Genomic DNA, 144179 nt, shown 5'->3' with positions numbered 1-144179 from the left:
TGTGTGGATGACTGGGGCTGAGAAGACAAAGATATCTATCCAGTTAGTCATAAGAGCATAACTCCATTCATTCTGGGGTAGACTTTAAGGGTACTTCTACACAGCAGCATTATTTCAGAATAACTGACATTATAACAAATTGTGCGTCTACATAGCAAGCCATTATTTTGAAATAATGTCGAGATGGAGGACTTCTTACACTGACCCCTGTAACTCTCATTTCATGAGGAGTAAGGGAAGTCAAAGGAAGAGTGTTCTTCCTTCAACTTCCTGCTGTGTAGACAGCGCCAAAAGCCAAATTAAGCTATTTCGTCTTCAGCTACACAATTGACGTAGCTGAAGGTATGTATCTTAATTTGACTTTGGCACTGCAGTGTAGATATGCCCAAAGAGATGATCTGTGTAGCTGGTAAGCTATTGAACTCCTCTGGGATGCTGTGGGAAGAATATTTTAGAGAAAATATCAAGGAAAAAACTAGCCTGGGACACTGTTGAGTAGAATGACTATGGGTCGCCAATGTGACATGGCTGTGAAAAAGGCTAATATGGTCTTGGGATGCATTAGGCAAGGTATTTCCAGTAGGGATAAGGAGTGGTTAGTGCTGTTATACAAGGCATTGGTGAGACCTCATTTGGAATACTGTGTGCAGTTCTGGTCTCCCATATTTAAGAAGGATGAATTCAAACTAGAACAGATACAAAGAAGGGCCACTAGGATGATCCAAGGAATAGAAAACCTGTCTTATGAAAGGAGACGCAATGAGCTTGGCTTGTTTACCTTAACCAAAAGAAGGCTGAAGGGAGATATGATTGCTCTCTTTAAATATATTAGAGGGATAAATACCAGAGAGGGAGAGGAATTATTTAAGCTTAATACCAATGTGGACACAAGAACAAATGGATATGAGCAGGGTAGTAGGAAGTTTAGACTTGAGATTAGACGAAGGTTTCTAACCATTAGAGGAGTGAAGTTCTGGAACAGCCTTCCAAGGGAAGTAGTGGGGGCAAAAGACCTATCTGACTTCAAGATTAAGCTAGATGGATTTATGAATGGGATAGTTTGATGAGATAACATGATCTTGGTAACTAATTGACCTTTTATTGTCAGTGGTAAATACGTTAATGGAGGGATAATAGGAGTTACTATAGAGAACTTTTCCTGGGTATCTGGCTGGTGAGTCTTGCCCACATGCTTAGGTTCAGCTGATCACCATATTTGGGGTCAGGAAGGAATTTTCCTCCAGGGTAGATTGGCAGAAGCCCTGGAGGTTTTTTGCCTTCCTCTGTAGCATGGGGCACAGCTCACAGCTGGAGGATTCCCTGCATCTTGGGGTCTTTAAACTATTTGAAGGCTTCAATATCTGAGATGTAGGTGAGAGGTTTATTCCAGGAGTGGGTGGGTTAGACTCTGTGGCCTGCATTGTGCAGCGGGTCAGACTAGATGATCATAAAGTCTATGGGTATGTCTGTGAGGAGTAACGGTAGTTCGAATTAGGAGCTTTAATTTGAACTACCTAGTCCGTGCTGCGTGTAGCCGCGGGCAGAGAGTTCGAACTACGGGGCATTTAAAAATGGCGGCGCCTGGGAACATGCAAATAAATTAGTATTTTAATTTAAGTCAGTAGAATTTCTCCGGTTTTTATGTGAGTAACACTATATATTGAGATTATTAAATGGATAAGCATGTCATGCATATATACTATACCTCTTATATGGAATTGAATTACCTTGGTAGTAATTAATTCTGGGGGTTCTAAGACGAGTGCGTGAGTTCTAGGTTCGTGAGTTCTAAGATGCTGGTATTTTTTCAGATAGTTTTATCTCAAAATAGAAATTATATGGAGCCTTTTTTGCTAAATATGACCATCATAAATAAGTATAAAAAAGAGGGAAATAGTAGGTCAATTTTTTACCTACTGACTTGGGAATGTACCTTAAGGTAAAATGATCACAGTCTCCTTTTCCAATTCTTTATTGTCTGGATAGATATATGAGCAAATAACAGTGTCTGATATGTGCATACATACATATCTGTAGAGTTCACACTGATATCTTCACTGATGTCTTTCTAAATGAAATTAAAAATTCCTTGAGAATCTATTAATTCTATATCCTCCTTTTCTTATGAATGGCATAGCTGTATTTTTTGACTGCAATAACAAAGCCATGAAAAAAGGCAGCAATCCCCCTGCTCTTGTGATATAATTCCACACTCTGAGTGTGAATACTGGCAGTTCAGCAGAATGCGCCATCTGCAAGCTATAAGCTGTGTTTTTTCATGAGTAGATTAGGATAAAAAAAATTGTCTGACCTGGAAGCCAAACATCACTTGGCACCTTTATTGCCTGTCTCTACAAGAACAGCCACAGTGTCCTTTCTAAACTATATGGCTCTCCTTCTTTCTATCACATTTTGCAGAGTAAATGTGCACACACATATATATATTCTGCATTCTGGGTTATCTCAGAGATGCTGTACTAAAGAATATTGAATTTTCAGGGTTAATCCCAGGTGACTTGTTTTTGGGTATGTCTACACTACCCCGCTAGTTCGAACTAGCGGGGTAATGTATGCATACCGCACTTGCTAATGAAGCCCGGGATTTGAATTTCCCGGGCTTCATTAGCATAAGCGGGGAGCCGCCATTTTTAAATCCCCGCTGCTTCGAACCCCGTGCAGCGCGGCTACACGGGGCTCGAACTAGGTAGTTCAGATTAGGGTGCCTATTCCGAACTACCGGTACACCTCGTTTCACGAGGAGTAACGGTAGTTCGGAATAGGAACCTAGTCCGAACTACCTAGTTCAAGCCCCGTGTAGCCGCGCTGCACGGGGTTCGAAGCAGTGGGGATTTAAAAATGGCGGCTCCCCGCTTATGCTAATGAAGCCCGGGAAATTCAAATCCCGGGCTTCATTAGCAAGTGCGGTATGCATACATTACCCCGCTAGTTCGAACTAGCGGGGTAGTGTAGACATACCCTTTATTTTTAACTGGGTGGGTTTTAGCCCTGAAAAGCTTGTAAATTCATGAATAGTGCAGTATATGCACACGCAATACTGATTTTTTTCTCATCTTACTCAAGCAAGTAACCCCTTTGAAGTCCATGGACTACTGAAGAGAATATGAAAGTAGGCTTGCCCCATTGGTTATCCTTCCTCCAGGAAATTATCTCCCAAAGAGTGAAAGTCTGACATCAGAATTGGAAAAGTTTTGCATATTACCAACTTTTCCTTTTTTCTCCTCATCTGTCTCCTTATCTTCTTGGGTTTGATCAGTTGGCTTTGATATGCTCATTAATTATGCTAGCTTGTACTTTCTACTATTGAAATCAGAGACAAAACTCTTGTTGACTTAGTTCAGAGCAGAGTCCAGATAAATAATACTGACTCCTGAGCTCTCGCTGAACAAATGGGATTGCACATACTCAAGGATACATATTAGGATTGGGCTCACAATTATAAAACCATTGAGGCAGAGAGACTATCTTTTTAGATGTGTTGGATACACTCACAGTGTTCTGTAAATGAATAAATAATAATAAAGAGTGTCAGACATATTAAACAGCTATCTGCCAGATTACGCACCCAGCTCTAGATTTTGTGGCTGTTTTAAACAAAAGCTACTTTGAATTCATTTACATTTGTTCTTTCATTAATTTCAATAGCAGCAAAGCCAGATTTAAAAAAAAAAGTTATGAGATTATAAACGTAAAGGTTTATTGAACATAAAAAACTTCCAGTATGTAAGAAGTATGCACATTCTCAGGAATTATTTATAATATGCAGGATTATGCACAGCTCCAAAAGGAAAATGCCCATTTTTCCATGCTCAAACACCAGCATGTGGGTAGAATTTATTTGAATATGTAACCTAATGAAGTCACGTATTAAAATTAGAAAAAACAACAGAAATTCTTCTTGGGTGGACTATTTAAGGTCTGTATTCATGCAGCTGCTCATGTGTGGAGTTAGGCAATAATTAATTCATAACTATTCCTGAGTTTACGCAGGAACTGGCTCAAGGCAAAAGTCTGGGGAAAGCCAGGCATAAACAAAATGTTTAACTAGCATTGGCTTGCTAAGGAATATTGCAAGGGTTTCTCAGGAACCTGAGATGAGTCAAAATATTTACACTTGTGTACCTAGAGAAAGGCATCTCACTCCACAGTTAGGAAGCTTAAATAAGTAGCTTGATTTTTCATAGGTGCTTTATTAGAAGCAGGGGTTCTCAGTTCATAACAGTCAGGCCATTTTAAATATGGATTCAGCTACCAACTATACGTATTCAACTGTGAACATTTTGGACCTGGAGAATAAGGCCCATAAAATGTAATCATGGTGAAACAGGATGGCTACGTCTACATTGGCCCCTTTTCCGGAAGGGGCATGGTAATTTTTGAAATCGCAATAGGGAAATGCACGGGGGATTTAAATATCCCCCGCGGCATTTAAATAAAAATGTCCGCCGCTTTTTTCCGGCTTTTAGAAAAGCCGGAAAAGAGCGTCTACACTGGCCCCGATCCTCCGGAAAAAGCGCCCTTTTCCGGAGGATCTTATTCCTACTTTGAATAAAGGGCGCTTTTTCCGGAGGATCGGGGCCAGTGTAGACGCTCTTTTCCGGCTTTTCTAAAAGCCGGAAAAAAGCGGCGGACATTTTTATTTAAATGCCGCGGGGGATATTTAAATCCCCCGCGCATTTCCCTATTGCGATTTCAAAAATTACCATGCCCCTTCCGGAAAAGGGGCCAATGTAGACGAGCCCGATGAGTGTGAATCTGTACAACTGGAAAACAGAATGATGAGATGAGTGAATTGGGTGACTGATTATGAATTAATTTCTTCTTCTTTTTATCCTCCAAAGCAGTGACTCTGAAAAGAACTTTGGGGATATGATGTAGATATCATTTAAACAAGATCTCCCACTGTGACTTTTTAAAATGGGAGTAGCAATATGGTATCAGTGAAATTATTACTGGAATACTGTGTCCAACTCTGATATTCACATTTCAAAATGTTTAAAAATCGGAACAGATTAGAATGATGTTCTGCCCTTTATTTCAATACTAAAGAAACTCACTCTGTTCAAGAGCTTGACTGGATCATGGTCTACAAGTTCCTTCATGGGGAAGAGATTCAGTGGCTGGAACCTGAAACTAAATAAATTCAGGCTAGAAATAAACACAACTCTCAACAGTGAGGGGAGTTAACCAATGGAACTACATTCTTAGAGGTGTGATAGATTCCTCGAGCCCTTGTAGTCTTTAAATCAAGACTGGATGTCTTTCTAAAAGATTTATTATAATTCACACTGAAGCTTTGGACTTCATGCAAAATTATTGGGTGAGATTATTTGGCCTCTGTTGTTCAGGACTTCAGTCTAGAATCTTTCTGGATGGTCACAATGGTCCCTTCTGACGTTAAAATGTAAGAATCTCTGAATACTTCTCATGATGTTGGAGCTTTTGGTACTTTTACCATTTAGTACCATTTGGTACTATTACCATTTAGAATGAAGACCAACTTCATTCTAAATGGTTTGCTCTTTTCCATCAAACAGTACTTTCTCTTTGGAGATGTTGAGGTCTGTTTTTGGAGAAGATGTCACTTTTCTCTAATTCTGATTCTTTCCAGATTATATTAAGTTTTCAATTTATGAGATGTTTCATTTGAGAAAGTCCCAAGAGACTTGAAAAACTGAACAGGGGACTTTCCAAAACTTGGAACTCTATGAAACTCTGTGGATTAAGGCAAAAGATTAACTGATAATTCAGACATTGTTGAAGGATTTAAGGCTAAAATGATATGGGAGAAGATAAGAACATGACAGTCTTCTTTTTCCCATTAATGGCCTGATCTTTTGATGGAGATTGGAGCACACTTAGCACCTTCCAAGAGGTGCTCAGTACATCAAAGCATAAGGGCTAAAGAAGCCTGGGAATCTTTTAAGCAATGAGTAAATGGCCCATAAACATTCCCACATGTAGTAATTCCTACCCTATTTTCTATGTATTTCCTCCCCTTTTTACTCTCTCCCCTCTATGTTTTATAATGATTTCAAGTACTTCCTTTTAAAACTCTGTGTGTGGTATTGTTGGTTTACAGAATAGGGTCTCTGCTCTTCTCACACTGATACATATGCCCCATGTATCTTTGTATTTCATGTAGTTTAAATGACAAAAGGAGAGGACTGTCTCATTATAATACAATGTTCCTTATTCTGTTTGCCCTTCTAGAATTTGGTGAATGTGTTGAGAAAACTGGTTTAGTGAATGACAAAGGGAATGTCTGAAATGTTACAACAGAGGCAATGGCCATATTCAAAGGGTAATTCTAACCCTGAAACAAAAGTAGGTATCCAAACTAAAGACTCTCTTGGGTAGTACCTTACTTTTTCTACTACAGAGTGAGTTCAGGATGCAGATGTTTAATGACCATGCTAGTACTTTTATAGCACCTCTCATCTGAGTAATTTAAAAATACTAAGAGCATCATTTTCAAACATGGATGCCTGAAATCAGGCATCTCAATCTGTATTCAGTCACATATGTAGTGTCTTGATGCCAGAAGATCTGAACAACTACAAGCCCTCTTGCCTATCTTCTGCCTTTTCATCCCCAAGTTAGACATCTCAGTTTTTAGCCACATAATTAGGGTCCTGGAGTACATTTTGCAAAAATACCCATGTGATTTAAAAATCTAAATCCCATTTTTAAAAGTGACTCAGGCATTTTTTTTGCAAGTTTTAGGACTTTGGTGCCTAAGCCCTCAGTCATCTTTGAAAATGGGATGTAGGCTTCTGAGTTAATTAACTTGAGTGTATGCACATTCCATTGATTCACTAGGAGTGTGGGAGCTCAGCTTTTTTTTCCAAATCTTGGCTCTGATTTAGGTTCCTAAAATTGTATATAGGTGTTTGGCTTGATTATCTCTGTTTGAAAGATTTAGGCCATAATTACGGCTGCTCCCTCATCATTACTAAATCGGAAGGGAAAATGAACAGATAGATAGATCCACATCCACTTGGCTCAACTCATCATCTGGTCCACAATCCGCAATGTGGATTTTACCTCTATCTTCATTCACATCGTTTCAGAGGGGTAGTCATGTTAATCTGTAACTGAAAAAAAAACCCAATTAATAGTCTTGCAGAACCTTAGAGACTTACAAAAATAATAATTCATTAAATTGTGAGGTAAAAGAGAGAATCACCTTAGTCATCTGTAGCCTGTTCTATACTCTTTAATGACTGGGTGGCATTTTTGTGAGGGGGGGGGGGTTCTGATTCTCAGGAATGCAGATAGACATGAAGCAATATTTACTTTCAGAGAACAGTGAAAGAATAGAATCTAGAGAGAGAGATCCCTAACAAGAGGTTCTCTTGGAAGGACCCTTTTAAGTAAAAATAATAAAGTGGTTAAAAATAAAGGAAACAGACATGGAAATTGTATGATGAACCAAAGTAGGTGAAACAACAATTCAAGCCGTAGAATTAAAAATGGAAAGATGCAGATTTAGAGCACAATTTTTAAAGAAGTAACAACTTATTCCATGCTGTGCCTCCAAAGTCATGGGCATAGGTAATCACTGGTGTAGAGGAGGCAATGTACCACTAGATGTCTGTACACTGTATCTACTCTTTTAATTTTCACTTGTACTTCTTTGTAGGCACAAGGGGGGGAAGCACATTTTGAAAATAATGCCTTTGATGAATAGTACCAATAAGAAAATTAGACATGTCCCGGCCAAATCTTCAAAATCTTTAAGCGTGTTCCTTTGCATGTGTGGTAGAAAGAGGGAGACAGACAGACACTGAGTCAGACAGAGCATAAAATTCCAACACAATTAAGGAAGAACAGGCGTGGCACAGAACAGAAGAAAACAAACTGAACTGGGTGTATGGAAATGGGGCAATATCCAGTTATCATGCTATAGTTAAGCCAGCTGCAGCTATTGCCAACAAAACAAAACCTAGCTTGCTTCTTGGTTGAAAACTGAATATCAACACCCTTTAATTATGCATAAAAAGATATACAAAGCAAGCAGCTTTTAAAGTACTGTTATTAATTGAACCAAATGTTAGTGAAAGATTGAATTATTCATAGTTATAGTTCTCAGGGGTTTTGTGATTAAGGAAAATAAAGAGAATTTGATGTGAATATCTCATTTCATGTAGCCTTCACAGTTGCCTAATCCAAGAAACATGGATATATTTTATGTGCCAGATCTCTGGAAAATGCATGTAGCTGCTAGTTCCTTAGCAACCTTCTGGGATATGCTTGCATCTATTCCCATAAACACTGCATATCAGAAATAATCTTCAGTGGGTTTCCAGGGATCAGTGGATTTTGCTATGCTAATAATACCTTTCATGGGCAAAGCTGCAGTAAATCATTTCATTTACTTAGAGCGTCAATACTTTATTTGTGTGTGTGTGAGTGCGTGTATTAGCAGGAAAAGATTATGTGAACACATTCCAGTGATATTTTTTATACAAACTAAAAGACCATATGATATTGGTATCAGCCATATATGTCTACTATATATTTTAGAGAGTTTGGCATTGGTATGTCTGTCTGTTCATCTATCCATCTTTGAGTCCATTTGTTCAAGAACGTCTCCTAAATGGTAAGAGCTAGGACCACCAAATTTGGTTTGCAGCTTCCTTTTATCCTAACTTAAAGCAAGGTCAGGTTTGGTTGTGTCAGGACAATGGGATGTGCTTGGAATGTGATTGTTTCCCATTAAACACAAAGGGAGGGATGTGACAGCATAGACAGTTATACTTATGAATGACCACAGTGGCAAACAAGGGCAGGGGATAAAGGGTGCAGGAGTCAGGGCAAGGGGTTGGAAGGTGTGGGGTGGCTTGGAGCAGGGGGTGGGGATGGCTGCCTGCTGGTCCCTGGGGCAGGCTGGAGAAAAAGGGTCCATACTGCTTGGCCAACAGCCAGGTTGGGACTGTGGGAGCCATATTACTCATCTGGCAACTGCTCTAGGGTTCTCCAAGTCTGTCTGGGTGGCAGGGACTGCTCTCTTGTTCCAGCTGGGTGGCACAGACCTCTTTCCCGGGCTGGCCAGGGCTGGGCTGCCCAAGTGATGGCTGCTTTGTGGATCTCTGGGTTTGCTGGGGAGGTGAGTGCATGCTTGTTTGCTACCTTCCCCCCTTTTCCTCTCCTCCCCCACCCCATGGTCATTGTGGAATATAACTATCTCTGTGCTTGCTACTTCCCTGTGGTCATTCTTTAGTATAACTATCCCTGCTATCACAGACCTCCCTTTCCGTTTGATGAGAAGTAGTCATGTTCCACACACATCCCCTTGTGTTGGCACAACCAAACCCCAACCTTGCTTTAAGTTATTATAAGAGGAAGCTGCATACCGAATATGGTGATCCTAGCTCTTACCATTTAGGAGGAATTCTTGAACAGACACACAGACGGACAGTAGGATGGACAGACAGACATACAAGCTTTCTCAAATATATAGTAGATAACAACTGGAAAAAATAAAATGTTCAGTCAGAAGCATAAAGCACCCTCTGCCTGAGCTATTCTTCCAAATGTGCTTTTTCTGTACCCAAAATTGTAACTAAAATTAGCAAAGATTTTATGAAAGGAAGATTTTAAATCAGCCCTGTTATTTCATAGCAATCACATAAAGCTTATCTTCTCTAAGGGTATGTCTACACGAGCCTCCTAGTTCGAACTAGGAAGGTAATGTAGGCATACCGCACTTGCAAATGAAGCCCGGGATTTGAATTTCCCGGGCTTCATTTGCATAAGCGGGGAGCCGCCATTTTTAAAACCCCGCTGGTTCGAACCCCATGCAGCGCGGCTACACGGGGCTCGAACTAGGTAGTTCGGACTAGGCTTCCTATTCCGAACTACTGGTACACCTCGTTCCGGTAGTTCGGAATAGGAAGCCTAGTCCGAACTACCTAGTTCGAGCCCCGTGTAGCCGCGCTGCACGGGGTTCGAACCAGCGGGGTTTTAAAAATGGCGGCTCCCCGCTTATGCAAATGAAGCCCGGGAAATTCAAATCCCGGGCTTCAGTTGCAAGTGCGGTATGCCTACATTACCCCGCTAGTTCGAACTAGCGGGGTAGTGTAGACATACCCCAAGAAAGGAAAATGTCCTCTTTTTAATGGTCACTACCCAGTCCTGTATGTTTGCCTTGGTTCATTGTTATGATTTAATTTATTCATTATTGAAATCATATCTAACTGTGTAGCAGCTTATTGTATTACTTACAGGAACAGACAATGGATCAGAATCTTTGCTTATGAATAGACTTTACTGAGCGAAGCAGTCCCACTGAAATTAATTGGAGAGTAAGGGCTACTTATTTGAGTAAGGGTCTTAAGGATTGGTATTATGGCTAAATTATCAATAGAATTGTTGCTCTCAGAGATGATGTCAGTGGTGCAATATGACTGAGGTAACAACTCCGCTATGCCCTGGTCTACATGAGGGAGTTATTTCAAAATAACCCCTTTTATTTCTAAATAATAAGTGGAGCGTCCACACTATCAAGCCTGCTATTTCGAAATAACAGTCTGGTTATTTTGAAATCTGTACTCCTGATTTCCTGGGGGAATACACTTATTCTGAAATAGTAATTTTGGGAGTTATTATTTCAAATGTAGTAATTTTGAAATAATTTCCTAGTGTAGACATGCCCTATATCAGTGTTTCTCATCCATTGGAATGAGTATCCTTAGAGGTACTTAAGAGAAGTCTGGGAAGGGGGGGGGGAGGGTATGTCAACACAACTGAAATTTGGAGAAAAGTGAATTTTTGTTTTAAGTTTTACAGCCTTTTATTATTTTTGTACTTTTTACACCCAAAAATGTCATCGCCCACCCAGCTACAATTAAGTTGTTTAAACAAATGTGTAAACAACAATGATAAAAAAAAATTGTGTGTCTGAAAACTTTAGGTACTGGGGGTACTTCTATATGTGTATATATATAATTAAAAGGGGTACTTTATAATAAAAAGGTTGAGAAACACTACCCTATATGACTAGCTGGAAGGATATCAATAGAATCCAACAAAAATCAAATCTTAGACTCAGTGGACTAAGAATCTATGAAACCAAACATCCCCATTTGACTTCAGTAGGTTGTAGGTCAAATTTGATGTTTAACTGAGTCCTGTATTAATGCCTGATCTGTTGTGACCTTATTCTGAGTGTAAGTCTATATTGCTTTCTGATATATACTGTACAATTATAGGGCTAGTTCCTTGTTTGGTATGGATTGCAGTCAGTAGACCTATGCCAATTTATGACAGTTAAGAATCTGGCACATCAATGATAATAAACAGAGGGTGAAATTCTGGTCAATGAAGTTTTACTATTGATTTAAATGGAGTCAGGACTTCACCCAGAATATTTTTTAAACGGAGAGGGAGAAATATGTCTTTATGCCCTACCTTATGTTTCAAGCTAATGACAGGTGAGTCACTCAGACTACCTACCAGAACTGGCACAGACAAAAATTATCACAAAAGTATGGGGAAAGTCATTTTAAAAAGTCATGTTTATTTACAACAATTTGGTAGATAAGGCAGAAAGGAAGCGTTTATCAATCTAAGAAGTTCAATCTTGTCAATTGTCCACTTCTTGTTTCAAGCACATCTTCCTCTTTAAAAATCTCTGTCCCCAGGTTCTATAAATGATACTCAAGCAACAAGAAGAAGGAAAGGCAAACAAGGATTTTAGGAAAGGAGCAGAGATGGAAAGAAAAGGAGTTGAACTTTGGCAGATGGTGCAATGATTATAGTCTATAAGTATCCACATGGGGAACAAATATTTAATAAATGAGCTCTTCAATCTGGAAAGGTTAAACAAAATCCAATAGCTGGAATTCGAAGCTAAACAAATTCAGAATGGAAATAGGGAGTAAATTTTTAATGTGCAAGTAATTAGCCATTGGAACAATTTACCAAGGGTGGTGGTGGATTTTCCATCATGGATAATTTTTAAATCAAAACTGTTCCCCCCCCCCAAAAAAAATCAGCTCTAGGAAATATTTTGGGGGAAGTATTGTAGCCTATCTTATACAGCAAAAAGGATCATAATGGTCTCTTTTGGCTTCAGAATCAATGACTCTATGTGTTGTCCTTTTACTCATTTGGATAATAAGAATTTAATTATATTCTTGCCCACTCTCTTGCAAAAGTAGCTAGCATGATTAAAATCTGGTTAATTAGATCATCAATGATTTATCTTTTATTTTTATATCTGAACTTACCATTTTATTATTACATTAACTATTAAACAGATTTTGATTAAGGGTAATATACTGATGTAAGATCAGTTGAGAATAAATGTATCAGGGTATGTCTACACTACAGAGCTAATTCGAACTAACTTAATTCGAATTAGCGCAGCTAGACTTAAAAACCAGTTCGAATTAGCGTTTTGCTAATTCGAACTAGCATGTCCACACAGAGTGGACCCTGAACAGAGGTTAAGGATGGCTGGAAGCAGTGCTGGCAGGACATCAGATGAGGACAGCGTGGAACTGCTGTCTCAAGCTAGCCGAGGGCTGTGCTTAAAGGGACTCGACCCCCACCCCGGACAGACAGTTCTCAGGGGTTCCCCGCTTGCAAAGCAGTTCTGGCTTGGAGTGCCCTGAGTGCCCACACGCGGAACATCACAGCACTCGGCCATCAGCCCGGCTGCACTTGCCACAGGCTGCCATCCGGGGGAAAGGGCAATCGGGGGGGCTGCAGGAGAACTTCCACCCCGAGAAGCCCGCAGAGCCAGCCCAGTACTCCCCATCAGGGGCGCATACCCCATTCCTCCCTCACCTCCTTCCACTTACCCTTCCCTAGCCCCCCTTCCTGATGTACAAAATAAAAAAAATGTGTGTTCAAAAATAGAATCTCTCTTTATTGAACAAAACTGGGGGAGACTGGGAAAAAGAGGTGGGAGAGGGGAAGAGAGAGGCTGGGAGAGGGGAGGGTAACTAAAATGATCAGGGGTTTGGAACAGGTCCCATATGAAGAGAGGCTAAAGAGACTGGAACTTTTCAGCTTAGAGAAGAGGAGACGGAGGGGGGATATGATAGAGGTCTATAAAAGCAAGAGTGGTGTGGAGAGGGTGCATAAAGAAAAGTTCTCCATTAGTTCCCATAATAGAAGGACTAGAGGACACCAAAGGAAAGGAATGGGTAGCAGGCTTCAAACTAGTAAGAGAAAGTTGTTCTTCACAAAGCAAAGAGTCAACCTGTGGAACTCCTTGCTGCAGGAGGCTGTGAAGGCTAGAACTAGAACAGAGTTTAAAGAGAAGTTAGATCAAGTCATGGAGGTTGGGTCTATGGAGTGGTATTAGCCAGGGGGTAGAAATGGTGTCCCTGGCCAAAGTTTGTGGAAGGCTGGAGATGGATGGCATGAGACAAATGGCTTGGTCACTGTCTTCGGTCCATCCCCTCCAGGATACCTAGGGTTGGCTTCTGTTGGCAGATAGGCTACTGGACTAGATGGACCTTTGGTCTGACCCAGTACAGCCATTCTAAGCTCAGGGCTCAGGGTCGGGGGTCTCAGTGGACCGCCTTGATTTTTATGCAAACCTGCTCCTGGGTGGCCAGGCTGGCAGCTCTCCTGCCCTAGATGGCCACTTTCCTGTGCCTAGTGCGGAGTTCGTGGATGAGGTCCACGATGTCTGCACTAGACCAGGCGGGTGCCCGCCTCTTGTGGTCCTGGCCAGGCTCCCGAGAGCCGCCAGCCTGGTCCAGGGAAGAGGCGGAGGGCTGGGGGGCATTGGGTGGCTGGCTCATGGCGTGCCAGGTGCAGGGTCTGCTGGCTGGGTGCTGGCAGGCTTGCACCTGGCACGGGCACCGTAGCCAGCCCGTGCCTCTTTAAGGGCGCCTGGTCCGGGAGGGGGACATACGAGTTTCCCTGGTGGTGCCCACAGTGGCCACCAGGGAAACCTGGGGAGGGCTAGCCTCCCACTAGTTCGAATTAATGGGCTACACAGCCCTTAATTCGAACTAGTAAGTTCGAACTAGGCTTAGTCCTCGTGCAATGAGGTTTACCTAGTTCAAACTAAGCGCTCCGCTAGTTTGAATTAAGTTCGAACTAGCGGAGCGCTAGTGTAGCACCTATGAAAGTTAATTTGAATTAACGTCCGTTAGTTCAAATTAACTTTGTAGTGTAGACGTATCCTAACTAACTTTAGAAACCTATGTGAAATACTTCAGATAGGTTAAAATGTTAATTCCCTTATCATAGGCTATGTCTAGACTGCAAGCCTCTTTCGAAAGAGGCTTTTTCGAAAGATACTTTCGAAAAAGCCTCTTTCGAAAGAGAGCGTCTAGACTGCACGCAGAACTTTCGAAAAAGCAAGCTGCTTTTTCGAAAGAAAGAAGCAAGTGAATCTGGATGCTCTCTTTCTAAAAAGCCCTGTTTGCTTTCAAGAACGCCTTTTTTCAAAAGAGCACTTTCGAAAAAAGGCGTTTTTCCTTGTGGAATTAGGTTTACCGCTGTCGAAAGAAAAGCCGCGTTCTTTCGATTTAATTTAGAAAGAACGCGGCTGCAGTCTAGACGCAGGTGAAGTTTTTTCGAAAAAAACCCTGAGTCTGGACACAGCCATAATTAATAGTATAGAACAAAATATTGCTAACTCTAGTCAGCATGTAATACACTATCTTTTTACTTTTTTATTTACTGGTACTCCAATAGCATATTAGATGCTATACAAAAATAAAGAATTAGCTATAGTTCCAAAGGGCTAAACTCATCAAAAGCAATGAAGCTGCAAATACTTGAAGAGGCTAGATTCCAGAACCAAAGAATATATTTGAGCTATTCTACTGTGTATAGATCCATGGTTTGGGTTTGACCCATCATAGCAATACAGTGAAGACAGAAAGTTTGGATTTGTGTATCAGCCCAAACTTGATCAGAGTCCAGAGGTTTTAGAACCCTCTCTAGTATTGATTATCCAGAGTGTGATATTTGCTTGTTTATTCTGTCTTTTTATTCATCAACATTTTCACAATCATATATCCCAAGTTCCATTTTGATTGTGTTAGAAGTAGGTTTTTCTGTGACAGCTCTGTTTCTTCAGAGTACAATTGTTCAGTTAGGTGCTGTACATTGTCAGGTTTGTTACAGTGCTAGCCATCCCGTCCATTCAGGAAGTATAGCTTACTTACTGGCCTCACTCTGTAAGTCCTTTATTCTAGGTCAGTATGGAGGAGAATGAGGTTATACAACTTCCCCTCCGTGCATATTTGATGGACTTTCAAGGCATGTTTACACTAGGAAAATATTTTGAAATGAGATAACTCCTGAAATAACTATTTTGAAATAAGTGTTATTCCTCGTGGAAAGCAGGAGTTGTTATTTCAAAATAACAAGTCCATTATTTCAAAATAATGAGCTTGGTAGTGTGGACCCTCCATTTTGAAATAATTCCCTAGTGTAGACCACAGCTCAGGAACTAAAAAGGGACTAACTAAAGAAGATTGCAATTGTGCCTGACCCTTAATAGGTCATGTAATAATAACAACACCAATACTTAGCTCTCTCATCTTTAGATGTCAAAACACTTTAAATGCGGCATTTTTTTTAAGGTTGAATAGATTGCATGTTCCTTCTAATACTCAGTTCCTTCTCCTGCAGCTACTATTGCAACTATATGAATATACCCATTATATAACTGGGACAACCGAGGGCCAGGGCACTGAAGTGGCTTATCTATCATTGGTCAGCGGCAAAGCCACATAATGAACCCAGGCTTCCTGAGTTCTAGTCGAAGGCCCTATCCATTCTACAACACTGCCCACCATCTATAAGGAGTGAAGGCTTCTTTTACCTTTATCCTTAATCCCACAGTACAAATCGGTAGAGGACAGGTACAGTTTGCAATTTTTTTTAAAGGATACAAGGATACTTTTCATTTTTTAACAGGACTCAGAGGGGAAAAAGACCCCATGTAAGATGCACATTGGGAGCCCATTCCTTCTATTCCCTTTCCGCACAGAACAGGCAATAGACTGTACTGAGTTTGTACAGTGCCCAGCACATGGGATCCTAGTCCATGACAAGAGCTCCCAGGCAATAGATGACAGTAACAAGGCCATGTTTTATATGAATTTACAGTCATTTTAAAATGTGAAAGGATCAATAAGGGACTTCTCCCAAAAGGCAAATTCATGACAGCCAACATTATATTATGAGTGGCAGGATCCTAAACATAGGAATCACTCGGTGATTCATTCAGACAATCCCAGGCAAAAACCTACATACTCGTATGTAATAAAAAAAATCAAGGTTTAACGAAAAATGTGGTAGCTGATACTGACAGTGTGCGCTGTTGTGATCATAGAGCTACTCCTAGCAATATTTTGGCATTTTTTCGCATTGTTGCTAACAGACTGAAAAGATCCTTTTGTGAGGCTACTATTTGCAGTCAAATCACTGGAAATCATTGCATCTGATGGTCATCTTGTGGTTTCATGGAATTACAATTGCTAGGAAGTGGGTTTCAGTTAAGTGGAGACATCCTGGCTCATTCACACAGAATTCAGCCACATTGTTGCAATGCTGCACCAAGGGAATCAATATGTGATTGATTGCCCAACATTGCCCTGAATGGGTGTAATCATTTGCTTTTTAAACTACCACCGGATGCTTTGGCAAATAGAAAAAGCGTGCACTAGTGCCAAATCTGTAATTACTTTACTTACGGCGATGACATATATGCCTGTTCTGCAAGAACCCATTTTGTTGCTTCTGTTGTTGGCTACAAACCATTCAGTACTTTAGATATTAGAAGCCTCATTCCTGCATCTGTCTCTTAGCAAGATATGTTTTAACCTAGGCTTTGAGCAGGATTTAAAGCGAGATTCTTATAATAAAGCATCAAAAGAAAAAAAAATACACATGGAACACACACTCACATTGTGTATGTTGCAGAAGACGAATGATATGTATTTTTGACATGAGACTCAATCAGGCCCAATTTCTGCAGTGGGCTCAGAGAGACCAGAACTCTGCACATGCATGACTGAGACCACAGTTTGTAGCTGATGAATGAAGGCTTGATGCAAACTCTTGCTAAACTAGCAGTATTTGAAGATTGCACCAAATGGGCCTCCAACAGTAATTGTTTCTAGATTTACAATAAGGTTTTGGATTTGACCTCCAGCCTCCGAACCCTAAATGTGTTTTTGTATCACCGTAATATCAGAGTACATTGTTAAAGTACGATAGCTAGAGATGGGGTTTCCTCATCCTGCAAAACTTTCTGAGATTTAAAAGTTTTTCCATTTTATATACCTGACCTCAGTCCAGGAATTTCAGCCTGAGTCTCTCGCATAACTGTCCTGACTTTCAGGCGATAATTTTTTTGGGGGGAAGCTCTCAGTTGAGTGGCTGGAGCTTGTTTGAGGTGGGTTGTGCTCTCTCTCATTCTCATTTCAGTTTTGATAATACATTCCAACCTAGGTCTGAGCAACCTATCCAATGAAAGTCTAGGTGGCCATGGCAAATTCCCACAAAAAGTTTTGGTTTCAATCAGTCAGCAAATTCTGAGGAAAACCATTTTGTGAAAAATTGCTTACCAGCTCTCACAAGAAGTGATGTGACTAACTTTTATCACTTGTGGTTTGTTCTCTCTCCCAAGAGAAAGATGAATGTGTTTTGGCAGGGTATTTGCATGTTTTGCTTTTAGTTTATTTTTAAAAATATGTTAATAATCTCCATACAGGACATCCACAAGCAAGGAAACATACCATTTTGTAGGAAAGATACAATTTTATTAGTTGAGAATTAATGGAACTAATTCATTTATCAAATTTAAATCATTATATTACACTACATTCCTTGGCTAGGTACAGTTTGAGTACACACAGATGCACACACACATACACACATTTATGCACGTGTGAACACACACACTCAAACAAACACACACACAGTTAAGTTAACTGAGAAATTTATTCTCATATAGGAGAAGAGAAAGCAACCAGCGGCTTCTTGTGTCATATGTGCATCACTTAACATTACTTTTGCATTTTCTTAAGGTCTTGCCTTGCCTGCTTTATTTTGTAAAATAAACATATTTTTAAAATGTCCAAGTGAGGTATATATCATTTTTTTTCTTCTTGTGTAGCAGCAGCTGCCTGCCATATTATTGTTTTGTTGATGGTGAGCTTTTGGGGTATGTGCCAAAGATTTAGTGTGGAGTCATATGATTGCCATATGAATGTTGGATGATGGGACTGGGCGTGGATATATTCATCAACACAAGGTGAGTTATACTAACAGATTCCAATTCATTTGAAATGTAGTTAATCATAATGGGGGGAAAAACAACCTTGCCACCCAAACCTCCATCAATTGCTCAATGAAATGGAAATTAAAAGCATATTTTAAAATACCACTGTGGTAAAAGACTTACAAAAGCCTTACAAAATTCTCTCCACTTAATTTATAAGCAGTAGTCCTGCCTGCTGTTCTTTTTATACGTTATTAACTTGCTGCACTGAATTTTTGGAAACATAGTAACTTAGAATATGTCCAAAAATTTTTATTAATTTTTATGTGCTTAACTTACTTTGGACAAATTATATTTTCTTAATAAAAAAGAAATGATGGGTATGAAGAACAATTTAATGCCACCAATATCATATCAAATGCCGTGAGATTCAAAATTCTACCTCCCCCCCGCCAGTTCATTGCAGCTATATACATGCTTTGAAATAATAATCAGTGGTCCGGTTTTCAAAAGTGACTATTGTTTTTGGGTTGCCAGCATGAAGCACCTTGAAGGTGGACTGATTTTCTTAAACAGTGTACACTAAACACTCATAAACGGAAGTCACTTTTGAAAATATAGCCCAAAGGTGCTTTTCTTTTCTGCAGCATCTACTATACATGAGCCACTATTTCTAATATATAAGTATACCAATTATTTCTCTCAGCTTGGAATTTTCACTAGCAGAAAAGTTGCTGTGCAGCCAAGTGATGTGAGACTTCTAGGCTAAGGTAGTGACATACAACATAGTATATGTAGCTTTTACCTCACCTTCAGCACTTCAAGGTGGGTGGCAGCTTTCACTCTGAATTTCTTGCTGTTTGTTGTGATGTTAGTCTCTCACTGTTATGCAAAAAGTCTTCCCAACTCATACCTGTTGCATTTCTGCATGACTGAGCTTTCACTGACATCTGTGGAGGTGAGTTTGCCTAAGAAGGAATCTTGCAGGATTGGGCCCTAGCTTTAGCTCTTAAATGTTACTGTCCATGAATGCTGATGATAGGCCTGTTGGGTGAATAATCGTTTTTTTAAATTTGGTAACCCCACCAAAAGTTGCATGTTTTTTTTTATTTGTTTTACAGGGCCCAGATTTTACCACTACTATCTGAGGGCTTTATATCTGGAAAATTTGAAAGGAAATCAGTGTGAAATAGCTAGTGTGAATTTAAAGTTCAATTGATTTCCCAAACTACTTAGTCTAAGCTTTTTCCTCATCTAGACAAGCCCTAAGTAGATATGGTACAAGCAGCTACAGATCACTTCCTTTTCTCTCTCTCTATATAAAAAAACTTTTCCTGAGGGACAACAGAGTGATGTCATGCATCACTCTGCGTCCCGCAGGCCCTACCTCTGCCGTCAGCTGGGTGGCCTTCCCCGTGCTCTGGGGACCCATGAGCCACATGGCCTCTTCCAACTGGGCCTACTGCTCTACAGCTTTGGCCTGGCCCAATCCCCCAGCTGCCGGGGGCAGGGCCTGGCCTGGTGTGCCACAACCTTGGCCTTCCACGACTGTTGAGCTGGGCCTGGCGCAGCCTCGGCTGAGGGTGGAGGGAGAAGGGGCCCGAGTTGGCACAGCCACAGCCTGGCCCTCCCAGGTAGCTCCAGGGAGAGCTGGGGTTGCCTACCCCCCCATGAGAGGGGGGTTAGCGAGCACAGCAAGCAGGAGGCATAGCCCCCTTGTCTCCTATATAAGAATAAATGTATTAGATAACATAATCCATTCTGTGTGTGTGTGTGTGTGTGTGTGTGTACATGTACCCTAAGAAGAGATTCATGGTACTATACTATAAAATAGCAACTTCCAAGCTCATTTGCAGATGAATAAATGTAGATGATGTAGTTAGCATACCTGATACAATGATCTATGTAGGTACTGTAGCATGTGCACACTATGATTCATATCATTTATCAGTCTATGCACTTTCCTACCTTAGAACTGTCAGATGTAATAATATTTTATAGTAAAAGTATAAGTTTAGGCTTACATGTGCATTTTTCAGAATAAGTTCTGGCAGAATTGAGTTAATGCCACATACAGCATCTGGGTGGAGTTATAACTGGTTTGACTTCTGGGCTTTCTCAGCCTTTCTGTTTTCCTCAAGTTATTAGCTCCCTACAGAAAAAGGTCAGAAAAATTCCCACATTGATCATTACAGCTTTATATATTTTCCCTTGAAGATTATTTGCCAGTATTCATACTTCACTTTACTGGCCAATTTCTGAATATCATTATGGGACAAAATCTGACAATATTTTAATCCAAATTTATTTCAGGTGCCTTAGTTACATCCCACAGGTTCTATTTTTTTGCCTTGTGTTAGAAAGTTGTCTTCACAATTATAGGCAGGGCTGGTAATATTACTTAATATTAATGTTTTTCAGTACCCAGACAGGCTTGCTCTGGGGATGAATCAGAGTTATGTGGTGAATGAGGCTGTTGTCTGTAGGATGCTTGATTTATTTGATGCAGAAGTTGGAAAGTTTTCAGTAAATGAGACTGGGGATTGCAGGAAGGTCTCATGATTAAGGTTGCCCTGGAGAAATGGATTTTACCTGACTTTGGAACAGAGGTCCTCTTCTAGTCAAATTGCTTAAACCAAACTTTTTAGATGTACTCACTAATTGTGTGTTCCTTATTTTTTGAGTCTTTGACTTGAGACTTTGGGTTCCTGAAATGCTGAATACTCACAGCTGTAACTAAACTCAGCGAGAATTGTGTTCTGTTCTGAGCATCTACAATTCTATACATTGGTGAGTAGTCTGAAAATCAGGTGTTAAGCATCTCAGATTGGGTACCCAAAATGACTGGATTTTTTTTTTATTTTAATCCCTCTGTTCCTTAGATAATTATCTATAAAATGTGGATAATAATGCCCTCTCATCTCACAGTGGGTTATGAAAATAAATGTATTAATGTTTGTGAATCACTCCAATGCTATTGTGATGATAGTAATAGAAAAGCCTATCTGGAAATTAATAATTCTGTCTTCAGAGAAGCGTGCAGTAAGGCCTGGGGCCACACATGGAACGAAGAGGAAAAAACAAATTTTTGAAGAGGTACTCAATTCGTGAGCACCAACTATCCTGTGCATGGAATTGAGCAGGGTCTTGAGGAAAAAATAGCATGTGGTCATATAATTAAGCATTGTATCATAACACGTAAGAACAAAGAGGCAAATTAAAGTTATACAGGCAGTCTTCGGGAATTTCTTACTTTTGAGTGCTTCACTTTACAAATTTAATGTTCTTTTAATGTGTGTGTGTGATAGATAGGGAGGAAGGAGCAATGGATATATATAAGTCCCCATACCTAAGCCCTCTTGTGTCCTTTTGTTCCAGCTGCAGAACTCCCATCACTGTCAATGAGAATTATATATAGACATAGGCCTGAGAGAAAATATGCTTCTTGAACATTTGCTTTAAAATAATATAGAAAGGAATGAAATCATACTAAGAATCTGCATTTTTAGTATGGTAAAAGCAGATTTTAGAAACACCCAGAGGAACACAAAAACAGTATCATTAGACATTTGATGTGAGCCATTATATTTATATTATTTTATTATTAATAATCACCAGAATTACAATAGCGCCTTGAGCCCCAATCAAAACTTGTTCCCATTGAGTCAGGCATTGTACAGAGATGCAGGAAGGGATAAGACACACCTTAAAGAACTTGAACTCTAAAATAATTTATTCTCTTGGCCTATGTGCGTGCCTAGAGGCAAAACCACAAGCAAGTATCAAACCTGCAGACCTGGAACTTGGAGCACAGTGGAAAGGTTGTCCCAATGTGGACCAAAGGGTATGGCAATGCAAAAACAGCATGGAGGAACAGGAAGGTGGGGTAGCTATTTCCCTGGCCCATGGCTTTACCCTGTACCACAGAAAGTGCTCACTGTTTTATGGGGTATAGGCTATCTAAAAAGAAGAGTGCCACCTGAATAATTTTTCTGAGGCACATGGGGCCACTGTGTGAGCCTGTCTGGTTTCTCATTGTCCTGCTCTTGGTGAGCTCTTATAGTATTCAACTTATTTAAAAATTTTCAGACTGAAGCTACCCCCCACTGTCTTATGGGGAGTATGTTACTTTGTTTTGGGGGCTTTTTTTTTTCCATTGAACAGCTTTCCTGAGAGATGGTATCAGGTATTCATGAAACCTTAACTATAAGGCATTCATTTATTCTTTTCACAAAATCCCATTTTTGTTTCTGCAACTCTAAATTATATTTACCAATATCCAGACCTAATTTATGCACACACATTTAAAGACAGAGCTCTAGACATAATGCATTTTAACCATGTGAAATATATTAGTAATGGTACTTAAAGTAAGAAAAGAAAAAATATTTTGGTTTGCATTAGTTCCATCTTTGCAGTACATAGATAAGTACCATACCTTTGACAGCATAACTACATTAGGTTTGCCTCAAAGCTAATAGTCAGCCAGCCCAATGTGCAACAGCCATAACCACTACTTTGCATAAAAGGTGCTGTTTTAGCAGTTGTTTCACATGCTATATAGTACATCATTGCACATATCTCAGATTGTACATGCTCTTGGTGTATGTGCAACATGCCTCAGGTGGCACATGGCTAGGATTCATCACCAAACTTGGTCCTCTGGTTGGTTGATTAGTTTCCCCAGCTTGGGCCAGGTAATGATGGAGCGTGCGATGTGAATGCTGATCCATGCCTCTTACCATATGAATTAAGGGACAGGATACAATGTGCTGAACATCACACTGAACTGGGACTGTGATATCTGAGGAATGTATTCAGCTACAGTCAACAGTGTTCATAAAGGGAAAGGGAAAGATAGTTGTCCTCTCCCTATCCTGCACACAAGACTTCCTCAGCATTAAAGCATAAAGTGTTCATTTCTTTCTTGACACATGTTCTGTCGGCTCTATGTAAGCAGGCAAAAACAACACAGTCCAAAGCCAGATGAGAAAATGTTAAGAAAACAAAGACTTCCCAGAATGTCATAACAATAATGTTAATGAGAAAGGATGTGATAACCTTCCAAACAGAAGACTATTGTTAAATGCAAACCAGCCGGCAATCAGGTGTGGAGGATAGCAGAGCACTTTGTTTAGCTAAAAATAACCATACAGGGTTTTTTTTTCCCAACCAGAATAAAATAATGTAGTAGCATGGATTGAAAAACAAGGTGTTGTACTGATGAATGAAATAGGGAGAAATGTGGGAAAGGGCTGGCCAAGCCGCATTATACCCTCTAGGAGCAGCAAAGAGTGAAAGGGGGAAAGGACAGCTATGCACCAATACAGCTACTAGGGCCAGAAGAAGATGAAGTGAGGGAAGTGGGCAGGGAGGAGGGGGGTGTAGAACATTATGGCCACTAAGGGAAGTAGAAGGTGAAAGGAGGGAAAAGGACATCTATTCCACATCACAAAGACTTGATTCAGTAGAGGATTCAAAGGGAAACAGGGGCAGCTATACTTCCCAAGGACTGCAGAGGGTGAAAAGGGGGGAAAGTGGTCGTACTGCCCCAAGGCCAGTAGGAACAACAGAGTATCAAAGGAGGGTCATATTGTGATTGACAGAACGGTTGAATGTGATAACAGCAAAAGGTGAAATGGGAGAAGGGGCTGGCTATACGGTCTTACTGCCACTAGGGGCAGAAGATGGTGAAATAGAAGAGGTCACAAAATGCCATTCCCCAGAAGCATTCTTCTGCCTGTACAGTATCCAGGAAGCAGAATGTCTCCCAAGACACCAATGCTCAGAGGTGGTTCTTACCTTTTCTTTTTGGAACTGTGGTTTGTGCTGCCCCAGCACTGTCTGAATTCTATCAATCGCTTGGGGAGAGGAATGGGTGTAGTGTAAGGATGGCAGCACAAAGGTGGTGCAGAGATCTGGGGGCTAGCCTGGGACTTGGGAGACTCTCCTCCACCATCAATGCCCTGTGTGGCCTTGAGTTTGTCTTTAGCTTCTCCATGCCTGAATTCCCCATCTGTATAATAGGATTTCTTACAAATGCATTAAGATTGTTATGTGCTCAGATTCTATGGTAATAGGGAGCATGTAAGTATCAGAATATTCAATTTTACTGAACATCAGGCAATATAATTCTCAGGATAAGTGCTTGCCTCCTGAGAAAAGGTAAAGCAATACAAACTGTTGTCACAATAAAAGATCCAGATTCCCCAAATGTGGCAGAAGGATATTAAACTAAAATTAAACATTTTTTTAATGAGCAGATCCGGATAATTTACATCCAATCATTTAAAAAGAGCTGTCCAAAAAAGCTTGCTAGACTGTAGATATTTATCAGTCCTGGAATAATGTGTCCAGTTCTCATGTCCATAGTTCAGGAAGGATAGTGATAAACTGGAGAAGTTACAGAGAAGAGTCACAAGAATGATTAAAGGATTAGAAAGCATGCCTTCAAGTCTTCAGGAGCTTAATCTTAACAAAGGGAAGGTAGAGAAGAGACCTATTCACAGGTACATGCTTTCAAGGGGAACAAGTAGTTGATAATGGGCTCTTCAATCGAGCAGAGGAAGTTATAGTATAATCCAAAGGCAGGAAGGTAAAGTTAGACAAATTCGTACTGGAAATAAGGCATACGTTTTTAACCGTAAGGGTAATTAAACATTGGAACAATGTGTCATGATGGATTCTTCATCACTGAAAAGATTGGGTGTTTTGCTAAAAGATCCGCTCTAGCAATTATTTTGGGAAAGGTCTATGGTCTGTCTGATACAATAAGTCAGAGTAGATGATCACAGAGGCCACTTCTGGTCTTGATTCAGACTGAGGCAGACCTTCTGTGGATACTCACGCAGAGAGAAGGGCTCTCACCCTAATCAAGATCCATCCCCATGTAGAGGAGAATAATTTTTAAAAACACCAAGGTCCAATTTATCAAAGAGAAGGAATTGGATTCAAGCACATTTAATTAATAAAAGATCATATGAAGCCAACAGGATGATTTTTTATTACTCTATAGCATCTCTGGGGAAAGTATTTACTTTGAGAACTGGTTTGACAGATGTGAATAGTACATGCACTTACTTTGGTAGTTCCAAGCCATGCTATAGCTTCGTTTGCATCTATCCATTAAATGGTTTAATTAATTTTGCATTTTGCTTACTGACTAGTTTTAATTAGCAGTTAAATCAGTTCAGTTAACAAAAAAATGTAGATATATACTTGAATGCAAATCACAGTGGGTTCTCGAGACTCGGTTCAAAAACTAGTTCTACACCATTGATACTGGATATCTGCAGGGTTTCTTCAGAAAAAAGTGCATTCCATACTTTTTTCCTGTCAATAAAGTGTAGGCCTTTGTGATTCATTAACTGGCTCATCCTTCTTCCCTCCCCTCCCCCGCTCTTTTATTCTACAGAAGAGGATAACTTTGGGGAGCCAAGGAGTGCAAGGTGGACAAAATGGGGATCTCCCGTTTCACTGAAAAGAGGGTATGTGCATTTTATACATAGAGAAAAAGGGAAGTGATACGACAGGTTCAACCACTATGGGCCAGACTTCTCTAGTCCATTACCATCTGTGGTCTGGCATCCCCGTGGGTGGGGAAAAGCCAGCCCCTTGCTCAGCAACTTCTCCACCACTCTCCCAGAGCTTCCAAAGTGCCACAAGTTCAGGGATGGAGGAAAGAGTGAGGGAGAGAAGCGGGGACAGAGGATGCTCAGGCAAAAAGGCCAGATGGCTGTGGAGCCCTGTGGCTGGGGGCCAGGAGTGCAGCCTCACAGCTGGGGGCAGGAGCTGCGGCCCAGCTGCCACGGGGCTTGGTGTGCTCCCACGGGACTATGCTCCTAGGCCCTGGCCTCGAGGCTCTGCAGCCACCTTGCCTCTTTCCCCGAGTGTCCCTTCCTGTCCCTGCTTGGTGAATGCCAACCCCTCTGCTGCTCCCGAAGTAGAGTTTGGCAGCCAGAAGGGCTGGCATTGACCTCCGGTGGTCCAGCAAATTCCCTGGTTCAGGACCAGTGAGGTCCTGGGCGTGCCAGATCAGAGAGCTACTACCTGTAATGTGTTATGGTGTGTGGGAGTATCTCTCTCTAGTCCCTCTAGTGGTTGATCCCAATAAGCTTATGCTGCTTACTCTTAGCTGAAGGAGATTTCCTGCAATATAGCATGAGCTTGTGTTTCTGGTGATTAAGGTCTTGAGGAACTGAGTTCACTGAAGAACTGCAATGCCTCACCCTTTCTATATTCTAGTGATGACCAGACACAGGAAAACAATGCTGTAGTAGTATCTCACTTCTGTGAAAAAAGATTGCAAATTGCTTGTTATCCACATACAGACGGCATCATAGACCAGTTGTCTCTCCATCTCCCTCATTGGACACCGATGTAGTATCAGAGGTGCCGAAACAATTTGTACACTGTACCAAACTGTAGACCATGGATAATGGAAACCAATTCAATCCAGGGGGAGCATCAGGAACCCCAGTGCCTGTATTTCTAGCACTTATGTGGGCAGTGGGGAGGGGAGGTTGTCACACAACATAACTATGTGAAGCCCAACAAAAAGCAGCCTTGGGATACATGCCCAATGTCATCTCCTGGGCCCTCAGAGAGAAAAGTGTAGAACTCATCAGGAGCAGCTCTGTTTTATCCCATCTGATCTTCATGTCAAAGTGAGCTGGTGAGCATTGGCATGAAAAGGCTATTGTGTCAGATTTTAAAGAATCAGCTTGGACACCAGACTTGTATCTATCATTATGTGGAGATCATCACCAGTGGAACTGATGTAGTTTTCATGACAAAGCCAAACAGAAAGCCAGACTGAAACACATCAAGAAAAATCTGGCCTGAGACTCCAGGAGGTACCACATTTACCTTACTCTACTTTTCTCAGTAACCTTATCCAGAAAGGGAGGATCAGAGAGACAAAGTAATAATTGGTGAGATCAAGACTTAAAGAACCTAGGCCTAATAACCACTGATTTGAAAGAAACTGGCACCTTTTCCTCCCATAGGGCCAAGTCATTCAACTAGTGACTACAGATCAAAGTCAACAAGGGTAATGAATTGAGGAGTTAAGCTGGCAATCAGTTTGGAAAACAAAAAACGTATACCTTGGAGCCTAAAGAAATATTAGCTGGAATGTACACTCTCTGCGGTTTTAGTCTCAAATTCAATTTAATTTCAAAAATGTAATTTCATAAACTATTCATCAGCTGTCGCATTTAGGGCTGCTGTGCCAAACCCATGTGACAAAGCCCTCTTCCCAAGCCTTAGAAGTGAAATAATCAATTATATTGTTGCTGCCTGTGCTCTGCACATCCTCTGTGCATTTACAGCTCCAACCTGGGCTCACTGATGAAAGATCTGCCACCACTGACTTCAATACACACAGGAAAGGAGCATTATTGAGGATTCCAACCTCCAGAGCCATCATCCTGTCATTTTATTTAGTGGTAAACTCACTAAAATAATAAAGAAAAACTGAAGTAACTTCAGTAGGAACTACATTTCCAAAAAGGCTGAAAACATATCCCTCATCCCATTGGTCTCATGATGTAAAAGGGGTTTTGACCTATTTATTTAGGATCCCCCTTTGGATCAGGCTTTTATCAGCCACTGACTCCCCTTCTGATGTGTTCCCACTTCCTTAGCTACTTTATCCTGAACTCTGCAGTGCTTTGTATTCATTAGAGGCAGGCTTGGAGGAAATAACCTTTGACATTAATCAACAGGTGTCATGAAGCATCAGTGCCTACATAACACAGAGTTCAACGCGCTCACGGTCTACTTCATACTGATCTGCAATAGAAGCCATTTGGGATTATTGAATCGTTAAAATAAAATCATGTTACATCTACAAATTAAAAACTAAAAGTTAATGGGCCTAATTCTACTCTCAGTTGATGTTAATTAAGTTACTTGGATATAATGGAAAAAATGGTGTGTTAACTCATAGTTTTTTTTTATTTAAGGCATTATATGGCCTCTAGAATGTAAGGTCTGGTACTTTATCTATTAGAAATAACAAGTAGAAAGCATGTCAGTTTTTGAAAAGCAGTTCTCAAGTAGGTGGCTTGTGAAGAGTTGTGTGCTGTGTAGCAGAGCTCATAGCAAGAAGCTAAATGTAATCCAACTAAGAGGAGAGATGTATCACCTGGTACTTGAATGTTTTGGTGTTACAATGCTAGCTTGTTGTCTAAGCCGTATCACATGAGGGCCCTGCATAGCATCATTTACAATGATGCAGGAAGTTGGAGGAAAAAAAGGCTCAATCAACTTCCAAAGCTAGCAGAGTTTTAATAGGCCAGCCTTTCATTAAGTGAATTCCTAAATGTTGACCGAATTCTTTCAGATCTAGGCAGCTAATGGCTCAGGATGCATGTGATGCACTTGTCATTACACAGACACTGATAAAAATCCTTGAAGCGGCTTTTTCCCAGAAAGTTCACATGAGTGGGGGAAAAAAAAAGAAACTTCTCCTCAGTGGTTTCTTTCATGTCACAAGAAGGAGGGTCATGTGTTTTAGTTTAACTGATACATTCCAATAAAATGATTTTCAAAGGGACAGGACAAATAATGGGCATTTTACATATGGTGGCTGTGCATGTCAGATGGAGCTAATTTTCTCATACACAATATATTTGTTATTCCACAAGCTGGTTATAATTCATTTAAGGTCTCTTTTTTAATTTAATTTCATCTAATAAACTAATAAAATGGCCCACTGAAGCCTTTATGATCAATATAATTTGGTGAATGATTTAGTTGACATTTCTTTTAGGATATTAAAGATATGCCATTACTCTCATAGTTTTTAAGCACTAACCTTTCTCCTGCAAAAACAGGAAATTATCCAGTCTACGCAACATATTTTTATATTACAAGATGTGCTTAATTAGAAAAAATAGTTTTTATTTTATGTATATAAAAATTAATTTGTATACATTTAACAATTCCTTATAATGAATTTATTTTTGCTTCCAAGCTAAGTATATACTGCCACTGAAGTACTGCATTAGCATCCCATTCCTTATCACTGATAATTGTATAGGCTGATAAATATATCTTTCCTTGAGAGAAGATCTTAAATTGAAGTCCTCTTTGCAGTAGGGTCAATAGAGATTTCATTACTCTCCTGACAGTTTGCCTCTCAGGTTAGTGTGTTTCTCATTTTCCTTGTCTTTTGAAAGGTGGTACAGAATCTCTGCCTATGAATCTTTCAAATGGCAAATGAAGCCTCCACACAAAAATAGTTTATCAGTTGTGTGCTGTAACGCTTAATTATATCAACCACAGCTGAGAAGCTTAAAAGTGCAGCATTGGGTGGAAGTAGCTTCTCGCCTTCACAGGAAACAGTATGCAATTAGCCAGGGTCAGAATGCCCAGGATCAGCATTGCTTAAGGCTAAAAAAACAGAGCTGGGGCTATGGCTGTGTCACAGACTGCAGCCCAGTTGTCTCCCTGTAGCAGGATGCCTTTGACTTAAGTTCTTAATTAAACAACCAGGCGTGTCCAAGTCTGGCTTCCTTCAGTACAACTTATTTTCCACTCAAAGATTTACAGTGTATGGAAGTATATTGCACAGAGGTGAGGATTAAATAATACTAATGTTGAATCATTAACATTACACTAATATAGCTAAAAATGGTCCTTTAAAAATAATTGTCCAGGTAGCCAACATTTTTGATTCACGAATTGCTCAAATGAAAATAGAGTGCATGAGTGTGGGCTAAAGTCTGTCCTCTCTCTGGTGCTCCTGACAAGTGCATTGAAGTCAGTTCAGTTACCATAATTTTCTGTAAGGAAGGAAAGGAATTAATTAACTAATAATTGATGCTCTCTACAATCACTTGCCTTTGCCATTTCTGCCTAATTTGGGGCTTTCTACCTTTTGTTACTGTTCTGGTAAATTGTTGGTATTTGTTGTTCAAACTGTTTGGTTAGTTACTGCTTTTTGCTACATTTATAGGGTTCTATGTATGTGTTTTCATTTCCCTCCTGACAGTGTCTTGTGCCTACCCTTATCCTTCCATTTCTCCCAAAGGAATCAGCACCGGTTTCCCACTCTGCAGTCTGCTAAATTCAGAATTTAGGAAACAATAAGTTTATATTTTTCTATATCTGTATTCTTAAGTATTACTGTTTATACATTCAGTGCCTCTTCTTTATATCCTCTACCTGCTAACCATCCCTCAGTGCTGGATCTACGTATTTTGTTTATTCCTAGTACCTGTCCACCAGAACCCAATAGATTTTTTAGTAATATTTCCCCTTGAAATTACATCTTCTTAAGAGGGACCATCATAACTTGAAGTACATTTATATTTGAGCTAAAAGAGCATAACCTCAAAACATAATCCAAAAGATTGTTATATGATGGGTTATCCCTGACAGGATTTAGAAAAAAATGTCATATGCCACGAATATAAGCCAAGAGTATGTAATGGCAAGGTTGCCTATAGCAGCGTAATATTCGAATCTTCCTAAGGGCTATGAGGGTATGTCTACACTAGCCCCCTAATGCGAACTAGGGAGGCTAATGTAGGCATTCAAAGTTGCAAATGAAGTCCGGGATTTAAATATCCCGGGCTTCATTTGCATCTTCCCGGGCGCCGCCATTTTTAAATCCCCCACAGTCCGAACTCCATGCCTGCATTCCACGAGGAGTAATGGTAGCTCAAATTAGAGATCCTAATTCGAACTACGTACTTCATGCCACGTGTAGCCACGGGCACAGAGTTCGGACTAAGGGAGATTTAAAAATGGCGGCGTCCGGGAAGATGCAAATGAAGTCTGGGATATTTCAATCTCGGGCTTCATTTGCAACTTTGAATGCCTACATTAGCCTCCCTAGTTCGAACTAGAGTGGCAGTGTAGACTTACCCTGAGAGACTTGCACAGAACTTTTCTAGAACTTTTGAGGATTCTTCCAAACTAGAATCAGAGATGAATCCCTCCAATCATCTTCATAGCTTGGAGGACTATCACACTAGCAGAGCTGAGATTTGGTAAAGTGGCCCTTATGAATATTTTCCCCCAAGATCCACCATGTGGATATGATATGGTCAGGTAACAGTGCTCAGTGTTTTCAAGAGCTTACCAAGTTAAGCCTCCCTACATCCACTTTTCTATAGATGTGATCACATTAAAGTTTGATTCATGCTCTTGTTTGTACCTCTTTACTACCAGTAAGAATAACCACGTGTCAAAAAGTTAGGGCTTGTCATTTGATGCCAGTATCAAAAAGTTAGGGCTTGTCATTTGATGACTTAATGCACTGTCCTCTCAGATTGCAGAAGAGAGAATAGTCTTGAAAACCTGCCCATTTCAAATGATGATTCATACTGCCATCCCTACACCTCCCCTTCTCTTTGTGGTATTGCTCCACATCAGAAATTCCCTGTATACCAAAAGGAAGAAAAGAGAGGAAGGGTGTGGGGGTCTCATTTTGAATACAGGATCCGTACGTCTAATTGTGACATTCTATTTCAGCAGCTCTGTGTGCTGCTGCCTTTGCCAAGGTTTGAATTTCCTGCAGGCAGAACAATGCAACTTGTACCTTTTTATTTTTAGTGGTGATCTTGAGAGCAAGCCCAACAGGTCCATTCTGCCACATGTAGACTGGGAATGTCGGTAAGCTTTCAGGGCATGGCCTTTGAGAGACTTGTTTGCCTAAACTTGCTGTTGAGTTGAAATGTTTAATACAATTCTTTTGAGAAAGCAATTGCAGAAACAATTTTAGAAACACATAATCTAATTATTTATTGGGAAACCTTTAGGCTACATCTGAACTACAAGCAAGGGGTGTGACTTCTCATGCAGACATACTTGTGCTAGCTGTCATCTGTGCTAACATGCTAAAAATAGTAGTGTATCTGTGGTAGCATGGGCAGTGAAGATACAATGTACTCAAGGCGGTAAGCATCTGCTGTCATCGCCTGTGCTACCTTAGTTCAGATGAGAACTAATGTTAGTATGTGTATGTGGGCTGGAGATCACACCCGTATCTTATAGCAGAGATGTAGCATTAGTTTGGCTTTCATCCAATTCACACCATTTCATGACATTCCAATGTCTGGAGGCCCAATCCTGCTCCTGTTGAAAATAATTGCCAGATGCCAAGTGACTTCAGTGGAACCAAGATCAGGCCACTGAGTCAGTTTGACAAAGACATATGTCATTTATATTAGTATAAATCTATTGATCACTTTCTTAGTGTGAAGCTTGGAATGCATGATTTACCAAAAAGTCCAGTATCCAACTAGCTGATAGTCCAGAGAAAAGACACACAAACAGCATAAAGAGCTTTCTAAATGTACCGTGCTTTAGATGAGGAAGAAAATACTTTTCTTGCCATTGCGAGGAGGGCTGATAAGTTTATGCCTTGAAACCTAAGATGTGATGACCCTGTATCTAAGAATAATTAATTTGGTTGACATTTTTTAAATGTGAAATAAAAATTAATTAACAAATACTGATTCGAATAAAGCTAAATATTTCAGAAAGGATTCTTGAAAACATGTTAATTTCTTAATTCTCCCCCTCCCCCCACCATTTTTTGAAGAAAAATCAATAAAAAAGCTGGTAACATTTTAAAATGTTTTTTAGATAATTCACACTGGGGCTCCATTTTGCCACTTTTCTAATTGTGACTGAATTTTGTCTTATGTGGCCACATGGAGTTCATGATCAGATGACTCTGTTTCATATATGTACCGGGTGATGCATGATTAGCTCAATTGACCCATATGTTACGGAGCATGTATTGCTGCTCTGTTTGGAATGGGTCTTTGGGCTTGGCTGGGATATATTGCTTGATTTGCTCCTGGTAGAGGCAAACAGACATGCCAAGCCCCTGGCTAAGTTGGGAGGGCTGGCAATGTCCTCCTGGAAGAGGAGTGGCCTCAGGTGGAAAGGAAAGGGCCTCAAATGGAAGGGATGGGGATGGGGATGGGTGCTGCAAGACCTCGTCACTGCCCCGGGGTGTGCCAGGTCCCATTGACAGGCAGCCCTCAGAGTCATATGGAACATGCCACTGAGCTCCAACAGGGCCCAGTGCTCCTGCTGCTGCTGCAGTATGGAGTGGCAAACATGGGCAAAAGTGTCACTTACGTCAAAGAGAAATTTGCCTGAATATAGGCTGAATAACAAGTCAGTATTTGGCCCTGGACTAGGATGGCTGTTACCACTCATGGGCAGTTCTCTGAAATTCTTTTCCAAATATTTTTCATGGGGATGAGTGTAACACTTAGAATGATAGGAAAACAGATGTATCATTACATCTCAAACTCTGTTTTTTCTTGCTTACCTTAGGATCTATTGAGTCAAGCCCAAAATGCCATTCAATAATAGAAAAGCACCGGGTGTGCTTAAAGTGGCAATAGCCTTCCTTCCTCCTTTATTCCAGTAGACGTGTCAGGGGGCTTATGCTATTTCACATTTTTTTGTATAATATATTTTTAAAACATGATTGATTAAATACCCTATTTTTATTGATGGGAGGGGCAAAGGTGAGTCATGAGTGCAAATAAGGCATACATTTTTAACAATGAGGGTAATTAATCATTGGATCTATTTACCAAAGGTCATGGGGGATTCTCCATTGCTGAAAATTTTAAAATCAATATTGGATGTTTATTAGAAAAAAAACCCTACTTTAAGAATAATTTTTGGAGAACTTCTCAGCCCATATTAACCAGGAAATCAGACTAGGTGACCATAGTGGTCCCTTCTGGTCTTGGAGTCTGTGAATCTCTGTCACTTGTCTCAAAAAACAAAACCCAAAAATCTCCCAGCCTCAACATCTGGTTTTCCTATTCTACCCCAAAATTGCTCTCTTCTCAAAGAAATCTTTTATGAATTTGCTGGTTAAAATATGTGGTTTTTTTCAATTCAAATAGACAATATGTTATGACAGTGCAATATGTGCTCAAGGTTATTCTTACTGGTAGTAAAGAGCAGATTAACTTTGAAAACATTTTGAGTATTGCACATATGTGCATCTCCTGCAGAACTGGCAGATAGAAATCATGCAAATAGCACGTCTGTAAGAGAGTAGCTACAAGTTTAGTTTACTGTTGACCGTTTCAGAACAGCAAAAAAGAACTGGGTTAGCTCAAAGCAGAAAAAAGGTAGATGAGTGAAAATCTCATTGCATTATACTTTTATCTGACCATGGTATCCTCTGTCATCTAAGGGTGCATCTACACAGCAGGGCTTACCTCAAAATAAGCTATGCAAACTGAGCTATGTCAATTGCATAGTTTATTTCAAAATAGCTTATTTCAAATTTAAGAGCATCTACTTATTTTGAAATAGAGCACTCTTCCTCCGTCTCTCCTTACCCCTCATACAATGTGAGGGTTACAGGAGTTGGAGTGAGAAGTCCTCCAGTTTGACAGTTTTTCAACATTATTTCAAAATAACTACCTGCTGTGTAGATGCAGACTACGTTATTTTGGAGTAACGCTAGTTATTTTGAAATAATGGTGCTGTGTAGATATACCCTAAGGGAGACAACTGTATTTACCACAAATTCTGAGAGGGTGGGAGTCATATAAAGATTCCATAAATTGCATAAATGGGCATCATTTGCAGCAAGAGAAGTTTATTCAGGTTGGACATCAGAAAAGACTTCCTAACTGCCAGGGTGGTTAAACACTGCAATAAATTACTTAGGGAGGTTGTGGAATCTCTGTCAGTGGAGATATTTAAGAGCAGGCTAGACAGACGTCTATCAGGGATGATCTAGACAGTGCTTGGTCCTGTCATGAGGGCATGGGACTAGACTCAATGATCTCTCGAGCTCCCATCCAGTTCTATGTTCTATGGTTCTATGATATAATACTTTCACTGTTGGAAAGAAGAGTTCCAAGAAGGTATGAGTTAAAATCCGTTTCTGCAAAGAAGCCCATGTAGGCAGATCACTGCTCTCTTTGCCAAGGTATATGCCCTTTATATTGCTGATGTCCAAGGTGGTGTTAATTAGGAGATGCTTTATTCTGAATGGTTTTGTCCACCTACCTTTATACTCTCCTTGGTGCCTCTGTCATTTCTGAGAGATTAATGAAGTGTTAGTCCTTTCTATGATTCACATTGAAGCCAATGTGACATAAACAAACTGAGTGGTGTAACTTGAAGAATGTCTGTCAATTACATGGAAATCTCAGCTGCATTCAGAATTACAAATAAGACTGATAATTTGATTACAAAAATTCTAAAAAGAGTTTTTTCACAGAATTATAGAAATGCATGGACTGAAGAGACCATAAATCCTTCTAGTTCATCCTTCTCCCTGCAGCAGGGATACTCAGACGTATAGTTAGAGGTGTGTGAAATATGCTACATAATGCACGTGATGGCTGGTTACAAAAGGAAAATAAAAAAGAAAAGTATGCACAGAAAAAAACAGCTACCCTACTGGAGTGACAATTCTGGATCTCTGCTGATATTCTAAATGCCTTTTGCAATTGCTGAAGAGTGCATTTCTGTGAAGCCAGTGATATTTATACTTTGTTATTGTTGTTACTGTTTTAAGAGATTCTGTGAGTTAAAAAAAGCATATGATAGAATCTTGGAAGGATGCAGTTACAAGAGGCCACACGGGTAATTTTGTCTATTCCCCATATATACATTTCTGTACACTAACATGTTTGAAATAAAGATCAGTTTGTTTATTTACTAAGGCCCCACTCTTGCAAATAATCACATGCATGTGTATCTGCATTCATGGAAGCAGTCCCAGTTATTTCAATGAGATTACTCACATGAGTAAAAATAAATGCATGCATAAGTGTTTGCTGGATTGGATCTTTCCTCTGGATTGTCAATCCACTGCAGGAGAGGAAGGCTGCTTTTTCCACTAGGGCACCAGTTTGATGTTTTGGAGATCGGAGTCCTGTGGCTAGCTCTGATACAGATTTCTAATGTGACCATAGGAAAACCCCTTGAGGCACAATCTAGTCTGCTGAAGTCATCTGGAGTATAGACTTCAGTTGCTTTTGGATTAGACTGTTAATCTCTCCGTACCTCAAATCCCTTTCTACAAAAAGGGACAATACAATTTTTCCACCTACATGGGTGTTGAATACAAATCCATTAAAGTTTGTGTGGCTCTCTGCTATTATGGTGATGGGCACTACAGAAGAGTCGATAAATAAATAAAATGTAAAGCACACGTCTGCTGTCTCATGAATACATTTCTCTTTTATTCACTCAGATTCCTTAGATTCTAGAATCACATGGTAAAATGGAAGGCAAATGCGCAATAATGCTCTGATCTGCTTTTCAAGCCATTCTGTTATCATTTCTATTGCTGTTTGGAAAGTTCATGAATGCAGACAACTCTTCAACACCTTAAAAATCAATATAGGAAGCACATTTATTCTTTTATTCGGTGTTCAGGTTGATGGCTTTTGCTTGGCTAGATGTTGCAGATTTTCAACTCTGTTCAATCATCTCTGTTTGCAAAACAATCTTCTTACCCCAGCAAGATAGGCTCATATTTTGTACATGATGGTTTTTATTTCTTTTATATTATTTATTATTATTATTATTGTATTACTTAATTTATTGGGAGATTTAATGTATTAGCTATTGATATTAGACTATGGCTTTTAGAGCAATGGTTTAAACCACTGTAGCTTCTTGCATATATTACTTGTGCAATGTACAGTTACTTTAGAATCCTGAGTGCCTAAGTTTAACCAAATGATACTGCTTTTGTGATTTTGGTTTTTAAACACAAAGGCTAAAGATAAGTAACTATCTTTCTGACAGAAGCTGGCAAAGCTTGGGATTTTGCTCTCTGTGTGGTGGTTTCCCTTCTCTTTCTTTTCCTGGACACAACTGACAAACAGGCATTGTCCCTTTAGCGAGCTCTGCAATATTACTTTGACCTCAACCCATCAATCTGCCTCAATTGGATAATGATCTGTAATCACTTTCTTTCAGGGGAGTCTATAAATTTGCCAAGACCCCATTCTTCTCTGAAGGACTCCTTATGTTCACTCTCATTTGTGCAAATGCTCTACAGCGCTAAATAGCCATGCACATGGTCCATTCTCCTCAGAGGCACCAGGCTGTTCACTGCTGATTTTCCATGGCTCTGCTCTCTAAAAGGAGGCTAAGCACTACATGCCAGGTCTCAGTGGGGTGCAGGCCCGAGCCAGGCCACTTCAAGAGCAGCCGCTTTTCTCATTAAGACTGACCCATCATTAAGTTGCTTTGTGCCAGCCCTTGTAATCGATGAGCTTACTCTGTAGTGCAAAAAAGCTAATAAGGATAAGAGTGGGATGAAGAGGAGGGAAGACATTTAACCACTTAACAGGAAAACCTACCTCTTTTGAGGCTTAGAAGCATATGTTACTAGCCAAGCTCAAGGAGGCCTGCAGGGTTCAGACTCCATAGTGATTTATTTGATTATCATATAAGTAATTCTTCAAACATCCTTATCCTGTTCTATTTATTGGACCCAATAAATGGAATAAGCCTGAAATGAGGTTTATACTCCAGCTGACCTCTCTGTTCTCACTAAGCAGGATTAAAGGCTGAACTGAATAAAATTGAACTTGGGTAGGTGGGGTTCAGGGATAACTCCGTGTGTATATACGGACCACTGTGGAGCATTAGGGAGTATTTTTATCCTCTGGGTTGCTCCAAAATAGCTTATAGACAAAAAAGAGTGAGAGGGTTTGTAGAATTGCTACTGTATTAGGGAAATTCCTGCTTGATTTTTTTTTAATTTCCTTAGTGCTGACCAGACTGAGAACTATAATATGTGTACTCAATTTAAATCTCAAAAACTTTAACAAACATGGGAGCAAATCAAGAGCTAGACAAGCTACAATAAATTTGCAGCATTTAGAGAGTTCAGCATTTAGCAGGTTCATGGATGGCTGAAGCAGGCATTGTCTGGGATTTACTGCAGATAAATCCATTCATGTACAGTATGTTTGGAATATGCAAATCAGGTGAGAATCAAGCAGCTGAAATGTTTACATATAATAAAATGCCTTAAAGAGAAGGATGGCATTTAAAAATAATAAGCTTAATATAAAATTGAATTGGTGGGAAAACATATGAAAGAAAAACAAATCAAATTCAGTTTTGTACTAAGCTTTTTTTTACTGAGTTCTTCTGCCTGATAGAGGACAGAGGTTGGACAGTGCTGAGTGGATGGGGTTGCTGTTCATCCAGTGAGTACATTCCTGTCTTTTTCACTACACAACACACATATCTCATCCATCACACTTTTTCTAGACTTTCAACTTCATGGTATAACTATGGTATATTTACCAATGTTTGAATTTAAAAATTGCTGTCCAGATATTATACCCAAACCTGGAAATATTATCTGAGCTAACAAGTATATGGTTTGTATTTGAATTATTGAAATGATCTAATGCTAAGAGAATTGCAGAGTGAAGTAGTCAGTTAAAACAGCAGCTGCTTGATGTGATGTCTTCAAATAGCATTCTGCTGCAGTTATGTCAGACAGTGTTTTTCACTTGGGTTTTGATGTGGTCATCACAGAAAAGCCATACAGACTAATCTGCTTCAAACCAGGGCAGCCATTTCTAGCTGGTAATACTCTTGATAAATACATGGGTTGCTGTCACCTTGTTTTCATTCTATTCGTGATTCCAAAAGATAACCACCTCCAAGGTAATTTGTTTCCACTCCATTGATGGTGTGAAAGAAAAAGAAGCCTAAGCCGCTCTGGTTCCTCTTAGGAGTACAAGTTAAGTCCAGTGTTGCCATATCCAAGTTATTTTGTTAGATTCTAATGATTCACCAATGCCATCATCACTTGGGAACTCCACTATCCTCCAAAGCCTGAAAGGAATCCATGGCCTACATTTTAACAAAAAACACCATTTCATGGTGGTCAAAATTATGGAAATAGGAAAATAATTGCTAGCTCTGTTTTGAGTCAGTCACTACAAAATGGAGGACCCAATGGTTAAAGGCTCAGACAGAAAGATGACTCGTCCCTTTTAAAGCATCTCCAGACTGAAAATTGGGCAGATGATCAGAGTGCTTTATGCATTCAGCTACTACTGTGGTGGCTTTGGGTAGGTATAATAGCTAATTAGTCAGATACTTATAAACATCATGGAAACTGCTGGATATGAGAGCAGAAAGTCCATGGAGGGATAGATTATGAACCTATTCTCCACCTCTCTCCCATACTGACACAACTGGTCAGTGTGTTTTGGGAAGGTGGGGGTGAGGCCTTGGCTCCTCTCACATTCCACCTGCTCTCATACACCTGCTTGAAAGGGAGTACCAGGTGCCCAGCTCCTTCATGTTCCTGAGACAGATGCAGAAAACATACAAGAAGATGGATATTAGTCCTTCTGATTCCTCTTCATGGATGCATTAGGGACAGGCATGATCTGGCCCGAAATCAGTGACACCATAGCATACCTAAATTCTATCAGCAATGTGGGTATAGTATTTTTCATTCAGATACTGACTCAAAGTGGTTTGCAATGTAAAAATACTTTAAGGATAATTTTCTTTTGTTCTTCTAGCAATAATGAAAAGTAAAATGGCAGCAAAGTAATTGGTTCAGGGTAACAAGATAGACCCCCGATAAGCATGCAGAGCATTTCTGTTGAGCCATTCTAGACATGGGTGTTGGAACATAAGATAGGGATGTAAAGTAATTATTTATAACTGATAGGCACAAGCACATTTTATCAACAGTACCAGCCAAGGTATAAGATGCTTTGCAGCCTCCTTCTCATTCAGAGGGGAGGGAAATAGGGTCTGTGACATAGAACACATACATGGAAAAAGTTTATTTATGATTATTGTTATTTTAATTAATAATAAAGCCACACCTCATGAAGTGGATAATTGCAGTAAATGCACAATGCATTCAATTCAGAGCTGAGAGGTTCTACAGCTAGTTACATAAAACTACTGTATTTATTAATATTCTAAATATTAAGAAATACAAGGTAAAGATAAGATTTCTGCATCTCCCACTGTCAGAAAATACTAAAATATGTCACTTTATTGCACTATGCATATTTCATCTTCTTTCATCATATAAAATACAACAAAGTTTTAATGAAATTCCTCCTTATAAATCATCAGTAGTAATAAAAATACTGAATGCCAAATTCTGCCCTCAGTTCCATCCATGAAATCCTATTTTCTTCAGTGAGGTTGCACAGGGGTCATTGACTGAAATTTTAGTAAACAATTTGGTTGATGACATATAGAGTAATGGAACCTGTCTGATTTATCCTTTGCCAAACTGGCTCTGCAGGGGTTAAAAAGGGTGAAAATGTCTCTAAAATATGAGGATGTGATTTTGAACACAGGGTGAGTTGAATAGAGAGGGATCATTTTTGCATAGTCAAATTTTAGGGCAGAACTGAGCTCTACAATTTCAGTTTCAAAATATTATCTTTTTATTGACCCCATAGTGTAGCTTTTATTTAATACTGTAATAAAAAATGGCTTTTTGGTCTGGCAGGCAGTGGGCAGAAGCAGAATATGTGATTTTGGACGTCCCAAGAATATGAACAGAAATTGCAACTCTGATTCTTATTTATACTATAATTCCTTTACACCACTGTATACAATGGTCTTAAAGTGGATGTGTATGTTTACTTTAAGGTACCTTTACACTGCCAGAGTGATGTAGAAGCCTCACTGTAAAGGAGTATCAAGCCTACATATCTACAATGAAGTTCATATCCCTTAGCTTGTGTTCCCAAAAGCTCACCCCTAGTTCTTTTTTTATTTCTTGGTAGTATTACATAGAAGTAATCATAAATAATAAAATTACTAATTATCAACTATATTGTGATATATATTCCTATTAATAGCGTCATCTGGTGCAGTAGTCCATACAGCCCACAGTTTTTTGGCTTTAACACTACACCTATTTGCTTCCAAGAAAAATATCCAAAGGCTTCTCATTTTTTTCCCAAAGATTAATCCATTTGTCTTTTCTTTGGCAAATGTTCTTTTTCAGTTAACAATATTCTACCTCTATTTTCTTCTGAAATCTATCGGATTCCCATCAGGAGTTGCATTATACTGTTTTCTTGTAAGTTACCTAATAATTACAGTTGTAGGTGTTTTTTTATTCTGATTTGGGTGTAACTGATTAGGTTGCACCATATCATGAAACCACTGGTGGCAAGCAAGTGTGTCAGCCTCTGTATAGCATATGAGAATGCTAGAGTGGGAAGTAGGGTGACAAATGAGCTAAGCTGTGCTGGTAATACTGAAACTTCTTGTAGTGGGTGGTCTGTTGGGAAGGTAATTGGAGATCTGCAATATGTCCACTACAATCAACAAAAGGGTACAATACTTCTCTGTTGGGAATTGGTCAGGAAGAGCTTGTTTAAATAAAAATGCAGGGCTGTCAGAATGTTAAACTAATTCTCAAAGTTCTGTGCTCTGTCTAGGGAATTTAGGCTTTGCATCATTTACTGTACTGAGATCTGAAAAAATATTATAATAGAAGTGTTTTGGAATGTGTTAACTCGTATTTTGTCGTTAGAAATCATGTCTGTCTGAACTGAGAGCTAAAAATACTGTTAGAAGAGATTGTTCTTCTAGGTTTGCTTTCTTATTCTGTGTTTAACGACAGAGCTACATTACTAGATTCTTTGTTTCCCAGCCCCTTGTGGTAGTTGTTTACTCCTACACAAAGATGGGTAAATGATTGCAATTCAGCCTAACATTTCATGCCCACTTTGCTCTGGTGATAATGACAGCACAGTATCCAGCTTGGAGTAGGTTGAACTCTGGTTTTGGTAATGATCTATGAATGGCAAGTGGAGTGATAAAAACATGCATATTAACCATTATGTAGGTTACTCTCATGTAGAGAAGTTTCAGATTATGTGTGTATTGAGGGAGGGGAGGAGCAGAACTGCTGGAACGAAGGGTGCTGGGGGTGCAGCAGCACCACCTGACTTGAAGTGGTTTCCGTCATATACAGGGTTTACAGTTTTGGTCAATGGTTTTCAACATCCCCACTGTACACATTGTTCCAACAGCATTGAGGGGAGGCAAAAGTAGGATGGAAAGAAGAGACGCACCATTTGCCCATAATAGGCCTCACTGAAGACACTGGGCACTTCACACCATGAACATGAAGGTCTCAGAGGGATCCACTGGAGACTGGTGATGTCTTATCATAGACATGATAAGACATCATGTTACAGGTTGATTCAGGGTCTAATTCGGCTCTGCCTTTATACCTCTGCAAAGTGTGTGTCAAACAAATCCCAGCGGTAGCTTTTTTAACCCTCACTTTGCACAGGTGTAAATGACTGTACAAGATGTAATTCATGGGAGAATCGAGCCCTCTGTCTACAGTAAGTTCTCTGGTTTGTTCTGTAGGCACTGTCCGTACATAGAAGAAAATGATGGTGCCTGCCCCAAAGAGATTCTGTGTATCTTTTTATGCATATACTGCTGCTTTCAGTAGTAGCATCCCATGTAAATCCCAGAAAATATAAACATCTCTTCAATAGAATAATTCAAAGAAAAAATTATTATATTAGCTCATACATGGCTTCAGTGATGTGATCTTTTTATTTTCTACCTGTAAATAGGGGATGGTAACTTTATTCAGATATTTTTTCTGGTCATGTGCTAATGTTTCTGTATGCTTGGTATAATAATTAAAGTATTCAATTGCTTTTCTGTAGTCAGCATACATTTCCCTAGCATAGCAGCTCAAAAGGGAATAAGATGAACCCCCACACATATGGTCTGTGACCACAGCATTAGCGTTTGGGACTTATTTATTAGAATTATCAGTGAACATTAGTTCTTACTGTTTTGAGTGTGAATGATTAATTATACTGACCATAGTGGACACAGTACAAATAGTGTCTGAGCAAACTCCCCACATAGCCCCATCAAAATAGATTAATTATGGCTAGCATACATTTCTATTTGAGCTTGTGACTTCCCTTAAACAGAGACTACCAACTGTCCTAAATTGTGTGGTGGTTTGTTGAGCTGGAAAGATATCCTCCCTGGACTAATTTCATTATAATTAGGTTTATGTGACAAAGTAGTGTAGGTGCATTAACAAATGAGGAGAGAGACAAAATCAATTATGATTTTAATATGATAGAACTACTAAGTTGTGTTTTTTTAGTTAGCCATGTACAGGGAAAATAGGTGAGGTACGAAAACTAGAAAATAAGGAAGATCTAAGTCAATATGGTTTTGGATAGGGGGATACTTGAAAAAATAAATACACAAGCCAGCAACATGAGAGGAGGTATATTTCATAGTCTTAAGATAATTTGTTTTTGAATATACTTAATTACAAGATGTTATATTTGAAAAGTTAGACTATTGGGCATTGGAATAAAGGAATACCGGAATACAGTATTGGAAATGAAAAGCAAGTGAGAAAAATAGGCGGCAAATAATGGAAGAAGATAAACCTTGTCAGTAATTATCTGGTAAATATAACCTCAATCCCCAGTAAAATAATGGAACCAATATTAAGATGAAAAATCTGTAAACTCTAAAAAAAGAATGATACCATGATCAAAATGTAGCATGGCTTTAAAACAAATGATGTTGAATAAACTTGACATTGGGACTTCTTTGGGCAGAATTATAAAATGAGTAGATAAATGGAATGCAGTATATATGTTATATCTCAACTTCAAGAGCATGTTTGGAACAGTGTCTCGCAACATCATTTTTAAAAAAAATCAGCTCAAATTGGCTAAGATATAAGTGCTGTCATATTGAGCAAGACTGTCACAAAGTCTGTAAATAAAACATAAGGATAAATGACAATGTGGTTTTGAAGAAGAAGTTCAGTGAATTTTTGCAGCAGTCAACAGTAGTCGTCGGCTTATGCCACAGTTTTACTAATGATCAGGAAGCAGGAGCAAGGGGCACATTAATTCAATTTGGAGATGGTAGTAATAGTAATACACACCAAGTGCAGTGCTGTGACTCCTCCGTATGGATGCTATGGCTGTGCATTAAAAGGTTCCTAGTTTTATTAATGTAGTCTTGCGTGGCAAGGAAACTTTTACTTCACATCTTCAGCATCCACACGGGGGAGCTACAGTGCAACACTTTGGTATGCATAGCTATTCAGGTCGTACCCCTCTCCCACCCCCGAATGATCTCAACTGCAGAGCAGCCTAGACATTCCCTAAGATTCCCTTTTTCCCTGGCTCAGCTGGATCCTGGTCCTTGAAAACATATGTTTGTACAGTGACACCAACCTGCCAGGAATCTTTTAATGTTCATTTCCCTGATCCCCATGAACCTAATATCTGTGAAATTAAAGTGATTTAATGTAGTTGATATGGGTGAAGGCAATAAACTATTTATTGAACATTTTCAACTTGTCATTAATTATTTTTTTCATTATTCAGTGCCATTTGCAGTTCTGTTTGATAGAAAAGTTTGATCATCTTTACTTATTTGCTATGCAACACACATTTCTACTCACACTTAAATAGAATCAGTGATGGTATTTATGGAAGCATATATTCCAGAAATAAAGCAAACCGTTATGAGTAAAGTTGAACTAGTCATACCATTATTGGATGATTGAAGTTTTCCAATTCTAATTAGGAATTAAACATTATTAAGTAAGAGCCTGAACCAGTGCCTACCAAAATCAGTGAAAGACTTCCATTGACTTCATTGGAGGTTAGGTCAAACTCTAAAAATGTTACTTGTCTTGAAGATAATTTATCCAGTGAAATTCTTTCTCTTTTTTTGATAGAGACTCTAAAAAGACACAGAATATTTTTGTAAAACATAACATTGCCTTAGTTGTGTATTATTTGAAATTTTTCTGGGTAAATCTGGGTAAGATTTTGCTGTCTTGATCAATACTTTGAGATAAAGAAATGTTGAATGTTAGCATTTATTATGGTTGTCTGTAGGGAAATTTGAAAAGCTATAATTCATGGGATGACATATTATGTTAATTTTCCACCCCTTAAATATTAGGAGTATATTTCCTATGTCTAGCATAAGGGATTTAGTTAGAGTAGCTAAGATTATTTGTGTTTTAACATTAATTTATTGTTAGTGTCTTGATAAATATTTAATTTTAAAAATCACTTTCAGTGAATATTAATTCTAGGAAAATGCAATCACATGGAGATGGATTGAAAGTGAATATAAAACATACGTTTATATGGCCAAAGTGAATACATATAAACATTCACTGTTTACCCACCACTATTAGGTATAAATTCTTCTAGCTTGAGTTTTATTATCTTATTTTCTCCATGTGACAGATTTTGTGATAGTACTCATTTGATTTCTTCTTTGTGTTCACATGCAATACAAAAAGGTCAAAAAAGTTTGATGGTTTTATCCTGAATTTAATTTTTAATAGTCTGGCACTAGCGAAACTAAATAAATTCAGACATTCAAAGGGCAGATCCTCAGCTTCATAATTTACTCAAGCTGAGGGTCTGCCCTAACAGGTGTAAAAATACATGAACTGAAACTGACAATTAATCAAAATTCATGAAAACAAAACTGGGAAGTTTCACAGAGCTCTTCATAATATGTAGTGTCGATATTTTCAGAGATGGTGCCTAAAAAGACTTTTCAATGGGCAGTTTGGTACTGTATCAAATCTCTTACACTTCTATAAGCTTGAAATGGTGTTGGCATTGATGCATATGCTGCTGTAAACTCAACGTATGCTTACATTCGGACACAAAAATCAACTAATGTATTATAAATAATATTGAAGGACACCTGAAATGAATAGCTGAAGACAAGAAATATCTGATTAATTAGAAAATACATATTCATCATGGAACTAATACCCTGATATAACACAAAAGAGATCCACAGCCTGGTGAGTACCAAATTTGCCGTGTCACCATGACATCAATACTAACAACAAATCATATATTATGTGTATTACTGGCTCATCCTGCAGATACCCACAGTTTGTCCCTTGAGAAGCATTGACCCCAATATCTGAACTATTGGCCCCCATGTCTGTGTCAATACTATATGCAGATGGAAAATATTGTTTGCTTTGTGACATTTTATAAAGGAGCACAGAGGGAAAGGGATTCAGCAACATTTTCTATTTGAAAGGTCCTCCTATATTCTCCTGCAAAAGGAACATGGGATAACAATAACATTTTTTTTTATGAGTGTCATGGACATAACTTTTTTCTCAAATGTGCACTTTCATGAGATAGGGAAATTGGATCTGTAGATAATGGTACTTTTACTGGGCTCCTTAATTCTATTTTCATTTATTTTTTCAGGAGGGAGAGCTTTTCCCTGTCTCTCATACATATTAAATCCAACCCTATGATGCCCTCTGAATTTGGGAAACATTAGTATTTTCATTTTACATATGTGGGACTGATACATAGAGAGCGTATGTGATTTGTCCAGGGACAGTGAAGAAGTCTCTGGCAGAGCTAAGAAGAGTCAAAAGCTCCCATGTTCCAGTCCAAAGTACCCCAAGCACAAGCCTGTCATTCTTTTCATTCATTTTATCCCCTCAGTTACATTTATAATTAATTTTCAGATCATGTAGTTGAACGCTAGACATAGAAAAATCTAATGTAATTGCATCTTCCATTCATTTTTGAATGCCGACATAACAACAGACCACAGGAAGCCAAACACTGAAGCTACAGTTTGATGTGGAATTCTGCTGTTGATTACCAGAATTGTGAGCTGTGCTCTCTTGATTTATGACTCACCAGTACCCTTTGATTGAATCCATTTATGGCAACCTCAGCTTTAATAGGATTCTTCCCAGTTGCACTTCCTGTTTGGGAATCTAGTCCTCAATGAACATATTGCCTTTTTCAGTCACATTAGCTGTTGAAATGGGAAGACACAGAGGGTGAAATTTGTGGTGTGATACATATGGATGATATGAAACTGTCTGGACATCTCCAGAGGATACCTTCCATTATGTTATCCCTCTTTGTTGTCAATGCCAACATTTCTGTTAATCTGGACTGTTTTAAGCAAACGCCCAAGTATCCTCCTACACTTAAATGAACAGAGCCTTCCATTGAAATGGTAGAGAGTCCAGTTCAGGAAAGCACTTAAGTGTCTGGTTATCTTTACACACGTATGTCTCTGTGATGGCACATGCAAACCCTATACATGGCTAGGGCAGGCCCACTCAATTACTGTGGCAAAAGCCGGAAGTGGGGCTTAAAAGGGGAGCAGAGCAGAGCAGCTCAGAAGTATTCAGCAAATGTGCTGCTCTGAGCCCAAGGTGGGACGAGAGACCGGACAACACAACCCTGAGCTACAGGGGAGAGGCAGGTGACCGATTCTGTAGGACAGAGATTTTATTTGAGATTATCTGATTTACTCTATTGTGAGAAGATGATATGGGTAGGAATTGATCTGGGAGGGACTATTTAGAACCCCAAGCAGCAGGGCATAGCTGCCTACCATTGGGCTCTGGATTGGAGCTAGCAGAGAGGGTGTACCCAGACTCCTCTACCCAATACAAGAACATGTGGCAACAACAGGAGTCTTCATCTTGGGAGTGAACCCAGATGGAGAAGACGTGCCTGTTCAAGGGCCGAGACCATAGAGTTCCTGTGTTAAAGGGAAAGACTGGAAACCCTAGGTGGGAGAGGTGGACTGAAGGACAGAACTGAAGTTTCAATGGGAAGATGACGGCAGCACTGTTGGGTTTTTTTCATCTTCTACAACAGGGGTGGGCAATAATTTTTGATGAGGGGGGGCATTCCAAGAATTTGAGAGTAGTCCAGAGCCGTACTCTTCCATATTAATGGAGGGGGTGCAGGGTCTGGGATGGAGGCTGGGTGCAGAAGGGAGTTGCAGTAAGGGATTGGGGTGCAGGAGAGAGTGTGTGAACTGGGAGGAAATTTGGGTGAAGGAGGCAGTTGTGACCTGGGTTAGGGGACTAGGGTGCGGAGGTTTCAATTGTGACCTGGGGCAGGGAATTGGGGTGCAGGATCTGGAAGGGGTTGTGGGGTACAAGGGGGGCAGAGGGTTTGGGTTATGTGGGGTGGGGAGGAAAAGGGTTGGGGTGCCAGAGGCAGGCTCTGACCAGGATACTTACCTACTTGACTCCCAATCAGCAGCCTTCTCAAGCAGACTCCCTGCCTGCCCTGCCCCTGCCCTGGCTGCAGGGATTGTGCTGGAGTAGGTGCAACATGTGAGGCCTCTCCTCCCTCCCCTGGGCTTGCAGCTGTTCAAATAGAGCCCCGCAATGACCAGCAGTGTGTGTGTGTGGGGGGGGGGGGGTAGGGAATCTGCTGGAGGATCCCCGCTGTGTCCATGGGCTAGATCTGGTGGCTTTGTTGGCTGGATTTGGCCCCCGGAGGGTATTTTGCCCAGGTCTGTTCTACAATCAGTGGAAAATATGAACATGTGGGCAAGATTATCAGTACCCTGATAATGGGGAAGAAAACTAACTAACTCACTAGGCAGACAAAGTTAACAGACAGGTAGATATGGAGAAATTGTTAGGTAGGTAACTGACAACCAGCAGCAACAGGTAGCACAACAGTAACAGTAACAACATCAGCCCAGCAGCAGCAACAAGCAACATAATAACAGCAGCAGCTACTTTAAGAGCTGGCAGAATGAGACCAACAACAAATGTTAAGTGTTGATGTTCATACAACCACAGAGGGCAGCTGTGGGTTCTTCTGCTTGTGAACCTAATTCAATTCCAGCCACCACAATACTATAGAAGCTAATAAAGATGAGTTCAAAAGATGGCCTCAAACCATTTCTTGTTATGCTTGAATGGATGGCCACAGTAGCCCAAAGGTGGCCCAAACATTAGGCCATTCTTCTGGCCCTGTACTTCATAGGACTATCCCAAGCTGCCTGTGGGTGTCTTAACCTAATCAATGTACAACACTACACTTATATCAAAGTCACCATTTTGGACTATCTCTGCATCCTGCATGAAATGTATTTCCACCATTTCCAGAAAAAGATGTATCCACCAGCTGTCTGACCTTGGATGATGGTCCAGAAACTTACAGAGCAATGCTGACTCTGTCTCCAGCCAAAGACATGAAACACAGACAGATAGCCCAACAGGTAGTAAGTAGAACAATTTACCCAAATACTCTTGGTCAGGGTGAGAGACTGGGTGTAGAAGCCTTGACCAGAGACATTGGTGGAAGTGACAAATTTAATGGACAATTATATTCCTGCCAACACACTACCTTTTGAGACATTTTGGAGTACCTATGCTGGAGCTAGGGAACTACTTCACCTCAAGGCATAGCTAGATGGTGGGCAGGCCAGATGAGAATGTCAGCTTAGATATAGTATTAATGATGGCCAGAGGGTACAACAAGCCCATGGGGCCAGGATTCAACAATGAATGGAAATCTGAAAAACATGTATACCCTCAGAAGGGACGATCCTGAAGACCAAACATCCCAAGTAAAGAAACAGCAACCCCAACACGGAGGGTAGTTGGTTTTATTTTTTGTATGGGCAATGAGATCACTTTCACTGAGACTGCCCCTTTGTGAAATGTGACTACAGGCAGTCCCCGGGTTACGTACAAGATAGGGATTGTAGGTTTGTTCTTAAGTTGAATCTGTATGTAAGTCGGAACTGGCGTCCAGATTCAGCCACTGCTGAAACTGACCAGCGCTGACTACAGGAAGCCCGAAGCAGAGTTGATTTTCCCCCGGGCTTCCTGGAATCAGCCTCTGATCAGTTTCAACAGGCTGAATCTGGACGCCAGTTCCGACTTACATACAGATTCAACTTAAGAACCCCAGGTGTCCCCAAGTCAGCTGCTGCTGAAACTGATCAGCGGCTGATTCCAGGAAGCCCAGGGCAGAGCAACTCTGCCTCGGGCTTCCTGTAGTCAGCACTGGTCAGTTTCAGCAGCGACTGACTTGGGGACACCTGGGAAAGAGCAGCTGGGGTGCTGCTGGGTTGGTCCAGTAGCACCCAGAGCGGCGCTGTGGGACCAACTGGCAGTGCCGCAGCTGCTCCACCACAGGCGTCCGGAGAAAAGCCTGGACCGCTGGGGGGGGCATACTAGCTGCGCCCCCCCCCCCAGCAGACCAGGGAGACACGGGCAGGGGACCGAGATACACCGGGAGGCGGGGAGCAAAGCGGAGCAAAACCGCGGAGCACGCCGGCAGCAGGACAGCCGCGGCGTGTCTGGGCTGTCCGCTGCCTGCTTGCTCCACAGCTTTGCTCCACGTCTCCCTGGTCTGTTGGTTTCCATCAGACCAGGGAGACGGGGAGCAAAGCCGCGGAACACGTCGGCAGCGGGACAGCCGCTGGGCTGTCTGCTGCCCACGTGCTCCCCGGCTTTGCTCCCCGTCTCCCTGGTCTGGGGAGATGTGGAGCAAAGCCGCGGAGCACGTGGGCAGCGGACAGCCCAGACGCGCCGCGGCTGTCCCGCTGCGGCGTCCTCAGAGGCTTTGCTTCCCATCTCCCTGGTCTGCTGGTCTCCAGCAGACCAGGGAGACGGGCAGCAAACCCCGTTTGTAACTGCGGATCCGACATAAGTCGGATCCGCGTAACTCGGGGACTGCCTGTATAGGCAAGTTTGAATGGCTGATTCCAAGGCCCATAAACATGGCCCAGCTACAATATTGGTACCAGTAAAGGTCAATGGAGTAGAGGTACCCAGGTTACTTGAAATTGTCCATCTAAGTGGGGATACTGAGAGAGAAACTGACCTATCAAGGAACTAATTTCATGTTACATTGGATGAAGGAACTATAGTATGTGCTCTGCTAAAGGTACAGACATTAAGGAGGTCTGTTTACCATCCCCAGATGGAAGACTTAGTTGAACTGCTCAACTGAACACTGAAAGAAATGTTGAGGAAATTTGTAACATCCACTTCTCATCACTGAGACCAGTTGCTTCCACCATTGTTATGTACCACCAAAACATTTCTGCTTGAATTCTTATCTGGGAGACAGCTTAATGGGATTTTACTCTTCCTCCAAGAAGCATGGGACAAACAAGGAGCAAAGACAACCAACATGGTGCAGAGCCTCCTTCAGTTACAAGAAAAGCTTAAGGCTTTTTAAAGGAAAGATTATTGATAGCCCAACAGAACCTAGAAAAGGTCTATAATAAAGAAGCCCATTCATAAGAATTTAGACCTGGCAACAAGATTACTGCTGCCATTTTCAAAGGCAAAATTATTGGCTTGATAGTAGGGCTGTCTGAGCTGATGAAACTAGGGCAGCCAGTTGATTTTGAAATCTGACAGCTAGGAAGGAAAAAGGAAGTACATCATTAAACTTTTTAAAGCCTGGGAAGCCTATGAAGGGCTTTTCATAACATGCTATTGACCTGAATCTGAGCTAGGCTCTCAGGCACCAGTGGTTCAAGGATCCCAAAATGTACAGCTGGGAGAGCAGCATTCACCAGAGCAACATGTCCAAATGCAGCAACTGAGTGAATCCTTCCCTTCAGTATTTTTGACACTACCAGGATCCTCTAACCAATGAGAAATGACAATGACCCCTTCACCTGAGTGGGGGAGGAGAGAAGACAGCTGGAGAAGACCCTGACTATTCAAGGGCCCAGTCTCCAAAGGGTAGGACTGGAAACGGTGGGAGGAAGGGGTGGGCTGAAGGTCAGGACTGTATTTTCAATGGGAAAATGATGTGTCAGAACTGTGCCCAACAACTTCAATAGTCCCACTGAAATCAGTCACATACATAAAGTTAAGCAAGATATTGAAGGACAAGTATAATGTTTAGTACATGTTTAAGTACTGTCATGAATAGGAATACTTTCCTAAAATGGAAATGGATATAGGAGAAAGCACCTTGTCAGACTGCAAATAGGCTCTGACCCATATACATACATTTACAAACCTTCGACACTTTACCAGTAACTGTAAATTAAGCAAGATTGGGCATGCTCAGTAGTTTGCTGTCAAAATACTGCGGGAACTGGTGCTGGTGATTCCCAAAGTGGAACTCTTCCTTATGAGTCACTGCTGAATTAATGCCTTGATGTTTTAGGAGGAACCCATAATTTTTTCACAAGACGCATACAACTAACTCTGTAATCATTCCAAATAATTAAAAAACATCTATCAGCCATTTTCACAACACGAGTTAGGTAAAAACTCCTTTCCACCTGCAGTTTCAATTGGAGAATTTACTCTTTCATTTTCTCCTAAAAACCTACTCTGTGAAGTAAGATTAATTTACAGAGACACCGTGAACCTGTAAATCCCATTTACTTCTGAAAAACTTTGTATTACTATGGTTATAGCTACGATTAGTCTAGCTGAATGAGACTGGACAAAATGTTTTTTTTTCTAGGTTTTTTTCTTTTTTTTGTGCCATGTGGCAGCACTTATGTACAGTTGGTTTCATTGTTTTGTTGGTTGTTCATTGCTCTTCCAGTCTTGTGCCTTAACTTGATTAAACTACTCTTATGCACTGTTCTGAGGGCATTCATGTGCAAACTCTTTCCCAAGTCCCATAAGAAGGTATAGACCGGGAACAGTGGTAGAAAAGCAGGAACCAAAACTAAAGAAGCAGCAAGTAGGCATAGCAGCTGGGGGAGTGATAAAATGGTTAGGTCAAGAAGGCTTGGTGGCCTTGCTCTTCTGTTTACTCAGAAAAAAATCCTTTAGAGTCTCAAACCAGAATTGGCAACAATGAGGGGAGGCCATTTAAAAGGTACTTTATCAGGAAATTGATTTTTTTTTTAAATTAGCCAGATAAAAAGAAATCAAGTTGATGTTGTTCCTTTAATTCATAAATGCAAAGGATCTGGAAAATATAAAGTTAAAGTACTATTATTAGTATTATTATTAACAGTAGTGTTGCAGCTGTTGCATTTTAGCCTAGTATGGGAAGGAGGGTGAATGGTCTGATATTCAAGGTTGGAAGCTGTTACAGCTATACGTTTAGATGTATGACAGCATTGCTGTGGCGGAAGAGGAGCCCTATTTCACCTTAATTTTTTCTTCATAGTCTTTCGTTAAAGTCTATCCTTTGCTTCTTCAGTTGCTCATATGGTTGTGTGGATATTGGGGAACCATGCCACCAATATTTAGTCCTTGTGGATACTTCCTGCACACATTTGAATGGTCGAGTTTCATTGACACAAACACATATGGTGAATCCGAACACTGAATATTTGTACTAGAATGCTGTGTGAAATCCTAGCTGCACTGAAGTCAAAGGGTGTTTTGACATTGATGTTAGCATAGTCAGGATTTCATTCACTGTCCCTCATATGAGCAAAGCAGGGCCTGAACATACCATGCTTTTGCTTCCTCATTGCTCCTCTTCCAGCTGCCCTTGTTTCCTTCAGCGTCAGTTTAATCCTCACAATGGCCTTGATCCAGAGACCTCCAAAGTCAATGGAAAAACTCTCATTTACTTTACTGGTTTTGTATGAAGCCCTGTTGCTTAAACACAACGCAGAGTAAACGCTTGTTTTCTTCCACACCTGTATCTTAGTAACACTAACAGAGATATCTGTAAAGTTTCAGAATAGTGGTAGAAGTGTAGCCGTGTTAGTCTGGTGCAGCTGAAACAAAAAACAGGAATGTGTAGCACTTTAAAGACTAACAAGATGGTTTAATAGGTGATGAGCTTTCGTGGGCCAGACCCACTTCCTCAGATCAAATAGTGGAAGAAAATTGTCACAACCATATATACCAAAGGATACAATTCAAAAAAAATGAACACATATGAAAAGGACAAATCAAATCTGGGCCTGAGTCTTTTCTCAACATATATCAGGAGCAGCACCATTGTCACCAGTAAAGTTACACTGGTATAAGTCAGAGAAAAGTTGAATCTTATAGATTTTTCTGAGGAAGACTCATAAGGAAAAAAACATTAAGGTAAACTGCTACGTTAGCCATTTTAACTGAATAAAGGTAATATTTTTTCAGAGAAAAGCCTCTTTGAAGTCACAAATGGAAGATGCAACATCTGGAAGACCATAATAAAAGTAAGACTTAAGTTACATATCCCATGTGGACTATGTTTATTGTCCAAATGTTTTATTGTCACAGGAGTTCCGTTTGTTGACTGGGGTGAATGAGGAGAATTAAGATTCTGGGGAAGATGTACATTACGGTGTCTTCAAAATTTTGCAAGCCACAAAACTTCCTCAGAGTTGGGATCAAGCAATCTATATCAAGATGACTCTTATCTACACATGGAACATATGAATTTTCAAAAAGATAAGTATTAGCTCATGTCTATTTAAATAGTTTTAAAATTAACTACACTGATCAAAACCAGGCAAAGGGCTGTATTTGTTTGAAAGTTTAAAACCCAAGGAGGATCATTTTTGTTTAATCCAAATCCATTTACCTGTATTGCCTTAAATAAGAAGAGACCAAATTTGGGGAGATGATGAACACTTTAAATATAACCTTTTATCACATACAGAAATCTTTTCAATTTATACCAGAGTTTCTGATATATAATGTGTACTTCAGAGAGATGATATACCATGCAATGGTACATTCTGGCAAAAATGTTGACTGAATAATTGTGACAAGTGTGCAGAAAATCAAAATGTCTTTCAACAAGTTATATGAATTCTCCTTTTAAATAGTAGTTCTTTTAGGCACTTGGGCATCAATCACAAAGGACTAAATTCATCTTTAGTGTAACTCAATTGCAGACAATTTAGTTGTTATCTCAAGAATTAATTTGGCTGTCAATCTACAATTTTTCATGTATTGACTGACCATGGTCAAATTTTCTGTTTCAAAAGAGGACAAAATAAAGCAGTCACCAAAAATTAATATGCTCCAGAATGTAATGAAGATTAAAAAGAATATTAATTGATTTTTTCCTAGGAATTGTTTACCACTATTTTAGGATTATCTGAGATATATTTATTATCCAAAACTGTTTGTTGAAAAAAGTGATGTGAATAATTCTTGATCTTTATGTAATATTCAAAATTGAAACTATATGGCTAATTTTGGTTGGAATCTTGGGTCATGTGATACCGTTTCTGTTAGCCGATTAGATAAACATAGTTTTGTACAATCTGTTTTCCAGTGCAAATACTAACAATTTTTTTAAAATCACTTTCTGCAAATTTTACCTAATATGCTTCAAAATTAACACTTTCCATAATCATTTCTGCCAGGAAACTCAATATCTACAATGTTTGCACAAAGCAAACCTGAAGGTGTTCAGATATAAGGATAACGGGTACCACACAACATCTTCAGATAGAAAGAAAAATAGGTGGAAAACCAGCCAAAATGAATTCAGTACAGGTTGTACCTCCCTTAGCTGGGACACTCTGGTCTGGCAACATCCGTGGTCTGGCCATGGGGCAGGAGTGTGTCAAGGGTAGGGGGTCAGCGACTCAGCAGGAACCCTGGGTAATGAGGAGGCAGGTGGCACAGTCAGGACTTCTGGCCTCAGCAGGATGCTGAGAGCAGCCACGGCACTCCGGTCCTGGCAGCAGACACAGAGCCCTGGCCCTGGCAACAGTGGGAGAGAGCTCCAGCCCAGGGAGCCACAGCTGCCAGGCAGCAGCAGAGCCAGGCTTGAGCCCTAGCTGGGGGGTCAGCGTTTCAGCAAGGGCCATGAGGGGAGGGATCTCCCCTGTCCAACAAACTGTTCGGAACTGGTCAGGTTCCAAGGGTGCTGGACCAGGGAGGTCCAACCTGTATTTTTGGTCCGTCAATTTTTGTAATATATTTGCCCAGCTCTAGTGTTAATCCATTATGTTTTCAAAACCCTGAATTTGCATGCTCACCAGTACTTTACATAGGTTTAGCAAGAAGTTGCACAGCTTCCTCTTTCATTCAAGCAAATGAGGTGGAATATGTCTCTGTATTGTTATGTGTCCCTTCCATTGAAAATATGCCCCTAATTAGTTCTGTATTGTGTTATTTCCTTGTATCTAGAACCCAGGGGTACATCTACACTGCAAGCTTATTTCAAAATAAGCTATTCCGGAATAGCACATCTACACTGCAGGGAAGCCTCAAAATTAGTCCGAGGCAGGCTTCCCCAAGTGGACGTGCTATCCTAATAGAGAACCCCAGGAAGCACGGGGGTGGAATAATTTAGAATGGCCCTGGTGAGGGGCTCTTTTGAAATAGCAGTGGTGGAGCGTCTACACACGCCTTATTTCAAAATAGCTATTTTGGAATAGGTGTTATTTCTCATAGAATGAGGTTTACAGATTTTGGAATAAACCATCCATTATTTCAAAATTATTTTGAAATAACGGAATAGCTGTGTAGATGCTCACATCATTATTTCCAAATAACGCTAGTTATTTCAAAATAACGGTTCAGTATATTCACCCCAGGTGATCAGTCAACTTTGGCATTTAAGTTTATCCTAACCCCTTGTCTCATGTTAAAAACAAACAAAAAATAATCAAGGAATAATTATAGGAACTTTGGGGATGTAAATTATTAGATATTAATAAGTATCAACCCCCAGCAATGAGAATGCCAAGGAAGGCTATAGAATCCCCATCATTGAAGGTTTTGGAGAATAGGTTGGACCTTCATGTGTCAGGGATGGACAAAGTTTACTTGGTCCTGCCTCAGTGCAAAGGTTGGACTTGATGACCTCTAGAGATCTCTTCCAGCCCTACATATCTGTGATCACACATAATTATGGTATAATGCAGTGTTTCTGAAATTGTGTTCTGTGGTACACTGGTGTGCCACAAGGCAACTGGAGGTGTGCCGCCATGGAGAATAACAGAAATAAAAAAGGCCATCCCTAAAGGGCCAGGCGACTTTTTTTTTTTTTGCTCAATAACTTTCCCCCGACCTTTTTTTTCCCCTCATGGTGTTCCTCATAAAAATATTGTTTGGTGTTCTTTAGTCTTAAAAAGTTTAAGAAACACTGGTATAATGCATGCTGCCATAATATTGGAGTCAAAACATTCTCAACAGTTACAGCCCCATAGATATGGAAACATACGCCTTTTGAAAAGACATTGTCTAGCACAGAAGAAGATGGAAGATTTAAGTTTAAATGGAGCATTATTAATTGTGCAGAAACTTTCTCTTCATTTATATTTTTCTACAGAAGGATCTAGGGGTTTAAAGCCCCAGAATCTGCTCTGAGACTATCTATCCTTCAAGGTTCTAAAGTAACTTGCCATAAAATGAAAATCACATCAGGAGCAATTAGACAAAGGTCAGCAAGAATACCTCCTGTATCCACTGCATTATCATCACCCAAGTGTCTCTTACTTATAGTCTGTTGTGACAAAGTAAAAGCTATTTCAGCTTATATTGTGATGGCTGTTATTTATGGAACATAAAAGGATACTGAAATACAAAAAGGTTTGAAAAGACCAGGGTAAGATCAGATTAAAAAAAATGTGAGAGAAACAGGCATCTTGGGATGGTAACTACTCTGCCATGTACTGACAGGGAGGTTGTATATTTTTAGAATATACTGAAAGGAATGGTGCTTTTACTTAGATTTTTATGGTTTACCATGAGATGCAATTTTCTGGCCCTATATGCAGTTGTAACAAAAGTCAGAGAGATTTTATGATAGCTGCCAGAGTTCATAAATGATGGCATACACTAAAATATTTATAGAACTGTAAAATCTTGATTTCTCTCTGGTTTAGCAGATGGGGTTCTAAAACTAGTTCCCAGATTGTCACATTTCTTTACCCTTTGATGACAAAGAAGCCTGTTATCACTCCTCCCCTTTCCCCCAGAAACCAAGTTCACTAGTGCAATCAAGTTCACACTTCCATCCCATTATATACACTAGGATCTCAAGAATTAAAAGAAATTAGAAGTGCAAAATTTTGAATTATTCAAAACAGCCTCCCTAAATTAAGTATCAAGATCAAGGCAGCTTGTCCAGTGCCCATTTTTTTACTCATTTGTATGCATTTGTTCACCTGGAGACTGGTGAAAATCTATTTCTGAATCGGTGTGCTACATCAACAGAAGAGCTAAGTGCTACTGAAACACCAAAAATAGTTTGCTTATATGCCTGATGTGAAACACGGATGTACTACAACTATTTGTGTCTGTTCTGGGAAGTTTGAAAGAAAATAATAAATCCCTGTAGCACCGTGAAACTCAATTCCACTTCAAAATTAAAAGTTATGTCTGAAATCTGGAGTCGGATAAATCATCCATAAAATAGCAAGTTTAGATTGGTGTCCAGGATTTTCCCTATTTTAAAAGATTTATAGTAAAAAGTGGAAATATGGAAGGAGAGAAAGCTTTATTTTGAGTCACACAACTTTCTTTTTCAGTCTTATTGTATTTCCAAAGGTATATTATCTATTTTGGTCAGCTATCAATACAACCAACACATTTAACATTTTTTTAAATATTTTTACCGCTATATTTATTAATTTGCATTGTATGTCATACTTGTTACATCTACTATTAATATTTATATGTTTAAACAAGGCAAGGGTGCGATTCCCGATGGGCTGGGCACTGCACAGACTGCTAACAAAGAAGATATTTCCTGTCCTATAGAGTTAGTGTATTAGAGAAGACACTATACCAGAATAGAGGATAAAAGCAGGCTGAGGGTCAGCGCGAAGATGAGGTAACAAAACAGAATTCATCAGAAAAATTGAAGTCTCTGTTCATTTGTAATTTCACTATTGCTTCATAATTTCTTTAAAATTAATAGAGATTTTGAACACCAAAAAAATGGATTTACTTACACTGAAGTTGAATTTGATAGTGTTTCTGCTAATTCCTAGTAATAATATGTACCACATTTTACCTTGTTAGAGTGGGAAATGTAGCAACTGGGACCTATATGCAATGAAAGCAGCAGAATGCAATATGAAAAATGCAGCAGATCTGAATATAAAGACTTGTAGCCAGATCCTGAGCTGATGTAAATCAGCTTAGCTTTGACTCAACGGAGCTATGTTGACTTACATTAATAGAGGATTTCTGTTAGGAAGGTTTAATAGTTAATTGTTATGTTATATACCATATAATTCTCATATGACCATGTATATAATTGTTGCTACTACTGTTATATAATTGCAAACATTTTGTACAAAGTATGCCATATAAGGTGTTAATGGAGAAAGTTAAGGTTTGCTGAATATTTTTATTCTAATTGTATGCATTTATCCTTTTAATTAGTGAAGTAATGCATATTAACTATGTATCTGTATGTCCCAAGAGTTTCATTATGCGGCAACACCCACCAAATATTTTACATCTAGTCTAGCCAGCACAGTGTGAATGGACTATTCAAGTTGATGGTGCATCAGTGAACAGAATGGGCCATTGAAGAAGCTTATCTTCCCTGGATGGACTTGGATGTTTTAGCCAGAAAATAGCCCCGTTGTAACTCATCAAAGCAAGCAAGGGCATGTGACTATATCATGTGACCCTACATTCCATCTTGTACCTATATTTTTTGACTGTACTGAGAACAGACACGCCACATCGCAGAAAGTTTAAAAGATTATGGAAACGTATCCATTTTTCCTCTTTCCTGCTCTGATCTATGGACTTACACTAACTGTAGCATTACAACCAGTGGACTGAGGAGGACCTTCCAATCTTATGCATGTTACCAGAGATGTTATATTCCATCACTGTTACAAAATTGATCCAAGAATTTTACAATGACTATACGTGTTTGATTCTTTTAACTATTTTAATTCTAAGCCCTTTCTTTTATCTTATAAATAAATCTTTAGATATTAGATACTAACTGGTTGGCTATAGCATAATTATTGGGTAAGATCTGAGCTAAATCTAACCTGGATATGTGCTGGTCATCCTTTAGGGTTGAAAGAACCCTTTGATTAAATTGGCTTTAAATAACCACTCATTATTTAGTCTAGTGTTTGGGTGGTGAAACTGTACTTTTGACTTCCTAATAGCCAGTGTAGCAAGACAGAAGTCCACCTTTGCTGTTGGTTTGGTATATCTTATGAAAAAAACAACCACCAGTTTGGGGTGTGTCTACCCTTTTTTTTCAGCAGATTGTCTTTAATCTGATATCCTCAGCTGTGACCCACTGAGGCACGGTTATGCTGGTGTACTGGTAGTGGTTGCCATCGAGCGGTGTGGCAGATGGCTAAGGATCAGCAACACTTCTCAGCTCCCCAGGGAACTGAATTAAGGTGAGTCATTGGTAAAGTTATGTAGTTGTGCCAAATGCCTGTATAGGCAGTGTGCTGTAGGCACTGTACTGTCGCTGTGCTAGGAGAAAGGACAAAACTTTATTCCCAGGTAGTAGAAAAGGAAGCTATATGTGGGAGGCATTTTTATAAAGTTAAATTTAATTTGAGACCGATTCTGCCAACACACGAGCCCATTTCTTGCAACTGAGAATAGGCATATTGAAGGCAACGTGGAGATTGTTACTTATGGTAACAAGTCCTGCACTTGTCCATAAGCATTCATACGTTCAAGGCTCATATTTAGAGTAACTTTAAATTGCCAGATCTTACAAGTTTAACTGCCAGAAGAACTGACTGAGCACTTCTTCCTTCTGGGGTTGGTAAACTCAGTGCAATGTAATTTAATGTGTGGGATGTACCAGGTGAGCTATTCAGAATGAAGGCTATGGCTTCTTTGGGCATAAGCATTAAAGCTATCATGGCATTTTCATTTTGGGAAAATAGGAACATCTCTTACAGTGCTTGGCCCAAAATTTTCTTGGTCTAGTTATTTAATATGTTATTGGTTGGTCAGCTGGTTGCTCTATTTCATTGGTCAGCATGTATGTAGGGCCCAATTTTGTAAACCTTATTAACAGACATAATTCAAACTACTGTAGCTATTTCCACTGAAGTCATTGGGGGATAGGTAGGGGTTAAACTCTCAGGGTATGTCTGTGTTCCACGAGGCGTACAGATAGTTCAGAATAGGAAGCCTAGTCCGAACTATCTAGTTCGTGCCACGTGTAGCCGCGGGCACGGAGTCTGCACTAGCGGACATTTAAAAATGGCGGCGCCCGGCAACATGCAAATGAAGCCCGGGAAATTCAAATCCCAGGCTTCATTTGCAAGTTCGTATGACTACATTAACCACCCTAGTTCGAACTAGGGTGGTAGTGTAGACATACCCTCATTGACTTCAGTGCGGACAGGATTTTACCTGGGTCTTATTGTTGTTGTAGGCATTATAATCAGTAGTAAAGGTTTGTAGGATCAGGCCTAGAGTTTGTAAAGTGTCTGGTGTCCTTCACAGTAGAAGGAATATAGAAATGGAAAATTCTGAGATCTAAAAGGTAATCATGGTATTTGGTATGCACATTCTGGGAAACAACTAGAAGAAATATATTATATTATTGCTTTTAGAACAAAGCATGCTGTTTCCCAGATGCTTATTATTATTTATTAATTATATTATGTTTTAACCCCAAAGCCCCAAAGTTAAACTCTGGTATCATAAAGTATATCCTATAGATCTATATATATGTCAGAATCTGTGAGAATTTTAATTCCACCCCAGGCCCATGGTGATTGCATTTCATGTTTTCCACTTCAGTAACAGAACTGTAACAGATAATGTTTTGAGAATATAAAGTGTTTTGTATGTTATAGGCACGTAGGACTGGAGAAGAATCATGGAGAAGATGGACGAGAAATACACTGGATATTACTTAGCCTTTGAAACATTCTATCTAAATAATGAGTCATAACTGGGCATTCAAGTACCATATGTGAGTGTTTAGGAATCTCTTACAGAATCACAGAACATATGACGCAGATATTCCTGCCTTTGCATCTTTTATTGGTGTCCATATTGTATGGGAAATGAAGTTGGAAGATTGCACAGAGTAGGACAGTGAGGAGCCCTGAATACATTGATACACATTTTGTTCCATATGTGTGACTTTCCTTGAATGTTCATTTCTTTTCCTAAAGTGAAATAGTTTTTCCTGTGAATTGGGTGTTCTTTCATTAGGAGTTTGTAACTGTAGGCTGCTATGTGGGATAGTGTGTTTGTTATTATAGAGAGAAAATGTATAAGAACTTATGAAGTACGCCGTGGATTTTGAAACACGATTAGAAATTTCAAAGATGAATTTTGGGTGAAATCCTGATTCCCTGGAAATCAATAGAAGTTTTGCCATTGAGCTTTATGGAGGCAGGTATTCAAGTCAGAGAACATAAATAAAAGACCATTTATTAACCAGTCCCCATTTGGTGAATCCCTTTTTTCACCCAATGATTTAAAAAAAAAAAACCATATAATTAACTTCCATTTTACAATCAACATATATTGTTGCCTAATACTATCTAATGCCCAAATTCTGCCCCTGAATATATGTAACTGGCTGCCATTGGCTTTGGAGAAATCTAGGCATGTATGTATGAGGGCACAATTTACCCCTATATATTCACCATGAACCTGGTTCAATAATGCTTCCTGTACATTTTTATTCTGAACATACCCAAAGGTGAATTAGTTACATTTCAGACTGCGAAGAGGTAAAGCCCTCATGCTCAGTCTAACAAGAAACAAATTCCACAGCCTGGATAATTATTGCAATCACTTTTCTGTAGCTCAGCAAATTCTTTCTTTTGTTGGAAGAAAACCTTTCTTTGCCAATACTTCCCCCACTCCCATCTCCAGGAAGAGTGCATAGCTGGTAAATCAACTCAATTATTATTCTACTGCCAACATTTTCTTCCTTGTTACCCCAGTAAGAGCCAGGCAGTGATTTATAAGAAGTGTTGGCACAGATGTTACATAGCCTCAGCATGTTTGCATTGCACAGTGTGATAGACGATTCTGAATGTGTCAATATACAGGTAGTGTGGGAAGTAGTACCTGTGCCAGCAGTGCCCACCGAGTAACAGCAAAGGGCAGGCAATGGTCTTGCTGATGGTGAAAATATTTTGAATTCATCTTTTTAGAAGGTCATTTCTGTGGACTGTGGATTGGTGGGGAGAGGAGGTTTTTATTTCTGCAATTAGTTGCCTCTGCGGACTTCCTAATGGAATTTTGGATCCTAAAAACAGTTGACAGCTTAGAGTTTGTTGTTCTTTTCTTTTCTTTTCTTTTCTTTTCTGAAAGGAAGCTGAAAGACTCAATGAATATGGAGAACAAATTATTATAATGCGGGGGATGGGGAAGGGGCTTGTTTCTGTCATTCTGGAAGGCTGATATTATCAGAGAACATTGTGATTTCTCAGCATCAGCAGAGCATATAATGCGTGTCAAATATATTTAACATTTGGGAAGAATGAGCATTTATCAGAGCTGGCCCATAAGTTCCATATAGCCTTCTTTCAAAGCAACATCTCCCACTATTCTAGAAAGCCAGATATTTCTATGTAGGTGTGGCAAGGAGGTCAAAATCCACACAGTCTGCACATTAAAACTGTGATCAAGTGGTTTTATTCATCAAGGTGCCCCTTGATTATCTCCACTATGTCTGAACAGAGCGGAGGGGGTTGAGGTGTTGTTCTCTTTTTCTCCCACTTCCCCTCCTGCATTTAAGAAATTCTGACACGAATAACAATACAGGCAATTAAAAAGGAATGTTGTCAGAGCTGTGAGAGCTAAAATTAGAGCTGAGGTTTGGTATTCAGATTCACAAATTCATTCGCATGCTGTCTGTCTGCTCTGCTCTGTGTAGTTTGGCCAGGAGAGGGCTTGTTGATTGTACAGTGGAAGGTCCCCCGTAGATACACTGAATCTGCACATCTCCTGGCCAGCCTTATTCTGCCTCCTTTGAAGCTGACCTGCACTACATATTACCACCTCTCCCCATGACAGAATGGGTTTTGCGGTTGGCTAGTTGTACTGTGCTTCTGCCTCTGCCAAAACTGTCACTCTGAGGTGCCATTATTTGCACCAGTATGGGTTTTGTTGGCCATGGGAGGTGAATATGGATCTCAGTTACACTAAAGGAAATGATGGACGAAGCCCCAGGGAAAGTCCCTCTATACATTTGAGGATCTGGGCCAGAATGATTACAATGATTTGGCAGGGAATGTAAGTTATGGCACCATTTGGTGTGTCATCTTCATGCCATTATAAAGAAAATCAGAGTCGAAGGAAACAATATTTTGCGTTGAGGCTAAGGTCACATCTTCACTTACCTTGCTGGAGATCAATGTTCTGGCATTCTATTTATCATGTCTAGTATTCTACGTAGGCTGGAGTTTCATACATTAAGCTGACCTTCCAGGTTTAATTTAGACCTGGTGTTAATGATATTAACATTAGGAGATTTGTTATCTGCAATTTACAATGGACTTTGGAGCACATATTGTATGTGGAGTATTATAAGCCTTTAAAATAATTGGTCTATCTCAAATATGAGACAGTTTATTTCAACAATCTGCATAAATGATATATGGTCTATGATTAAATCAGTGGAGGGAAGATAGGAAGCTAGACCTTAGTTATAGCAATTACGCACTCAGTTGTATTTTTGCAACCTGAGGTTCCTCCATACCTTTAATTAAGGGCAGAATTTAGCCCTATCAGTATTTTATTCATGCCATACCATAACAGAACAGAGCCCGATAAAGGAATATAGGACAAATCACCCCCCTTTTAGCCAGGTGCAACACTTACATGAGGGTTAAATTTGTCCTTCTGGTATCTAGAAATACTGAGCAAAATAGACTACAGAGACTGCTTATAGTTCTGGACATTTTCCCTGTGAGTCCACTAAAATATCCCACTTCCTCATTCAGCACAGAGAGACCTCCAAGCACTTGGTTCTTAAACAACTCAGGCATTTTAGTGCACTTTGTCTCTTCTCCCATGGGGTGTTCTTGGCATGTGTTCTCTCCCTTTATTGCAGCTTTAATCTTACAATCTGAACTGGGACTTGTTTACATTTTTATTTTTCTAAAGATTTGTGTGTGTGTATGTGTGTGTACAAGAGAGAGAGAGAGCATTCAAGTTCTAAATTGACAGATGCCTTTTTGTGGGACTGAAATGACATATCTGAATTTTAGTGCTTGCTTCCCTGTATTTGCATATTTAATTACTTGCATCCCGTTTTATTTGTATGTTACCTGATGAAGAACCCCGACTAATTAATTTCACCTGGAATTGCATGCTGGTGTATGAAAAAATTACATTTGGCCATTTGTGGAGACCAGCTGTGTATTAGGAATATCTGATCCCCATCAGAAGAATTAAAAAGAAAGCAAGAGAAAGCATCTGATTGTAAAAGCCAGTCCCGTTTTTCTCAAGCCCTGAAGGTATTATTATTGGCAGATATCCTTTATTACTCACCCTTTCTACTAAACAATAACTCAGAAGTTTGCTCTAACTGAGCATCATTCAGTCAGATGACTTTGCCTTCGAACATTTCAGCTTTAATTTGTAGTAAAACGAATCTTGCTGAGTTCCACCTCTATGCATGCACTCATTTGCTTCCATTCCAGCATGACTCACAAACAGGCAACTTCATTTTGATGGTAAATTGTTGTTTGTCTAGTTGGCATTAGAGAAAAAAAGTCATTAGGCACATAAGCATATTATTAAAAGCTACCTTTAAAGATACAAAAACGTGTTCTTTCAGCAGCCTGACCTAATCCTAATGGCTGAACAGACATGTATACACTCCATCAATGGATAGTTCTAGTTTGATTCTTTGTCTGCATTGACAACAGATGGTGTTTTAATAAAGTCCAGTAGGAATATTACTGTGAGTAAACAATCCAATGCATGCCAATTTCATAATTGCTGGGTACTGATATAGCCTCTTACCTGCTGAATCCAAATTGGGAGGAAACCAACTGTGCATACACCTACTGGCAGAAGCCAGATTCACAGCTGTGGTATGCTTCAGCAGCAAGCTACACCACGGAAGGTAAATTGCAGCTCCAATCATCTTTTTTGGCACAGGGCTTGGGGAACAGCTGCCATCTGGCTTGTCATCAAAGCATGGTCACTGAGTTTCTGGGAGATGAAATGGCTTGCTCTGTACCTTGACATGAATGAAGATTGCTATCTTCATCTTTACAGGTATATTTTACAATAACATTCTTGCCTTTCTTAGCAGGAGATTACCAAGTGGGATTTTCTTCTTTAAGTGATTCCCACGATCTATGGGGACTAAACCTGTTATATTCTAATGAAAGATTCACACCCACATAACTTGTCAAAGCGATAAATCTTGCTCATTTGTTTTCATCATTAACAGGAGAAATGGGTAAAAATGTACCACTCCTTACACTTGCAGGTTTACGTTCAAGTGGTTGTCTTGAATGGAAGTGTTGATGAAGTCAGTTGTTATTCTTTCTATTGCTAATGCATTCCCAGAGGTGTATTTAGTTGTGGTAGAACCTCTAGATGAGCTTCCCCTGCTGGGGGAGTGTGTAAGGGCATGCCTACTCAGTAAGCAATTATTTAGTGTATTGCATGTTTAGAGATGCTTAAGTCACCTGACTCTAGGATGCAAATTTCCATTCATAGATTGCAAGCAGAGATGTGTGCCTCTTTGCAAATAGGGACTTAGAGTATGTGTACACTGCATACTCCCTTAAGGCAGCGTGTAGAGTACATGCACTACACACACCCTTAGCACAGGCATAAATAGCAGTGTAGATGGTGAGGCACTGCTTAGGTGAGCAAAGACAAACCAGAACCTTTGGGTTTGTTTTCTCCCTGATTCTTTATAGACACAAGCAGTGCCTTCCCTGTCTACTCTGCTATTTTTAACAGAAGTGTCCTGCTGACTTGCCACTGCCAAAGTCTTTCACCTCCCTGTGTAGCTGCACACTATAGTGAGTGTAGATGCAACCTGCTTCTCATGGTGGTGTATAGGGTAACTACATACACCCTTCACACACATTCCCACTGCAAGACTCAGTACATGAGGGATGATTAGTACAATTTGCATACACTTTTTGTTCACAGCATCATCTGCATCTAATATAGACAACGCCCTTAATAATTTCACTTAATAATTGACAATGTGCTTTTTAAAACAATGGCCAGTGAGTGTAGACATACCCTTTGGTTCCTACCTCTATGAGAGGCATGGGGCTTAGCACACACCTCTCTGGTCCACATCTCCCATTGGCTGACTTACGCAGTTCTCCCACTGGCTGGATTTTGTGGATCTTATTCTAAAGCATCTATTTTTCTACATTCATTGTACAGGAATCCAAAGCCAGTATTTCAATTTTCTGGAACAGTATTGTTCCTGAAAGTTAAATATCATGATGCTCATCACTGGAACAGCTAAGATCCCACCCAAAAGACCATTTAGATAACACCAATGGCTGGCACACTGGGAAGGAGTTGTGCATCTTGGTCTTGCCCCAAAAGAGTTTATAATCTAAAGCTTCCTCAAGCTCTTCTGAAGAAGTGGTGTTTGCACATGAAAGCTCATGATTCTATATATTTGATTAGTCTCTAAGGTGCCACAGGACTACTTGTTGTTTTTAAAGATTCAGACTAACATAGCTCCCCCTTTGAACCATGATCCTGCAAAGTGTTATACATAAGCAATCCCTATTCACACGAACGAGTTGAATCTCAGAATTCACATTTTGTGCAAAATTCCAACATCTCCTTTTTTGCTGAATCCCAACAAAATTTCTGAAAAAATGGGTATTGGAAACAGCAAAATGACATTATGTCATTATGCTTTGCATTGGGGAGTTCAGTGTGTATCATTTTGACTTTATTGTTGGCATTTTATTTTGTTATACTATATTCTGTTATAATTAATTGTCACTCAATTTTATTGAATCCATGTTTCAGATAGAAAACTCTTTTGCTGGAAAATGTTTGACCCGCACTACTATTTACATATCCTTTTGCAGGATTACTTATTTAGGTTAGGAACTCTTTAGAGAAGGAAGGCTTTAGTGCTCTGGGCCTCTGACTAAAGCCTTTTGGATGTGGATATTCATCAGAATCAGTCCTTATGATTGCAGCTCACTCTGCCCATACAAAATGTTAGAAACTTGGAGTGTAAGGAATCAAGTGAAGGGGGCAGGCAAAAGGAAATCCTCCAAACCTTTCCATCAGTCTATAAGCAGGTGGTGGGATGCAGATTATTACTTTGGAGGCCACTATTTCTGTTTAGGAGCTCAAATAATAGATACTGACCCCGTTTAACCTCTATGGATGGGTTTGGGGACCATTGGCTTACATATGGCTGTATCCTACCCCTCCTTTAACCCTGCTTTCCACAGAATGTCTTTCTAGCTGGCCTGTTTGAAGTAGGCATGGCAACACCCTTTATGGTGTGAAAAGAGGTCAAAGAGGCCCCTAACATCTCCACACACATTCCCACTGCAAGACTCAGTGCATGAGGGATGATTAGTACAATTTGCATGCCTTTTTTATTCAGAGCATCATCTGCATCTAATATAGACAACACCCTTAATAATTTCACTTAATAATTGGCAATGTACTTTGAAATACAATGGTGTCTGAATTTGTACAGCATCTGAAATCACAATGACTAACAGCACTATATAAATGACTACATAAATAAATAAGTAAATGTTCTGGGAAGAGCCTACAGTGATGTTAAGTGTAGAGATCTTCAGCTAAACTGAACAGCCGTTCTGCTGAAACACTTCTTGGTGGAACTCCAAGAAATGCTTTTGTGATAGCTGTGTGTGATCTGGCAGCCTGGTTGTATTAGCCTCCCACCATTTCATTGGGTAACATGGGGTTCAAGCTTCACAGAAGAGCTAAACTTCTTGCTGAAAAAAAACTTTGTTTCAGATGCAGGTGATGCACAGAAGCAATGTTTTGCAGAGAAATGGAAGCACATTAAGCAGTTTGAAAAATCCACACGTTGAACTGCTCATAAAACACTGGCATTCCAGCATGGTAACTGTCCACAGACATGGGTCCTTAGTAATACTCCGGGAATCTAGTTCTTTGGTGAACAAAAAACCACAGCAACTCTCTGGAAATCTTAAGGGTGTCACCGTTAGGCCTATGCAACATCAAATTAAGGGAATTCAGGGTTCTAGGTGCAACCCACATGGGACTCACCCTCATTCATGTGCTGTGAGTCTGACATTCCTTGGTTTGTCAGAAGGTGTAAGAATTAATACAAATGGGACATTTCAGACATGGGGCTATTGTTTTGGGCTCTCTCCAGATAGGGGTCAGTTGCACTCAATTCACGTGTCCAGCTTTACATTTTAGGAATATAATTTTTTAAGAATGAAACTGCAGATTGTGAATGCCTTATGTTATACCAGGAGCAGAGGCCCTCGGCCTGGGCCTGTGGGTGCAGGCACTTAATACAAACACAAACAACGAGGTTGCCTAAAAATGGGTGGAAAGGGGAACATCACACACCTTACACTATGGACTCAATTCAGCAAGTTGCTGAGCATCTCTTGGGAGATACTTAGCTCATTCAGTCCCACTCCAATTAGCAGAGAACACTTCAGGATGGTTCTCCAAAGGTGGCTGGGTACACCGATTGGGAATTCTGCACATAGAGAACAGGATATTGAGCTCAAGATGCACCATGAAATTCTACAGTATAACAGCAGGCAGTTGAACATCATTTGCCCCCCCCTCTTTTTTTTGTAAGCTTAGTGTCAGCATCGAAAATTCTCCTGGAGAAGGGTTAACATTATCTAACACCAGCAAATCAGTTCTAGTTTTCCATAACTCAGTGATGTGCTGTCAAATCTGATGACTTTTTTTTGTTGGAATGCCATTTACAAGTATGATTAAATTATTCTCCGGTGCTGACTTGGTAGCTAAAGTAGATATATTTTCCTCTAAAAGAAGTGTAAGATATACTACTTTACCCTTCAGTTGTCTGCCCCACACTTGTGAGGGAAGGAAGACGGCCTGTTTTAGCGCAGATTTGAACAACTGTCTGAAAAGGCTTCATAGTCTGGATAATAATTTTCTAAAATATGGGTAACCCACTTCTTTTAGTATGGAACCACTTTTTGTGTATGCATGGGGTACTGAGGTGGGGGAAGACAGTGGGATACACTTGCAAGATATTCTGAATTCAGTTTTTGTACATCAGCAATGATACCGAAACTGTACATTCCACTGGCTTTAATGGCTCTTGTAAAGTGAAAGCCTTATTAGCAAAGTTTGAATCTAGAATCAGATCCAAATCTGCCCTTTCCCACACTCCTAGGGATATTTGAAATAATTGTTCCAAAGCTTCTTATTACAGAGAGAGGCCACAGAGAGTACTGGCTCCATATCTGGGATCAAATCTAAACTTTCACAAAGTTTGGAGAGTTCCCACCGAGAGTTCCAGTTTGAATCATCATGACTATAAGTCAGTTTCCACAGTTTGAACAGAAATAGAAGCTGTTATTTAGCACAGTATATTAAGTTCCAACTGTATCCAGATATTTTCAAATTATTCCATAGGAGTGTCCTATAAAAGGACCATACTGAAATCTGTAATAGTGCAGTGATAGAGGATTGTATATGTGCAATGAGGGTGAAATTCTCAAATACTTGAGGAAAACCAAATAATCTAGCTTTGTGTGCCTGTTCTGCCTGGTCATTGGCTTGAATTAAATCCACCACAACTACTCAGTAGTCCTGTCCTTCTAGTGTCTTTATTATTGGATTCCTGCTTATAGCATTCTCCTCAACCCATTTAGGCTTCAGCTGGTAAATTGTTACTCAAGCTGATAGTTAGCCTGCTTTGCTCACACCGGTCAAGTGTTTCCCACTGAAGAACACACAGTTGTTCAAAAACCAGAGAGCTAATATGAGCTTTCACCTCAAAGTTAAAGCAATTATTTTTAGGGTATGAAAAAAATTGGTTAAATTTAGTATTCATTTCTGAACCGCTCTGCAATTGCTATTTCCTGATAAAAGAGAAAATACCAAAAAGGCATTTTTGACATGACTGGAAGCACCAGAAATTGTTAAAGAAATTTCACTCCAACGATCTTCCCCAGACTTATGTTACAGACCCTAGAGAGGTACAGATACAATAGTTCAGGTAAGGTTTGGCACTAAACAAAATCTTTAATATTTGCTCATCATCCAATAATTTGATCTTTAAGATTTATTTCTGTTTCTTTTTTGTTGCTAAATATATTGTGTATTCTGACTCAATTGGAAGGGATTAAAAACTGTGTCTTGAACTCCAAGCCAGCAAAGCACTTAAACACATGCTTGAGTAGTGCTTAAACTCATTGAGACTATTCACATACCAAAAGTTAAGAATCTGTTTAGCATTAAAAAGCTCAGTGAATCTAATTCAGAATTCCTTGATACATGGGGCTAGATTTTTTAAAAATTGCTGAGGAATGTAGCTATTTTATTAATAATGCCCATAATTCAGATGCAATTTTCTACACTTTTGTTATGGTTGTTAAATCACATAAATGTAATAAAGAATAACTCTCCCTCCTTGTCCCAAAGTACTTTGAGTTCCATACACACACTCAGGGGATGTCTACACTACAGTGTTATTTCAAAATATCTTATTTCAAAATAGTTAATTCGAAATAAGTTATTTTAAAATAATGCGTCTACACACAAAATGCATTTTGAAATAGCATTTTGCTATTTTGAAATAGTGCGTCCACACGGAGTGGAGGCTGAATCACATTTAAGGCTGGCCGGTACCAGGTCCGGCAGGGCATCAGGTCAGGAGTTATTTTGTGTGGCTGCTGCCTGAGGCTATCTGAGGCCTGTGCTTAAAGGGACCTCTCCCCTCCCCCGAAAAGCCAGTTTTCAGCTTTCCCCACTTGCTTGCCTACTTCGATGAGGGACAACAAAGCATTTTGTCTCTGCGTGATCTGGTTGCCCTCACTCAGGACATCACAGCACTCTGCAACATGGAGCCAGAGCTGCCCCTGGGCACTCTGATGCTTCTTGAGGACATATTGCTGTGAGTCTGGCTGTACTTTCTGCAGGCTGCCATCCAGGAGGTCCATCAGGGGGCTGTCAGTATCCAGGAGGCCTTGCGGGAGAGCTTTCACCCTGAGGAAAACTAAGAGACTCCCTGGTCTGCCCCACTGGGTGCTTGTACCTCATTCCTCCCTCACGTCCTTCCACTTACCCCTCCCTAACTTCCCTCCTGATGTCAAGTAAAATACACAGATTTTCATGAACACAAACTCTCTTTATTTAACAAAACTGAGGGGGGAAATGAAACTCTGGTGAGGCTGGGGAAAGGAGGCATGGGAGGAGAGAAGGGAGGGTGGGAGAGGGGAGGGAGAAACCTGGCAGGAGGGAGCTGGAAGGGGGAAGCAAGGGGAAGAAGGGGGAGGGGGAAGCTCAGGGTTCAGGGTTGGGGGGTCTTGCTGGACCAACTTGATTTTCATGCGAACCTGCTCCTGGGTTCACATGTGGCCTTTGGTGGCCAGGATGGCAGCTATCCTGCCATAGATGGCCGCGTTTCTCCATTTAGTGTGGAGATCATGGATGTTGGGGGCATCCCCTCCAAACCTGAATAAGGTCCATGAACTCTACCCCGGACCAGGAAGGCACCTTCCAGTGGCTTGCTGGCTCATGTTTTGGGGCCACGGGGTCAGGGCAGAGACTGCTGACTCTGGGCTGGCAGGCTTGGAGCTGGCATAGGCACTGTGGCCAGAGTCAACCCCTTTAAGGGCTCCGGGGAAGGAGGAGGGAGAGGTGTGTTCTTGGTTGAGGCTGGAGTGGCCACCAGGGCACCCTGGGAAGGCTGGAGGCCCCCCTATTTTGAAATAAGTGTCTACACAGCACTTATTTTGAAATAGCTATTTCAAATTTGGCGTTATTACTCTTGGAATGAGGTTTACCAAATTCGAAATAAGCATTCCACTATTTTGTATTAATTTCAAAATAGCAGTGTCAAAATAACTATTCTGTGTAGACATACCCTCACAGATTAAAAATGAAACACTGTTGTATTATAACAATAATGTTCTCTTTAAAATTCAAATTAAGTAAGTAGGCTCATACATGGAGTAAAAGGGGGAAAATACACTTAAAATGTGTGTACAGCATAGCAAGACACTAAGTCATTCAATACATTGGAACAGAAAGCTGTGTGTCACAGAAATAATAGTAAAAAAGAAAAAAAAAACATTGTATTCAGACAGGGCACTGAAACTAATCAAACTATGGAATTTTTTTGTCACCAAAATTGAAGTGACCTATTACTTTTTTATATTTCTTCTCAAATGTTATGGTTATAATTGCTATCCTGCTGTGAACAAAGACCAGTCAAGCAACAGAGAAACATTTTTACTGTTCCCTGCAGTACAGCCTATCACATTGCAGCTACTGATCACTAGACATAAACAGAATGCAATCGCCTAACTGCCAGATGTAAACATAATAGCACTGTTTAACTGTCACTTTCACAAAATGCAAAGACGGCTGGTGTGTGTCTAAGCAAAATCATTTTTTATTGAATTCACAATGGAGGCTCGAAGGGGGAAATTGTATGTGGATGGTTAGCAACTCCTCTATTTTCTAGCTAGCTGAAGAAACATGCAATGAAAACTAACCAGCATCCTTTTTAATTAACTGCTATCTCTTCCCCCTTTTCACTTCTTATCAATAATCACAGTGTCATAAAAACTGGAGGTGGAAAAGACCTATTCGATTATGCTGGTCATCTCTCTACTGATGTAAGTGCCTTGTCTACTAATGCTTTCTCCAAAACAGTTTTTTCCTTGGAAACTGGGTTTGTCTACACTGTAATATAAGCTGTGGTTAGTGAGACATATGTCAGCTGAACTATGGTAGAGAACCCCAGGCTAGAGTGTCTACATTGTTTTTAACCCCAAATTAACTTTTCTAACCCATGCTCAAATGGAAGGATATGTATGTGGAGGCATTCTGGTGATACAGTCACATCCTGACAGACTTCATTGTTCTCGAATGTCTGTCTAAATAGTCCCTTTTCCAATGTCATCACATTACCCCTAGTTATCACCCATTGCCTCACCTACAAAATTAATCTCTCCTCTTAGAACTAGAGACCAGGATGAGACAAATAGCTGGGCCTTTGGGAGCTATCACTTAATACAAACTCAGGGCACCTACCTCCATAGGAAAATCATGTTGATAGTTCCATGCATTCCTTTACTGTGTTTTGATTATTCCCCACACTGTGCTGGTCTGTCTCCATGGACTAATGCAGAAAAAACTCTGAGCCATGGCACAACTTCCTACTTCATTTAAGCCACCATATTTTCCATAGGAGCAGAGGTGAAGCCTCCTACAATTCCTCAGAAGTCAAGGACTGAAATTCTGCCTGACTCCTGTATGGACTTTTCAGTGTTTCCCAAATGGTGTTCTGCGGAACCCTGGGATTCCGCAAAGTGAAAATCAGGGTTCCACAAGAAAATTCCATTACAATAACATTTTATTATTTTTTAAAAAAATAATATTTAAGCATTTATGAATTTTATTGAAAACAGTTTTCATTTGTGTTTGCCATAAGTGTCCCTGTGTAATGCCAGCTTAGCTAGAGAGTGGGGACAATGATGTCACTACTCAGCGCTGCATGCTCAGTCAGTCGGTGGTGTGATTGCCTGTTATATACCACTGTGAATCCCCGTACTCCCTGTCACGGAGCGTGGATCACATGGGTGACTGAATACGAATATACTAGTGCCGCATCGGACAAAGTCGAAGCTTCAGCTGTCAAACAAGTTGCTTGCGTGGGAGTGCGCAGGCAGTGCTCTTGTGAATATTTTACTTCAGTATAGTCATGTGATTTCTTATATTTAAAAAGTTAACCATGACAGATATAAATTGACTGTGATAGATTAATCTATGTGCAATTAAACTAAATGTTGATCTCATGACATTGTTTAGCATTTGTTTATTATTATCCTTACTTATTTTTGGTCTACTTTTTCGCTCCATATATAAGACTGTTATTACGGGTTCCGCAAAATTCTTTCGAGTTAAAAAGGGTTCCATGGCCAAATAAAATTGGGAAATACCGGACTATGCAAATTGAGGAATTAAAAGTTCCTTACACTGTGTGACATTAAGAACGGCCTAAACGTCAGGGGTACCTAGACATTAGGTAATCAATTGCAGCTGAATTAACAAGTTCAAGTGTACCCCAATTCCTTAATATCATGACGTGTGTCTGATTAGTGCCATGCAAGGTGTCAATTTTAAAAAGCTCATGAAACACAGGTTATTAACATCATTGTACAATGTGGGTGCAACCAACTGATGTAAAGTTACGGTCATAATCATATGTGTTGCCAACTAAGCAGGCATTACCACACCCTAGACAAAAGGATAAAATTTCCCCACCTGGTAGTTACTTCCAATGTGCTTTGAAAAACAAGTATTTACATATTGTGTAAAGAGACCCATCAAGTTAACAAAGTATGGAGTCAAATCTCATGCTTTAATGGCAGGGAAGGAGACTGACAATCACGAGGCTAATGTTCATTCAGTTGCATTGGAGTGGGCAAGAACTAAATATTTTGCATTTTTGCAGAGAAGTCCAGCAAGGGAAGAAGCAGCAGGATACTTGCTTCATGCAGATCCCATGTTGCCTACCTCACAGCTGGAAATATAATTTTCTCTTGGAGAATCCTTCAGTAGAATCCATTTCAAAGATTCAACGGACTATAAAAGTGAATGGTATAGAATCCAAAATTATCTTTCACCTAAGAAGACAAAGATACCCGCCCTTTGATTTTGGTAGACCTTAAACCTGGAGTTCCATTAGCCATCTTGATGGAAAGGTAATGAGGATTTTAACTTGAACCAAATCTGGCAGGTTAATTGTTAGTTGCTAGAGAGTATTTTATTTTTATATCTCTTTTGGCCATTTCTAACTATAATCCTTATACTTAATTAAGATTAAAATAAAACAAATGTACTTGAATTTCAGAGAGATTTTAAGTGAATACACTTAAAATCTCTCTGAAATTCAAGTACATTTGTTTTATTTTAATATTAACCAAATCAAACCACATTGTGTTTGAACTGAACTGTTTGGTAATTCCAGTTAAACTAATAAACTGTTGGATACTGAGTCTTTAAAGGTGCAACAAACTTTGACATTCTTCTCCTCTAATTGTTTCAGGGCAATTTAGGGCTGAGGAGAGTGTGGAGTCATCTTGCCACTTGTTAATAAAAACTGACCAAGACCAGGGGAAGTCTGGTATTAATGATAGGCTTCTGGGCCAAAAGTCTTCGACCAGGGCTGCTCATTAGGTAAGCATTAAGTGCATTCTTGTTACCGACTGTGGGTATCCCAGGAAAAGAGCTACAGTCACAAAGCTATAAGGAGCTTAAGGGTTTAAGGTAAGAGGAGACAAAACTCTTCACTGGTCTGAATTGCAGCCCATGATATAACACAGGGGCCTTAAAACATTTGTACTAATATGTTTTGGAAGATGACAGATATGAACGTGAGCAAAGATGGGTCCATCTACAGAGTTCTGTTTAGGATCTGATATTTTCCAAAGTTTGAGAGTATTCAGAGCCTGGGTTTTGGTGTTGGCCTATTTAATTGGCAATTTTCATTCCTAAGCCTTTCAGGCCATCTTCTATCCACATACATCTCTCTACGCATATATCTGAGGGCAGAAATTGGCCCTCACCTTTTAAATCCTGAATGGCAGCTTAAGGCTGACCATAAAAGGCTGTCCTTTGCTCTCAAATTGAAGAGACAGCATTCACCTGAACTTCTAAAAGATCAAGTTTTATGCCTGGGTACTTAGCTCTCTCTCTCTCTCTCTCTCTCTCTCTCTCTCTCTCTCTCTCTCTCACAAAAGATTTACTCCACCAAGACAACAGAGTAGCTGGCCCAACATCTGTCTCCCTTAAAAGCAAGGTGACTGCAATTATTTCTCCCTTCCTCCATCTCTGGTATTCCTGCTCCTAGTTTGTATTAAGATGGTAGTGACCAAACAAAATAAGACTGAATTTTTAGTCAAAGACATACTGATGGAACAGATCGCACAGGGGCAGCTTTGAATCATAAGCAGGCACATAAATTATTTTGATTGTTTAGCTACATAAAAATGATAATTTTTTGTAAAAGCCTTTTTATAATAGTAATAAACCTGCCATGGCAAAGAGTAATTATAGCAGGAGACATTTACCAGCCTGCTTACACATTTATATGGGATTATGATATTAGTCTTTGAAGTTGTTGATATACTCTAGAGAGACGAATTTTGAGAGTTAAGCCTATCTGAATATAGAATTCAAATGCCTCCAAAAATTCTGGAGTATTTTAGTTTGATCCAGGCACAACTAATTGCAACTTTCCATTTTCTCATCCCCACTAATGCAAGTACAATGCAAGCACAACTGGGATAGACCATACCTATAGAGCTCATGGAAAGGAACTCAATGTTTCATTTCCTATAGTCTTAGAAACAATACCTTTTGCCTCCTCACAGCTCACCAAACCTCTGCCATGTGAAATGATAGAAACTCACCTGAGATAACATCAGAGAGTTTCTGGGCCCCATGTCCCATTTTGCTCCCTTTGGTAGAGAAATACATGATTTGGGCCTTGTCTACATTACAGAGTTTTGTTGACAATAGGCATGTCGACACTTAAAAAGTGCTATAATAAAAATCAGTACCACAGGTTCACACTCACTCCATCAGCAAACTGCTGAAGAAACTCAGAGAAACTGCTGAGCTACAATTCATCTTCAAGTTTGACACAATAAACTCAGGATTAAACAAAGACTGTGAATCTACAAAAGCTACAAAAGCAGCTTCTCCTCTCTTGGTATTCACACCTGCAGATCAGCTACTAGAAGTGAGCCTCATCCTCCCTGATTGGATCCACCTTGTCATCTCTAGCCTGATTCTGGCCTGCATATTTATACCTGCCTCTGGAATTTTCCACTACATGCATCTGATGAAGTGGGTCTTCATGAAAGCTTATGCTCCAATACTTTGGTTAGTCTATAAGGTGCCAGAGGACTCCTCGCCACTTTTCCATCAGCAAAGTGCATCCACAATTGGGGCACAACCATCAGCAGTGTGAGCAATGCACTGTGGGTACCTATAATAGAATCATAGAATATTAGAACTGGAAGAGACCTCCACAGGTCATCAAGTCCAGCTGTCTGCACTCAAGACAGGACCAGGCACAATCTAGATCATCTGTGATGGATGTTTGTGTGCTCTTAAAAATCTCCAGTGATGGAGTTTCTACAACCTCCCTAGGCAATTTATTTCAGTGCTTAACCACCTTACCACCTTCAGTGGCTAGATTTTGTGGGAACATGAAGTTGATCATGTTATATCTTGGGATGAGGGTCAATGTCCCAGGATACATTATTGTCTGTCCCAGTATTCCATTGGCTTCCAGCTTTCTTTCATGGCATTTTTCAATGGGCCTTTGCACCCCAGAATCTTTGTAAGAAGAGACAGATCCTGCACTGCTTTCCTATGCTCTAACTGTCAGTAGGACACTGTGGATGACAGTGTAGTTAACTATAAAGTTTCTAGTTGAAGAATACTTCCAGTTGCTTGTCATGCTGTATGATATGCACAGGAGCAATTTTAGATTGCTTTTGGCATTCACAGAACAGCTGCAGACAGTAAGCCATTGCTTTTGGCTTGGGAACCAAGTACTGAATGGTGGGATTGCATCATCACACAGGTGTGGGATGAAGAGCAGTGAACTTTTGGATGCGGATAGTCATCTTCCTGGAATTATGTGCAGAGCTTTCCCCATCTCTATGGCACAAAAACACCAGAATGAGAGCTTCTTTGCTGGTATAGAAGTGCACGACAATCGCTGAATAGAAGCTGGCAACTCCAGACTGCTACCAGTTGTCTCAAATCAATTTGGAGTTGGGAGGTCAACCATTGATGCTTCATTATTGCAAGTTTGCAGAGCAATTAATCACATTGTGCTACGAAGGCATTAGCAAGAGAAAGGATTGAGATATTCCTTCAGAAACCAACAGTTCTACTTAGTTGAAAGGATCTCTACTGGGAGGTCCTCTGATGAAATTTGGACCAGTTCTTAACATCAAAGAAAGCTTTACCATTCTCTTGTGTGTATTTTGGGTATGAATTACAATGTATTTGCTGAATTCTTTTCATTTATAGGAGCACAGTGATGAACCACGTATAGAGCATAAGATGGAAATCAACTTTAGCTTCAAAAGCACTTCTTGGTAAACTAAAAGACCAGGTGAAGGTCAAAAATCAAGCAATATAAAGGAACAATGATAACTAACAAGTGATCTGAGTAATAAGTGTACAAGACCAACAATAAATGTTATTGTGTATTACCTCTTGTAATAATTGGTTAGCGCTCTGAGGCTGTGTCTAGACTACATCCCCTTTTTGGTAAAGGGATGTAAATTAGGCACATTGATATTGAAAATGAAGCCGGGATTTAAATATGATGGGTTTTTTTCGGTTCCAGTCCACTGCAATATCAATTCAGTTTCAATATTTCTCTTCTTGGTGCTCTGTGGTCTGGGCCTAGGATGCTCCTCAGACACAGTGGAGCTGTCCACCACCAAGTGAAATCTTTCTGGAGACAAAGCTTACTCAGGGGCAAGTACAAAGCTGAGGAATGAACTCCCACAGGCGCTAAGAGCTGTCTCAAACATTACTATCTTCTGTTCCAAGTGTAAGATGCACTTCTTTGACCTTGAATTCAATAACAAGCTCACCAAACATAACAGACATTAAAAAAGTAAATGAAAATAAAATTCTCTTTTCCTTGGAGAGAAAAAGGGATAACAAAAAGAGACTCACATGCCACATATGCAATTCATGGTCTTAAAAGCACTGTGATAAGATGCTCAGAGGCTTTGGTGGTGCAGGTCATGTAAGAACCAAAAACAGAATAAAATAGTGTCGTACCCACATGGCTATCCTTTCTGTTTAAAGAATATAGCATTTTCTGAACTAAGTGGACCTGTCAATACCCTTGACATTAATGGGTATGTTATGCCTGGAACTAACATGAATTTTGTAATGGAGATCCACCGGGCAGATCTGTCTTCTGGTTTACCCTCCAAAAGGAACTACTTTAGGAATGACACACTTCAGGACATTTTATTTCTGTACCAGTGAATGTACTTAGGGACTGACTCTAGAAGCCCTTCTTCCATGAACGGCTATTGACTTCACTGGGAACTCCATGTAGTAGCAAATCTTTTACTTGCCCTGCAATACAATTTTCTACAGGGCATATTACATTACTCACGCAGAAATGAACTTCCTCCCAAGCAGAGGACCACCAAAAGACTTGTGAACCATTTAAAATAGATCTAAATTGGGATTTAAAGCAGTGCACAGACTTTGTGTGGACCATCTGTCCTTGGGTGAATTTCATCTCTGAATGAAAGGCACCATTGAAAAAAACAAGCCAATTCCCACCTCCCCCACAAAAATCCCTACCTTACCTGCAGACTATACTGGCCATGCTTCTGTTGGGGAAACATGAATTTTGCCTGGCAAGTACATTTTCATTTACAGAATTACAGAGATTTCTTATCCTGAGAAGCCTGGTTTCTTTGACTACATTTCTTCCCCAAGAACCCAGCACATAAATATTGTTCCACAGTGACACAATACATGTTCAACTGAGCATTGATCATGTCACATTAGGCTCCTTCACATCACATCGGTTGACATGACTGACAGAACCCGACGTCTCATGTCACAACAGGACACATTGCCCAGCACAGCGAGTTACAAAGACATACATTCCCGCAAAGTAAAATAAAATTAAGTGAAATGAAATGTAATGGGAAAAGACCCTTCATTAAGGTTCTACCCCAGAACAGCTCAATACCTTACATGCCTCATATTCACCAAGTAGTTATGAACAAGATGGGCCAAATTTATTAACCATGTATTTGACATTTCTGACACTTTAAATAACAAAAATCATTTTTACATGTTACAAAGCAAAAGTAGATAAATAACCAATACTTCCGCTGATAGTAACTAATTAGTGTGTGTGCATGTGAAGGTGGGTAAAGTAATATCTTATATTGGACCAACTTCTGTTGGTGAGAGAGACATGGTTTTAAGTCACACCAAGCTCTTTTTCAGATCCAGAAAGGATACTCTGAGCATCTCAAATAAATGCATGACTGTTTCCCATAAATAATTAGCATATAAGTGGCCAATTAACATCTCTGCAGTCATATGACAAAAAGCAGGGCTGAGTGGGCTACAGATTGTTGTAATAAACCATACATTGTGTCTCTGTTCTGTCCATGACTTTTCGTGTGTAGAAAAGTTATGAATTTAAGCTCTGAGGCTCATCTCTGAAAGTGTTGTTCAGGTTTCCTTTGAGGATGAGGACTGATAGATCAGACACAGTGTGATCACTTTGTGAAAAGTTTTCACCACAAATGAAAGGATACTTTTATCATTTATCATTTTGTTGTGTGATTTCATGGGAGAGCACAGTGAATGCCTGGTTTCACACACACAGTTGTTAATGGGCCTCTGTACATTGAACGGTCCCTTAAAATATGTGCTATCTCTTTTTACTTAATAATCTGTTCCATCTTACACTTAGCTGAGAAACCCCAAGGACTGGATTCTTTAAATTTCTGCCAGAATGCATCTCCATGTGGTTCAGAAGGCTGGAGAGGGGGCCAGCACCGTGGTATCAGTCATGCTGAGGGTTGGCTGCCCCTTCCACTCAAGGCCCCACTCCTGCTGGGGGGCATGGAGCCGGGTCCCTCCCACACCTTGCTCAGGGGTCTGTGGAAGGTCTATGCCCCCCGATGGTACTGTCTCAGAGGATTAGCCTTTTCATAGGATCAAAGTACCTTGTATAATTTATTGTGGATGCCTCAGTGGAGAGTGCTCTTCTATGAGCTAAGAGCCCATCTCTTCTGATTTCAAGGCAGGGGTCTAACCCCTTCACCTATCACTGTGTTGCTTTGGCAGGTCAAAAGGTGTTACACTGGCTTAGCCAATCTCCTGAGGTGATGAGGTGGTCAAGCAGCTCTTCTGCTTCTACTTTATTACCAAGTCTACAAAAAACATGTGTCAACCCACCCAGAATCATGAGATTTTACTAATAATATATTTGGGGAATGTTTTACTTACCTTCTGAATTTTGAGTCTTTAGAGAAAGGTGTCTGGTGGCCTCTGGCCCCAAGAGTGTGAGAGCATTTCAAGATCAAAATTAAACCTTAAATTCACATGCAAAATGTAGACCTCCCCCTAGACTGGTTGGAAGGGACTCTCTTTACCCTTATTTTAGTTCCTAAAGAGGGGGGGACTGCCATTCTATCCCTTTCTATTGTCCTCGGTTATCACTGTCAAGCTCATTCACTTCCTCATCTCCCTCTCACAGTCTTCTCCCCGTATCACATTCTCTTTCACCATGGTTTTCTATAGTCACCTATCCCCAGACCCACCTATGTGTTGCCTCTAGAGTCTAGCATCTGCTTATTCTACTTCATCCCCCCAATCTTAAACTGCACCTCTTCACTCTACTTCCTGCATCCCACATCCTCATGCCCAATGTCTTCCTCTTGCATCTCCAGATTCTTCCAATTCCCCTGAACTTTTTCAATATCTCTTTGTCCTCTCAGACTTAATCTTAATCCCAGATTGCCTAGCACCCTCTCACTGCCTCCTGCACCTCTGCAGGTTGTGTCGTGTTTCCCACCTTATAGTTTCCTGACAACATCACCTGGAGAGGGCCATCTTCCCTACGTGCCGGCTGGCTTCAGCTTCATTGAAAACAATAGGATATGGCAGCCATTTTTTGTTAGCAGAATTCTAACTTCCCTTTGCAAAGTCTTTTAGAAATAGCAGCCATCTTGGCTGAGAGTAATTTGGCTTTCACAGAGTAATGGATAATAGCGAGGATTAATGGATAATAGCTGTCATTTTGAATAAGAAAAATTTCATAAATGTTTGCAAGCAGGGGCTGAACTACTGCTTGCAATACAGCCAGATGAAAGGAGAGAATAGTCCTGGGGGTGGGTATGCTCATTCAAATTGTTTAGACCTTCAAGATAATTAATTGTTAACTGTTGATATGTAAATACAGCTCATGCCAGGATGGGAAAAGAAACAGGGGTGTGGTTATGTAAATCCAATTCAGCCAGGGCTGATGGAGGGTGAATTGTTGGAATGGAATGTAGTGTATTGTAACTAATTTGGCTGTTGTGGGGTCACAAACCATGCTACCCCTAAATGTAGGTACTGTAAAATATGACACCAGTGCTTGCAGGAGAGACACCATCATTGTACAGGGTCTTAGATGAATAAGACTTCCCCTTCCAGCTTTAAGTGGATGAGTTGGGGGGAATGGGGCTTGAGTCAGCCTGCTTCATGCCTGCCAGGTGTAAGACTGGTTCAACCTGTCTCCTCCTCCTCCTCCTCCTCTCTCTCGCTCTCTCTCTCTCTCTCTCTCTCTCTCTCGCTCTCTCCCCTGCTCCCACCCCCTGTTCTAAGGATAGATCTAAAGCAGACTCCATAAGGAGTCTCTCTGTTATTTCAGTGGAAGCTGGAATCTTTTGGCCAGCCGCAGTGGTGACTAAGGGTTGAAATCATTACAAGCTGAAGTCACTGGTTTGGCCTGGAGCCAGATCTATTGCGACCAGTGGGCGGCCGGTAGGGCGGCCGGCGGGAATGACCGGCAGGTGGGTGGCCAGCAGGGCAGCTGGCAGAGCAGCGGACAACAGGAGCTACACAAAAATGGCATGACCTCAGGCTCAATGAGTGGAGTCATCAGGGTGATGTCGGGGTCTGCACTGACTGGACAGAGCTGTAAGTGGGGCATTTGAAGTGGGGTACAGAGAAAGTTTGGATAAATGAATGATACTCTTACATTGTTGGACTGGTGAGCCTGAGAGGCAAAGGACATTGCTCAATCCATTTGAGCTGGAACGGTTACTCATCGGTTGGCTATGAACTCTGGTTTTGGTATTTTCCCAAGTTAATGCCATGTGACCTCTCTTTAATGAAAAGTTAATTTTCTACGTTCAGACTCTGTGTTTGCGAGTGGGGAAGGATTGATTCTCAGAGGTGCTCAGGGGTATGTGAATTTCCCAGGCTACTGTGTAGGGGCTCGAGCCAGTTCTGTGTGAGATGGATGAAAAGGGAACCCGGCCCTGACTGCTGCTGGCACTTCCTGGCAGAAGGGTTACATGTTGAAACCAGTAATCTGAGATCATGTGTGACTTAAACCAACAGACATTCATATTTTAGGAGATTCGTGAGTTTCATGAGGACAGCCCAAAATCCAGTTAAAGCGGCATTCCTAGTTGGGCACAATTTAGAACAGCAGTGAGGAATTCCAAGTTGTCAGCTCTTGGTCCAGTTTATTGCTGAGATAGCAAGAGCCGTTCTGCCTGAAAATAAGACTGTTCCTTCTTGCGCAAAAGCCCCTTGCACAAAAATGGTGCCTCATTAAGTATGCAAATGAGGTGCAGAGATATTCATCGTGACACCTCATTTGCATATGTTCTTTCACAAGAGAGCACAATGTAGATGTAGCCCTAATGTTTGGGTTGATCTTCACTATGGAATACAGGAATGTCGGAATTTTGACTAAGAACCACATTCATAACACCTGAAATGCTATATACTCCCATAATCTCCTCATAATGAAATAAACTCCCTCCCTCCTTTTTAACCTGATAAGTAAAAATCTCTAAAGGCCTTAATGTAAGGAATGACAAACATTTAGTAGAGGTAGTACTAAAGGGATATTGATGATGCAACATTTATCTAAAGACGAGACAAAGAGATCATATTTGGATCAAGATTAGTTTTAGGTTGAGACGTAGGAGGTTTAGGTTCAAGAGTCAATCATTCCAAGAATTTAGTATTAGAACTGCAGGAAGCAAAATGTGGCAAGATGAAGTCAGGGAATTACCTCAAGGCATGTGACTACAAACATAGAGACTGAGGTTCTAAAAGTGTACAGCTACTACAGAATCAAAACTATGGCAACTAAATCAGACATGTGGATGAATATCTTAGCCTAGTGGTTGAAAACCTATACCCCAAACACCACATGCCACCCATCAGAGTTCTATGTGTGGCCTGTGAGACATTTTGTTTACAGTTGCTCACGTATAGTGTTGCGAGATTCCTCAGGTTTCTGTCTGTGTTGCTTTTTTTCCTACTGGTATTACTAAAGAGAAGCACACATAAAGCAAGGTCACATGAAGTAAGATGTGAGAATCATGTGCACCCTCTGCATACAATCAATGCAATTCTAGAAGTATTAGTATATTAGTTAATTTAGTATATTAGTATACAGGTTGAACCTCTGTAGTCCTGCGCCCTCTGGACCTGACCAGTGCCAACCAGAGAATTTGCTGTACCATGGGAGGTCAATATTGTCTAGCAACATTATCAACACTTCCATTGTTTACAGGGTTCTTAGAAGACATTTAGGAGTAAATTAGAGCTAAATAAGAGCCCAGAACACCTGGAGCCAGGACTGGTGATTGTAATCAAATTTTATGGGAGCGCGGGAATCTTGGCCACACTCACAATAAGTGGATCTGGCTAACTAAAATCATGCTGGACCGTAAATGTTGTCGGGCCAGAGAGTGTCAGATTAGAGAGGTTCAACCTATATAAGTATTCCATAAAAAAAATTACATTAAGAGATTTTCAACTGTAATAGTTAAGAACTAGTCAAAAAAATGATCATTTTAAGTTGCAGGTTCAACCGTGACCTTTGTGAATGTACACAAGAACATTCTATTTTGCAAATAACATAAGACTTATGTGGAATCTTGGAATATTTTTTATACTTTCACCCCTGTTGTAAGCCCTTCTGTGTCACAGTGAAACAAAGAAATATTATACAAAAGCTAAACATTTAGCATTATTTAATACTTTGTAACTCAAAACAGTGGAATGAACTTTCTTCAGTGTTTTCAGTGTTTGCAGAAACAACCTCCTTTGCCATCTGATGAAATCTGACTAATATTTTTCAATAATACATTATAAATATACATCACACAAAAACTGGCATGGTATAAAGACTCTATCAATATGAGTTTAGGTACATACATTATACACAAGTGATGATACCATGATACTGGGTATGACAGGTCATTTAAAATAAGTATTGAAAAAAAAATCTTTGCACCATGTGATAATCAGTGTTGCACACTGCATTCAAAGCTTACAAGTTAGGCTTCAAAATCATGAAACTGGCTTAAAATTTATGAAAATTTAAAAAGTGATAAATATTTGGTTATTTTCACTTGTTTTTCAGTTTGTGGGCCTTTAGAGTTTACATTTTTAAAAAAATGTTCTGTAGCCATAAGGATTGAAAACATATCTAATTTGTTTAAATAAAAGCTGAGGGTCTCCCTTAATCACATGACTCCAGGAACAGTGGATTGAATAAAGCACCAAATATCATAAGTTTTGTGTTAAAATTACAAAGAGTTTGAAACACTGTGACATGTATGTCATAGATATCACATATGTTCTAGAGAAAAACATTCTACATGGTCCAGAGATTTTTAAAAATATTTTATTGGAACTATTTATTTTATCTTTTCAACTGCGAAGCCCTCATTGCAATGAATTTACTATGCACCACTCCAATGGTGCATAAATAATTCTACAAATGATTTTAAAACCTAAAAATGTCAGAACTTTATAACCCTTTATCTCTTTTCCTTTCAGTGTTAGAAGGGAATGCTGTGTATCCATTTGGGAATCTAGAAATATTTCCTATCCAATGAGGCAAAGCTCCTATTTCTAACCCTGGAAGGGGATAACTTAGCAGACTTAAATTTGTGACCTTTGTACATACAAGCGATGCAGGACTGAATACTGCCAATTCTGGAAGTCAGATAGGTGTAATTTGGAGTAGAAGGGGCTATCAATATTTATGGGGAAAAGAACAATATTACTCTTATATGCTAGTTACTTTTGCACACCTTTCTGCTGCTCCTGTCTGCATATTGGGGAATAACTTATTGTTTACTATTTGAAAGAGAATATCCAGATGAAGAAAAGGTATATTTTACAACCTATTGGAGTGACTTTTTTAAATAAATACCAAACTCTTTTAGTCTGGAACTTGTGACCCAAGATGTGTAACTGATGTCTGTAGAGGTGACATGGCTGGGTATGACACTCATGAATTATGAGGGCAGATGTCACTTTCAAGTGACATGTTTTCCATAACCCACTGCCTCTCTTTGTGTATCTTTCAAATACAATCTATAAAGCAGCTGCTCATCTATTTAGTCTTGGGCAGGGCATAGAAATGCAAGTCAGACCTCAGATTTGGTTTGTCATTTGCCTTCACAGAAGGAGATGTGATTTATGTTTATAATAAAGTATTTGAAATGTCATTTAATAGAAAAACAAATGGCAGTTAGATCCCCATGAGCGAGGAAAGAGGTTGCGGAACTTTGAATTAGACATTTTTATCTGATCACTCTTTAGGTTACATATTTTTATTCTAATTGTAAAAATTATCTGCCTTGACATATCTTTTCCATTATTTTTGTTAAAATGTATTCATCAGCTATGTTAATGATGACACAAAATTGTAATATATGCATTAAACATTTAAGTTTTAATATGTTAACATGACATAAGATGTGAATAATAACAATGTTTTATATATGAAGTGAAAACATATTTTATGTTGGAAATAGTTAGAATGCCTGGCAAGTGACTTATATCCATAACAATTTCATTTAAATATTGCTTTTGCACTCATCTATCTTAGATGCAATTTTATATCCTTTTTAAAAATTCATTTCTGCATGACCTCTTTGAGGCTGCAAACTAGTGCCTCTAGCCTACATATTCAATTGCACTTGTACTGTTCCCATTCAATTACTTTTCAAAGTGCAGAAACGAGCAAGTGTCCAGACCTGAACTGCATTTACCATTCTGGGACTCTTCAAGAATTACAACTTCTCTTCAGTTACACAGTAATAAGGGTAAAAGCAAGATGGAAACCCATCAAATTGCTACCAAAAAAATGATGGTGTCCATGATTTAATTAAACTCTTGCTTGATTTGGGTGCCAGACCTCTTAGAACAGCTGGTTGTTCCTAATCTCAGATGGCATTCTCCTGAATCTTGGGCACTGGTAGAATATGATTATAGTAATATGTCTTAGTATACGTATGTGTCCTTTTTCAAAATTTCATTGGTGACTTATGGCTCTGCATTTGCAGATCTCAGAAGTACTAAGGTAAAGGCACATTTATTAATCTATAAGCCTCACTTGGACTTATTTATGTATTTATTTATGTGGTATCGTCTACAAGTCTGGTCATGTCATTCTTCAGCAGAGCTCTTCAGAGGAATAACTAGCAAAATCTTTGTAAAATTCCATTTTCATTCTGCACTGAAATGTCATCGTCATAAAAACTTCCTAGCTCTCTCTCTGGTGCAGGGACCATTGAGATGCTGCTCTTTGTTCCCCTTTGCACAGACATTAATTAATTCATATTTTTCTTGTATGGCAATTCATATGATTCTTAAAGAAAACTTATTGTACCACTGAGATGCCTACTGATAGTTGTATGGCCGAGATTCAGACTTTTGTATAAACCATTGACATCTAAATTAAGATTAAAAATCAAAGTTTGGACAGAAGAAACAGGAATGTCTGTATGCTGCATATTAATTTTGTTGCGAATTTATGGCTCAGAGTTTAGTATTCAGAGAAAATTCCTCACAGTTCAAGTAAAATGACACTAAGAGAGACAATGCATTTCAGCAAAAATTTGGTTTCATTCCAACACCTCAGGCAGATTTGCAAAGTAAAGGAAGTGGTCAGGAAAGAGCAGCCAAGGAAGAACAGCTGACACCCATATGCCATGGAGGGAAAAATATTCCATGGACAGGCTATGGGATCATTTCTCTACAAAGAATTCCAGTAGAATTTAACACTGTATTTGAGCATAGTAGGAAACAGACCAAAAGGAAAATGTTCTTAAATATACAGCTGAGGCAGTAATAGTGAATATGCTCATATCAAATTGCACAAGGGCTGCATTTTTACTTCTCCAAATCTAAGATCTAATTTGCCTATGTGTTTAATTGTCTGTGCTATGTAATGTCAAGCCCTTAAAATATGTACAGTCATGTTAATTCTAGTCAAGCCCTTTGATCTTCCCCTTTGATCTTTCCTATTTGTAGCTTTTAAATAAAATCCCTTCTGAATGTGACATGGTATAACATCTATAAAAGTAGATTTTTTCATGTTTTCTGTTTCATTCACAATTCAACACATCTTTTTATTGCAAAAGCAGATGGAACAGAATTTATTTTGGAGGAAAAAGTTTGTTCCACAGAGTGAATTTCTTGTTCTTTTCATCTGTTTTTATCAACATCTGAGCAAGTTTACAAGAGTCAGAACAATTGTTCTATCTACAGAGACACTTCACTGACTGTGTCATTTAAGGAAAATTATGAAATGGAACGCTTTTTCTCCCCTTGGTGCTGAATAATTTATGCTTTGGAATGGTGTCATCACTGAATACTCTTCAAATCATTAAACTGAAATGCAGAAAATGGGGCAAATCCATCAGAAGAGAAGGTCAGTTTATGGAAATAGTGTTATCACTTTTATGGTATTATTAATACCTACTGCCATGACTGTTCAGACAGGCAAAACCAATCATTAGGCCATATAGATGTAAGGTCTCAAACATGGACACACAAGGAGAATACTGTTGCTGTAAAAGTGATCTGAATGCAGTAACTGAACAGGAAGAAACAGAAAGAGGGACAGACAAGGCTCCTGAAAAAGCCATAGACCCTGAAAACTAATTCTTAGCAGGCTACTATATCGGTTGCCAGAAATCTACATGGTGGCATTGTTATCTACTTCTAGGCTGCATATTGGTACCTATCCTGCAGATCATTTTGATGTCCGAAGAACAGGCAGCAAGCTTTGTCTTTAATTTTAGAAGAAGTAACTTGGCTAAATGCTAAAACAAAAAGGTATTCGTCTCCCTTTGAAACCTGTATTATTATAACATTTACAGAATGTTAGTTTTAATGTCTATTTAAAGCACACTGCCACTCTGGAAAAGTTGTCATGTAATTCCTATTGTTTTCAAGTTGAGTTGCTTGCATACCAATTGTAAAAAAAGCTTTATAGAGTTTCTGTTGTGGCAGAAAGCGCAGAAGGGGACCTTTCTCTGAATGGAATTTTTGTCACTCACCCCGAAGAGAAGGGCCTGGTGTTTCAGAAAATAGAGAGAAAAATCTCCTCACATCAAAACATTAATTCAATGCATCAGTTTAAGAAGAGCTTTGATAAATGATGTGATAGGTGACTTGAAACTATCCCTAAGATATATAATCAAATTGATTACATTCATAAACTGATTATTTCCATACTAGAGAGATAAGGTGGGTGAGGTAATATCTTTTATTGGCCCAACTTGTGTGGGTGAGAGAGACAAGCTTTTGAGATACCTGAAGACGTCTGTGTAAGCTTGAAAGGTTGTCTCTTTCACCAGCAGAAGTTGGCCCAATGAAAAATATTACCTCCCCCATTCTTGTCTCTAATTCCATAATATCCAGTTACATTCTGTATGAGTTGCATAAGATCAGAAATGTTCAGGATATCTTATAACAGTGAATGGCCATTGACACATCTGCCTTGAATTTTTTAAAACTCTGCTGAAAAAGGAGACCTGTGTATTTCTTCCCTTAGTTAAATGGAAGCAATCTTAAGTTGCATCTACACTGCAGGGCTTAACTCGACAGAAGCTATGCAAATTGAGCTACGTCAATTGTGTGTCTTATTTTGAAATAGCTTATTTCAAAATAGGCAGCATATACACAGCACTTATTTTGAAACAAAGCACTCTTCCTCTGACTTCCCTTATTCCTTGTACAATGAGGGTTATGGGAGTCGGAGTAAGAAGTCCTCCAGCTTGACAGTATTTTGACACTATTTTGAAATAACTGCCTGCTGTGTAGATGCAGACTAAGTTATTTCAGGATAACACTAGTTATTGCTAGTGTTGCAGTGTAGATGTACCCTTAATGTTGAATATCTTGCTCCTGCTCCCATTGCTGTCAATTTAAAATGTGCCTTTAACTTCAACAGGAGTAGGACTAAAACTCTCCTCTTTAATACACACCAATTATGAGACCTCCTGACACTTTTATAACTGCCAGAAATAGTTTGACCAAACTTTTGAAAAACAGGAGCCTAAATAAGGGATCTGATTTTAAAAGCAATCAGTTGTTGCTTCTGAATGCTCAGAAAATCAGACTAAATTTTAGGTGCCAAAATATGGATATAGGAGCGTAATATATATATATATATGTACAGAAGTGCTGTACAGGTACTTATTATAAGAGGGATATTATTATCAGGTAAAAATGCATGACAAAAGGATTTAAAGAATAGCATCCATTAAGGGAGCAAAGGAAGAAGGATGTTCAAGGCTTTTCCATCTAGTATCACACAGAGCTAACCTCTTGCATTTCTTTAGCCCTCTTTAATCCTCATAACAATGGGAAATGGCCAGGTGTCAGCAATGGGATGTCTGGGACAGGGGATGATTTAGAAATTATCAAGGAAAAGAGGATGATTTGCACTGGACATTTTATTGTTGGGCACTCCCAGATATTTTCAAAGAATAATATTTTGGCCTAATTAAACCAAATCATCCATTTGCCTCCCGTCTTTCTTCTGGCATGGCTGACCAATGATGGTGTGTAACAGTGATAATATAAACAGACGCTGTTAGTGAGATATTATGCTTTGAGAGGTTTTTGCTTATTTATGTTTTCATAGATTTGGACAATGATAAATACATGGGTTTTTTTCTGCTGCCAACTGTAAAAAAATGACATTAAAATCTTAATTTACCCACGGAAGATGGGTAGATTAATTTTACAACATTGAAAAATTAAGAATCTTTGAGTGCTCACAGAAAGTTTGATTAACCTCCCAAATGCATAGTTTGTATTATAGCCAAATAATAAAAGTGCTGGTATTGTATACTTACAAACTACTTACTGGGTTTCTCATCCAAATAGACAGATAACACTCAGACCATGTCTACACTAGGAGATTATTTTGAATTTACTAAATTTGACTTCTGGGTGCACCCGATTCTTCAATATAGGGAAGAATCGAATGTAGTCCGAGGCAAGCTCCATTAATGTGGATGTGCTACCTCAAACTCACAGCCCCAGGGAGCACTCTGGAGCTGCAGAATGCTTCCTAGGGAACAATTAGTTTGAATTAGCAGCACTGGAGAGTCTGCACTATCTTTATTTTGGACTGACATGTTTGGGAATAGCATCATCCCTCCTGAAAAGCAGGAGTACAGAGTTCAAATTCCATAGCCCCTTATTCCAGAATAACAGGCTTGCTAGCGTGGATGCATTTTTTACAAAATTGATTTTGGGGAGCTAATTTTGGACTAAGGTCCTAGTGCACACCAGGGTTTAGTTATTTAATGATAATTCTTGAAGTCTTGAGGGGAGTCTAATCTCCCCCCAGACAGGGATTATAGATATGCACAAAGGAAAAATGATATACTTGAATGACTATGTTTATGGGAGTGCCAGCAAGTGTGTAGATAACGACATAATTGAGTCAGAAAATTATCATTTGAACAACTTCTATTGCCAACAAACTGACCAGCAGCTGAATCGGGGAAGCCGGGGGCAGAGCAGCTGGGGCGCTGCTGGTTTGGTATCATAGTGCTGCCCCTCGGGGCTGTGGAACCAACCCGGCAGCACGAGTGCCCTGGGCTTCCTGTAGTCAGCCGCTGGTCAGTTTCAGCAGCGGCTGACTTGGGGACGCCTGGGGGAGAGCAGCTGGGGTGCTACCGGGTTGGTCCCATAGCACTGCTCCTCGGTGCTGCGGGACCAACCCAGCAGCACCCCAGCTGCTCTGCCCCAGGCCTCCCGGATTCAGCCGCTGCTGAAATTGACCAGCAGTGGCTGAATCGGGGATGCCTGGGGCAGAGCTGGACTATCGGAAGGGGGGGCTATGAGGGGTCTGGGGTGGCATCCCCCCTACCCCACCTCAGACCCCTCATAGCCCCCCATTTCAATAGCCCAGCATATCTGATAATCTGGCACTCCCTGGGTCCTAAAGTTGCCGGATTATCGGACGTTTACTGTATATTTGTTCCTTCTTTTCTCAGCTTCTGAGGAGACAGTGATTTAACATGAACAATCCCTGTTGCTCCTGCCCCATCTCAAAGGATAGTTTAAACAACACAGGGGTAAATTGCCTAGCATTATATAGAATGTCAGACTAGCTGGTTTAACAGTCCCTTCTGGCCTTAAAATCCATGAGTGAGAAGAAGACAGCTACATTGGAGATAGAGGACATTGGCCTAATTATGGAATAGAGAAGATACAAGAGGTAAGTTTGAGAGAAGATGGGGTGGTAGAAAAACTCATATATCATGATACGGATCCAGAGTTTATTAAGCAGCGTATAATCTAGTACTAGCTCTTAAGTCAATGTCAAATTACTGTTCTGGTTCATTGAGTGGGACAATATGAATGAAGAGGAAAATCAGGTAGAGTTAGGGGTTTTAGGTGAGTCCATGGACACCAGTTATAATAAGTCTTGGCAACTTTAATACACATGGATGATCTATGGGCCTACTGAAAGGCATCATTTTGCTTTCTCGGGGCGTGATTGTGACATGGAGGGACTGTGCCCCCAGAGAGACCTTGAGCTCAAGCAAGTACAAGTAGTATGAATGCTGTACCTTTTTATATGGTACAACAAGCTACTTTTTTATTTAACCAGCTACCTGTGCAGGTCATCACAAAGAAAGGGCATTTTGTGATCTCAGGAGTTTGGTGAGAGAGCAATTTCTGTATTCCCTTAAGTGCTGAGACAGTGATTGTCTTAGAGGCATGCTGAGTATATGCAAAGAGTAAGGATATGCTTCTGGAAACCTGCATGCCAAAGCAAAAGCTAGGGAAAAGCTCACTCTCTGTGTACAAAGAACCAATGCCTCCTAAAGCAAGCAAACAAAACAAACATTTCACTTAAGAATTAGAACTCTTTTAGGGTATGAGGACTGTATACATCATATGGCAGCAGGGAGAGCATTAGATTAAGAGCCCAGAAATGTATACTTAGCTGTCTTGATGGCAAGAAAGAAGTACTAGAGGAACAATGGAGCGCACCAACTGGTATCTGTCTTTGATATCATACCAGTGACCTGGGTGTTATTGTAGATAGCTTAATGAAAACCAATGCTCAATGGGCAGGTGTAGTTTAAAAACAAACAAACAAAATGTTACTATGCATAAATAGTGCAATTCAGAATATAATAGAAAACATTATAATGCCATTACATAAATCAGTGGTGAGAGCTCATCTAGAATACTGTGTACAGTACCGGTCATCCTATCACAAAAAAAAGATGGGGATCACAGGATGTGGAGGGGGTGGGGAAAGTTTCTGAGAACGGAATGATCAAGTGCCTGGAAAAATTCTCCTGTGGTGAGAAATTAAAAAGTTTCTGGTGATTTGCCTTAGAAAGGAGATGAAAAAGGAGAGGACCTGGTAATAGATATATAAAAATAATAAGATATATTTGGAGCTTCTGTTCTTTCTGTCTTGTCACCTAAGAATAATGATGCATTCAATGACGTTAAAAAGATGAAAAATTCAAACTGATATAAAATATTTTTTCACACAATACATAATTAACCAATGGAACTTACTAAATATCATTTTAAAACATTGCATGCTATAAATAGTAGGAGCATCCAGCCATTTACCCACAAGCATTATTGGATCCGACTAAAGACATTAAGGCCCAAAATCAGATGATTTAAAAGAAGTCTGACTCTACTGAAGTTAAAAGATTTGTCTTAATTGTATTAGTATTTCAATTACCAAGGAGCACAAGAGTCCCAAGGAAGATCAGAACACCATCATTCTGGATACTGGTTAAACACACAGAGATGGCACCTACCCTAAAGAGATTTTAATCTAAATAGACCAGACAGGCAAGGGCAGGTGGGCAAACAAAGGCTTGGAGACATGCCCAACTTCACATAGAAAGTCTATGACTGAGATAGAAATTGCCTGACTTCTGGTCCAATGTATATTTACACTCACCTGCTTCAATAGTTAGCCTGAAACAGGAATGGAGAGAGGGCAACCTTCTGCCATTTATATCAACATAGAGTTAACATCACAGTCTTGGGAAAATGATAAAAAAATTGAAATTATAAAGGCTATTTTTTGGAAGGGGGTGGGGAGAGGCCAAAAAAAAGAAACCAAATAAAAACCCCTGTTTGCTACAAGAAATGGAAAATGAGACATTTGGGAAAGTTCACTATTCTTTTTTGAACTGCCATCACGTTTTATAAGCAAATTTGTATTTCCTAAGGGAAATAGATATTTTTCTAAATTCTTTCCCAACCTCAAATTCTGAAATCCTTTCAAAAGTCTTTTACCAGGGAATCAAAAACAGATTATCCAATGCACTTCAAACAAAGCTTTCCCGTGCTTTTGTATGGCCGATGGCAATGATGTAGCACCTAGAAATATTACTGTTTTTATGACAGATCCACATCATTTGCACTGCCAGACAGAAGCATGTGAAATTCCAGTATGGCACATTTCATTAATTTTAATTCAAAAAGTAAGGTCTCAGTATGCAAAGATCTCTGCAAAGCTTAGGCACTGACTCTGTAGGTGCCCCAGGGCTAGAACACCCATGGAAAAGAAGTAGTGGCTACTTAGCATCCACTGGCAGCCAAGCTCTCCCCCACTCTCAGTGCCTTTTGCCCGTTGATGATCAGCTGATCAACTCCTCCCCTTCCCTCCCAGATTTCCCACCTACCACAATCAGCTATTCAGTGGTGTGCAGGAGACGCTGAGCGGGAGAAGCAAGGACATGATGTGCTAATGGGAGAGGGCAAAGAGAGACAGGGCAGGAGCAGAAAGAGATGAAGTGAGGATGGGGAAGGGGTGGAGCAGGAGTGGAGCCTGGGGCAGACAGGGGATTGAGGACCCCTTGGGTAAACAGGAAACCAGCACCTATGCTGCAAAGACACAAGGACCAGGGTGGGCTGAGGTATGTTTATCGGGGGGGGGGGGGATGTTTCTCCATCCTCTGCAGCTTTTGGCATGGGCCACTTCCTGGTTTTAACTAGACCAAGTGGTGGTTTGTCTGTAAGTTGAAGGTTTTACCTCAAGTTTTGAGCAGGTCAGACTAGATGATCATGATATTCCCTTTTGGCTTTAAAGTCTATTGGTCTGAGGGACCCACTTAGATATGGCTCCTTGAAAAGTAGGGTACCAAGCTTTGACTTGCTCCAAAGCCCGTTTCCAATTCCCATTCAATATGTGATCTAGCTCCCATTTAAAATCAATGGGGGTCTTTCCAGTGACTTCAGAAAGAGATAATACCAGCCCTGCCCTAGCAAGGGTTAGCTGTGCAAAGGAAAGACCACTGGAGAAGCTCTGTGCAAGTACTGTAAATCATGACTTTTGAACAAGTTAGGATGATTTTAGCTGCCAAATGTAATTTAAGAGGAACCTTTATTCATTCTGACAAAGCCCACATTGCTTTCAAAATTCTTCCAGATTTCCATAAATGAACTCCAGAAAACATTAAATTAGAACCGTTCATGGTAGGTCCGCATTACTTCCTGATCTTCCTGCAATCTACACAAATTAAATGATTTTTATTAGGAAATTGCAAGGAAACCATGATTAATGGCAACACTGGTTATAAAGTATAAAAATGGTTTTAAACTATTCGGGGGGGGGGGGGGGGAGACTCCATTAGTGATTTGGGGTTTAATACCACATGACATTCTTTCAAAGTCCTGGAATGCTCCATTTAGAGTGCATCCTTTTATCACAGAGAAATCCATAGGTCACTATGAATATATGGCTTATGCTCCATTTATAAATATTATTAACAAAAATATATCTGCCTTGCTAAAAGTCAGTATGTTTTATTCCCACATTAAATGGTTGTAGGAAGGAACAATTTATTTGCAGATCTTTGAAAGCTCCTCAGTATTGTAAATTCACTGTGTATTTTCAGCTGGCAGAGCGGCATTGAAGAAGGCAATGGAGCTTGACCACTTGGCCAAGATCAGGAGAGAAACTATTGGCGACCCTACAGATGCTTGCCTGAAAATAGTGATCTCCATTGTCTGCCTCTTTGAGGCTCTATCACTATTATTGCAGCACTGGTCAGTTGCTCTTCTGCTGTGGGTTCTCCATGGCCACTTAAGCTCTGTGAGGGCCAGTGTGTAATGAAAACTACTGTGTATCTGAACAGCATTCATAGTGATGAGTTTTCCCTATTTTCACATTCATGTGAAATTCCCTATTTCCTTATGGGGGAGGGGGGGGGAGGGAACAGGCTGCACACTGCATCTGTTCCCTGGCTGGCTTCCCTCTGCTGTATTACTTCCATCTTCTATTTTTTGGGGAGCTCCATAGACATGGGCCCATATCTTCAATGGGTTGTTTAGGCACTGAACTCCCATTTAAAACAATGAATTAAGGTGCCTACATAACTTTGAAGATCTGCGCTATGGTGGCCCTGTTGGTGGTTACACAGAAAAACAGGGATATTATCATGTAGCTATCTATCTCTTCCATGACTAACTCCACCCCATTTCTATGATTTTATTCATCTTCACACTGCAAGAGATGGGGGACATAGAGGCAAACTTTTTATCTATTTTCTTTCTCTGACAGATTGCAATGGACTTCTGTATATGGACACAAGGTGGGGAACGTGCAAAGAGATTTCATCTACCCAGTGCACCTTCACACAAGCACAGGGCTGCTGATGGGGAGAGAGGGGAAGGAGGTAGTTGTCCTGGGTCCAGTAATTTAACCTCTATCGCAGCAGCAACTGGAGTCCCGGGACCTATAATTCACCGCCGGAGTCCCATAGGCATGGTCCGGGAGGCCCAAGAGCTAGCTGCCCCTAACCCTGCTCCTTCCACCCAAGGTCCTGTCCCTTTGCTCAGTGCTAGGCAAAGCCTGTTGCCAGCCCTGCAACTTTGGAAAAGGCAACTGAAGGGACACGTGACAATACTCTTCAAATATGTCATGGGCTGTTACAAAAATGATGGTGATCAACTGTTTTTATGTCCACTGAAGGTAGGACAAGAAATAATGGGCTTAATCTGCACAAAGGGAGATTTAGGTTAGACATTAGGAAAAACTTCCTAACTATAAGGTTAACTAAACTCTGGAAAAGGCTTCCAAGGGAGGTTGTGAAATTCCCATCCCTGGAAGTTTTAAGAATAGATGAGTGAAATACTTTTCATGATAGTCTAAGTCTACTTGGTCCTGCCTCACGGAAGGGGGCTGGCACTAATGACTTCTCAAGATCTCTTCCAGCCCTACATCTGTATGATGTTATGAAGGTTCTTCTCTTTCTTATCACCTCTTTGGATACATCTACACAGCATGCTTATTTCAAAATAAACTCTTTCAGATTTTTTTTCTGAGATAGCTCATTTCGAAATAGCGCGTCTACACCACAGGGAAGCCTCAAAATTAGTTCAAGGCAGGCTTCCCTACTGTGGACATGTTACCTTGAATTAGAGCCCCAATAGGCACTGGGGAGTAATTAGTTAGAATGGCTCTGGGGAGGAGCTATTTCGAAATAGCAGCAGTGGAGCATCAACACTACTGCTATTTTGAAATAGCTATTTTGGAATAAGTTTTATTCCTCATGGAATGAGGTTTACAAAAGTCAGAATAAGCCGCTCATTGTTTCAAATTCATTTCAAAATAACAGAATTGCTGAGTAGATGCTCACATTGTTATTTCGAAGTAATGTCAGTTATTTTGAAATAATTGTGCTGTGTAGATGCACCCTTCAGGTTGTGGCTGCCTGCAATGATATGAGACATGACCTCTCCCTCTGCCCACGGACCAGTGGGTCCATCTGTCTATCCAGGTACTGAGAATCCTGGAGCTATGGCATGCACTCACTGGGAGTTTCTGGAAACCATTCCAGCCCCTCCTCACCCACTCTAATGCTTGTCTGCCTGTAAACAGCAAAATTTAGCTTTGATTCTTATTGGTGTTCTTTGGTAGTGGGTGGTGGTGGGTAGAGGTGTGGAGTTTTACTTTTGCACATTGAAAAGCAGTATTCCCAGGCAAATCAATCCACTGGCATTTGGCTGTAAGCAACCATCTTGATATGGCTATGCTCATAATTGATTTTGTGTATGTCTTTTCCTGTATCTGCTGGGAAGGTAAATTTGGATGTGTGGCACAGATGTAATTAGTCCCATTTCCTTCGGGATCTGCAGATGAGACAAGATGACACCCTGCAGCCCAGGAGATGGATGTTTTCGGAGCTGAAAATGTGTTGATTTTCTTGAATTAAAATTTCTAGTACATTCAAAAAGATGCGACCATCTGTATTCACTCTGTTTTGCTTGATCAATGGCTTATTTTTAATATAGTTTTATTGTGTTTTGCAAAAAAAGTTATACAATGCAAAGAGTTATGAGGCAATAAATTACAAGATGGCAAGGCACAAAGAAGTTAATGAAACCAATGCCCCACTGCTTAGAGATCCCTTCCATTTCCAGGACAAAATGCCCTGGAAAATTAAGAAATAGGATCAGGCAGCCACATTTGCATCTGGATGTTGAACTCACTTAACTAGGATGCTTGTACCTGTGCTGGGTTGGCTTATTTGGTTTGACCTGTTACACAGAGCTATGGATTTGTCACATTCAGATATGGACCAGATACCCCAAAAGACTTCTTGATCTGGGATTCTGGTTTGTAATCCCAACATGTGCCAATTTCTTAGATGGCATAAGCAGGAGTCTTCTAATTTTAACTGCGATGAGTTTCTGATCTTCCCTACACTGCTCAGAGTCACTCTTTAACATTAAACAAATGTAATTTTTTGCAGTTTAATATCTTATTTTTAATAGTAGTAATTTTTCTTTAAACTCTGATGTAGCAGTTTATGAGGCTGAAAGCTAACACTGTGGTCTATTGAGTAAACACATAATACAGATATGCAGTCAGATCATTATAAAAATACATATACACAAAACTCTAATTCTGCTAATATTGGCTTCTTTGAATGCATACTTTGGGGCTGTAAGGCTACGTCTACATGGCGAGTTTTTGCAGCAGAAAATATGCTAATGAGGGGTTCATTAGCATAAGTCGCAATCTCATTAGCCTATTTTCTGCTGCAAAAACTCAAAGTGTAGACGTAGTCTTACAGTTAACATTTGACTTTTTATTTACATAATTTAAAAAATACATTTACTCAAGAATATGAAGTTGGAAAATCTTTCTGGTCTATTGTACAGAACGTGATTTTTTTTGGTCTGCTTTTTGCTACTGAAGGGCTGGAAGTCAATGGCAAAACTCTCACTTTACTAAAGTCAGTGGATCAGCATCAAGACCTAAATTATGGAAGTGGCACCTTCAAATTCCTCATGCAAACCTGAGGCCAAACATTTCTGAAAACACCGTTGTCACAATTGTTTTGGGATTAACCTATACATAACTTGACAATGTAATGGGGAGGGGGGAGGAAAGAGGATGCTAACTTTTTTCACTTTCATTTCAGCAAGGCTAGGTTTCCTGTTCTTTTGAGTTTCGCTTTGATTCAATTAAACACTGCAAAATAAAAGTAAAATTCAACTGAAACCTCCAAGTTTTGCCTAGTTTCAAGTTGAAAACAAATCTGAGTTTTTGATGGTTTCCACCCAAAATGACAAGTGTGGCCTGGTTTGCTTCAAACTTGCTCAGGTCCACCAACAGGGCTACAAACCTTAAAGAATTTTGCCAAGGTTTCAGGAGAGTAGTAAAACTTTCATAACAGCACCAAGTTTTGCAGAAGCTACACCACACTGTAGATCACTCAAAGAGGCTTCCGCCTAATTTCCATTTCTGCAGCTCTCCTACTCCCCACTTTTTATTCACTCTCTCCTGTGGGCAGATGATATGAGTGAGTGATATCTAGTCTGTAATAAAATGTATATGCTGAATATTCACTTAGATTACGGTTTTGCCTATGTATATTCTATTAGCTGTATGTACACATGTCAGAATCTGTTACCTGCCCATTATAGGGATAGTCCTTGCAGAATGTGCACAAAAGCATTTGTATTAAGAGTTGTGCATGGACAAATGGACACTACGTTACAGAATGTGTCCCTTTTATGTCACGGTTAGGCCCACAGCAAGGCTGTGTCTACATTGGCACCCTTTTCTGGAAAAGGGATGCTAATGAGACAAGTCGGAATTGCAAATGCTGCAGGGGATTTAAATATCCCCCGCAGCATTTGCATGAACATGGCTGCCGCTTTTTTCCTGCTTGGGGCTTTGCCGGAGAAAAGCACCAGTCTAGGCGGGATCTTTCGGAAAATAAAGCCTTTTCCGGAAGATCCCTTATTACTCTCAAAATCAGGAATAAGGGATCTTCCGGAAAAGGCTTTATTTTCTGAAAGATCCCGTCTAGACTGGCGCTTTACTCTGGCAAAGCCCCTAGCCGGAAAAAAGCGGCAGCCATGTTCATGCAAATGCCGCGGGGGATATTTAAATCCCCCGCGGCATTTGCAATTCCAAAGTGTCTCATTAGCATCCCTTTTCCGGAAAAGGGTGCCAATGTAGACACAGCCCAAATGTTTACAACTAAAAATGGGTCTTATGACATAAACCAATAGAGATTTTTAGTATGATTTTTTAAAACAATTCTAAGTAGAACATTTGATAGTCTGATGTTGAATTCCTCATGCACAAAGAATTCCTACTGATTGCTGGGGTACAGTATACAGTCATCGTTTCTGAACTATGTAGGTCAGAGTCAGCCTATCCTTTCAGTGCAGATAAGTCAGTTAATGACACACTAAGGGTATGTCTACACTACCACCCTAGTTCGAACTAGGGTGGTAATGTAGTCAACCGGAGTTGCAAATGAAGCCCGGGATTTGAGTTTCCCGGGCTTCATTTGCATGTTGCTGGGCGCCGCCATTTTTAAATGTCCGCTAGTTCGGACTCCGTGCCCCGCGGCTACACACGGTCCGAACTAGGTAGTTCGGACTAGGCTTCCTAGTCCGAACTACCGTTACTCCACTACCTAGTTCGTGCCGCGTGTAGCCGCGGGGCACGAAGTCCAAACTAGTGGACATTTAAAAATGGCGGCGCCCGGCAACATGCAAATGAAGCCCGGGAAATTCAAATCCCGGGCTTCATTTGCAACTCCGGTTGATTACATTACCACCCTAGTTCGAACTAGGGTGGTAGTGTAGACATACCCCAGTTGTGCTGCACGCACTATGCTGAGTACTAACTAGACTCATTTCTTTTTAAGGATGATAAAGTTGGTTTCCTTTCATTCTACAAATCAGACTCCACTTCATTACATTAAATTCTTAGGCTAATATTCCATCAATTAGCTTTTCTTTCTTTATATTTTATTTTCATTGTTCTGCTTTTGCTTTGTTTCGCTCTCTGTATAATTAAGTGTTTAGCATTGTTCCTTCCTGTGGTCAGGACACATTCACTGAAATCTCTTTCATTCTAAATCAAGACAGAGGACAAATGGATGCAATTAAAACTAAGGGGTAGCCTACCCCCTAATGCTGAGATGTCTCTTTTGTAAAATAATCCAACCTTTGTTGCTTCACACTCTTACATCTTCTTTGTAGACACACACATGTACATACGCACACGGCACAAAAACACTAATAAATGTGGTTGATTCAAGGAGATGATTCATAAGAGAAACTGTCAGCCAAAATAGGATTTTATTTTATATATAGTATTGATTTAAAAAAATTATTTATTTGTGTGTGTGTGTGTGTGTAGGTGTAGCAAATGCCAGTTTCAGGCCTGCTAACAAACTTCTTAAGCCGGGAAGGGGGTGTTGTAGCAATATCTCAGTAGGTGGCGCTTCAACACAGTTCACCTGCACATGGACTTGAATTTGTGTACTAAACCTCAGATTACCTGACATGCTTTCAGAGACTTGCGGTGGCCTAGTTGAATAACATTAAAGCTCGATTGTTATCTCAAGCACTAACTGGCTGAAATGCTGAGATATTATTAACTGTTCCTTATGTTGCTACTACATTTCTTGATTAAGCCATTTAGTGTCTTTTTCATCTTACTTGATTTACATTTTGCTTTAGTTTTCAAAATCAAAGCAGCCTATATTTTAAACAAGACAAGTATGCTCCCATATTTCTATTAATTTAGTATTCTTTCCTTACTTGATTTTTCATCAGCTTACATTTCTCCTTTATATTTTCTCACTGGAAACAAATGGGCAAAGAAGCCACTCACAGCACTTTTTTCAGAAGGAATGCATGATTTTCCTGAGGAGACATTTTCCTATTAATCAAAAATCTGTAATACCGTCTCTCTTCTAAAAGACCCACCTGCAGCAATCTCTCTTAAAACCACTGCTAAATATACAGTAGGTAAAGCAAATCAGGGACAAACATTAGTTGACACTACTAGAGTGGCAAGTATCTCATCCGTTCAGGATCTACATTTAATCAGTGCTGTTCTTGCATCTAAAAATTAAAAAGATCCTCTTGAACCTACAGCTAAAAATGAAGTGTTAACAAACACACTGATTCACTTTACCTCCTCTTCATAAGTCTCTTCAACCTTAAATTTACATAATGGGTCTGAGTCTCTACTCTGTTGCCCTAGATTTAGGGTGATGTTACTGCACTAGTGTCAATGGACCAGCTCTTTGTCATGCAACTGATGAAGTGGGTCTTTGCCCATGAAAGCTTTTGCTCCAATACATCTGTTAGTCTATAAGGTGCTACAGGACTCCTTGTCGCTTTTGCAGATCCAGACTAACATGGCTACCTCTCTGATACTAATCACATATAGTTCACACAAAACCACTTATATGCATAACTCGCACTGATTTCAAATTATTTCACTAAGAGTTAGGAACGTAAATACCTTTAAAATCAAAGTCTAGTTTCTCTGTGCTTGGCTTGCCATCTGTAAAAGAGAGGTAATGTTAGCTCCCTTCCTCAGAAGGATGTTGTAAGGGCAAACCCATTAAAGAATGCGAGGTGTTCAGATACCATGGTAATGGGGGCCAGATAAGGAGATACACTTTCTAATTTCTTGCATGGAGATAGATTGGCTTTTAGGGTTTTTTTTTTCAACTATTCATTAAAATAGACCAGCCAAGTCTGCAGAGTTTGCAAATCTAAGAATTTTTTCTGTTAGACTACTTCATTTTGTAAAGTATCTACATTATACTGTAGTGCTCTCAGCTCAGTCCTGTAATAGGGGAGCAAGGGCGGGCAGGTGCCCCGAGGCCTGACAATTCAAAAGGGCCAGGGGTTCCTGGCTGCTGCCGCTACCACAGCATCAGTGGAGGCTGGAGCCTCAGACCCTTTAAATCGTAGTCAGCGCACCACATGGCATGCTCTTGGTGATTCTCAGAGCTCGCTGGGGGTGGGAGGATTTGGCATGGCGTATTCTAGGTAGCGCTGAGGGCTTGCTGCCTCCCGAGCTCCACCCTCTCACCCCTTCTAGAAGGACAGAGAAACTCCCACCACTTTACCCAGAGGCAATTCTGTTGGCTCCCCTAGCTCAGCTAGAAAAAGGTTAGGAATTTAAATTTTGAACATCCCTCTTTTTTTTAAACAGGGATGATAATGAAAACAGTCAAGGCCACATTTCCTATTTCTTCTTATTTTTCATTCACTCCTGACAGAATTGTTCTGGATTTTAAAGAAACTTCAGCCCCCAAGCCAGCGCTTAAAATGTACATTTCACTACAGCTCCCCCAAAATGCTGTTATGTGAATAATGCAAACAGTAATGCTGAAATGGTTTTTTGAAGAAGACAAATAGGTTTCTCTTTTGGATGCCCATATTCCACTTTTGTACATTTTTAACATAAGTAACGGAGGAGGTGGGGAGGGAAAAAAATCACATCTTTGTTATTAGAATATATTGACATCTCTTGCTTCATTGACTTTTTATTACAGACCTGAGGTTAGAAATAATGATTGTCAGTGACAGCTTCGTTGCTATTTGCTGCAGTTTCAAATGATAATTTCAGGCATTTCTGGCTTTCTCTCCCTCTCCTTGCCCCCATCCTACTTACAACAGAAGTAACTGTAAGGAGAATTTTTTAAAAAGGTCCTTTTTTAAAGGTTTAAGGCCACAAAATGCCAACATAAAAGATAGCACCATCTCAAGCTGCCATTGCGGCTGCTACTGCTGCTGTCTTGGCATCTGTTGATGACAAGAGCTCCAATCTGGACATCCCTGCTGGGGTGAGATATGGCCACATCCCCAACAAAGGGCTACATGACACTGGCACCAAAACACTGCGACCATCTGATGCAAGTCTGTCCTAATGAAAGTCCAGCATGAGGCTAAATGAGTTTCCTCCACTGCTGGGTAAGAGGCTAATGATAAAAGCACTCCCTGGGCTCACTGCTGCTGTTGGTAGCTTTGTCAAGGCATATGGCAGTTGGCTAACTGCAGTTCTTGTGAGATTTCCTTCACAGCTTTAAACTCTGGAATCAGTTTATAGGCTAGGTTTAAAATCCTCTGCCTGCTTCCTGGTTGCGTGTATATGGAGGAGGAGGGATTTTCAGTGGTCGTCATTCGGCCCCTAGTGATTGCTTTTGTTGCTTTTCTAACAACTCAGCTAACCATAAAAAATATTTACCAGTTCAGGATAGGAAAAGCCTAAAACTTGATTGTTAGTGAGGCTAACCTTTCCTCCCCCCAAAAATAAAGAGAGCGGTCAGTCATTTTGTGTTTCTAATTGCTGCATTCATTTTCCTTATTAATATAATATGATAATGATGATGATTATCATTTATTTATAGAGCACCGATGGCCAGAGAGCCCCTTGGCATCTCACAAAACATTATTTGTAATTATGAGGGGGAAAAACTAGATTGTATTTTTGCAGCCTCAGTCTTTGCATCTGATAATCCAGTGAGAAATGAGGTGGAGAAGCAGAGGTAGATTTTCAAGATAAACAAACACACACAGTTCATTGGTGGTAGCTAGTGAAAGAAGCATCTCAAAGAAGAAGTGATACTTTTTCTCTCCCCTCCAGGGCTCTTGCTTCTTCCTCAGCTTTTGTAGCTCAAATTAACTTTCCGCCCTTCATTTTTTTTTCTAACCTGGCAGCAGGCATGTTCTCTACACCTGTTGGTTTTATGATTTGCTTCATGTAACAAATCCTTTGCAGTTGAAACATGTTCTGATATATAGGCTCTGAATCCCCTTGCACAAACAATGGAGGTGGGTTCAATGTATTTTCCAAAAACCCTCTTTTCCCATTCACAATGCTGCCTTGTCCCTTCTTTCCTCTCCCCATCTCCTTTCGGTTTCCCATTAATTTACCTCATTCCCTCTCTTCCTTCCACAATTGCTTCCTCTCCCACCTTGTACCTTCCCTACTTCATACCTGACTTGCCAGCTAAATAAACCCATAACAGCAAACAAACGTAAACTGTTTCAGTAATATAAAAATTGGTTACATTTAGAAGACAAGACAGGCCATGCCACAGGGTCACCATACTGGCATTATGCCACCTAGTGATTCCTCTTTGCAAAATAAATTCTCAGGGACCGAGTTAACCTGGCTTTCCAGATACTTTGCACTGCTAGGAGGCACAGAGCAGCCAAACTGGAAGCCAAAATCTGACCTACTATAGTTACAAAAAATAAACAACACTGTTTAATAATCCTTGTCTTCCTTTCTCCCGTGATTATCTTGTTATTCACTTTACTTCATAACTTTATATAAATTGTAAGTTTGTCTTAGCAGGGCCCCCCATTTTAAAATATAGCATAAAGCACCCAGGGCAAATGAATAATAAAAATGATTTGCGCTGAGATAGTACATTCTATTCAAGCACTCATAGCATTGATGAGTTAGCCTAGCAGGTTAATACTTACTTTAATGATCAGTAGACTCTGAGACCCAGCTCCTCAAAAATATTTAGATGCCTAAATTTCAGGGAAATCTGTGGGAGTCAGCAGGCCTGCAGAAGGAGTGGAGCAAAGGAGGCAACTACCACAGGGCCTGATGATACAAAAGAGCCTGAAGTTCATGGGTGCTGATACTGATACTGCAACAGCAGCAAGAATCCCGGGCCCTCTAACTTGCTGCTGGAATGTCACTTGGTACGCTGAAGGCGTGCCATTCTCTGGGCTAGCCCCGCCCCTTCCGCTCAAGGCCCTGGCCCTGGCCCTGGCCCATCCAGGAGTGTGGAGCAGGTCCCTCCCCAACTGCCTTGCCCTAGGGGCCCAGAGAGGCTGTCAATCCTGCTGGGAGTCAGTTAGCTAAATACCTTGGAAGATCTGGGGCCAACGAACTCCCCCAAGATCAGCCAGCAAAGTAAATGACAAAGCGAGGCCCAGATCTTAGCGATCCTGATACCCAGTTAGACCTGGGATAAAATGTTCAAAAGCACCTAAGCAATTTAGGAGATAAACTCCCATTTCAAAAAAAATGATTTAGGCACTGAGGAGTCTAAATCTTTTTTAAAAAAATGGGATTTATGGTCCTAAGTCCCTTAGAGGTATTGGCAAACTGTACACCTCGTTCCTGTTTTTTTTCCCTTGGCTTCACTCTCATCCTGGATGTCAGCAGATGCTTCTGATAGGACATTATTCTATATGCATTTCATGTGATGTTATTATCCGTACAAGACACTTTACTTTTAGGCGCACGTGGCAAGTTGTTCCAATTTACTTTTTTAAAATTAAACCACATTTTGGATTAAATCAACATATGCATTACCAAGTGCTTCATGTGAGCTTCAGGTGATTCCTGTGTGTGTACACTCTGTTGGTGATATAATCTAAATGAGATTGCTTTTTAATGGAGTTTGCTATTATTCAAAATACATTGCTGTGAATCACAAGGCGGGGAAACTCCATCAAGTACAGAAAGCTTTATGCCCCATTTGAATTATTCCCATGATAAAATGTTCAAGTAATATAATTTTGAAATGAGCTGCAATTGAACGGAACCAAAGCATCTTCCCTGGTAAATTTTTTTTCTTAATTGTTGATAGAAGAGTCACATTGGTACTGTACATATGGATGTATTGGCCTCTGTCACAAACTGTGTCTTCTGTACTCAGTGCAGGTTAGGGGATAAGGGAGAAGCAAAAGTGAGTGAACTATTATGAAATCCTTGGGCCAGTCCAGGACAAAGCAAATCCCCAGGGCAAAGGAGAGTAACGCAAGTGCTAACTGAATGTGTGCTTGCCAGCCTATAGTTCCCATGGGTCATTAAAGCAGTTGGGAATTGTGGGAGGTGTAGCAGTAACCAAGGAGAACACTCTCTCCCCAAGATACATGACTCTATACAGCCAAGAGGCAAGCCACCATGCTGTAGGAATTCTACACAGGCTGGTTAACCTTTGCTATCTGGCACTGTCTGAGTGGTGCGAAGCTTAGCACAAGTGGATCTGGTCCAATCTCTTTTTGTAAAGAAATGTATAACCTTAAGAAGGCTATGACCTATTTGAGGTATTTCCTTTTCCCCACTCAGTATTAGGGTATGTCTACACTACCACCCTAGTTTGAACTAGGGTGGTTAATGTAGGCAACCGAAGTTGCAAATGAAGCCCGGGATTTAAATATCCCAGGCTTCATTTGCATCTTGCCGGGCACTGCCATTTTTAAAGCCCCGGTAGTTTGGACTCCGTGCCCGCGGCTACACGCGGCACGAAGTAGGTAGTTCAGATTAGGCTCTCTAATCCGAACTACCGTTACTCCTCGTGGAACGAGGTGTACCGGTAGTTCGGATTAGAGAGACTAATCCGAACTACCTACTCCGTGCCGCGTGTAGCCGCGGGCATGGAGTCCGAACTACTGGGGCTTTAAAAATGGCAGTGCCCGGCAAGATGCAAATGAAGCCTGGGATATTTAAATCCCGGACTTCATTTGCAACTTCGGTTGCCTACATTAACCACCCTAGTTCGAACTAGAGTGGTAGTGTAGACATACCCTTAGTTACTATTATATATAAGATACAGTTCCACCATTGCTCTGAACACCATGTATGTTGAATAAAGATCAGTATCACAGCAGTTCTAATCGATACCGACAGACCCAGTAATCTATGTATATTCCCTCCCTCTTCCTGTAGTGCTCATGAAACATCACAGGGCTGTAATTTATTTACGTACTTAGGAAAGGCTTGCATGATAAGTGACAACTGCTGTGAATCACTGGTGAGCATGTGGACAGCAGGCAGTAGAGTAGCACCTATAGACCAGAGCAGCATTGCACTAAGCAATGTACATAAAGAATTGCTTCTGAGAATTCCCCCTTTCTCTTTTGTCCAGTACTAACACTGTACTCTCAAATGTATTCCGCTTTGAAAATCCTTCCTAGGGTGCTGCCAATACCAGAAATTAGGTCACTGGTATTACTTCTGTCTAATTTTATTTCACTTTTCCCTATTCCACCTGAAAAGGTCTTTGGATTATTCTACCATCATATTAACTACCTTCTAGAGAAAGAGTTCACCTGAAACTCCGCAGCTGTTGCTAAAGCTAATATGAACAGATGGCTGTCTTACAAAGTGTCAGTAAGTATACTCCTTTGATACAGTGTCTATAGCTGCATGTGATCATCATTGTGAGACTGAAGCAACTTATGCTTCCTTTCTCTGGCACCAAAGGGTACAATTCTGCACCTTTTACATGGCTATTACTGTTATTGACTGCACTAAGGTAACTGAGAGCAGAAATCAACCACCAGAGTTTAGGAGCAGAACCAAAAACATGCAATATGCTTGTCTTATAGAGCTGTTCTTTATATGCCTGATTGCATTTAGGAGAATAATATCTTTCTCCAGCTTCCTGTTATAGTTTCAGAGGAGACTTTATAGAGATAGTCTAAAAAGTCCAACAAAATACTATGTAAACAAACTGTGTATTTTAGAACTTCATGCAAGAGCTGAGGAAGACTTTCAAATAAGCTTCCATCTTTAAGGAAGAATTTAGTAAATACCAAAGAGCTGTTAAAAGTGGCACAAAATTACCTTCTTGCCAGCTGCTTCCCTGTTTGCCTCCCCAAACAAACAAGCTAGTCAAGTTGAAAGAACAAAAATGAAAGTGATAAGAGAAAAACAAAATACAAGGTGTATTTCATTGTGGTGTGAAGTTTTTATCCTTTAGGTTATCAATATTCCACTCCAAATTTACCTAGCTGAGAAATTTCTTTGGGACTGGAACTCTTGAAAAAAAGCCAAACTTTTTTTTCTCCAATGAAAAACTGCAAAATGAACATTTTAATTTGAAAAGTTTTTTTTCAGGAAAATGAGAAAACAAACACAAATTTAAAATTTGGATCATTTTGATTTGAATGAATTTTCATTTCAATTCTATTTAGACATCTAATAGAAATTTGTATTAAGATTGGAGTTTTTAAAAAGCACAGAGTTTACAAAATTCTAAAATGTTCCTTCCGCTCTAATTTATTTTTAAATATCAATTTTTCACATAATATAGCATGGACATGTTTATACTGTTGCATTTTTCCTTTTGTCAAAATCTTTTTCATAGCAGAAGACTTTAAAAAAAAGTTAAAATGGAATAAAGGAATTTTAAAAAAGGAAATAAAATCCTCACAGGTCCTGGAATCTATACATTTTATGGTTCTCAGTGGGGAGTAGGGCAAATGGATAAAAAATCGATTAAAAAAATCTAGTTTTGAATTCCAAAATGAAGCAACAAAGTAATTAAAAACAAAACAAATGTGATTCATTGCAAAATTTTATACCAAATTGATCTTTTGGTCAACAGATGTTTTGTTATAAAAATGTTCCTGCTGAAACTACACTTTTCATAAAAGAAATTCAACTAGCTCTATTTAGGGCCCTTTTGTATTGCTCCAAGAGTGCAAACAGGCAGCAGGTAGTGTGACTGAATAATGAGGAGCCAGCATAGAGGCCTTATGCCATTCCATTTCAGTGGTAAGGGACAGGTTTTCAGCTCGTATTCAAATATGTGACTAGAGTGTCTTTGTTCTTCAGCTATTTTTGACAGCCGGAATCTCTCTTGAAGGCCACAGGCAATAAAGCATAAATTAGGGCACCCTCTGGGATCTTGCACTGCGGTGCAAGTAGGCTAAACTCCAAAACTGGTGCCAGTGTATGCAAATCAAATAGTTTGTCTATGGATCACAGATACAACCCCAGATAATGTATATAAGCAGGGGATTTGTCCCACTGTAGTAGGGGAATTTCTCTGTGTGTGCAGTACCCTGGCTCAAATGAGTGATGAAAGGATCTGACTCCTGACTCATTTCACCCTGGTACCTTTCGATCTTGACTTTCCCTCCCAACCCCATGCAAACAGGAATTGCATCACAAAGGGTCAGCTGAAGTTGGGGGCTTCTGGATTTTTATCTCCCTCTCCATGGGCCACTCAGGGCAGGAATGAGATTGCACCTGTCCAGGATACTCCTAATTCACTTGTTTACAAGTCTGGTGTCTTCTTCCTGGATCTGGATGTGTTGCTATATGGCATGTCCCCAGGATCATAGATGCCAGCTTTCACTTTTCCATGGTGGCACTCCACCCCTGTTATGTCCTAAGGCCCTGCTCTCACTTCAATCCTTCCCAAAGGCCCTGCCTTCAATCCACCTCTTCCTGCCCCCACGTTGCCCCTCTCTAGCCCTCCCTTCCTAGACTCCTTCCTCCACCAAACCTCTTCCCAAGCTGCCAAAGAGCAAATTGGCAACATCCCCTATCAGCTCCCATTAGCAGATCAGGACAGGAGTACTGCTAAACTGCTGTGGCCCGTGGATGCTAAGTACCCACTATTTTTTTCCCACGGATGCTCCATCACCAGAGCACCCATGGAGTAGATGGGTATGGACTCTGTGTGATGGACCCTGTTCCCCATCTTCAACCTTGGCCCTCCAGTCAGGCCACATACCCCTGTGGGTCTGCCACTTAGTGCCCTCTCATCAGACTTTGGGAAAGGTGCCCATGTCTTCCTCTCTCCCTAGACCCGGGCATGTACTACTGCTGCAAGACTGGAAGACACCCCACCACTTTCACTCCAGTACTTCTCTTGCTCTGGCTCCTCTTACTTTGGATTGTTAATCGGTCTGTTGCATTCCTCCCAGCTCTGGGCAGCATAAGGATCTTGTGCAAAAGGGGTTTTTTTTGCACAAAACGGAAGCGGCTACACTGCTTCTTTTTGGGCAAAAACCCCTTGCACAAAAAGCATCGGCAGAAAATATTCTAATGACATCGTGACTCATACTAATGAGTCCCTCATTAGCATATTTTCTGCCGCAAAAACTTCCAGTGTAGACAAGGAGTATAATATATCTGTCCAAATTAATTTGGGGCACAGAACCCTAACTAAAGTGTTCTCATTCCATGTTTTACACCTTTTTTTTCTGGGCCCTCCAGCAAATCACTTAACTTCTGTCCCTCAGCTTCCCCATCCAGCAAATGGGAATGTTTGTAATTGTCTGTCTTAAAGGGGTGTGAAATGTGTCTAGTTATTGATTGTGAAATGCTTTGAAGTACTAGACTCAAAGCATTTCTTAGTATTCTTTTTTGAAAGGGAAACCCATAGATTCTGCATAGGAACTTCTACACTGATGGGCCAGTTCTAAAACCTGGCACCTATGTTGAAGCAAGCATGAACTAGTTACATCTGAAGTCACTACTGCTCTGGAGCCTAAAGAACCACTGATTAAAGAAATCTGGTTTGGAACACACCCTGTTAATTTAGAATTCTAGCAAATACTCCTACACCTCCCCATTTTGAAACATTGGTATGTATGATGACTCTAACAGGCTGCATGTTGTTTTTTTTTTCATTTTTCATTTTAAGTGTCTTTTGGAAACACAAGTATGCTTCTGCCCAAACAAGTTGGAACATTCTCATTATGGGATATGCAATGATGAATTAATTGTTAGGTGCTTTTTTTTTCCACGAAGAGCCCTGTCATCCCAATAATATCTTCTAAAGTTTCTTTCTGCATGCTGTCAACACTACATTTATCAGGTGGCCTTTCAATTTCTTTAGAAATTATTTCATTTTCAGCAGAACTGGGTGAAAATTAAACAAGAACTGATCTGTTCTTATCTTGTTCAATATTTGCCCAGTTCCACTGAAAATGAAATAATTTCTAAGGAAAATAAAATTGTCTAAAGAAACATTTTTAAACAAAATGTTCATTGCAATTTTTAACTGAATTCATTTTAACAGAATTCCCTGTGTATTTCAGGTGTACTTTATCGGATCATCCCAATGAATGATTAACAGGAAGATTCACCAAATCAACACATTTTAAGTATAGATTTCAGATAATTTGGAGATGATTAATCCTAAATTTGTAATCATGAGTTTTTACATTGGAAACCCAATTCAAGGAGTTAGGTTAATACTATCAGGTATAGAGACATGGCATGTGACCTATACAGTCAATGAAATCAGCTCACATTTTGATGATCAAATGCTTCTCTTTCACAAAATTGTACACCTCTATTATAGAGGTCGGACCTCCCTGATCTGGCTCCCTTGGGACCTGACTGGTTCTGGACAAGGGAGTTTTCCAGACCAGGGAAGGTCTGGGGAGGAGAGGAGGGACACCAGACTCTCTATTGGGCTCCTCTCCCCAGCTACCTGGCACCACTGCCCTTGGCCCACTGCCTGTGACAGCTCTGTGGACTAGGCAGCCCCGGGAGTTCCAGTGGTGGCCCTGCAGGTGCTTGCAGCCCTCCAGATGTGGTTTCTGTTGCTCCCACCCCTTCCTGGCCCCACCAGGTGCAGGCTACATGCCCTTTCCCTTCCCCTCCCCAGACTCTGATGGTCCTGCTGGCTTCCCAGCCTGCTGCAAGCACTGCTGCCCTCCTCACCTAACCCCAGATTGAAACTGTAACACAAGGTTTAGAAAAAAACTGACCTATTTGGAGAGGTGAAAAAGAAGCATGTTTAGTCTTGAGAAAAGAAGACTGGAGGGGGACCTGGGTCAGTGGGAGTACCGCCTCAGGGAAGGGGTGGGCAAGGTTTTCGGGTTTGTGACATTAGACAGGTCACCCGTCCTAATGAAGATCATCTAACAGCAACCTGAAACATTCACAGATATTGACAATGAGCAAAACACTGGCATCCTATTTCCAAGAAAAGTGCATGCATACAAAAGAATTCAGTCAAAACCACTGCAAGGACAAAGATCAAACTCAATTTATGCCTAATTTGTAGTGTTTGCAATGACTGAGTTTTATGTTTTGTTGTGTTTCTTGTGATGTGATATGCTCATTTCAGAGTAGCTTCAAATGATGCCACATTTGTTTAAGCCCCCCTGAGAACAATTTAAAACAGTGAGGCAAAATTCTTACATCAGTAAGAATCTACAGTAATTCCAGTTAGGAACAGAATTGAACTATATCTATACTCATGATATCTTGGTACTAGTGAGGTTTTGACATAGTACTAAGTGTCTTTGTTATAATCAAAGCAGGGAAATATGGTTTAGATGAAACTACCATTGGGCACATCTACACAGCAAGGCTAAAGCCGAGATAAGCTACACAATTTGAGTTATATCAATTGAGTAGCTTAAGTCGAAGTAGCTTATTTCGGCTTTTGGTGCTGTTTACACAGCAGGAAGTCCGAGAAAGAGCACTCTTCCTTTGATTTCCTTTACTCCTCATAAAATGAAGTTTATAGGAATTGGAGTAAGAAGTCCTCCAGTTCGACATTATTTTGACATTATGTCAAAATAACTGCTTGTAGTGTAGATGCAGACTCCATTATTTTGGAATAACACTACTGCGTAGACGTAACCATAAAGTGAGTGCAAAACTGGTTGTTGTTCACTATCACATTGGGAGGAATTATCTAGTGATTCCTTGTAAAGGTCTGCCTGGGTCTGGTGGTCACCGTTCTCATTAATGACATGGATAATGGAGTGGAAAATATGCTCATAAAATCTGTGGACGACATCAGGCTATTAGTAATTTGGAGAACAGAATCAGAATGCAAACCAACCTTGAAAAAATGGACAATTGGCCCAACAAGGTGAAATTTAGTGAAGACAATTGCAAAGTACTGCACGGAAAAAGGACACATTAAATACACAGCTACAAAAAGGGGAATAACTTTATAGGAGGTAGTACTGCTGAGAAGGATCTAAGGGTTATGGTGGGTCATAAATAGAAAATGAGTCAACAAGGTGATGTAGTTGTTAAAAAGGCTAATAATCATTTTGGGGCATATTCATAGGGCTATCATAGATAAGACCTAGGAGGTAACTGTTCTGCTCTACTCAGCCCTGGTGTTGCCTCTGATGGAGTACTGTGCCCATTTCTGGGTGACACACGTTAAGAAAGATGTGGACAAATGGGAGGAAGTTCATAGGACATCAGCAAAAGTGATACAAGGCTTAGAAAAACCTGATCTATTAGAAGAAGTGAAAAAGAAGCATGTTTAGTCTTGAGAAAAGAAGGCTGAGGGGGGACCAGGGTGAGTGGGGGCAGGACCTCAGGGAAAGGGTGGGGTAGGGTATTTGGGTTTGTGCCATTAGACAGTTGGCAACCCTAGCTGTGGCTGTACTCAGGATTACAATGATTAACAGATTTAGAGGTCTAAATCTCATGTTCAAATATGATTTAGGCAGTTAGGAGCCTAAATCCTGGGATTTTGGCTAAGTTCCTAAATTACTTTTGAAATGATTGTTAGATGCCTAAATCAGACATTGCAATACTGAGCATAGCAATGCTTAAATAGCTCTAAAAATCTGGGACTAAGTGATTTTCTAGAGTAGGTTTTAAATAACTTGCCTAAAGTTCAAGGTTTTGGATTTTTTTAAAAAATCATGCAATGGTCATTTTTAAGCTAATTTGGCCCACCTAGAAAGTTCTATGGAGGCAATGAGGGTTTGCTTCTGCAACTATATTAAAATTTGATTAATTAGGTGCTCTAACAAAGATTTATATTAACAAAAAACAATAAGAGCAGTCTCTATTTATTGATCTTGACTACCTTTACATTTGGCTACCTTGGCTACCTTACATTTTGGAACATTTGGTTATTATTTTTCTTCCAGAAAAAAAACGGGAGCATTTACTTCTCTACTACATCATCATTGTTGATATCACCTAGGTTATTTGCGATTAGTTGCAGCTGGAGTCCATTTAAAAATACTTTCTTATACTATATATGAAACTAGTGCAAACCAACTACTTTAATTGTGGTATGTTACAACTGCATTCATTTTATCAGACGATATCTATTTCCTTCCTTTTCAATTTAGCTGTGTAATGTGCAAATTGGCCCTGTTTTTGTGCCTATTATGATCTTAAGATTCTCATTCTTTTCACATGGTGTTAGTTACCTAGGAAGGTCTCAAACAATCTGATTAAGAAATAGGAAAAGGAAGGCTTCTGTAATTGTTGCAGCCTCTCAACAAGGATTTCAGAGCTGGAATGTAACCTTTGCTGTTGAAAGAACACATTCTGAAGCTATTCTCAAACATGCAACGCACCCACTTAACACCATTAATGCCTTTTTTCTTTACTAAAGCCAGGAGTCCAAGTCACAAGAGCTGGGATGAGTTCAATTTCCAAGGAAATTCTTTGTGTATGTGAAACTGGCATATGGCACAGACAAGCACAGAAAATAATTCTCTTTGGTATTTATTTCAGACAAAGAAGGAAAAAAAGGGCCATTTGTATTAAGTGTGTCCATACTGCTTACTGGGTTACATGTCTATTTTATTGGTAACACATTTTGGAGTACTGAGGATAGAATTTGCCTAGTCTTACACTTTAAGTGACCACTTTAGCCAAAAGGAGGTCAACTCTTCAGGTTTTAGGCAGCAGAACAGGGTTATTTCTCCCATTCACCTCTCTCTTTTAGTCTCACAAGGTTGTTATTGCGGCGAGGAGTCCTGTGGCACCTTATAGACTAACCGAAGTGTTGGAGCATAAGCTTTCGTGGGCAAAGACCACATGTACATGCATCTGATGAAGTGGGTCTTTGCCCACGAAAGCTTATGCTCCAACACTTCGGTTAGTCTATAAGCTGCCACAGGACTCCTTGTCGCTTTTGCAGATTCAGACTAACATGGCTACCTCTCTGATACTCGACAAGGTTGTTATTATTAACAATAATAACAAACATTTGTATTGTAATTAGTAACATCCAAAGTTCCTGGTAAAGACTGGTGACCTGTGGATTTGGACACTGCGAAAAGAGATGGTCTTTGCCTCACAAAACTCACTAAGCTCTCATCCTACAAACAGATGCTCAGAGGTGGACCTTGTGTCTATGCAGAGCCCCTTAATTTCAAAGTCACTTTAAAAAATGCTGGCTTATATGACTTGCTTATGGTCTCCTAGAACTAGAGGTAGAGTTAGGAAGAGAATCCAGTTTTCCTTAATCCCAGTCTTGTGCTCTAATATTCCATGAAAATATTCCATTTTTTAGTACTTCTACTATAGTAACAACTGAACTATTTGACGAAAGATGGAGCCAGTAGAATCAATTGATTAAAATAAAAAAATTGAAATAACATATAGGACAGGGGTTGGCAACCTTTCAGAAGTAGCATGCCCAGATTTAACTTTTTCACTTCTATTTATGGATATGCATGCTGAGGGGAAAGAGGAGGGAGGAAGGGGTAGGGGCAGGATGGGTTTGGTGACCATATTTTCTGAACCAGCTGCATCTAGGCAGAATGGTTCAATTTAAATGATTAAACAGATTAAGCTTTTTAACTTTCTAATGTTAGTTTATCAAACTTTATTTTAAATAAAGTAAAATATTAATTTATGTCAAACACAAAAGGTTTCAATGTTTTCTTTATGACAGGAGTGGGGAAACTTTTTTGTGTCAGGTTCCACTGACCCACCGACAAATCAGTTGGGGACCACACAAGTTAGAAGCAAACAACTCCTCCAAAAACCCCCAACCCTCTCTCATATGGCCCCCAACTGAGACCCCTTACTCCTCTGGTGCTCCAGCCTCATGGGGTGAGGGGAAAGGACAGGGAGAACTGAGGTTCAGGGCTTCCCAAAGGTCCAGATTTACTTTTCAGGGGTTCTGGTGTTAGTGGATTTTATGGACCTCCTTAGACTCTGGGGTAGGGACAAAAATGAGGGGTTCAGTGTGCAAGACAGGGCTGCCAATGAGTGGGGTAAGTATGGGGCTCGGGATCTGGGAGGGAGGTGTTGTGCAGAAGAGGGAGAGGTTGTGAGGTCTGGGTGGGAGGTGGGGTGCAGAAGCAGTCTGGGAGTAAGGTGTCTGGCCAGATTGAGGGAGCAGGAGCAAGGGAGGGTGCAGTGTGTGGACAGGATGGAGGGTGCCAGAGCAGGATAGGGTTAGGGTTTCTGGCCAGGAGAGAGTGTCTGGCCAGGAGAGATGGTGTGGGAGCAAGGAAGTATGTAGGAGCAAGGTGGGGGGATGGGGTCTCAGCGGGGAAAGGGGAGTGAATGAGGAGGATTGGTATGTGAGGTTCTGGGAATGAGGTGGGACACTTATCTTGCTTTGTGCTCCCTTGCAGTGGGGAAAGCCTCATGTGTCACTGTGCTGCCATTTCCCCATGGTGTTGGAAGAGGGAGGGAGCTCAGCTCCACCCCAGAAGTATCAGGGAGTCTGTACAGCTGTGAGGCTGCAGCACCAGCTCTGGCTTCCCACTCGGAGGGCATGAGGAAGTGTGTGTGTGTGTGTGTGTGCGTGAAGAACGCCAGACCCATCTCACGTCGCAGAGCGACAGAGCAAGTGGCTCCATACTCTGCTGCTCCTCCAGTGGGGTGGACGGGGCAAGGGGAAAGAGAGCGGCAGCGCACAGAGCGCACCTGTCAAGCCCGAGCACACCACACCTTGCAGTGCTCCAGCCAGGCTCCTCAAGGGCCCTCCCAGGGTGGAAGTGGCAGCTCCAAGATGCTGAGGTCCGAGAGTGGCTCTGCCAGGTTTTGCCTCAGACCCAGCCATCCCCCCTGTGGCAGTGGTGGTGGCAGCCGCTGTAACAACAAGCAGCTTCTTGGAGATGGAGGAGGAGGTGGCATGGCCCTACTAGAGCACTGTGCAGCAGAGGCGGTCCCAAGGAGGGAAGGAGGAGGCCACATGCTGCACCATTGTGGGGCAGCCTCAGTGGGTGTCAGGGCCTCGCCGGGACTTAAAAAATACTCTAGACTCCAGAAACTGCGCACCACCAGAAGCTGCCCGGCTGCCTGCCGGCAAAGTGTCCAGAGTGTCTGCATTCTCTAGTGGGGGGAGGTAAGTAGGCCGTTGCTACTGCACTGCACTACTGTGAGCTTGTCCCAGCCGGGGGAAGGGAAAAGACAACACACGGAGCCAGAGTGTGGGCAGGATCAGATAGGGAGGCTCGGGTGCCAGTGAAAATTATCTTGTGTGCCACTTATGGCATGTGTGCCATAGGTTGCCGACCCCTGTTATCGAATAACACATGTATATAGTACAACACTATACCCTCTCTACTACTGCATATATACAAAGCTGAATGTACTGTCAACAACACTGTACACCTTTTAATTTTTTAAAGCTAATAATGCTACCATACTGAGACATATACAGTATGTGGAGAACTAGCAATTTGGGGAATGTAAGTTGTCCTCTCCCATCAGAATCAGTATTCTGGACATTATATTGGCAAATAATACTTATGATGAATAGCATAGCTCAGTCTGCAGCTCATACATGTATATTGGAAAACTGAAGAGAATTAATGTGTGCAATTTTTTAATATTAAATTGAAAATGAGATATCTTTTTCGCCAACAGAACATTACATCAAATTGTTTTCCTTATTGCATTTTATTTCCTGAATGTGATTACTAAATTCCATTTTCTTTAAGAATGCAAAATCCTTTTGTTTCTCTATGCTCACTATTTGGACTTTCCTCCAATCCATAGTAATTTAATATTACACAGAAGTCAACTTTTCTAACACTTTATAATTTCCTTTGTGTTAGAGTCTGATCCAAAGTCCACTGATGTCAACTGTAAGACTCTTTTTCTCCCATCAGCATCCATGGTATGGTATCAGGCTTTTAATCTGTAGGCTTTCTCACTGTTGTTGCATGTGTGTCCACACACACACACACACACACACACACACACACACACACACACACACACACACACACACACATTACTTCATAAACTGACTGTATGTCTAGAAAATATTGATGAGACAATTTATCATCTTTAAATGGAAATACACAAAAATTGTCAGACAAAATCTTGGTCCCATTGTATTTAACAGAATTCCATTACAAATATTTTCTATACTTCTATTTAGTATTGCGTCTGTTGCACATTTGTCCAGTTTTGCCTAATAGGATATCTCTGATTTTGAGATTAGGGATTAGAAGAGTAATAATCACACATCCCCCCTAACAACTTGAATATCTTTGTTTCCAGTTATACATTGTCCTAAAATTACAGATGGATACCTCAGACAAAGATGAACCACTCGCAAAGTGTCTTATGTTTTGGCAATAAACACACGGTATTTGTCTGGTGCTTTCACATCATTTTTTGCCTGATTTAATTCTGATAATGATGCAAATATATTTTTTGAGTTATAAAACAATTCCCTTTCTGCTCCCGGATGAAATAAAAAAGAGCAGAGATGCATGAACATGGGATTCAAAATCTTTGATGTATGGTAAACCTCGGGACCCATCTTTGAATTTTGTGCACAGGTGTGGGACAGTTCTTATGTTATACAATTCAATTTGCTGGCTCCTGTTGAAAAGTACTTGTGATTGATTACTAGGAGTCACATAAACACAGAGAAGTTAGAAGGGGTTTAATTATTTATGTATTTGGTATGCGCAAAACTGAAACACATTGTTTGCACTAAAGCCTTTTGAAAATATTTTGCACCTCGATCCCATTTACCCAAATGATGAGCCAACATTTTAAAAATTCATGCTCAAGCCAGCCAGAGAGCTCTAGGATAAAATCCTGGCATCATTGAAGTCATTGGGAGCTTTGCCATTAGCTTCAAGGGAGCCCAGCTAATATTAAACCCTAAATATTCTACATGTTGGGATTTTTAAAATCTTGATATCTTGAGTCCCTTCTTTCCTACCATTTATTTAACTCAATTCATTAATTCCTCCATGCTAGGTTTACAAACTTGAAGAGCAATAATAGCTTGCAGTATAACCCGAATCCTTAAAAGTCTAAAAAGCCAGAAAAGGAGACAGACATTCCACCTTACCTATTACATGCAACATCCTTTCTTCAACATAAATAATAGACCTTGTCACAAGGAAGATTCCCTTCCCTTGCAATACTCCTCCACCATGGAAAATAGAAAACATGGTATTGAAATACTGCTGATTCAGTACTATTAAGAATTACCTACAGTATAATTAATGTAGTCTGCAAACAGATTGCAGTCACCTGCCTCTACATGCAGGTGTAGCCATAAAGCCTCCACAAAACCCAGTCTAAATAAGAGAGAAAGGAAGGAAGGTGGAGTCTGAAGCTGAAAGATACAGAATGTGGATTGATTTATAGTGTACTGTTCTTGAAAACAAAATATAAACCAATATTGGTTGGACCTTCCAGGTCTGGCACCCTCGGGACCTGACCAGTCTTGGATAAGGGATTTTGCTGGACCAGAAGAGGTCATAACTGCCTCTCCCCCCACTATTGCCCTTCCCCTCCCCCACTCTGGATGGGCTACAGGCCCGACTGCCCTGCAGGTCCCATCCCCCTTTGTCTGCCACACCAAGCTGCCCAGCGGGGGCATGCCAGGGACCTGCACTGGGCTCACAGCTCAGCCATGCAGCCATCCTGGAGTATGTTGGGCAGCCCGAGCTGCAGCCCTGGGCCCCACAGAGGAGTCCAGCTGGGGCACACCTGGCTCCCAGTCCCTCCAGGCAGCCTAGCTGGGGCACTTCTGGCAGCACAACTGTGGGGAGCTGAGCTCCTGGCCCCACTGGCAGCTCGTTGCCAGTATCCCGCAGCCCTGCTACCTCGCAGGGCTCTTAGGCACCAGTGCGCCACCAAGACTTTCTGGTCCTGCAACATCTGTTGTCCTCCCGTGCCATGGATGTTGCTGGACAAGAGAGTACTGCTTTACAGAGGTTCAGCGTGCATTTTGAAAGATACTTTGAGAGACACTCAGATGCAATGGGCTTAGGTTCCATACAATTGCCTTAAAGTTGTCTAAATGTGGCTTATCCATTTTGGGGCATCTAAATTAGCACTGAGAGAGCACCATACATTAGGAACTGAAGTCAGTGGAAAGTGCTGGGTACGCAACACAATAAAAATCAGTCCACTTATCGAAGTGCAAACATGGATTTGTCACCCTAATTAGGTTTTAATTTTTTGGTGTCAATGTTGTTAGGTTCAGCTAATGATGGTTATGGTCCAAGATGTAAATACAGCCTTACCTGAGAATCAACTGCCTACTGTGGAGTCACTTACTCTTTTGACTATATTCTTGAGGCTAGCAAGTGTAAAAATGCAAGTCGTTTCATGCTCAAAGGATCTTATACTGCCATTTGATATTCTAATCCATACAAGTGGTCCTTCTATGTTTAAATTGTTAAATTGGTACCTATGCTGCCCTGAACATTTACGAGGTGAGAATACAGTGACTGGGGAAGGACAGCTTTAATTTCCTTGTGGAAGGCAGGGGCACCAGCGGCCTTCGTGGGCTCTAGGTTAAGGTGTGTGTGGGGGAGCTCCCAGAAAGGGTGGGGCCTTGGCTGGCTGGGGTGGGGTCAGTAGCAGTGGTGGCAACCAGAGCCCTGGGACCCTTTGAATCACTATGCCCTGGGAGCAACTACCCCCTTTGCCCCTCCTCCCCCGCTTCCAGCTGCAGGCCTGCTGGTAGGGATTCTTCTTATTCTGTGTTTGCATAGCACCCAGCCCAACACATGGAGTACTAATCCATGACTGGGGATCCTATGCACTATGATAGGAAGCTCTAGAACACATGACCTAAAGAGGGGGAGGGGAGGGCAATAGAATTGCTGGGCACCTGGACAAGATTGAGGAGGGGCAGATCTGTGCCCACAGAAGGGGCAGGGTCTCAGGGAAAGGGACAGAGGTGTGGTAGGGACTGCACCATGCTCCCGCCCCAGCCAGACCTTAGCACCTGTTCCCTTGGCCCTCATTCTTGCCTATTGGTGGGCCTGGCCTAAAGATAATTTGTGCTAGCAGGAATAGTGCCAGCTCCTCCATCCAGCACTACTAAGAGCACCTATCTATTGCTGACCTCTGAGCCTCTCTAATACAGAAACTGATCGCCATCCCACGTTGTGTGATTGTCCCCAGGAGTTTGATGGAAGTCCTAGAATGGGTAAGCTGGTCATTTCACTTACATTTCCAGAAATTAACAGTCACTAGATGAATATTATTAGGAATCATCTGAAAGTTGTGTCCTGAATGGAGGAGTTTTCCAGAAAATCAGGAAATAATATTATTTTCTTGGAGTGTTTTACTGTACTCCTATCTGAAGAGCATTTTTAAATAACAATTAATTTTTGGAGGTAATAAATTGTCAATCACTTAACTTTATCGGACATAAAGGAGGGAGCACAGATACTAGAAGTAGGAATGCTGGGAGGAGGGGGTTACTGCTGCACACCCTGGCGTGAAGTGGTCTCCATCGTATACAGGGTTTATAGTTTTGTTAAATGGCAAATCAGCACCCGCGCTACATAAATTATTCTAGTACCTCTGGGAGAGGGTAGTCCCTGAATACTATAGAGAAAAAAGAATTATAATCCCTTTCCGATTAGTGGAGCTGAAGGAAAGCGCTCCATTTCATCTGGTTCTGTAGTGTCCTAGTGCTCAACAAGCTGCCAGAAATGTTTGCACTCAGCAGCTTTCCCTCCTGTGAGCACTGCAGTAGATCCTAATGATAGTGCTATTTATGCATGAGCATGCACCTCACTGACTTAAAGTTAATGTTTATGAATATAGTACTTGTCCTTTCAAACTTTATGGAAATTCTTATGGCAGATACTTTTTAAATGATTCTATTTATTTAGAAAAGCTACCCTTGCTTTTAATACATATTTTCTCTAAGGGATTTACATGGGTGTCTGGTATAGGCAGGCTTCACAAAGAATGTTGTCACATGTCAATGCCCCAAAGTCTCATGCAACTGCATATTTATCAGCAGCATTACAATCATCATCTTCCATTATGAAATAACTTTAAACCAAGTCACCTTAAGTTGTAAGAACCATGGAAGAGAGAAAATAAAGACATATATTTGCATACTGATGGATAGGTGCCACTTTCTAATACATTACAGACCTTCCATTTACTGCAGTTAGCTGTGGATCACATCCTGGTGGTTCAGAAGGAAAGTGTTGTTAAGCACCCATTGCTGCAAACATCCCCAGGGCTGGAAGAGCTTTTACTCCCTGCCATGGGTCCAGCACCGCAGCAGTGGCACAAAGATTTTCAGTCTCAGGACTACAGCCAGGGGTGGGGAAGCAGTGAATTGAGGGTGGGGACTCAAGGGAAGAGGTGGAGTGGAGGTGGAATGGGGGAGGGGCCATGAACATGGGCAGTGGGTGAACCTAGGGCTGTGGGAGACAAGGCCCCAGACCCACTCCTTCCACCCTAGATCCTGCCCCTACTGCCCATGGACCCCATGAGAGTCAAGTCCCCTACGGTAGGGTGCCCCCCTGGCATGGGCAGCCCATGGTCTGCAGCCGTCCCTGACCCATTCCCTCTGGGGAGCAGACGGCCTGCACCTTTGACCCATGAGCCCAGATAGCCTGCAGCCTGGCTTCTCCAGCTCTACTGGAGCACAGGTGGCCCACAGTCTTGGCTTTCTCCTCCCACCCTGTCCCACCCCAAGCATGAGAAGGAGTAGTAATGCATGACCCCAGTCTGAATGGGCTGAGGTCCAGGAAACCCCAGGAGACTGGGGAATCTGTGTGGAATGGAGAGTGGGTTTGGGCAAGGCCAGCCTGGCAGTTTGAAAAGGCCTTGCCTTCCCCTTCCTCTTAAGGCCGCGGCTCATGGCCATGCAGGAAGGGGCAGAAGCGGGGCACAAGGCAGTGGGGGGAAGGGAGAGGGCAATTGGGGAAGGAGTGGAATGAAGAGGGGCCATGGGCAGGGTCACAGGCAGAAGAGGCAGAGCTGGGATGGGCACCACAGAGTTCTGAGAGCAGAATGGGCTTTGTCCAGAAGACAACAAGCTGGAAGAGGAGGGGCAGAGGGCTAGCCCCTGCAAGTGGAATGGTCACTTGATAATAATCCTTTGTTTCTTCCACCTTTTCTTTCTGCCTTTCTTGAAAGCTCTGAGGACATGGACTGTTTCTTATTATGTGTATGTCCCACAGCTAGCACAATGGGGTCCCCAGCCATGGCTAGAACCTCTAAGAGCTACTGTGATACAAATCATTATAGCAATAAGGGTATGAAATAACCAGAACAATGAAGTTGTTCCTTATTCTTTTGTGAAGTCCAAATGAGAAGAGTGCATATGTGCTTTGATTTTCTCCCTATAGTAAAAAAAAAACCAACCCACTAACCATTTCAGAGCAGGACAGCTGACCTTCAAAAGTAAATACGATTAAAGACAAACAAATCAGGTAAATACAATGAAAACATGGCTTGACAAGCAGCCTCTGGACAGAATTACAGTTCTATACACAGACTACACATTCAATTAGAATGATTGGGAATAGTGAAAATGTTTCCTTTGCCTCGGTTTGATATTAGCATGATATTGGTATTATAAAGGGCGCCGGAGTTTTGCAGAACAGGGAAAAAAGAAAGAATTCCACTGAGATAATGAGGTCTTGTTTCTTGGAGTGGCAAAACCCACTTCACACGCTCACAATACTATACATATATTTTTGTTAGTCTCTAAGGTGCTGGAGGGCTACTTGGTTTTTTTTTAAAGTTGTTTATGACATACTTGACTTCATACAAATATTCATAATTATATCACACTGAGTTATGCAATATCTCCAATATCTTTGAGTTTATCTATATCACTAATACACACTTTACTCTCAGTAAACACAAATCTTTTGAAAAACTAAGGATTACTTAGGTTTTAATAAATGAACCCTTGCTAAGGAACTGAAGGAACTGTGTCACTTGCCTCCTCTTAAAAAGACACTATTTATATCAATAACCCATTGCGTGTTACTCCAAGCTTCAAAACAGAACAGTGACAAGTTAACCAACCACTTTATAATAACATTTACTGCCCTTTATGAAGTTAACAAATCTATTTTTCAAATTTCAGTCATTTAAAATACAAAAGAAAAGCCATTTTTTCAGATGACAAAATGTGACTGCTGCTAGAATCAGAGTCGACTACATTTTTTTTATTAATTTTATTATTCTGAGATGATTGATAAGATTAATTAAAACTGGCTAGATTCAGATATCTTCAGAGGGCCAATGTACACAACCCTTGCAATATCCACTTGAATGAAACTGGAATAACTTCTATAGAAAGAGAGATATACCCAGTACTCCTTCTTTCCTCTTAAACTATATGATACAGTTATTTGGATTCTAAGACCAAAAGGGACCATTGTGATCATCTAGTCCAGGGGTGGGCAAATTCTAGCCCGTGGCCAGATCCGGTTTGCAGGGTTCATTCCTGGTGGGTCCCCACTCCATGTTTACCGGTCTCTCCGTAGGTATCAGAGTACTGCAGCTCTCATTGGCCACAAATTGCTCTTCGTGGCCAATGCAAGTGGAAGGAGGTGACGTCCCAGTCTGTGATGCTTCTGGCTGCTTGCATTGGCTACAATCAACAATTCAAAATCAACCAGAGCTGCAGTACCTGCGAAGGCACAGGTAAACATAGCATCGGCGGCCCACCGGGGACTAACCCTGCGGGCTGCCATTTTTTTATTGCCCACCCTGATCTAGTCTGCCCTCCTGTATATGACAGACCATACACCTTCCTCAAAATAATTCCTCCTCCTCTGCCTAATTACTAAGGGTGAGCTGTGCCTCAGCCACTGAGGGATGCAAGCTCCCTGTCCTCTCCTCTTGTGCCCAAGCCTCCTTTCCTCTGCTTATATCTTCTCCTCTCCCACAGGATCCCAGAGCACCTCCACCCCGGTCTGCCGTATGCTCAGTCCTGGTGCTCCAGATGGCACAGATGCAGTGCCTCCCAGCTCCATGTACCAGGTGGTACAATCCAAGCACCAAGCAATGCAGCCCTAGCCCCAGCCACTCTGAGGGTATGTCTACACTACCCTCCTAGTTCGAACTAGGAGGGTAATGTAGGCATACCGCACTTGCAAATGAAGCCCGGGATTTGAATTTCCCGGGCTTCATTTGCATAAGCGGGGAGCCGCCATTTTTAAATCCCCGCTGCTTCGAACCCCGTGCAGCGTGGCTACACGGGGCTCGAACTAGGTAGTTCGGACTAGGTTCCTATTCTGAACTACCGTTACTCCTCGTGAAATGAGGTGTACCGGTAGTTCGGAATAGGCACCCTAGTCCGAACTACCTAGTTCGAGCCCCGTGTAGCCGCGCTGCACGGGGTTCGAAGCAGCGGGGATTTAAAAATGGTGGCTCCCCGCTATGCAAATGAAGCCCGGGAAATTCAAATCCTGGGCTTCATTTGCAAGTGCGGTATGCCTACATTACCCCGCTAGTTCGAACTAGCGGGGTAGTGTAGACATACCCTTCGTCCCTATGGGCTGGGAACTGCAGGATGGGGCCTGTCCTGGGACAAGTGTGGGTGGGGTCACTGTAGACTGTTTGGGGAGGCATAGTCTCCCTCTACCTATGGTACCCATCACTCATGCTAATTCCCTGAGGGTATGTCTACACTACCACCCTAGTTCGAACTAGGGTGGTAATATAGGCAACCGGAGTTGCAAATGAAGCCCGGGATTTGAATTTCCCGGGCTCCATTTGCATAAAGCCGGGCGCCGCCATTTTTAAATGTCCGCTAGTTCGGACTCCGTGCCCCGCGGCTACACGCGACACGAACTAGGTAGTTCGGACTAGGCTTCCTATTCCAAACTACCGTTACTCCTCATGGAAACGGTAGTTCGGAATAGGAAGCCTAGTCCGAACTACCCAGTTCGTGCCGCGTGTAGCCGCGGGGCACGGAGTCCGCACTAGCGGACATTTAAAAATGGCGGCGCCCGGCTTTATGCAAATGAAGCCTGGGAAATTCAAATCCCGGGCTTCATTTGCAACTCCGGTTGCCTACATTACCATCCTAGTTCGAACTAGGGTGATAGTGTAGACATACCCTTAGTGTGTCATTAACTGAGTTATCTGCACTGAAAGGATAGGCTGACTCTGACCTACATAGTTCAGAAACGATGGTTGTATACTGTACCCCAGCAATCAGTAGGAATTCTTTGTGCATGAGGAATTCAACATCAGACTATCAAATGTTCTACTTAGAATTGTTTTAAAAAATCATACTAAAAATTGTTCGAACTAGGGTGGTAGTGTAGACATACCCTGAGTGTGTGTGTGTGTGTGTGTGTGTGTGTGTGTGTGTGTGTGTGTGTGTGTGTAACTCACACCAAGTACCTTGGTACTGGGAGACAGTTGGGCATGAGGTTTACCAAATTCAAAATAAGCGCTCTGCTATTTCGATTTTATTTCGAAATAGCGGTTTGGCTGTGTAGATGCTGGTAAAGTTATTTCGAAATAACAGCTGTTATTTCAAAATAACTTTGCTGTGTAGACATACCCTAACAGAATTAGGGCCTTTGACCTCCCTGAGCATTTCTTCCTGGCTATCAGGACTGGCCCTAGGGCAAGGCGAGCTAGGCGAGCAAGGCAAATGCCTTGGGCCCTGTGATTTCGGGGCCCCATGCTGCTGAATGTTCACTATCTACTGGCCTGGCGCCTCACTCCCAGCGTCCTGCCTTGGGCCCCACACACCCTTTTGCCGGGGCTGCTGGCTACCTTAGGTGGCTCCCTGCTCAACTTGCTGGCTATTGTGAATCCCATTTTTAGGGTTTGATTCATGTTACTGAGACTCATGCTAATGCACTAAAAACAGATGTTTTGATGTTGGGGCTCAGGCTCTCAGGTAACCCCATGACCCTACATACACACTTTGGAGCCCAATCTGAGGCTGAGGCACAATGGATATACAGCTATTATTGGACTACTGTGACCCCATTACCACACCTGTGGATCTGGGCTGGGAGGCTCACTCGCCAGTGCAGCTTGCACTTATCCATGTGCAGATCTACATTTAGAGCACTGCATTAGTGTAGTGGCCCCACTATAGTGCTTAAATGAAGATGCTCCGAGCTGACGGGAACGAGCTCTCCCATCGGTGTAGTTAATCCACCTTCCTGAGAGGTGGTAGCTATGTCAATAGGAGAAACTCTCCCGCCAACAAAGCGCTATCTACATGGCAATTTAGGTCACTATAAATTATGTTGCTCAGGGATGTAGATTTTTCCTACCCATGACCAATGTAGTTATACCAGTACAGGTCTATAATGTAGACCAGACCTGACTCAGAGCTATGGATTTCTCTAGACACAGGGTACCTGAAAGTCTGATGTTGCCACACCTATGTCCCATTGTAGACCTAGCCTGTTATGGCTGGTTTCTAGAAGGCAGATAATTAGCATGTGCTAAACTTTAAACTTGTCCTTAAAACCATCCCTACCCAACAAAGGAATTTCAATGAGATTTAAATTTGAGCACATGCTTAAGCATTTTTCAGAATAAGAGTCTATGTAACTGAGATCAGCAATACAATTAACAGAGACCATGAGTAGGGGGAGAAAATCAAGTGGTTAAAAGAATAATTTGTTACTACTTTAGGAAGGTGAAATGGTTTGAATAAAATGAAAACTGGTTTGAATTAATAAAATACTGAATTGGTAGCATGAGGTCTTTAGGAAGAGTGGGAAATCACAGTGAAAACCTGATCTCCATTGAAGTCAATGAGGTAGGACTGCGGGAGGTTGCCATTGATTTCAATGGGTCCAGAATTTTACCCTTAGTTTTTTACTTATGAGCTCAGCATTTTTGACATTAAGGATATAAATGGTTACATTGGCTAGAGTACATCTATTTGTAGTAAAGTTACACACATGCTAACAGAGTAAATAGTAAGAGTATGAAAGCAGTAATGGGTAGGTCTATGCTGCAAAAAACACATACCAGTGAAAAAATAAACCAAAATGAATGAAAAACCCATATTGCAACAAGTCTCAGATTCCATATCAACTGCTGTGGGCTTGCACTGTGGGGCTGAAAACAGCAATGCAGACTTTTGGGTTTGGTCTAGGGCCCATGCTCCAGGTGGGTTCTTGGTTTCAGAGCCTGAGCTCCAGCCCTTGCCTGAATTGTAGCCCCTCAGCATAAGTCCTACACACCCAAATCAGTTGACTTGGGCTCAGAAGCTTGCTGCTGTGGGTCTTTTTGTTTTGATTTTTGTATACCCTTACTGAATCAGAGATCACATTCATCTTCCTTTCCCAGTATTGTATAAGGATAGGGGTACCATACAGTGGGGCTACATCTACACTGTCCTCTCTTGCACAGAAAATTATGCAAATGAGGTGCCTATTATTTGACAGATCAGCCCAGACAGAAGGTAGAGAATCAAAAAAGAGGAAATGTCTGGGAAACCCCCAGGCTATGTCTATACTGTGCTGATTTGTGCAAGAAATATGCAAATGAAGCAAAGTGTGGAATATCACCACACCTCATTTGCATAATTAATATGCGTCCGCTTTTCGTGCAAGAGGCTTTTGCTCAAAAAGGAGCCGTCTACATGGCACTTTTTTGCACAAAAAACCCCTCTTGTGCAAGAGCCATTCTTAATGAGGAAGAACAGCTGTTGCGCAAGAGGGGGGTTTTGCGCAAAAGCGGCCGCTCTTTAATTATGCAAATGAGGGGTGATGATATTCCACGCTTCGCCTCATTTGCATATTTCTTGCACAAAACAGTGCAGTATAGACATAACCTAGGGGGTTCCCAGACATTTCCTCTTTTTTGATCCTCTACCTTCTATCTGGGCTGATTTGTCAAATAATTGGCAGCTTCCAGGAATTTTTGTGGAGCAGACATTGCAGCTCAAAAGGAGCTGGCTCTGCGCCTACCCACACCCTCTTGTAGCTGGCTCCCACCTACCCACAGCTGGTTCTGAACCCTGCAGCAGGAGAGAGGGAAAGACAAGGAGGAGCTGACAGATGGCTGGAGCTGCATCCCAGGCTTGTGCCAGCTTGCCCTGCCACTATGACAGTGCCTCCCACTTCCAGAGCGAGGCCCCAGATACCTCTCCTGTGCTTCCCACATATTTCTTTCAGGATCCTCTCACCTGCACTTCCCCTCTTTCTCTACCCTATCTCCCACTCCCCAGCAGTTTTCCTTTTGGAAGCATGAAAGATGGTAACCCCATGTAAGGATCTCTACATCTGCATAAATCTACTTTCTTTTGTAAAATAATGAATAGTACAGGCCAGCATTTACATGTGAAAAGTCATCAGAAATGGGAGAAGGAAAAACTGCCTACCTCAGTCATTTTTAAATAACTCAGGCCATTAATTGGCAACCTTTGTTTCTCCTACTTGCACAGCCATAAATTAGTTTTATGGATTAAGTAAATTTGAACTTTTAAAAATGATTTTATCGCTTAGAAAGCAAAACTCTGTAATCACAAGCAAACTGCTTAAAAGGGGAAAAAACGGGATTGAGAAGCTATAATTTCTTGCACCTTGGTTCCAAATTGTTGCTGTACAAATTAATCTAGTTAGTAATTGTAGTGCTGGCTCAAAGGTTCACAGCACAAAAGATTAGAATGAGTAGAAATAATTGGTGTCCACTAAATAGGTACTTTACCATTTGTTCAGGAAGAAAGTGTTGGTTTTTTTTTTTCAAAAACTAAAACCAAAATCCTGCTTTACAGATTACTTAAAACAGACAATAAAAGAGCCCTGCAACACTAACTTCCCAACATGGCTGGCCTTACCATGAGGCGAACGGAGGCAGCCGCCTCAGGTGCCAGACTGTGTGTGTGGGAGGGGAGGGGGTGCCACTAGGACCCAGAGAATTGAGATTTTTCAATGTTTTGGCCCAAGCGAGGGGACACGGGGGCATCATTTGAGCAAAATGTTGTGGGCCGGTCCTGTTCCCCAAGTGGCTGTTATTTCATTGATATGCCTTGTAGAAGACCCATCATGACTCCCCAGCGGCAGTGGGAGGAGGCAGTGCTAGCTGAGGTGGTTGGGGCTGAGGTAGCAGCTCCTCCAGCATCCAGGGCTAGCCTGGGACTGCATGGCCATGGCAGCGGAGCCTCTGGGGCCGGGCCGGGCCGGGACCATGTGGCTGTGGCAGCGGCTTCTCTGGTGGCCAGGGCCAGCCTGGGACCACATGGCTGCAGCAGTAGCTCCTCTGGTGGTGGTTCACCACCCAGGACAGTTGGGAAGTCACCACATGGCTGTAGCCCCAGTTTCAGTTCTGGGCAAGGGCTGGAGCTATGTTAGGGCCGTGTGATAGTTGCTCCTGGGGCAGGCCATGGGCGGCTGCTGGGACAGGACCTGGGGTTGAGGTGTGGCATGGGAGTGCCAGAAAGATGCTGTGGCAGTGGTGGCTGCCGTGGTTGGGAGATCAGGCTGCCATTCTTCTGCCATCATCACTAGTGGAGCAGTGCTGGAGACAGAGGCTTGTGTGCTGCTTAAAGTATCAAACTACAAGCCTGAGATCAGAGAACTCAGCAAGGGAAAGCAAGGCCAAGGATCACACTAAATGGTAAGATCTGCATCTTAATTTATTCATTAATGAAGCTGCTAAAATGTGAGTAGGACTATTATTGACTTTAAAAAGTATCAATGGCATGCAGACCCGTAAATAGAAGTGAATAAGTTAAATCTTGCCATGCTGCTTCTGAAAGGTTGCCGACCCCTGGTCTAGGAAGATTTCCCAACATGAAAGGATAGCGGGAAAATATTAGAGAGCCTTGGTAAAGTTTTTAAAGGAACCTGAAGGAGGACAATGTGCAATCTCCAAGACCAGCTCACTCTCCTCTCCTGAATCCCAGGCTTACAGTGAGCTCTCACTACATTCTGGAACATGGGATGATGGTAATTACCTTCACTCCATGTTGATCTATAGGGTGAGCCCCCTCTGTGCAGCAAGTATTATGAGAATGATGAGGCCCCATTCCTTCACCTAGTTTTAGGTTACTCATGCTGTGCTGATGAAAATTATCTCTATTCTAATGGTGTTCACTCATGCTGGGGAGAAGAGGAAGTGTAGCTTTTGATTCATCTCCCCTTGAAATATTGGAGACTATTTACAACACTCTGGGCAAAGGAAATCTGAGTTGAGTCTAGCAGCCTTTCATTCATTCTCCTCTTCAAAATTTACTTCATCTAGACAAATGCCAATTAATTCAGTGGCCAACTGTGGCGACCTTGCTTTTATTTCCTCGCAACAAAGTATCTCTAAGTATTTCTTGGCGTGTGTTCATGCTTACTTGGTGGTTCAATGACAAACAAGCACATTATTGCTAATGAATATGTTTGCAATTCCATCCTGGCCCCCAGCAAAAAAAAAAAAAAAAAAAAAAAGTATCTCAGAAGTCTGAGTGCAGTAGCTATTAATCAGCCCTAAGCTTTCCAATGTGTCTTAATTCAAAGCATTTGTTTCATACAATATTTTATGCACACCACACCAGTGTAGTTCAACTTAAGTTTCAAATTTTCATCTATTTTAGTTTACAATATATCAGTCTGGGAAGGTTTTTGGGTGGTTTTTTTGGCAGGGGTGAGGGGAGCTGTTTATTTTTCTCTTTCTGAGGATTTCCATTCTCCAGTAGGGTTCAACAGCATGAGTGTCAGAGTGTCATCATCAGAGATCATACTATGGAGCCCAGCTGGGTGGGAGCCAGTGATGGGAAAGGGGAGGGAAAGAGGCAGGAAAAAGTTTGCATTTGGCATCCTTGAAGAAGAAACCAAAGCAGAGCACTTTGCAGAGCAATCTCTTTCACACAGCACAAAAAATATGGGCATGGCTATCACTGGCCTGCATTGCCCTTCCTAACACACACAGAGGGTAAGCCTCTGCACAGGGAATACCGCCCTTCTATACAGAAGAGAAGGGGTCAGCTGCCTTAGCAGAATTACTCACCCCCTCCTCCAAACCACAGGCTCCAAGCTGGGAGAATGGGAGGACTGGGCTGATAATGGGCAGACACACCTCATCCCCACCTGGGAAAGGTAATAAAACACCCCATTATTAAGATACTCAGCACCTGGAGATACTGACTGGTGCCTGACACCAAACCGTGTTTGTACTGAAAGAAGTCAGCCAGAAAAATACAAAGTGGGGGCCTTGATAATTCTACAAAGACTATAAAAAAATCCTAGGAAATAAAACCTTCCAAATGAAGGAACTAAAGTTCCTATAAAATAGTAACCCCAAAAGCTTTTGCTTATAGAGTCTCCAGTGGTAAATAGACAGATTAATTAATTAATCCCACTTCATTTTAATTGGTCAGCACTCTTATTTTCATTTGATACCTCCCTGGGTTGCTTCTCCCACATGGCAGTTTAAGAAATTGTCAGACTGGGAGGTATACCTGCATACACACAAACAGATATTGTCACAGAGACCTCACCCAAATGCCTCAATATCACTTCCTTTCAGCACTCACCCATCTGACTCAAGCAGATGTTCCAAGGGACACCCACATTTACACCCTGGTGGTACAGTCTCGTCAGCTTTCCTTTTAATGAGATAAGGGTTTTGCTTTGCTCTGGAGTCTGATTCAAATATTCTCCTCACTAGTCAGTTAATAGGATCAGAGCATCTCCAGCTGTATTGTACAGGTTCTCTCCTGGGCAATCTGCTTCAAGGAGATGGATTGAGAGGCTTACACCTTTAAATATGATGCAGTCAAGGAGAATTATAATTATTGCATGTGCTAATACTATTTACAAGATCCAGATCATGCAGGATAGGAAACAGGAAATAAAAATGGACTGTACAGAAATCACATCAGCAGAACTCATTGATAATGTGTCATTCATGCTATCAGAAAGTTTTGTTACAGAGAAGAGAAACACAGGATAAACTCCCCAAAATCTAATCACAGAAGACTTCTGTTTCTATGGAACAGACTGTCATTCTCAGCCTATGTGAAAAAAGAGATGAAGGACTGTGTTGCCCCTTTTGTTTCAGATTTTCTTTCTGAAATTCAATCTCTCATTTCATCCTCCTGAAGCTGTGGCTGGCAGCACTTACACCCTTTTCTGACCAACCTGGTAGGGTCATCTTTTTTAGTGCTGCTTTTTCCAAAGGGCAATCTTCCATTCTGTTGCCGTGCTTCATTGCCAGTGCAGTTTTTAGGCAGCATTAGTTGTGGGGTGCAGATGCTACAACTTTGAGCTAATATTTTTAAAGTTGCCTAGAAGATTCGCTTGCCCTCTGTCCATTATTACAATTAATAAGAACTGCATACACAAATCTCCTATCACCATGGAAACGATAGCCTAAAGGTCTAATCGCCTGATCTGTGGACACAATCAATTGTAAATACACTTTAGCACTTAGCTGCCAAACTACAAGCTTATCTACACTGTCACTTTGCTGAACTGTAACTTTCTCGCTCAAGGGTGTGAAAAACATACCCTGAGCGCAGAAAGTTACAGTACTGTAAATTGCCAGTGTAATTAGCTACTCACAGTGCTGTTAGCTACTCTTCCCGTGGAGGTGGTTTACCTACAGTGTTGGAAAAGCTTTCTCTGAGCACTGGTGCCATGACCATACCACTGCACTTGGCAATGTAGGCAAAGCATACCTGACCTATAGGTGCAAAGAACAATCTAACGTCTGAATGCCAATATGAGCCCGGCATGGTTTCAGTAAAAATTGAAAATTAGACCCAGGTTCTTGCCTAGGCATTACTGAATGTAATACTCCTAGGGCATGCTATGCCAAAAAAAAATAAAATTTTGCACCATGGCATTGGGGAGCCCAGGCCACTGGCTGCACAGAGGTAGGAAGTATCAGAGGGGTAGCCGTGTTAGTCTGAATCTGAAAAAGCGACGAGGAGTCCTGTGGCACCTTATAGACTAACTGAAGTGTAGGAGCATCAGCTTTCGTGGGCAAAGACCCACTTCGTCAGATGCAGGTAGTGGAAATTTCCAGAGGCAGGAATAAATATGCAGGCCAGGATCAGGCTGGAGATGACGAGGTGGATCCAATCAAGGAGGATGAGGCCCACATCTAGCAGCTGATCTGGAGGTGTGAATTCCAAGAGAGCAGAAGCTGCTTTTGTAGTTAGCAAGCCATTCACAGTCTTTGTTTAATCCAGAGTTGATTGTGTCAAACTTAAAGATGAACTGTAGCTCAGCAGTTTCTCTTTGAAGTCTGGTCCTGAAGTTTTGTTGCTGCAGGATGGCTACTTTTAGATCTGCAATTGTGTGTCCAGGAAGATTGAAGTGTTCCCCTACAGGTTTTTGTATGTTGCCATTCCTAATATCAGATTTGTGTCCATTGATTCTTTTACGTAGGAACTGTCCTGTTTGGCCGATGTATATAGCAGTGGGGCATTGTTGGCACATGATGGCATATATTACGTTGGTAGATGTGCAGGGGATGTGCCGGCCTACCTCCCAAGGCCCACACGAGGAAGTGAGGAGACAGATTGACAGAGCCGGACGTGTACCCAGAAGCCTCCTGCTACGGGACAAGCCCAGGAAAGAAACCAACAGAACACCACTGGCCATCACCAACAGTCCTCAGCTAAAACCTCTCCAACGCATCATTAGTGATCTACAACCCATCCTGGACAATGATCCCTCGCTTTCACAGGCCTTGGGAGGTAGGCCGGTCCTTGCCCACAGACAACCCACCAACCTGAAGCATATTCTCACGAGCAACTACACACCGCACCATAATAACTCGAACTCAGGAACCAATCCTTGCAACAAACCTCGGTGCCAACTCTGTCCACATATATACACCAGCAACACCATCACAGGACCTAACCAGATCAGCCATACTGTCACTGGTACATTCTCCTGCACATCTACCAACGTAATATATGCCATCATGTGCCAACAATGCCCCACTGCTATAGCGACGAGGAGTCCTGTGGCACCTTATAGACTAACTGAAGTGTAGGAGCATAAGCTTTCGTGGGCAAAGACCCACTTCGTCAGATGCATGTAGTGGAAATTTCCAGAGGCAGGAATAAATATGCAGGCCAGTATCAGGCTGGAGATGATGAGGTGATCATCAGATCATCAGGTGCAGATTCAGACTAACACGGCTACCCCTCTGATACTTGACACCACTGCTATATACATCGGCCAAACAGGACAGTCCCTACGTAAAAGAATCAATGCACACAAATCTGATATTAGGAATGGCAACATACAAAAACCTGTAGGGGAACACTTCAATCTTCCTGGACACACAATTGCAGATCTAAAAGTAGCCATCCTGCAGCAACAAAACGTCAGGACCAGACTTCAAAGAGAAACTGCTGAGCTACAGTTCATCTTTAAGTTTGACACAATCAACTTTGGATTAAACAAAGACTGTGAATGGCTTGTTAACTACAAAAGCAGCTTCTGCTCTCTTGGAATTCACACCTCCAGATCAGCTGCTAGAAGTGGGCCTCATCCTCCTTGATTGGACCCACCTCGTCATCTCCAGCCTGATCCTGGCCTGCATATTTATTCCTGCCTCTGGAAATTTCCACTACCTGCATCTGACGAAGTGGGTCTTTGCCCACGAAAGCTTATGCTTCTACACTTCAGTTAGTCTATAAGGTGCCACAGGACTGCTCGTCGCTTTTACAGAGGTAGGAGATCACTGTGCAGCTCCTCCCCCGGACACAGATTCAACAGTGAGGTTGCCCCCAACCTGACACAGCACAAGGACCAGGCCTGGCCCCAAAACACCCCAGGGGCTTGCCTTTCCATGCTGGGTGCACCAGGTGTGGGAAGGGAGGCTCAGCAAGGCAGGATCCAACTGTTGAGGGGCGAGGTGTGGGTGGATCCAGGTGTGGCTAGAGAGGGTTCTTTTTGGGGCAAGCTGGGTTTGGACAACACAGTGGAGGTGGGGGCAGAGGGCAGGTGTCTGTGTGGGGGTCCTGAATGTACAGGCACTTATTGGGAGGTTCTGGGTGCAGTAGAAATAGGACTCTGCAGGGAGTCCAGATGAAGATGGTTGTGGCTCAGTGTGCGGTGGGATCTAAATGTGGGGAGGATGGAACTTGGAAGGGGTCTGGAGGTGTCTAGCTGAGTCTTCTACAGATCCCATTGCCACCCCATAGTGACTTACCTCTCTGCCTGACTACGCAAAACATACTGCTGAAGAGGGACATCTGACTGCTCTTGTGGCTTCCCTTTTCTTACCCATCAGAAAGTCATTTTTTTCTACAGGGAAACAAACAAATCTGTGGGGGACATACATTCTGTGCATGTGCAGAGGCACAGAATTCCCCCATGAGTAGGATTAAGACAGAACAACCTTCTAAAATATCACCCTAAATTTAACCTCACAACTGATTCTGTCTGAAAAAAACTATATTTACAATATTTAAAGTGGGTACACAATTATTTTCCACATTTGTCTTTTCCAGTGCCAAGATGTCAAGAGATCAGTGCTGCATCGTCGGGTGTGTCTACACAGCAGGGCTTAACTCAAAATAAACTACGCAATTTGAGTTACGTCATTTGTGTAGCTTATTTCGAAATAGCTTATTTGAAATTGGGAGTGTCTACACAGCACTTATTTCAAAATAGAGTACTCTTCCTCCGACTTCCCTTACATCTTGTACAATGAGGGTTACAGGAATCTGAGTAAGAAATCCTCTATCTTGACAGTATTTCAACATTATTTTGAAATAACGCTAGTACCCTTTGTCTATCTCAAGCCATGGGGAATGCCTCATTGTGAAAGAAGTTTTTTCCTATTGTTTGCAGATTAAAAAAGCTCAGTGCTTCCTTGAACAGTACCGCACAATTCTCAGTGTAGAAACTGCACTCCCTATTAGCTATTTAAAGATTGTATTTGGGACAATTAAATACAAATTCTGTTCCTTTGCTCCTAGATTGAAATGAAGGTGAGTTTGAAAAAGAGGTCAGCTTTTTAAAATGGCCTTCAGCCTTAAAACTACAAGTATAATTTCTGCTTTTAACTTGTTGATTACCCTATTTTTCATAAATAACCAGGTCAACCAACCTTCTGCATCTGAAAAGATAAATATCGTATTATACATGCAAACTGGTTAACTAGATGCCTGCCTATAGGATTTGGGCATGTAAATGAAATTAGTCCTCTGGAACATTCTACAGCTGTGTACTTTTGGGGTAGAAGCTCTGGTCTCCCCTAGTCAAGAATTAGGGTTACTGTCCCCACCCCCCAGCAGAGCAACACAGACACTGAACCAGCTCAGCTCTGGAAGGACATAGCTATAAAGCTGTTGACAGCACCCAAGAACCCATCCCTCAAAAAGGACCAAAATCCCAAATAAATCCATCTTACACTGTATAAGTTTTACACAGAAAAGCCTATACATTCACCCTTTTTATTAAGGAAAGAGTTATGTGAAAAGTGGTTGCTCCCCCCTCAGTTAACAGTTTTTAATACTGGACTTAATAATAAAAAATGTTTTTATTAAGTATAGAAAGTAGGATTTAAGTGGTTGCAAGTGAAAACAGATCAAAGTAAGTTACTAAGCCAAAATAAGCAAAACACCCCAGCTAATTCTAATGTGCTAAGAAATTTGTTACATGCAAATTCTTATCCTAACAGTCATTCTAATGATCTCCTCCACAAGCTAAGCAGCCTCCCAGTTAGGCCCATTCCTGCCCTTGTTCAGTCTTAGACGTTTCTAGAAGGTATCTTAGGTAGTCAGTTGGATGGGGGGAGGTCTCCTGGCATTTGACCACTCCTTATTGGCTCTCCCCTTTATATCCCCTTTGCCTAAGGCAGGGAACTCCTTGTGTTCAGTTCAAATTATTCTCACTTTGAGTGGAAAAGTACCAGATCTAATATGGGTTCCAGCATCAGGTGGTCTAGTCACATGGCTTTGTAGGACCAACCACAGGTTGTTGACTTGATCACCAAGCCATGAAGTTCCTAAAGCATCACTAATGGCTTTTACTAGAATACCTGGATTAAGAATATAGGTTCCCACTTAATATTTCTAATATCATATACAAGAAAGATACATGCACAAACATAGGATATCCCATTCAGGGGATCACAGGCTCTTGAATGACAGGTTACATGACCCCATTTTTCAGAAAGCATCTTTGAAATATGCATATTCATAGTCATAATCCAATTTTCATAAAGTGTGTGGGGGGGGGGGCGCGTTAAGACACTGTCTTCTTCCACATCCTACCAAGAGGAGAGGACAAGAGAAGATGCGTAGGAGTGGATTCTTTGATGTGGGATAATCAGCTGCAATGGGAGCATTCACGGAGTAGACACACCCCTGTGCCTATGGAGGTGGAAGCTGGATTTGAGCCATAGTGCCTGAAGTCTAAACTGTTAATTAAATATAATAACACCTTTTACTTTTATAGGACCTTTAATAACAACAGAAAAAGATGTAAATTGATACCCTTTTCTGGGTTTCCCTTAGCATTTGCCTTATCTTTGTGTTTCATCTGGGTTTTATATGGCTCCCATCACTACAACAAACAGGACCTCATGGATGGCAATGAATTTATATTCACAAAATATCTGCAAGGGCAGGGAGCGCTGTTCGTCCCATTTTACAGATGGGGAATGGATGTGAGGATATGTTGACACTGCAATCAAATGTTAGTTTTAATCTAACTAGCATGATAAAAAGGTTAGTTTTAATCTAACTAGCATGATAAAAATAGCAATTAAGATATAGCAATCCAAACTAGCAAACCAACTACATACCTGGGTCCTGGGGCACAGGACAGAGTGGCTCAAGAAGTTTTGCTGCCCAATGCAGACAGAATTTCTAGTGTTTCCCATACTGGCTGAGCAATTAACCCACAACAAGAAAAAGCTCAGAGACCCCTCCAGAAGTTGGAGCCCAAGGGAGAGCTCCTTGTTCACACACTCTCTAGAATCGGCTCTGCCTGGGTAGGTGTGTACAACCTGTACGACTGTTATCTTCATTGCTATTTTTAGCATGCTATTTAGCTTAAAGATAGTGTGGGCATAAGCCTATCCAAGCTGCAATCACTCTTTCAATTGCAGTGAATAAGAAATAGCAATCATGCCTGTTCTAATGCAAATAGCATTTATTTAAGCTTCCATGTACAGGATCAACTAAGCAGCTTTAAAAATGTCCCTGAAACCTTCAAGCTACATAGCACAGATGAAGAATTGACGAGAAATTGACATGCTGCACTGTACTTTCTCTCCTTGAGAAGGCCGATAAAAATAGCATGGGAATAATGATTGTAGCAATCCAAAAGAGGCTGAGTAGGTTACCTATCTTCCTGGATTGACTGGGAGTTTTCCAGAATCTTCATCAATCTCCAAGTGACTATTAAAAACAATCCAAGAGATTTTAATAGGTTGTTAAGAGACCAGTCAGCAGCACAGCAGGGCTAATGAAGTCTCCCTACCTGCCCTACATGGCTCCCAGAAGTAGCTGACATGTCAAGCTCCTAGGCACAGGGGGCGACCATAGGAGCTCTGTGCACTGCCCCCACCCTTAGTGATTCTGCCCCCACCCTGATTGCTGGCTCTGCAGCTCCCATTGGGTGCGGTTCCTGGCCAATTGGAGCTGCAAAAGTGGTGCTTGCAGAAAAGGGTTCCATGTGGTGCCACTTAACTGTCACTGCACCTAAGGCCACAGGGACATGCTGGCCACTTCCAGGAGCTGTCCAGGGTAAGTGCTGTATCACCATGAGACCTCCTGTCATGCCCCAACACCCTACCCCAGCACTGAACCTCTCCCCAGCTCCCTCCAGGAGCCTGAATCCCCAACCCCCTCCTATGCCCCAGCCTCAGGCCCGAGGCCCAAGACTTCTCCTGCACTCCAAACTTCTCAGTCACATCCAGAGCCCCTCCTGAATCCCAAGCTCCTCATCCCTGAGTTGCCAGAGTCTGTGCTCCCAGCAGAGCCTCACCCGCTCCCATGCCACAATATCCCATCACAGCCTGGAGCTCCTTGAGCTTATTTCTGACCTCTGAACATGCTTACTGAATCTGGCCCTGCAGGCAGGACAGTTTTGGGAATGCTTAATTTGAGAAATCAGGAAGAACTCAGATACTTTGAAGCTCAGCAGTATCAGGACTGAGGTGGCTGTGTGCATGCACAGTGGTAGAAATTTGAATACCAAGACATTACTGGAGGTAACTTAGGAACCCAGGGAATTTAGGTAGCAGCTGAGCAGGGGCTTTGAGAACATAAATATTGGATTTATGTGCCTAATGTGGCAGTTAGACATCTAAATCCTTTGTGGATCCAATCCCTAGCGTTTTAAGAAGAGGATGCTAAGCACCTTCCAAAAGATACCCAGCCCTTTGCAATAGCAAACATTGAAAACAAACACACACACAGTTATCGCTTTATCTATCTCTGGAGTAGTCTGAGAACAAATGCAGCAGCTGTTTAATAGAGCATGGCACCATTACACAAACAGTTCAAGACAGGAAGTGAAGCAGAATTCTATAGCCAATTGAACCCGCAGAGGTAGAAAGAAAGTAAATAACTGATCTGGAAATTGGCCACAAGAAAAATTAAAACATTTGTCAGGAGTTCATCATACTAAGTGCACTAAACAAAACATACATGACCTGAGATTTTAAAAAAATTATTTTTAATCAGAAAATGTTGAAGCCTCATTTATGCACATTAAAAAAACCCTGTTTCATCTGTGTTAATTTTGTAGCTATACCTATAATCAGCTGTTGTAAATTGACGCAGCTCCACTGAAATCAATGGGATTATGCTGATTTATATGGGATGAGAATCTGGGCAATTAATATATATGCTAGAGCCAGGTAAAGAAGTTTGTACTTTTAAATTTCAGGACATAATTTTTTTTTGTTGTTTTCAAGTTTGGAAGAATTTATTTGTCAGACTGTAAATATAGTATTTGGCAAAACATCTCAGGGTATTTTTAATCAATAGTTCATTTAGACCTTGCTCCAATGCCCAGTGAAGTCAATGTAAGATTTTCCATTTACTTCAATATGCTTTGGATCACGTTCATTAGCATTAGCAGGTTGATTTGATTTTATCACTGTAACTTTACATTACTAAGTCTGACAGGGCAGGTGTGTGAATTAAATGTAGCCTAAATGGAGTGCCAAACAATAGCTTGTGTCGCAATAACTTGTGCAAGATGATTAAAAAGCATTTTTTGAGAATGCTCCTGCTATTTTAGCAATTTCTGTCTCAAATATATTTTTTCCCACAGACTTGTATTTTATGTATCTCTTATATATCAGACAAAATCCACAATGTTCTTAGTGATTCTGGATAAAAAATGCAAAGTTCTATCTCTTCTCCTTTTCATAATAGATTTTTTTTTTATAAAATAGTAGGATCATAATAATGTTGTGCTTGAAATATTGTAATTGAAAACTTGTGTTGTGTTTGAAATATTAGTTATGTTTTTCACGACACTAAGGGCATGTCTATACAGCAGGGATAAACTCTGTATCTCTTGAGCTACACTAATTGTATATCTTAAGTCGCAATAGTTTATTTGACTTTTGGCACTGTCTACACAGCAGTTATTTCGAGATATAGCACTCTCCCCCTGACGTCTCTTACTCCTCGGAAAATGAAGGTTACAGGAGTCAGAGTAAGCAGTCCTCCAGCTCAACATTATTTTGACATTATGTCAAAATAACTGCTGTGTGTAGACACAGACTATGGTATTTTGGAATAACGTCTTAGCTTAGATCTGCTTACCATGGGGTCCACACCACAGAGTTGATTAGGAGGGTGATTTATTGGGTCTTTACTAGACTCTCAATTGAGCGCCAGTGGATTGATCCTTGCAGTGGAGATCCGACCTGTATTGGAAACAAGCATTTAGGCTATGTCTACACAGAAGCATTATTTTGGAACGTAATAACATAACTCAAATTGCATAGCTTACATTGACCTGATGTTGCAGTGTAGACCCACGCAAATATATATAGGACATGGTGAAGTACTTCTAGAATCATGTCATAGCTTGCCAGGTACCTGGGTATAGATCACTACTGATCACACA

At 40.9% G+C, this 144179-nt stretch overlaps 1 long non-coding RNA gene across 2 annotated transcripts; it reads right to left on the bottom strand.

Moving 5' to 3' along the window:
• Positions 1–63186: 63186 nt before the first annotated feature.
• On the bottom strand, positions 63187–143970 carry LOC102447401 (uncharacterized). 2 transcript variants are annotated; one of them, XR_016348864.1, is made up of 2 exons: positions 143873–143970; positions 63187–65612 (listed from the first exon to the last, which is right to left on the bottom strand). It is a non-coding gene; the product is annotated as an uncharacterized LOC102447401 (long non-coding RNA). The 2 variants fall into 2 exon arrangements; XR_016348865.1 differs by lacking the exon at positions 143873–143970 and adding an exon at positions 69459–69620.
• Between the last annotated feature and the right edge of the window lie 209 nt (positions 143971–144179).

The sequence above is a fragment of the Pelodiscus sinensis genome, chromosome 2 (genome assembly GCF_052426305.1).
Source record: "Pelodiscus sinensis isolate ZL-2025 chromosome 2, ASM5242630v1, whole genome shotgun sequence".
Classification (NCBI taxonomy): Eukaryota; Metazoa; Chordata; order Testudines; family Trionychidae; genus Pelodiscus; species Pelodiscus sinensis.
The sequence above is the reverse complement of the archived record's forward strand: the minus strand, read 5'-3'. Positions and strand labels throughout refer to the sequence as shown.